The sequence below is a fragment of the Notamacropus eugenii genome, chromosome 2 (assembly GCF_028372415.1).
Source record: "Notamacropus eugenii isolate mMacEug1 chromosome 2, mMacEug1.pri_v2, whole genome shotgun sequence".
NCBI lineage: Eukaryota > Metazoa > Chordata > Mammalia > Diprotodontia > Macropodidae > Notamacropus > Notamacropus eugenii.
The window spans coordinates 418720816-418836493 of record NC_092873.1 but is presented as its reverse complement, the minus strand read 5'-3'; the positions used below and the strand labels follow the sequence as shown (position 1 = coordinate 418836493).

At 39.5% G+C, this 115678-nt stretch overlaps 1 protein-coding gene across 1 annotated transcript; it reads left to right on the top strand.

Moving 5' to 3' along the window:
- The first annotated feature begins 4395 nt into the window (after window positions 1-4395).
- Window positions 4396-99549, top strand: TGFB2 (transforming growth factor beta 2). The gene is made up of 7 exons (XM_072647812.1): window positions 4396-4741; window positions 70487-70650; window positions 89756-89888; window positions 89982-90092; window positions 91763-91928; window positions 94108-94261; window positions 98285-99549. Exons 1-7 carry the CDS (start codon window positions 4402-4404, stop codon window positions 98441-98443), a joined length of 1227 nt encoding a protein of 408 aa, XP_072503913.1. The 5' UTR covers window positions 4396-4401; the 3' UTR covers window positions 98444-99549.
- The last annotated feature ends 16129 nt before the right edge of the window (window positions 99550-115678 follow it).

The following is a 115678-nucleotide window of genomic DNA, read 5'->3' as shown; positions in this document are numbered from 1 at the left end:
TAGTAAAATGTAATTCAGTAGTTTAATAATTTTTTTTTCCCTTTAAAATCACTATGGGAACCTTTCAGAGTGATTACAAATGAAGTGATTACATTAGGAAGGACTCATCTACTCACCAACTCCTCTCCCTCCCGATCAATAAGGTTGTTGCTAAAGGATAGCAATGAGTAGTTGTTTAGACATCAAACATTTGGTTAGGCTATTGTAGGAATTCCAGAAGACCTGAGTGAATGGTAGCATTTAATGAGCAAGTAAAAGCTAGTGACTGAAACAGCTGCACCCTCCTGCACTCTGATCTAGAAAACAAAGAATTCAGTTTCAAGTTAAGTTAGAAGATACTTAAATCTCCACTGCTTTGCAGGATTTTAATGGTAAACTAGCATCCCACTCTGGGCATTTCCCAATTTTTTCTCCCCAGACACAGATAGAAACATCCACGGTTATGGGATCTTCTCTACATGGGTACTCACAAGCAAACCACAAGTAAGGTTGATGGAATGTTTATTAAATGCTTATTATGTACTATGTACTGTACTGAGCATTGGGGATACCCATACAAATAAGCAAGACAGTCCCTTCTATCCAAGAACTTATATTTTAATGGAGGAAGGATACTGGAAATGAAGAGGGGAGGGAAACTGAATACGGGCATGGTGAAGAGAGAGCTAGGAAATTACATGGAGGCTCCAACTAAGAAAGGCACAGGTTGCCTGTCCAGGCCAGGGAATCCATAGGCTGAGATCAAATGGGATAAAGATAGTAGCCAGGGGTAGGCATTTAATAAAACAGATGATAGAATATTTTATTTATTTTTAATGTTAACTTTTTCAACATGTGAAATAAAGGAACAACATAGTACCCCAACTCTGTAATTTATCTAATTTCACCGAGTGGCCAATTTTGGGAAAGGCTCTATTGGGTACTGGGGATCTTTTTAATAGGTGTTTCCCTATTGGTAATAATGAGCAAGTATTCTCAAGTGAAACTGAATATCATTGTTTTTCATTGACACCAAGCCTAATGGTTTCCTCATTTTATTCAGAAAATGAAGAAGTCAGTATTCTATAACTATTACCTGCAGTCCCATACTACAGTGAAAATTACAGAGGACAAAGTGCCCAAAGAGCCATGAATTTAGATGTAACTTTTTTCAGGGAATATATGTGGTATTTTCACTCCGAGACTAAGAAATAAAGATTGATTTAATAGAAAAGAGAGCGAGGAAGAGAAGAGAGAGAGAGACAGAGATCTTGAGCACAAGTTCTGAACCAGTGGATGAGAATCTGCCCATAGGTTCTGAAACTTTGCTTGCATAGGAGGACTCCAGGATGGTTGCCATAATTCCTTCTCTACACACTCCCCTCTCTAGTTTACTAGGGAGTAGATGATAACCAAATATAGCACCCCCACCCCGTTTTGCTGAAGGACTTTACTGTCAGCCCTAGGACAAGCTGGCATGATGAGGTGCTATTTACCTCCGCATTTTACAAATGAAGTAACAGAGCCCTAGAGAGGTTAGGTGACTTGCCTAGGGTCATACAGCTAGTGCCTGAGGAATATTCAAATTTGATTCTTCCTGACTCCAGTTTCAATGCTCTGTCCACATGCCAGGCATTTAAGACACACTTGTTGATTGATTGTGTGGTTATTGCCAGTGCCAGAATGGACCCCCTTTCCCCAAAGCAACTGCTCACATTTTAACGTCTTATGATCTCAACATAGTGGAAGAATTGTTGTTTCTTGGTTGCCTCTCTTGAACTGCCTACCAATCTCAGTCTCCTCACTGTTATTTTTTTGTTTTGGTTACAGGGTGGTGGCAAGGATCTCCTGTAGCTTACTGGCTACTTTGGTCACATGCCCTTCAGGCCCGATTCATATCTAGAACTTGAATTCTAAAAGCTGTGAATAGTGCTTGATTTTTCTTCAAAGAAGGAAAGCATTTTTTTAAAGAATGGGATAGTCCTGTACACATCAGGGGTGAACCTTCTCAAGTGATGGAGCCCTTCCCAACTGAATAACCTCTGTATTATTAAACTAAAGTAAAAAAAAAAAAGAAAACAAGATTAATTGGCAGAATTTTATCTTGCATTTCTCCAAAGGAGGAGACTGAGGCAGAAAATGGCAAGCTCTTCTCAGTGGATTGCCAGACATATCTAAGTTAGAACTCAAGTCACCAGATGAATGCTCATAGGAAGAAAAAAAAACCTGAAGGACGAACTCTTTGGCCAGAGGAGGAAGCAAAGAGTGAGCCAAATGATGGATTAAGCAAGCAATGTAGGAGAATGAGGGTTATCATTTTCAAGTTAAGGTAGGATCTAGGATATGAGATAGCTGAAGATACGGCTTTCTTTAGATGCGCGCTGGTTAGTGGACAAGGGACAGGCTGAGAGATTGAATTGTAGATAGACCAGAATATGAAAAGTGAAGTGTCTCTTTGTATATACATCTGTGTATTTGTGTGCAAATACTTATATATGTTTATCTACATATGTGCATACATAGAAACATATATTTGCCATATGAGGATGAAGAACTCAGAGAACAAGCTTTGAAGCCTTGGCTTTCAAAAAGGTTTAATAATCAAGGGTACATGCAAGCGTAACCCTTCAGGAGAACCGCCTAAAGTTACTACATAAAGTAAATGCAGTTAATCATTTTTGTAAGGGCTGCTATACCCATACACCGCTTCCATACCTCCTTCAATCCCACACCCCATCAACGCCTCAGAGAGACTCAATAGCTGGGGGTAAAAAGGAAAGAAAAAAAAAAACGGGAGGACTTCTGACTGCAATCCCAGCACGTCACTTTGTTGGAGGCAAACACGTGGTGCGAGGAGAACTTATAAATCTCCCCTCCCCGGCAAGATCGTGATGTTATCTGCTGGCAAAAGTTTCCCTCTAAGCTGAGCTAAAGGAGCTGAGGGAGAGAGACAGCGAGGGAGAGAGGAGGAGGAGGAGGAAAAGGAGAGAGAGAGAGAGAGAGGGAGGGAGGGAGGGAGAGACAGAGAGAGAGAGAGAGAGAGAGAGACAGAGAGAGAGAGAGAGAGAGAAGGAAGAAAGAGGAGAAAGAGAGATGAACAGAGTATAACGGTCTTCCAGTCCATACAGAAAAGGAACAGAGGGGTTGCCCGGTAAAAAAGCAGAGAAAAGAAAGCGGGAGAGACTCTGACTTTCCGGGTGCCAAGTACTGGAAAATATCACAGGGAAGATTGGTCAAGCGAGCCAAAGTCGGAGAGAGATTGGGGAAGGGGGAGGTGGGAGTCCAAGGGAGCGAGCAAGGAACCCACCGAAAACAACCCCCACCCCTCTTAGGAATAAAGCATCTCCCCAACCAGTCCTTCCAAGCCGCTGCCTCTGCGGGCAGCCAGGAGGGGAAGACAGCGGCGGCGGCAGCGGCGAAGGCAGCGTTGGCGGCGGAGGCCGGGGCAGTGGCTTGTTTGTAGCTGGGTTACGGTTTGGTTTGGAGGAGCAGAAGGAGGAGGAGGAGGAGGAGAAGGAGGAGGAGGAGGAGGAGGAGGCGCTCTCAGGCAGCACCGGCGGCTGCAGCTACAAGAAGTAACCCGGGCGGGGTTGGTGCACGCGGCCCGGGGTGCATGCAACAGCTTGCGGCACCCGGAGCGAAGATCGTCGCTGCCTTTGCTGCCCGCTACGGACAAGGACAGAGCGGGGTGGGAAGCGGAGCGCACCCCGCCTCCCCTCGTTGTCTCGGGCTCTCCCCCAACACGCGAGCGCGCGCGCACACGCACACACACACACATACATACACACACACACACACACACACACACACACACACACACACACGTGTGCGATTCTCGGCTGCTCCTCCAGCCGTGGTGTGTGTCTTCTCTCGCAGAGATATCGGCGCCCGCAGTGGAAGCGGGGAGAGCTGCGGCTTGTTCCCTACCCCCCCTTTTTTGATTTTTATTTTTAATCTCTTCCCCCTTCCCCACACCCCCAGCATCTCGGAGCACCCCTTTCTGTCGGTTTTCTAGCTGCCAGCCCTGGGGCCTCTCCATCGCTCCTTCCCCACTTTGGCAGTAGGAGACGAGTTGAGGTCAGCCCCTCCGGGCTGGACACTGACACACCGAACCCCGGGTCTTTCGGCTCGATGATTTCTGCCTAAGAGACCTTTGCCTTCTTTTTTTCGCCACCCCTTGCCCCTCGCCCCTAAAAAAAAAGCCAGAATTCCCCCTCACTCACCCAACTACTCAGCCCATATTTATGTTGCCACCCTTTTGAGTAGACAATTTGAGAGGTCATTTGGTCATTATCTTTGATTTGTTTGCCAAGTTACATACTTGATCTGATTTCCCCCTTTTAATTCCCATCTATTCTCTATTTTGAGGACTCCCCCCGCCCCACCTTTTTAACTCCCCCTTCCGATTCTTTAAAAAAAAAAATGCACTACTATCTCCTAAGCGTTTTTCTGACCCTGGATCTGGTCACCGTGGCGTTGAGCCTCTCTACCTGCAGCACACTCGACATGGATCAGTTCATGCGCAAGAGGATCGAGGCGATCCGGGGTCAGATCCTCAGCAAACTGAAGCTCACCAGCCCCCCAGAAGAATACCCCGAACCTGATGAGGTCCCCCCGGAGGTGATCTCCATTTACAACAGTACCAGGGACTTGCTCCAGGAGAAAGCCAACAGGAGGGCAGCGGCTTGCGAAAGGGAGAGGAGCGACGAGGAGTACTATGCCAAAGAGGTTTACAAAATAGACATGCCCTACTACTCGGAAAGTAAGTGCTGCGTTTATTCTCCTCGAGTCCCTGAGGTTTGGCGGTGCCCGACACTTTCCAAACTCTCTCTATAGTCTTTTCACCTCGAAGTTCCATCTCGGCTCAAGTTATCCTCTCCCATTCCCCTCCTTTCCCCGGCCCAACGATCCTTTAGAGTTATAGGCTTTAGGCAATTTCTTGCTACCTTTACTTTCTGTTTTTCTCCTTTCCCCTCCCTCTCTCTTCCCTCCTTTTCCTCCCGATTTCCCTCTACTGCGCTCTTCTTTTTCCTCTTCCCTGAAAATTCATCACACGGTCCATTGGCGAGAAGGCAGCCCTCCTCAGCAACCTACGATCCACTCCCCAGGGGCAGAGCTGACTGCAGAAATCTTGGTAGGTTTATTTTCTTTGGGCGGAAGGGTTTGTTACCACATTGGATCTTGAATGGTTAAAAAAAATGCGGAGGGAGAAGACTTGCCTCTCCTCCCCACCTTCCGCCCCGCTGCTGATCTGACGGCACATTTCTGAATCCGTCTCCATTGTATATATGTTTAAAAATTATATCTACTAAAAAAAAAAAAAAGAGTTTCAACCTTGTCTTTGACTTCCTCAATCCTTAATGCATCCCTTGCCACCAGGAAAATGAATGCACGTCCCCCCTTATTCATTTCCCTTCCCCCATCCAGAATCTTGTAATTTCACTTTTTGGACTTTCATTCATAAGGAAATGGGAGCTTTTTTCAGTACTCGAATTTTTAGTCTACTTTCCCCCTAAATTGAGTGCAGCCTGACCTGTCTTCCCCTGCCACTCATACGCATTAGGTCATTATTGTTTGCTTAATGGCTTAGTAGAAAACTTTTTCCATTTTTCTTAATAGGTTTATAACATGTCTCTTTTCAACCTTTGTTGCCTGTGCTAACTCCCTTTTCATTTGCTCTCGGCAGTTGTTTTGATGATGCATTCCTAAATCTAAGAGGGAGTAAAAGAGCCCTCCCTGCTCCTAGACTGTGCTGGGTTGCCATATCCTTAAATCCATCTGGCATACAGTAGTGACTGGAATGAAATGATTTATTGTGGAGTTCTTGGGGGGGGAGGGGGAAGAAGGGAATGGGGCAGTTAGCTTGAAATGGATTCAGAGCGCTTCTTTAAAAATGCCTCCTGTGATACCTGAGAGGGTTAAATACCAGGAAGAAGGGAGGGGGGGAATCCTTCAACATTACTGTATTCCAAATCCCAATCCCTTTCCGTTTCATTGGCTGCCCGTTTCTCTCCTCCCCTTTTTATGCCCTATATACTTGTTGGCCGCTTTTGCAAAATCTCTGTCTTGCCTAAATAGATAATACAGCCATCTTGGTAATTTTATCCAAGAGTTTCTAATTGCAGGGTGGTGCATTTTTTAATATATTTATTTTTAGTTTCACAAGTCGCTGCTTTGTGACTTGTCATGTCTTGTAGGTGATGGTCCCAGAATGACAGCCAGTGTGTCGGAACCTCAGCCTTTTCCCGCAGCCTTTCTTCTGCGGTTGTCTCTCTTCTATTGTGAAAAGACAACGTCAGGTTCGGGACACCCTGGCCAGCAGGATGATTTTATTGTTGTAGTTATGGAGCCCTCCAACAACAGCTATGAGAAATAAGCGCCCCCCTTGTTATCCCCAGGGAAATAAGCCTTTTCACTTGGGCTGGAGCCAACGGGATATTCGGAAAGCAATGGCATTGCAAGCTGTAGCAATACCAGGGAGACAGAGTGAGGAATCAGGCCAGCTTTCTTTTTCCGGCACGTGCAGCAGCCCTGCTGGTACTTGGGTGGACAGACGAGCACACTGTCTGGTACCCAAAGAGGTCGTGCTTTAGGCGTTTGGCAACAAGCGCGAAAAGAAATTGCTCTCAGTTCTTGGACACATCTCTAACCTGTAACCAATTATTTTGGAGATACCAGGTTATTTAAGAATGTGTCGACCCACGGTTCTTCTCGGTAGAACCTTAGATCTAAGAAGCTAAGGTCACAGCATCCCACTTACCTATTTCCGATATTGCTGGAGGAAACCTCTGGTTTTAGAAGGAGCCCAGTACATGTCATATAGGCTCAGTTTAGGCAACTACCTTTCTATAAAGGGTCAAATTAATTATCTAAAAATATTATCAAGGTATTCAGAAGCATGAGTCTGATAACAGAGAAGGTAACATCCAATCCAGTTATCTACCAACAGGGCTCATCCCAGAAGTTTAGAAGCAGGTCCTATAAGTAGCAGATTGGGTATTACTGTGTAAATACTGTGTAATTTTATAGAAAGTAGGTTAACTGATTTTCCAGCACTTTCTAGTTATGCCGGATTATATGAATTCTTCCAAAAAAAAAAAAGAAAGAAAGGAAGGAAGGAAGAAATCACTCCACCATATTTTTTTTTAAAGAAGTAAATTGAAAGCGCCAGCATTGGAAAACAGACCAGCTTTCCCCGTTCAGAACTTTATTGCATAGTTTTTACTTCTTTCATTTCTGAAAGAAGTGGTGGAGTAGAAAGGGAGGTGGAAAGGAGACTGGCATTTCTTGCAGTGAAAATTCTGAAGGTCAAAAACTGTAGAGATGAAGGCATGGGAAAGATCACTGGCTCAGGTTTTTTTTTTTGCTTTTTTTTTTTAAACCACAAAGTTATTAACATTCAGTGACTGACTTTGGCATAAGTATTACAAATATGCTCTAATTATACTGAGCCAGCTATATATCACTACAGATTGCTGATAGCCCTTTGCAGGACATTTTATAAAGTTCAGACTAAATATTTTTAGCAATGTGGAGATTTGAAAGCAGAAATATAAGAGATATTGTATATGCCCTAAGGCATATTTTGTCTTAAATATTATCCTTGGCCAACTGTACTATATAAATACAGTAAATATGAATAGAACTGGCCAGGTGCCAATCTCCTGGGATGAATTTTAGTCAAGAAGGTATGTATAGGATATAAATAATACTGTGTCAACATTTAAAGAAGGGCTCTGATTAGTTTTGAATTTATTCATATTAATCTTTTCACATGCTGTTAGTTTAAGGCTCAAAGTAGAGTTATGCTAAGGTTTACCCATAGTTTGCACAGAGGGAATTGGGACATCTGGTCCTTTTGAGAATCAAGGCTCATCTATTCAAAAGATATTGCAAAAAGCTTGAGTGACTCAGAAAGATTGCTCCAAATACAATAGGCTCCTTGATGTTTTTAAATTACTAACAATAAAAATATAACCCAAGGGCTTGGTAAATCAAAAGGGTCTAAAACCTTTTCTTGCCCCTTTCCTCTTCTCTTCTCCTTCCTTCCCTTTAATTCTAACAATCTCTTCATTTCTTATGTTTCTTTATTGTATAGGATGATATGGCACAATTCTTCCTTTATATTCCTTTCAGATTACTGACTTTCTCTAGTCATCTTTTGTTGGTAGTAATTGTAATTAATACCTTATACATGTATATTTCTTTGCCATATTCGAAGCATTTTCACCTGCATTTTCTGATCTGATTCTTTCAACATCCCTGTAAAATAGGCTGTGCAGGTAGGATTACACCCATTTTACAGATGAATAATGAAATTCAGAGAAGTTAAGTCACTTACCCAAATCACACAGCAAAAAAGTAGCAGACTTTGGCCAGAAAGAACTCTGTTCTTTTGGCTCCTTAAGCTGTCTTCTTTATACTGAGGCATGCTGCCTATTAAAATCCAGTTGTGCCAAAAAAATGCTTATAAAATAATAACAGAATAATTATGAAGCTATCTTAGGTAAATGGGAGATTGTGAATTCTTTTTATATAGCATGTTTTATTCTTGTGATCTCTACTTCCCATTCATTCACTTTTTACTGCTGATCTTTTCTGAGGGAGCCTCAGTCAACATCCATGTTGTGTCAGTCAATATTGGGAGGGAAAATGAAGAAGTAAGTGTCTTAGATTTTACTTGCATAGAAAACAAGCAATTCATACTATGCAGAGTGAACATAGCCAAGCTAGGCACTGAAGAAAGTAACTCAGTCATCACTTGGCTAATTCTATCATGTTGAATTGGATGGACTAAACTATACAATCTGAAAAATCAAAATGAAATTTCCTTTGTTATTGTTTCACATGAATTTTAAACATTTCCTCTTAGAAGTTCCCCTGCCTCTAATCTTTCCCAGTGACACTGTGGAATGCAGAGTGAGTGTCAATAATGTGGTAGGTTTAGGGAGTGTAGCTGAGTATTCTGTTCATGAATACTGCTTTCTGCATATAAATTGACCCTTTACTGGCCAACTGCCCAATGAAGGAAAACATTACTGACTGGACACAGAAGTATTTTTGGCTTTATCTCCAAGGCGTTGAATTTTCAGGAATTCAGAATAATTGAGTTACTGGTATGCAATTGGCAAAGTTTCTCTCCTCTCCTTCATATGTTGCATCATTACTCTGTGTTGTTACTGCTGTGCAGCCCACTTATGGTGTCTTTAGTTAGGTAGGTCACTACTGACTCAGGATTGGAATTTCTTCCCTTTCTCTTTTTTCCCTTTCTCCTTCTCTCTCTTCCTCCCTCTCCCCTTACTCTCTTTCTCCTATTCTGTCTGTCTCTGTGTTTCTCTCTTTCTGTCACTCTCCTCCTTCACTTCATCCAAAGATTAAGAGCATCCTTAAAATAAACATAATACTTTGAAACTGAAATGAGACTTTTGTAGCGAGGCAGTGGGAAGGCTGACTGGCTTAGTACCCTCCGTAGCTCACAGTAGGGGCTCTGAAGTCTGAAGACCTGGGTTTGAACATTGACCCCTTTCATATAACCTGTGTCCTTGGGTTACTCCCTTAACCTCATTTAGCCTAAATTTCCTCATCTGTGAATTGAGGGAGTTGGATGAAATGACTTTTAAGATTGCAGCTGGATCTAAATCTGTCATCATATGAACTACTAGAAAAATCAGACTTCCATCATGGAAACAAATACAGTTTACTTTCTGGGGTTGGAAAGATGATTTGTAAATGCTTGACCAGGACTGGGAGCACTTGTGTCTCCATAGTGACCCCTACAGTCCACGTATGGCATGGCACCTTTAGAATTACAGCTTCTAGAGGCTACCTAATACAACCCCCTCCTTTTACAGATGGAAACCAAACCAAACCAAACCAAAAAACTGAGGTCCAGAGATGCAACGTGATCTATCCAAGGTCACACAGGTAATTAGTGAGAGAGATGGAATTTGACCCCAGACTGTTGCCCTTTTCCCAGTGACCTTTGACATGGTTATTTCATTTTCCATGTAAAAATACCCAAAGATACCAGAGTATTTTCACAGAGGAAACTGTGCCAAGCAGAAGATCCCACATTCAGTTGTTGGCTGACCTGAGGAGTCTGCCCATTGTGGGCCTTTGACTCATTAATTGCGTAAGGACTGGAATACATTTAGAGACTGCAAGAATAGTAAATTAGAGGAAGCAAAGTAAAGAAGCCAAATCCAAAGAGGTCTTCAGAATCCCAGAAGAGAGAGAAAGGTTTTGGTGTAAAAAGACCATTGATGATGATGAGTCATTTTTGGGACAGACACAATCTATCTTGAAATGATGGAAGGGTTGGCATGGGGAAAGAAGATTAGCCATTCTTTGTAGCTCCAAAGGACAGAATTAGGACCTGTAGGTAGGAGTTATTGGGGAAAAGATTCTTGACTCTGTATAAAGGAAAAGTTTCCAAGAAATTGAACTCTCTACTAAGAGAATGGACTGACCTAGGAGGTGGCAAATTCTTCTGCAATTGGAAGTGTTCAAGCAAAGGCTCTCTGGACAGTTGTCAGGAATTCCTACACTGGATGGGGCTGTTGGACTATATTGTGACCCTCTGAGATCCTTCCAACTTAAAGATTTTATGTTTGTTTGTTTGTTTGTTTTTTGAGGAGGGACACATTGTACTTTCATTGGTATAGAGAAACTCCTTCTACCAAGGCAGTTCAGCAACCTATTTGTAATTGCAAGTCTCTTTAGGAAGTTACTTAGGACACCAAGAGGTTATTGATAATAATAATGAATACATAAAAATATTGATTTACATGGAGCCCAATATATGCCAAGCTTTGTACTAAACACTTTACAGTTATTATCCCATTTGATTCTCACAACAACCCTGAGAGATAGGCGCTGTTATTTTCCCCATTTTATAGATGAACTGAGGCAAACAGATGTTATGGCTTGCCCAGGGTCAGTCACACAGCCAGTATGTGTCTAAGGCCAGATTTGAACTCAGGTTTTCCTAACTCCAGGTCTGTGCACTGTCCACTGCACCGCTTAGCTAAAGTTCTGCTGTTATTTATGTCAGGCAGTAGGACTTGGACCAGCTTGCCCAGTCTTTGAGGCCAACTCTTACTTTCCATGCTCCCCCTGTATGACTATACTAATTAGAAAATTCACATTATTCCTCTTCCCTCCCCGATCCAGACTCCTCCACAAGGTGAGCTTTAAATGGCATCTCTCTCAACTATCTTGTTGTAATGTTTCAGGCCCTGGTGTGATCCAGGAGAGATGGTTTGGATTTGCCAGATGTGCTTGTTCTACTAATGCTGGCCTTGTCCTCAGGAGTGTTTTCCACATTGCAGACTGAGAGTGAAGGCTCCGAACAGTTTGACAAAAGGAGGTCCTGGCAGAGATAAACAAATGTTCCCATTGTCATTTTGAAATTGTATGCAGTGCATTTTCACTTTTTTAAACAAAGATAGTTTTTAGCTTGAGAATTATATGTTCTCCAGGTATTCTCTGTCTCTCTGTCTCTCTGTCTCTCTCTCTCTCTTCCCCTCCCTTCTCTCCCTTTGTCCTCTTCTGTCTCTGACTCTTCCTCCTCCTCCTGTTTTCTTCTTCTCCTCTTTCTTCTTCTCCTTCTCCTTCTTCTTCTCCTTCTCCTTCTCCTCCTCCTCCTTCTTCTTCTTCTTCTTCTTCTTCTTCTTCTTCTTCTTCTTCTTCTTCTTCTTCTTCTTCTTCTCCTTCTTCTTCTCTCTCTCTCCTCTGTCTCTCATTTAATAATATGCTAGAGATGCCTCAACAGGTTTGTTTAGACTGAAAAGTTTGCCTCAGTCATTTGTTTAGAGTAAGTTTACATCCTGCCTGCAACCACAAGCTGTTTTTTACTTCTTTTTAAATTTTTGAATGTCCAGAATTAGATGCCGAACTACCGCATTACCAGCTTTCTTCCCAACCTGTTCTGGCTGACTCTGTTACCTCTGAGAAGTCCCCCTTGACTTCTTTCCCATAATTCCTCAGCTGCATTCACCTAATTGTTATTATGAAATATCTGCATGTGTAGCGATTAAAAATACACATAACTTATACACAGAGTGTGCCATGCCCAAACCTGGAATGCTTTCTAACATAAGGTTGGAAAGAATTAGTACAGTAACCTATGGGGCAGTATTGGCAATGTCAGGCCTTCTTGCTCATTTTTGTAGGGTATTTCTGCTTAGTAGGAACACTTAATCTTGGTTCAGTTAGATACTTCTCTGGTCCAGAATTCCTTTGATACTTGCAGAATGAAAGGAGGGGGGGATTTAGGAGTGGCAAAAAGAGGAAGGAAAACCGGATCTGGTCTTATCTGTAGTCCTGATGCCAACGAAGTTGGTGAGAATTTCCCTTCAACTCAGAGAAAGGAGGGGATGAGTTAATTGGAGAGTTCCAGGAACAAATGACTCATGTGACCAACTGAGGACTGTCTTTCCCCTGGTCGTTAGCGTCTTGTCATTCCAAGTCTAGAGCTTCCAATATCCTTAGATTGACTCGTGATCTGAGGTTTAATGTGTAGCCTAGGAGATTGAGGAATTTGGCACTCCTCCTCCTCTCTCACCTCATTAGTTGATGGATTAGGGGAATAAACTAAGTAAAATGCAAGAGTTATTAATATTAAATGCGTATTTACTCAAAAATATCAAGAGTTGTATTTGTATTCTTTAAACTCTGTTCCTAGAAATGAGAATAACTGGTCATGAAACTTGGGTAAGTCTTTATGCTTGTCTGTTGCTGGCTCATTTTCCCTCTCATTGAGTACAATTAACTCTTTTTTCCCCTGCCATTCAGAGATAAGGAGGGCATGGGTCATTGAAATCCCTGATTTTATTCTTTAGTTGGAAACTTCTCCCTCATCATTTTATCACCTTTGCTAACAGAGTAAAACTGGCCACCTTAGCTTTAATTTCTCTCTTGGATTCCTTATTGGTAATAGTATTGGTTCCCAGGGCACAGTATTGGATGTTGTGGGAATTCCCAGCAAAAGAGAGGACTCCATTCTTGTCTACCCTCAGGGAGCCTTAACATCTATTTGAGAGAGCTAACAGTAGGTGGAATGTAAAAATCTAGTAAACTGGCAACGGTAGCATCTAGAATTTCAGTGAAGCTAACCCTTTTGAGCATGTGGTAATTTACTGCCCTAGAGTGCTCTTGGCAATGTGACATGCTGAGATGTCCCCAGTTATCTCCAGAAGCTTTGCAAGATCTCACATCAAAATGAATTTGAATTTATATTAATATGCATACCTTTAAATGTATGCCATGTCCTCTCCCTTTGATTTTATGTGTCAGGAAATAAAAATAATATGCTAGAAGTTGTAGCCCCAATGTTTTGACCTACTGCCCAAACCCTCAATGCCTTGAACCCTGGGATAAAAGCAAGGAGTAAACCTTGTGCATTGTATAAACATTATCTATCACCTTGATCAAATCTTTCACCACTGCCCCACCCCCAATAATTCCAAATCCTGACAGAACCACTTGAGATGCTATGAATCTGGCAGTTCAGGAGGCTACAATCAATCAGTCAGTCAACATTCATTTATTGAGTACTTCTTATAGTCCTGGTAATGCTCTGCCTGGGAAATACAAAGATGAAAAACTTCAATAGTCCCTGCTCAGTGGGACATCATGGTCACTTCCAAAAGCAACTGGTAGCCAAAGCTACCAAAGCTAGAGCAAAATCTAAGCCAGAACTTGGTGATGAAGAAGGGAAAACATATTGGAAGGAGCAAAGTTCATCAAAGTGAGAGATGGAGTGAAAAGGTTCCCAGGAAAGAGGAAAGGGAAGATGTAATGGAAGCTCAACCCAAGATCAGAGAAGATGACTAATTTTATTAAAATTTATGGTCACATAGTACTTCAAGATTTGCAAAATATTTTACATGTCATCTAGAGAAGCTGTTATCATATATAATATATACATATACATATATAGATACATAGATATATGAGCTTATTCAAGTTTTACAATAATGCTGTGAGGTAGATACTTCAGCCATTTTTATACCCATATTACAGCTGGGGAAAATGAAGCTCTGAGATGTAAAGTGACTTGTGCATGGTTATAATGCTGGCATGTCATAAGGGAGGTGATATTATCCCAGAAGACAAGTTGAAACTATTCCTGTTTTAGTTCACATTGCATTTGGCCTATTATAATTTTTTTAAACCCCTTCATTGGCACTAAAGGTGTTTCCTTAGAATGGGGCAGGGAGGTGTGAAATCCTGAGTCCTTAGGAGTTTGTATTTGTTAATGGTAAGGAAAACATTCTTCTATACTTCAATGGATCTAGGATCTCAATAGTGTGAATACAGTGTAGAATCCACTGGTGAAAATGGAAATCCATCCTTAATCCCTCATCTTGTATGACTCTTGTCTATATCTTCCAATAATTCCTCCAAAGGGAATACGACCAAAATGTTGAATATCTCCTTCTCTATTTCCTGACCTCAAGTAGGTCTAGAGTGGAGAAATATATGGGCATCCATTACCCTTACTCTCCCTGTACAAGGAAAGCTTGGTGTGGGTTAGAAGAAAACTTGATAGAGGTTGTTTGTCCAGTCACCTTTGGATACTTGACTAAATCATGTGTTAACAAAAACAGAAATGGGTAGATTGAATTTCCCTTCAAGTGGAGGGAATTATAGGAGTCAGGGGAAAAAAGGGGGAAATGATTGTTGGATTTTGTGAAGCCTCAACCATCTGAAACCAGTTTGAAAACATATACTAACCCTCAAATGCAGATGTGCTTATATCCATGTTCACAATGAGGACTTGTCACTGTTTTTTCAGTTCTTTTGAGTTGTCTCCTTTTTTTTTAAAGGCAAAATTTGAAGTAGATTCAGATGTTTTATGCCTGAGGAAAAGATACTGCTTTTACAATAGGAAAAGAAAAATATACAGCAAGCTGCATAAAAATAATAACTAGCTTTTATTTATTTCTTCAATGTAGCATCCTTTTAGTCGCATGAAAACAAAAAAAAGCAGGCAAATGTGACTTACATCTTGGCTCTGTTGCTTGGCTCTTTTTCTCCATATCTAACCCACACTACTCTGACAAATACTGCATCTGTCTTGACAAGCTAGTTCACAAATAACCATTCATTCATAACTTCAGGCTGTTGTAAGAATTCCTATTTGTTACTTAATCTTGTGATAGGGAATGCAAACTTTGGCTTGGAAAAAGGACCCTGTCAAGTGACCTAAAGTGCATCATCTTTATAAAAAAATCAAGAAGGAAGTCTTTTTGAAAGGGAATCTCATGCTGTTGTGGATCAAAAAAAGTATATATATATATATATATACTGAAGAGCATTAAACCATCTCTTGTGGTTGGAACACAAATTGGAACGTTCTGGGAAAGATCGTTTAATTGTTAAGTTTTGGATTTACTTCAGTAATTGTAATTTCAACGCTTCCTGGGTAAAGTCTGTCTATCAGTGATTGTTCTCTGTGCAAATGTAGCAGCAAATCTGTCATTTTTTCCATCTTGGCTTCTCCTACTTATACAATTGTTTATTCTCCTGTTTTTTTGGCTGGTATCTTTATCTCCCTTTTTTCCATTGATTTCATCTCACGACCCTGCTTTTAATTCTTGAGCTAGGAAAATACTGTTGATATTTTATTTTTTCTTTGTTCTTTTGTTTGTTTATCATTTGTAATTAAGCACTATTTCAGCTGGGTTAGTAAAAGACTGATAATTTATTCTGGTTGTAGATTAGATGGAGATGTAATACTCACAGTTTGAGGTTGTTTTCTTGCAGAAGGTAGATGATTTGGTGAACGAACTGATGAATCATTTGAGGTACAAGGGGATGGGAGGGGAGAGAAGGAATAGAAGTCTTAGTCTTCAAAACTCTCCTCAAGTCTTACCATATTGACTTTTGGGAAGATTAAGGGTAAGTCATCAAAAACAGAAAGAATGCTTGGGAGTAGTTTGTCACCCCTGAAACATGTATGTAGGGATATGTGTATGTGAACACCCTCAAAAAACTAATGCATAGTTGTCCATTTTCTTTTCCTTCCCTTCCTCCACCCCAATACATTCAAACACACACACACACACACACACACATACACACACACACACACATTCATATTTCTTTTCAAGGTCTAAGACAGTTGCTTGGTGAGCTGCCTTTTTTACATCTCTACTCAAGCCTATAACTTAGGACTTGTATCTGTGAATGTCCTGTTCTGGATCTGAGCCACTTTGGGGGCAGGCACCTTTGATCACGCTGACTTGTGTGCTAGTTTAGTCATACAGATATTTATCAGCCTAGAATTAAACCTGAAATTACTAAGTGTGTTGATTGAGCTTTGGGCGTGGGGTCAGAGCCTTGGAGCTAATCTCAGCCCTTACACTGATTCACTTTCTGAACTTGAGTATGTCTCCTTCCTTGTGGTTTTTCTCTTCTACAGAATGGGAGGAATGATGCTAGCCTTGCTCTTAGGGGTGTATTTAAGGATGATCCTATTGTTAGAGAGTATCATCATCAAGCTGATGAATAATAGCTAAAAAAGAAGACAGGAGCCTCGTGGATGGGTTGAAGTATAGTGCTAGTAATTTTGTGGTTCCAGCACACCTGTCCTAGATCACTCACTTGACCAGTGAATCAACAAGCATTTATTAAGCCCTTGCTATTGGATCACTAAGCGGGGCAGCTAGGTGACACAGTGGATAGAGCACCAGGCATGGAGTCAGAAAGACTTGAATATAAATCTAATCACAGACACTAATTAGCAGTGTGACCCTGGGAAATCACTTAATCCTGTTTGCCTCAGTTTTCTCACCTATAAAATGAACTGGAGAAGGAAATGGCAAAGCATTCTAGTATCTGCCAAGAAAGTCCCAAATGGCATCACAAAGAGGAGTCAGACATGACTTAAACTACTCAACAACAACAAAGCTAATTTTTTAAGCACTTACATGCTAGATACTGTGCTAATTTTCCCTGGATACCAATAAAAAAGGGAGTCTCTGCCCTCAAGAAGCTTATGTTCCACTAAACCAGGTTAGTGTTGGATTCCCCCAAGTAAAACTTTATTTAATGTTGGAGTTGGGAAGAAATGGTTGCTTTACTTTGTGGGATTTTTGTGTCATGCTAAAAGAGATGCAGGGCATATATCCCAAAGATGTGATTGCTAAAAGGAAAGGCCTCATATACCCTCAAATTTAGATAGTACTTTCTGTGGTAGCAATGAACAAGAAAGAGCAGATGTCCATTGATTAGAGAACGGCTAAACAAATTGTGGGACATAAATGTCTTAATAGAATATAGACTGTTCTTACTTTATTTAAATGGATATTCCTCAGATCTCTACATAAATCAATTTTTCCTTAATACAAATTTGACCACAGATGTGGGGAAGGGAAGGAGAGAAACAGAAAGGGGACCCTTCTCTGGTAGAGGGAGGGGACCAAGACAGAGAAGCAGGAAGAAGAACATGTGAGGCAGAGCCAGCCACACTGAGGCCTGGCCAGAACCAAGAAGAAGAACGTGGGAGTGGGGATTGTGGGAGAGGCATTCATAGACAGCAGCGAATAGGGAACAGGCAGGGGTGGACAATCAGGTGGGTAGGAGGACCAAGACAAAGGTTTCCTCGATCTTGAGTGGTAATATCTTCACTAGCCTGTTCTGCAGTTTTCACTTGGGAGGTTTGCACAATACTGTATAATAAAGTTAACATTTTTTTTTTTGAATTCAGATTTCTTTTAGGATTCTTTATTTAAAGTTGAATTTGCATAATGCAAGTTAACTTAAGGCAAGAACAGTCAGTATTACTGTGCTATAAGAAATGTACATGACAAGTACAGAGAAGCATGAAAAAACTTACATGAACTGATGCAAACTAATCAGAACCAGGAAAACAATATATCCAGTGATTACAATATTGTAAAGAACAACTATCACAAAACATTCAAAAATGAAAGTTGTAAAATATAAGTAATAAGACTGTCCCTGAAGAAGAGCTCTGAGAAGACACCTCATCCTGGCCTGATTGTTTCTTAGAGGTATTGAGACCTTCCCCTAGACTTGATTGGCTCAGGGAAGGGAAGGCTCAGACATCACTTCCTGGTCCTCTGAGTATAAAGCAGCCAGGAGGAGCTCAAGGGATGCTATAATTCTTGGTTGGTGGGTCTTGATGGGTAACTTAGAGGAGGGCCTTTCACTCAGCTGAATCAGTTTGAAATTTCCCTGTGCCTATCATTGTGGAACATCCTCCTTGCTGTGGCTAAGGAAATCTCTTTTTGTTCATTTTTGAATGACCTACAAGTGTCTCATTTTGTTCCAGTATTGAACTATACCATAGGATTGTCTGAGCCCAGCACAGAGCAACAGTGAATAGAGCTTGAATTCTTTCCTGTAGCCAGAATATTATAAAATTGGATGCAGCAGGAGAATTGAGTTGGATTCTGGTTCAAATCCCAGTTGTGCAAGTTTCTATTTGATGATCACTTAACTTTACTTGACCTCAGTTTACTTATCTGCGAAATGAAGACTTGAATTGGATGACCTTTGAGGCCCCTTCCCAATCTAATCTACGATCCCATGGATTGAATTAGTGAAGATACTGGCTTCAATTCAACTCAGTTCATTTGACTGCAAAGAGAGTTATTGCCCTATAGATAAGAAAAGCTTTTTGACTGGCTTGTAGATCTATCTAATGGTGCCTCTTCCAGGTTCTATTCACCTACTAAATGTGAACCAAATTTACATACTTGACTGCTACTTGACATAAATTGTTAGTGGTTATCCTATCCATGTGCACTTGGCGACTTTGGAGAAATTCTGAGTTCAACTAATTAAAAGAGATTGTCTCTGTTCTGCAACACAGTAGATATTGGCCTCAAGAAGGTGCTGTTTCCCAGGGAAAGGAGTTAAATCCCCCAAGAAATGCCTAATACCAGAGTTGGGGGAAAGTAGTATTAACTGAGCCAGAGTTCCGCTGACTGTTTCTTTCTCATTGGTTGTTCTGTTTGAGGTTTGCATTTAAGAGAACAATTTTCAGCATCTCTCCTTCAAAGGTCAGATAGTAGTGAGAAAATTTTGTTTGACTTGTTAATCTGGTGAGGAGCAAACAGTTTATATCAGTGTAGCTTCCTGTCTTTGCTAACTGGTTATTTGAGGTTTTTTCTCTGTAAGCCGTTACAAAAAGGATTTAAAAATAAACAATATGGTTCCTTATTGTTGGGAGCATATGTGAGCAGATGTCCATTGGTAGCAGCATATGGCAACAATATGGTAGTGTGTCTGATTGCAGAACAGAGAGGGACAGCCCTTCATTCATACCCCCATAATACTCAGATTGTTCAATCTCCCGCACCTGAAATAAATCATATTCTGACTGGAAAAATATGATGCAACAGATCATAATATATTACTGGAATCTTGTTAGCACACTTAATGGTTTCAGCATACCCTTTAAGGCACTTGGGAAGAGAACAGTTAAACTTCCCAGGACACTGCTGACTTTTTCACCTCAGGCAGTATGGGCAAAGATCAGGTATGTGTATGTGGTCTTGGGCAAGTCACTTGACTTCCTGGGCATCAGTTTCCTCATAGCAAAATGAAAATTTGACTGCATGGTTTTCGAGGTCCCTTCTGGCTTTAGATTTAGGGTCCTAGCATATGAATTGTAAATTCTACTTTTGGTATGTTCAATAGGAACAAGGCAAGCCAGAGGCAAAAATCTGTCTCTGTCACATACTCATATGGTGGTCAGTATTTGTTTGAGTAATGATACACCAGTCATTTGCTATAATGATCATTTCCTAGAAGTCTGATTTTTATATTCGTTAAATATAAGATGGGCTTTTCTGTTGGAGTAAGAGTTTGTAGCATAATAGATAAAGAGCTATCCTTGGAGCCTGGAATACTTATACTCAAATCTAGCCTCTGACAGATACTGGCAATGTGACTCTGAGCAAGTCACTTTCTTGATGTCCTGTCTTAAGACTATAAGTTATAAAAAAGATGCTGACCTGCATTGTTGGAGGCAATTTCCCCACATGGGAGTTCCCATTACCAATGAAAAAATAGGTTTAGCTTATTATTCTTCTTGGACCCCAGGTAGGACCAGCGGAAGTCATAGTCAATAGATTTCAACTCAGTGTGGTCTTAATAATTGAATGAATGAATGAAATGAGGTAATGGCTATTCTTGGAGGTCTTCAAGCAGAGGCTGGATGACTAACTATTTCAGGGTTCTTGTAGAGTGAATTCATATGTCAGGTAAGGGTTTTACTAGAAATAAGAACTCTATGGTTGTCTCCCAACTGTGAAATTATAAGGTCTTTTCCTGTCAATAGAGAAAATCCTTAAATCAGGGATGAATGAAGACCTAGCAACAATGGAGGCAGTGTGGTATAGTGGGAAAAGCACTGAATTCAGCCAGAGGATTTGGCTTCCATTTCTGCCACTAGTACTTGTGTGATCTTGGTGAGTCACTCTGCCCTTTGGACCTTCCTTGATTTCTTCATGCGTAAAATGTTGGGGTTGAACTAGATGACTTTAAGATCCCTTTTAGTTCTAAATCTGTTACCCTATGGCACTTCTAAAAGACAAGGCCTAGTTGAACAAAAGATAGATTTCAAAAATTTAGAAAAAGGAACTGGGCAAATAAAGGAATCACCCACTGTTAGAGCTGAAAGGGACCTTAAAGTTGACCATGATCTTCATTTTGTAAGGTCATAGAGTTCATTAGGGGCAAAACTATTAGCTGTCATCATGATCATCATCATCATCTTTAGTTATCTGTTTATTATAACTATAATGGAATGAGGTGGCTCTATTTTTAATAAATAATAAATTAGGCATTTATAATTCTAGTGTTTTAGCCCTTTTAAGACAAACAGGCAGGTCTTTGGACTCTCAGAAATAGTTCCTGCTAAACTGAAGTTATTCCTGTTAAATTTGTCATTGAAAGAAAATGCAGACCAATTTACTGTGTCTGACTGCTGTTCTTCAAAAGTAAAATATTTCATTACTTAATAAACATTAGCAGCCTACTTTAATGTTATTTAATTCATCACCTGGAGCTCCTAATAGCATTAGTTATAGAGAGCATTCATGCCTTCAGGCTAGTGGGCAATTCTACCATTTACTTGGCCAAGAAGGTATCTTATGCTAATAGAAATGATCAGTGTTTACTTAGGATTCAGAAATTCAAGATAGTGGATTTCTGGAGCATTAAATAGCTTGTGTGTTCATTTGTAAATTGCTTTTCATTTGGAGAGGTCAAAGCATCTTTATACTCCAAATATTTACTTCTAAACTCTCTAGAACTTAGCTTTTGATCTGAAGTTTCAATCATTCTCACTATAGTTACTATAGTTATCACCAATCTTACTTGCCAAATCTCATGGCAATTCTTAATTCTCATCTTTCTTGACCTACCTGGAATTTAACTGTTTATCCCCCTCTGCTGGATACTTACTTCTATCTAGGTTTCTATGACATTGTTCTCTCCTAATTTTCCTCGTCTGACCACTCCTCAATCTCCATCTAGGGCATGTACACTAATTGTGGGTGTCTCCCAAAGCTCTGTTCCAAGCCCTCTTCATTTCTCCCTCTATACTATTTTACTTGATGATCTTATCAGTTCATATGAGTTTAATGATCATTTATATACAAACAGTTCTTAGATCTGTAGATCCAGCCTTAGCCTCTCTACTGAGCCCAAGTCTCACATCCCCAACTGCTCTTTGGAGATCTCAAATCCAGATACATACAAAGTACTGAAACCCTAGGTAGTTATTATGGAAGGCACTGGCAGGTGTAGGAATCAGAAAAGACTTACTTCATTCAGAATGTGCTGCTTGAGTTACATCTTGTAGGAGGAAGAGGAACTTTGTGAGGGAAAAGTGAGAAGGATGTGCATTGTAAGCATGGGGAATGGTCAGTACAAAATATGAGAACAGGAGATGGGAGTGCCGTGTGTCAGGAACAGAGAGAAGGCCACTTTTGCTGGATTATAGGGTGCTGGAAGGAGAATAATTTGTAATTAATAAATGAATAAATAAACATTTGTTGGGTAGTGTTCCAAGATCTCTTTGTGGGTATCTTGTCTACTTGGATTGGAAAAACATTTATTAAGTGCTCACTATGTGCCAAGCACAGTGCTAAGTTTTGGAGATACAAATAGAAAACCGAGACAGTCTTTTTTGCTGAAAGGACCTTGAAACAGCTATGCAAAAGTGGAAAATTCAGCATTCATTCAGTAATGATATAGCCAGGTGTGGAGCTGGCCGGCTGGACAACCAGAACCTGTGGTTCATTTTCTCTTTGCTGATCTCCATGAGATCTCAGTTACGTACAGGCGGGTGAAGGGGAGAAGAAGATGGTGTTTGTTCCATGCTCTTGAGTCCAGTGAAGACTTTCGGCTTCAGTTGGGTTCCAAAAATGGATGAAGGTTCAGGATTCAGGGAGAAACAATCTTCTCATTCCTACCCAAACTGGTTTGCCAGATAATGGTTACAGCTGAGGACTGGTTCACTTGGATATTATACTCTGCAATTTGTCAGGCCTAACCTCACTTCTAAGGAATCACTATGGTTTATTTCACAGCACCCTGGCCTGTGGTTTCCTTGGAAGAGCTGGCTTCTGAAAAGATTGTATATTTCTCTTAATACTAGGAAACCTCCTCTGGGCCCTTATATGCATTTAAAAGAAAAAACAAAAAACCAGGCACTTAATTGATGCTAAAAATGAGGATATTTTATTTTACTTTTCTTCTGTCCTATGACAGACAATTCTAAAGCTATATCTGTTTCAAATAGCTCACTTTCTTTTTTTTTTTAAGTTTTTATTGACTTTTTTTTTGCATCCATAAAATCCTTCTCCCTCCCAGATAGCATTCCCATAAAACAGATGTAAATTTTGGAGATTAAAAAAAGAATAAGAAAAATTGGCAAAATTGATCAATATATTGAAAAATTCTGAAAATAGGTGCATTGTATAATACTTGTGGACCTCTTGCCTCTGCCAATGGTAGGATGGGAGTATCTCCTCATTTATCTTCTTAAAAGTTAGGCTTGCTTTTTTATTATTTTTTTTAAGATTCACTTTAGATTGTGTGTGTGTGTGCCTGTGTGTGGTTGTTCATTCTGTTTACATTGTGTACAATCTGTCACTTTAATTTCATGTCAGTATTTAAATCCAAGAGCCAAAAGTCTGACTTGCTGTCCTCTCTACATACAACTCTTTATGAAACGGATTTGGGGCAGAAACAAACTCCAGACATTTCTTTTCTCTGTTTTCCTTTGCTTTCTCTGCCCTTTTAAAAGCTGCCTCTCACTTTGGGTTAATTTCCTTTTTATTCGTTATTACCACAGTAAACAGGTTGAGCAATCAATCTATCCTGGTTCCCTGGGCAGTGTTTCTTCCTAGACACTCCTTGGTTTGGATTGTGTCTTAACATTCTGTTACAAGGGCCCTGCTTTCAACCTTGTTAAAAATGAGAGCTCAGTACACTTCCCAGCTCGTCTGGAAAACTCAGGAGTGCATCTCAGTGGGTGAAAGGGGGAAAGCAAGGGCCAGAGGAGACCACATCTACCATTTAATGCCGGGGGTACCAGAGCTTTTATCTTTGCCGACAGTCCAGACAGAAAAATCTTCTGACCACTTCTAAATCTTTCGTGAAGTATAGCTGAGCAGTGGGGGTCTGCATTTCTTTCCTCTCTGTTCTTAGAAATAGTAATTGAGTAAAAATGTAAGTGACTATGTGCCAGGGGGCAGGCGTCCAGGGTCAGAGTGAATTTCTCCATGCTGAGTGTGATTTTGAACACTCGTTAAGTGGAAATGACTTGTGCCAAGCAGTTAGAGGGCCATCTCTGTCACCTTGCATGAACTGCTTCTCCATTCCAATGAGATGTTGGGAACAGGGAAGGAGACCAGGACCTATGGCGCCGCTTGCTTTCCCGGCCCTCTAATCTTGGGCTGGTGATTGCCACGTGGTCTAATGTTGCAGCCTGGGCCTGGCAGCTGTAATGGTTCAGGTGCTTTAAAATACTTCTCAGTTTAAAACAGTATTTACTTTCCACCTGACTGGATTATTTTGTTTGATTTTTATTAATTTTTTGTGGGAGGAGGGCGAGGAGGGTCTTCCTCATTAATTCCTGTCAACATGACCAAAAAGGAGAATGTCTTCAGATGCTGGAGAGGTTCTTCAGGGGATGCAGAGGGCCAAAGGGTAAACAATTTAGGAAGTGTGTGTGTGTGTGTGTGTGTGTGTGTGTGTGCACACGTGCACTTGTGTGTATCAGTCAATAAACACTTATTAAGTGCCTAGCATATTTCAAGGTCTGGGATAAGTTCTGGAGATATAAAAACAAGCAAAAGACCATCCCTGCTCTCAAGGAGCTCATAGTCTAATGGAGGAGATGACATGCAAACGTGTGTATGTACATACAGATGTATTGTATATACACATCGATTCATCAACCTCCATTGACTTTAACCTCATCTGTACAGTGAAGGTCTGATTAGATGATTCCTAGGCTCCTGTTTCTAACTCCAGTAATCCTACTGGCCCATGATTTAGTGCATCCACTTTGGTGGGTTTGGGTTTTCAGCTGATTACTGAACTTTTAATGATCTCAGTTGAACTGTGGATAAATGGCAGATCTGAACATGCACTTAAGCTTATTCAGGGTTGAATCTGGGCTCAGTGCTGTTTTGTCCAGTTGTCTGTCTTTCTTCCTCCTTGTCCTGAATATAAGCAGTGAAGAGTTAACCTTGTTTTCTAGTCTCCAACACCCGTTTCCACATGGGTGAACAAATTACAACAAGGGTCTAAAGAGTGAGTGTGCTTCCAGGGTATGGAGCACTGTAATCACTGGAGATCCCAAACCCAAGAAGTGGGTGCTGAGTTTAGAAGTTGGATTAGTTATGCATGGGACTAAATTCCCTTATCCAAGTACGTTTAATTGGGGCAGCTGTGGAGCAGGAAGGGAATTTTGGAAGCTAAAGAGCAGTTCCCTGTGGTTGTGTTTTGGTCGAGACTTTCCAGCCCGTTCATGGCCAGAGTCCCATGCTGAGCATTCCCGCATTCTGTGGGCTGAGAATCTAGCCTTAGAGAGAATGCAAATTCTAGTGTCACAGCCAAAAGGCATTTTCAGGTCAACAAAGTTTTCTCTTACTGCTTAGTAGTATTCTCTTCCAGGGGAATTACCACAGGCAAAAATCTGACCAACTGATTTAAACAAGGACAATAATAAGAAAGAAACTCCTCTAAATTAAATAACTTGGGTGATTCATACAGCGCATGAGTGTCCATACACTACAAACCAACCCCACCCTCTTACCTTGAATTAGTTTTGTAGCTGCTGCTTACATGGAAAGATGAATCTGGCAGCCCAAGCAGTGAGAGTTCTGGGGTTTCTGACCCACTTTGTCTCCTGAGTTCATCTCTCCAGTATGGCTGCCCTGACTCAGATAGTTATTGGAGAATTTTGTCCAGTAAGCTGCTTTGAGAAACCTCCAAGTCTCCTCGGAGTTTCTTAGTTTGCTGTGTATATATCTAAGTTGAAATATGAGAAGAAACAGCCACAAAAATAAGGAGCTCCAGGAAAAGCATCTTTGAAATGAATTCTAGTTCAAATTCTATTGCAAACCTGATATCTAACCACCAACTATATATTAAACATGTATTATGCGCCAGGAGCTGTGCTAAGCTGCCTTCAGGGAAGAAAGTCAACTAGCTTTCACTGAGCACTTACTACCAGCCAGGCTCAGGGCTAAGTGCTGGGAATACAAAAATAAGTCAATTAGAAAAGAAGCTAGTCCCTGCCCTCAAGGACCTTACATTCTAATGGGAGTGTAGTTGATTAGAAGGTGCCCAGTGGGAGGGGGTGCTTGGTAAAGTCTATAGTACAGCCTGTAGAAGAATGAGACAATACCACCCTAAAGTCCTTTTTAAATTGAGGTTATAAGGAGGATTCATTTAATCAATCACTGGGATGTTTGGGTAGTTGCATAATTCCTGTATGTGTGTGATTCCAGGGCTGGAGTAAGGGATTTCTGGGGCATGGTAGAGAAAATCTGAAGTGAAATGGCTTAGATGTCTTTCTTAAAAGAAGACTCTGGGAGGAGTTATACAATTAAAAGAGAGTTCGAGGCAGACAGAACGTCTACTATACGAATTCATATTAACTATTACTGATTCCTAATGCAGGACTCTGTCCACAACACCATGATCCAGGACAGATCCATTCCAGGTACCAAGTCCTTCCTTTGTAGATAGCGTCACAGCATTTCCAGCGCACTTTGGGTGTACAATAGATGTAGGTGCAGGTGCTTCAGAGACTTGGTTTTCCTTATCTTCTCTTTAGAGGGGTGTCCTCTATGTGTAGAAAGCCTCGTAATGTTAAATAAGTCTGTCCCATTCTTCTGCCCTCTACTTCAGTTAGATCTGATGAGAATGTGATGTAATCAAAAGGGAACTTGTCCTTATGCTTAATTCACTGTGTGATCTTGGGTAAGTTACTTCAATTCTCTGTGTCACATAGAAAGAGGGGATGGACTAACTAGCTCTAACATTCTGTGATTCTGAATTGTAGACCAGGATAGACAATAATTCCCCAGATGTCATCAATAAAGTTTTGCCACTTTGCTCACTTCAGAGACAGCAAAATTGCTCACAGTTCTAGGAAGTAGAGTGGTATCTACCAAGGGAGGAAGAGACTCCCATCTTGCAGTGGCCTATTTTCCCATACCTTTAATATCCAGCTCGTGGCTCCTTTGTGCACTTGAGGATATATAGCTGGGATCAAATGAGCCTTTAGACTTGACTGATAGACTCTGAGACATAAAGGTTAAAAGACACTATTGCTTAAAAGCCCAAATAAGACTATGAAAGTAGAATATTACAGTGAAGTGCTGCACTCCATGACCTCTAAAGTTCCTTTCAGCTATGAATCCTAGCTGATCCTAGGTGGGTCCTGAAAGCCACTGAGCATTTGCATATTGACTGATAGTCCAATGTGTAGGATTTCTGCTGCATTCAATTCTTAAATTCCCAACAGCAAAGCATTGTCACAGAAATTCTCCAACCCGGAGGTGGAAGTGAGGAGGAGAGGATGGGGAGAGTGAGATGAGATCCCAATGAGATTGGGAATGATTTAGAGGGAGATGAGAACCTATTGCGTTGCTTGCTTTCCAATTCCTCTAATCTTGGACTGGTGTTTGCCTTGCATACTAATATTGTTGTCTAGGCTGGTAGCTTTAATGGTGCATGTGCTTTAAAATACTTCTCAATTTCAAATACAACTGAGAGAGAGAGAAAGAGAGAGAGAGAGAAAGAGAGAGAGAGAGAGAGAGAGAGAGAGAGAGAGAGAGAGAGAGACCGAGAAGACAGAGAGACAGACAGAGACAGAGAGACATAGACACAGAGAGAGAGAGACAGAGGGAGGGACGGAGAGAGAGACAGTGAGACAGAGAGAGCATGGGGATCAGCTAATGAAAAGGCATGAGGTATGGAGACAGGAGATGGCATGTCCTATGTGGGAAACAGCAAAGAGGCCAGTGTTGCATCATTATATAGCTTATAAAAGGGAGTAAGGCATAAAAAAAATGGAATGACAAGAAGAGACATGGCTGTAAAGGTCTTTAATGCAAAACAGGGTTTTGCATTTGATCCTGGAGATAGCAGAAATTTATTGATTGTAGGAGAAGAGGAATGACATGGTCAGTACACGTGCTTTGAGAAAATCATTGGCTTCTGAGTGGAGAATAGATTGGAGAATGGAGACCATGCAGCAGGTTCTTTAGTAGTGCAGGTTAGAGGTGATGAGAGTTTGTACCAGGTAGTGATGAGCTGAGAAGGAAAAGTGATATGAGATGTGAAGAGGAGAAACAAAAAAAGTTTCTTGCCCAGGGTTACACAGCCAATATGTATCAGAGGCAGACATGAATCTAGGTTTGCCTTGACTGCAAAGTTGGTACTATACCCACTATACGATGTTTTTTCTCTATATTTAAAGAAGAAAAATAAGCTTCATTTAGAACCATTTTCATATATAACTTGCTTTTTGTAATTGAGATAAGTTGATCACATATAATATGACATAGCCAGTTTTGCCAAGGAGCTTGTAGCACCGTCTTATGTGTGACTTGATGGTGTTAAAGAAATTAAAACTCTCTGTACCTCAGCATCTCCTCCTCTAAATATAAAGGTACCCTGGAACCTTTCTATAAACACTCTTTGCTTTAGTGCAGAACACCTTGACCCTTGGGGGTCCTAGGCAATAGCCACCTTGACCCTGAGAAGCCTAGAAATATCTCTTATGTTCTCTCTTCAGCAATGAACTGAATTATATTTCCAGTTTAGCATAACTGAATCCCCTACCATTTGCCTAGAGGGAAAGCAGCTATCCAGTTTTCTAATCTCTGGTGTAATTCCACATTTCTCAGCCTATTTTTTTTTAAGGAGTGTTCTTTATTTTCTCTGAGTCCCTTGCCAATGCAAACATCATGTACTTCATAGTCTCTCAGAATTCCGTATAAAACTAAGCCTTAGTATTCTTAACAAACACTTATCAGGAAGATTATGTGGAATCTTGCTTCTTTAGACTGGTTAGAAAACCAGAGAGACTGCATGTAACAGAGACAGTGAATGAGCGCATCCCTAATGCGATGCAAAGCCGGCAGTTCAACTTTTTGACAGGCCCTGAGCTCCTTGGGTTCCTTGGGTCTTACAAGTTCATAAATAATCATCTCTACAGCTTATTCTTAGTAACAACAGATGCTGCACTTTTCCCATCCTGCTCTTCGGGGTCCTGGTAGGGGTGAGGAGTGGGGGCTGGAAAGAAGAGGAAAAAAGGAAAGCATTGTTTTGCACATGGCTGGACATCTGTATTTTCTGAATTGCCCTGTTGTATGTATGATGCAACCGCTGAAGCTGTTTTGCTGAATATGAACTTTGTCCACAGACTAGAGTCTAAATTGGTTTTGGATTCCTCCAAAATCGAAATGGTCAGGCCGTATTTTTCTAATATTTCCTTGGATCACATCTTGGGTCTCAAGCGCCTAGTACAGATTTGTATGCGTTTGCATATTCAGCATAGATTGCTTCCCTTTTCCTGGTGTACCTTGCCTGTTTTCCCAAGACTGCTACTTACCTCAGCCCTTTATGTGCATCCAGGAAAGGAGGAAGGCGGTTCCCCATGGAACTGAAGCCAGTGGCTTCAAGGATCATTTACTTCAGTGTTGTTGTTAGGAAGAGAACAGATTGGTTTTCAGAAACAAAACAGGTGAAGCACCATGAGGAGCTAACTTATTAAATAGCTATGGAAAGTCCAATAACTTCATGAAAACTTGGACCAGCTTTTCAGATCTTGCATTCTGAACAGGTCATGTATTTTGATCATCTGCCCTAAGGCTTAAGCATCCATCCAGAAACTTCATGAGGCCTGCTTACCTGTTAAACACACTTTTATGACTTGGTAGACTAAGCTTCTGCTACCAATATGGCAGCAACATATAGAGACCATGAATTTTTTTTTCAGTTACGTTAAATTTAACATCACAGGATCCTATATTTAGAGTTTAAAAGTACCCCAGGGACCATCTAGTCCAGGAGTGGGGAACCTGTGGCCTTGAGGCCACTTGTGGCCTCCTGGATCCTTGGGTGTGGCCTTTTGACTGAGTTCAAGTTTTATAGAACAAATCCCTTTTGTTAAATGGATTTGTTCTGTGAAGTTTGGATTCAGTCACAGAGCCGCACTCGAGGACCTAGAGGGCCTTACATGGTCTTGAGGCCTCAGGTTCCCTACCCCTGTTCTAGTCTGACCTCCTTATTTTACAGATGAAGAAATTGAGACCCATAGGTAGTTAGTGGCAGAGGTAGAATTATAAGTCTTCTGACTCCAGAGATAGTGCTTTTTTTCCAGTGAGATTTGGCATCATTCAAAATAAGGAATTTTGAATTAGCAGTGAAAAATAAAACACCAAAAAAATTCTTTTAAAAAGATGGAGGAGTAGAGAATTCAAAGGTAGCTTTTTGAATTTGGAAAACATTATATACTCAGGAAAAAGGGGTTTATTTTGTTCTTTGGAGAATTCTAGTTGCTGCTCCAGTGTTTTAACCCACCTTGTTTCTGTCTTGTCACATTAAAAACCTATGAAACTCCTGGTTCGACTGCAGAGTTCAGGGCATTCTCCACTGGTATTGGAATCAAAAAAATAGTATTCCCTGGCTGCCTTTGACCTACTGACTGCATACCTCTGTTTTTCCTATCTGTGGAAAGAAACCTAGAATCACAGGCTCATAGATTTAGAGCTGGAAGGGCCCTTAGAGGCCATATGGTTCAGCCCTCTTATTTCTCTGATGAGGAAATTCAAGCCAAGACAGATTAAATGATTTGTCCGATTGGGGCCATTCAGATAGTAAGTGACAGAGTTGGGATTTGTGTGTACTTTTATATGCATGTTGTCTCCCCAAACAGAATATAAATTATTTAAGATGAAAGATGTTTCATTTCTGTGTTTACTGATGGATTAATTAATCCATTGATTGGAAACAAGTTTTTTGACTCCAAAGGCAGTGATCTTTAGACTGGGGGAGGGAAGGGAGAGGAAGTAATAGCATTTTTTTAGGTGCTTACTACATTCCAGGTACTGTGCTAAGCACTTTACAAATATTACCTTGTGATCCTCACAACAACACTGGGAGGTAGATGCAACTATTGTTCCCATTTTACAGTTGGGAAAACCAAGGCAAATAGAGGTTAAATGACTTGCTAGTGAATGTCAGAGACTGGATTTGAACTCAGGTCTTCCCACCTCCAGGTCCCGCTCTATTTACTGTGCCACCAAATTGCCTGATTGGGTTTCATTTTTATCTTTACCTTTAATTAGATGTGACTTTGGGTAAGACATTTTATCTCTCTTGACCCTAGTTTCTCTGTGGAGTAAGGGGGTTATACCAGATAACCTCTAATGTCCCCCAAATTTATGATTTAAAAGCACTTAAATAATGAAGATAGTGCCTCAGTGTTATAAAGGGAAGCAGTATATCCTTTCAGATAGTCACTTTCCTAAGATGAGTAATAATTTATTTAGGGTAACAAGTAAATATTAAAAACTCTTGATGTATATTTTGGTATTTCTTTCATGGAAAGTGTCAGCCATTTTTTTTTGGCAAATTGGTTATTTTGTGTTATTGTTTGTGATTACTTTTTAATGCACTGATATTTATAATAGTATAACCCCAACCTCTATCAACAGGTAGAAGTTCTAGAAATTTTGATAACTGTGTCTTAGGTAAAATGACCAGTATACTACCTTCATACATCTTTCTTTTCACTTTAAGGAATAGTAGATGTTCAATCAATAGTTGTTTGAATGAATGAGTGAATTAGTGAGTGAGTGAATGATTGAATTTTACAGGAGTAGTAATACATAGTCTTGCATGCCTCTTTAACATCTCAGATTGGATGGCTAGTGCACATCTTAAATTGAATATCTCCAAAAGAAGAATTAATTATGATTCCTGTAAATCCTTCCCTCTTCTCAATTTCCCTGTTACCCTGTAAGGTTACCACCATCCTCCCAGTCACCTCAGTGACATTTTGTAATTCCTCACACTCTCTCAGGCATTCCCCACCCTTCCCCCTCAGTGCCAAGCCAAATCATTTTCCGCTGCACAGTGTCTCTTGTCTATATCCACTACTTTCCAAGCCTGGACTTTTGCAGTAGCCTCTGATTGGTTTCCCTCCCTGAATTGTCTCCCCATTCCAGTCCATGCTCCACTCAGATGCCAGGGTGATTGTTCTTCCTAAAGCATAGGTCTGACCAGGTTACTCCTGTACTCAATAAGCTACGGTGGTTCCTTATTACCTTCAAGATCAAATACAAAATTCTCTACTTGGCATCTAAAACCCTACGTAGCCTTCCCCCTTTCTTCCCAGTCTTCTTATACTTTCTTGTTGTTGAGTCCTTTCAGTCGTGTCTGACTTTTCATGATCCCATTTGGGCTTTTCTTGGCAAATATGCTGGAGTAGTTTTGCCATATCTTCCTCCAGCTCATTTTACAGGTGAGGAACTGAGGCAAATAGGGTTAAATAACTTGCCCAGGGTCATACAGCTAGTAAGTGTCTGAGGCCAGATTTGAACTCATCAAGATGAGTTTTCTTGACTTTAGACTTTAGACCCAGTGCTCTATCCATTAGCCACTTAACTGCCCCCTCTTACAGTTTATCCTCCATATGTGCCATGATCCAATACTGGACTGTTCCATTTCTTTGCATTTTGGCTGTAACCCATGCCTAGAATGTTCTCCTTTCTCATCTCTGTTTCCTGACTTCCTTTTAGACTCAGCTTGAATCCTACCTTCTGCAAAGTTCTTTCTAGGGTTCCCTGTCTCCCCACTCCCATTACTAATAACTTCCCTCTGAGATTACTCTCAATATGCCCTGTATAGATCTTGTACACACATAGTTGTTTGCCTGTTGTCTCTTCCATTCTAGTAATGCTGATTAAATGCTTCTTGACTTGACCAAGAACCTCATGGGTTATCAGGAAGAGAGGGTCTAACATGACCACAACCCAAGTCATCCAGTCTTTTAGCCATCTTTTAATTGCTTACCTAGAAGAACTCTGAACACCAATCACTATGGCACTGCAGCCTCTGCTTAGCCTTGCTGAAGCATGGCTCACTTTTGTGGTTGTTTAAGTAGTGTTCTTCATAAAAGCATATTATGGGCTCAAAAAGGCTCCGAGTCCCTAGAACAGCCCAGGATGAAGAAAGAAGCTGCCTGCCAGCCGTTGTGAAAGAGGAGAAGTCCAACTCCTGTGCATTCCCGCCATGGATATTCCTGCAGGGACACCTAGATTAGACAACTCTCCCTTTGGGAGTTCAAGCTGCTGTCAGTGGGGTTATAAAGAGAAATTTAGTTCTGCGCACTTGGGTCCTTAGCCAGACAGCCTAAGTATTTTTAGGGCTCTTCTTGTCTCAATTGGTGATCCCTGCTTGAAGCTTTAACACATGCGGCTTCACTGAAACAACTTTTAAGCTATTCTCAGGGCAGTGCAGGAGGGGTTGGATTAGTGCTATAGTCTTTAAACAGTTTTCTTCATAGCTAAATATCCAGCAGGCCGAGTAGAGGAAATTCAAGTCTAACCCTGGAGGGACCCCTGTTTAGTCATCTGTCTAGACAGACTAGTTCATATAATAGGCCTCTCTTTGTTTCTTTTTCACTCTCCTAACAGTTGGTGGTCTCCTCTTTTAAATTTGGTGAAGATGTCACCCTTTGTATTTTTGATCTCGAGGCTACCAGTGACAAGCCAAGAAGGTGACTCACGCGGAGGAATTTCCCCTTCCTCCAGACCTTTCTAAGTTTTTGACTTTACCTTTCTTTCACCCTCTTCCCAAGTGCTACTCTCAGGTCGTAACAATATAAGAAGGTCATATCCATGTTTTTTAATGTCCAGTTTAAGGGATTTATTTAGTTTAACTCAATATCTTCTGGGGGTGGGGTGAGGAAAATTAAAGAAAAGCAAATAGTATCCAAAAACTGGGACAAAGAAAGTGTGGTAGTTACTTTGTAAGAGGAATATGATATTAGTGTCAGTATTTGAATTGAGTTGGGGATGGATGGGATCAAGAGGATTAGGTTATTTTGCTTCAGTTTGCTTCTTATCCAGAGGGCCTGAAACCATCTGATTCCCTGAATTAGCCTTAAAGGATGATTCATTTTGATAATCTAACTACTTCTTTATTTCTCCTACTGAAATGTTACACAAACCATCCCACATCCATTTTCTTTTCATTTCTTTTTCATAACTGTTAAATCACTGCTCTGAGCCTAGTTCTGAAAAAATGATCAGCACTCAGTAAAGTGATAAAACTTACATTTTAGAGAGCAAAGCTATGGCATCTCAAGGGCACCTGGGCTGCCATGGACAATCAGCCTCCTTTACCTTAATAGAATAAGCTAGGAAACTAACTTAACTAGAAAGAAAATTTGAGTAGGCCCCTCAGCATGATAAAGGCACTTATGCAGGGAATGAAGCTAATATTCTGTCAGTGATAACATTTTTTCCACAATACTTAATGAAATGCTATGCAGCATAACTCTGTTATAACATGACCCTTGGATCAAGATATGCTGTAGAGTCACGTCCCTCCAAACCCAGCTGCTTTGAGCCGTAGAAGCCTGATAAAATGTTTTAGGAACCTCAGAGAACATTGAGCCCAAGTCCATCATTTTAAAAATGAGTAAACAATTCTCAGGAAAGTGTCTCATTCAAGGTCATACAGGTCAAAAGTGGCAGAAGTGGGATTTGAATCCAGGCCTTCTGATGCCAAAGTTTTGTGTTGCTCTACCTTGCTTGTTTTCTAAGCTTACTGTCCTCTCTAGAGCATTATAAGTGTGGTCTCATTTTAACTAGTCATTCATTCCATTTAGTACTCCTTTTTGTTTTGGAAAATATCTCATTTTTCCCTAATTATGAGAGAGACCAAAGTTCCTTTTTTAATCTCCATTTTTTTGGCAATTAGCTATTTGTACCCTTACCCTCACATCCTTGGTAGAGGCTAAGGGCATATGCCAAGCTATTCCCTCCCCGTCTTCTCCATCTTCTCAAACAAACAAAAACCAACAGGTACACATGTGCCACAATGTCTGGCTATATCCTTTACCCTCTTCTTTGGCAGATAGTTATAGCTCATGATGTGATTGAAGGGGTACCACCCTTGCCCAAAATGCTTCTTCCATTAATTCCTATAACTTTAGCTTTAGAAAGCAGTACATTTGGGTTAAGCCCTTTTTTCTCATACTTTTAAAACATAAATACTTGGGGTGGGGGTGTAGTATAACACAAGAAGCCAATGATTTCTTAGTGTATTAGTTTACAAAATATAGCCCTTCCAGACTAGAGGAATATGGGTCACCCTCTGAGTGCACAGTTCAAAAGATTTAGAAGGAGGGAAAAAAAAGGGTGCAGAACAGCACTGTATGGGACAATGAAGACAAACCTCACTTCATAGCCATATCAATGTCTGACCCAATGTACCATCTCATAGCTGAAGCAGATTTCAGAGCTGCAGACCATATATACCTATAGGGTATACCTATATGCTATAACAAGTCCCAAAGCCCATTGGTTTGGAATGCTCTCCTCATTGGTGGATATCAATGGGCTGGACCATGTTGGTGAGAGAAGAAGTGAGAAGAGATCTTATTTTTAGTCTCTTTAGGTTATTCTGACATAATGGTAGCCACTCTTTAATGCTGACCTACACACATAACACACAGATATACATGGATTATATGTGTATGCATGTATGTGTATATACATGTATGTATAATTCTATTCATGCTTCTAAGACTGGACCCTCACACACACACACACACACACACACATACACACACACACATACAGCAACAAGACTGTGTTTTTTAAAAAACTTAAAATTTTTTCCATGTAGCCTTTAGCACCCTCTACCCAACCTTGAATATCCTCAAACCATTTCATTTGATTACCAATGGTTGAGGGTAGAATTTAATATTACTTTAATAGTCAAATAAGAGAATATAGTATATTTTTATTTATGGGCAGATTATGTATTCTCTTTGAGCCTCATTTTCTGTTTTGTAAAATGGGGATAATAATAATACCTGTGGCATTTACTTCATAAGGTTGGCTGTGAAGCACAAACAATATAACATAAAATAACTTTGCAAACTTTAAAATACTACAAAGTTGTCAGGTATTAATAATATTAGTAATGAAAAGAATAAATATAAATCAATTTATAATAAATTCATAATAGTAAAATAACATAAAACAATACTAACGAATAAAATGAATAATAATCCTCATGACAAGCCTAGGAAGACAGCATAAAGTAGTGTATAAGGAATTTGCCTCGGAGTTACAAAGACCTGGGTTCAAGGTTAACATGCTGACTGGCTGCCCCTAGACAAGTCACTTAACCTCTCCTGTGCTCTAGGAAGCTAAGAAAGATGACATGGTACAATGGAAAAGAACTGGATTTGGAACTGGATCACATGGGTTTGAATCCTGTCCCTGCTACCTGGTAACTGTCAGCAAGTTATCTTCACCTTTTAGGGACTCTGTTTCCTCATCTGTAAAATGAGGGCGTTTGACCAGATGATGCCTAAAGTCTTTTCCAACTCTAAATCTTTGAGGGATAGTTGCAGAGTATCTGTAAATCAGCATTAGTAGTGGGAATATCCCTTACTGGGAGTTCCCTTTACCAGAGAATTCACAGGTTGGGACAAAAACAGCCAAAAGAAAACTCTGCACTCTTCTTAATTCCTCTCTAATTCCCACATTCATCATACACGTGTGTCTCGTACCCATCCACTGCTCTCCCCCCACACACATACATTTTGCCAGTGGCGAAGAAACTATTTAAACAATGTAGAGTAAAAGATCTATTAGATAGGAGGATGCCATGGAAAAGTTCTCTTAGTTTTTTCCCTCATCTTGGCATTTGTACCAGGAAAGACCAGAGTTTGCATTTCTGGTTCTTGTATGATCTCATTTTTCCTTTCATCTGAACATTATCTCTCTCTCCTTGAATTCAAAGAGTGAGAAGTGGCTTATTGATTTCATTCTGCTATTTAGACTCTGATGCATTGTGATGTACATTTCCAGTGACCAGCTTGCTGTTAACAGCTAGAAATTCAAGGTTGAGGAAAGACAAAAAACCAGTCCCATTTGAAGAAGTGCCAGTTTGTCATTCATTCTGCTTATTTCTCTCATTATTTGACCCAGTGTACTCTACCTAGCACATGCTTGATAGCAGATATCTACTCCCTGATAATGTGATGAGGACATGAAGATTACATGTAGCTGTCTACACTAGGAAACTGAGTTTACAGTTATGGCATTCTTTGTCACAGACAGGTAAGGAGATCCTTGAAAGTGTGATTTAATTGCTGATAGCTTCCTGGGAGAAAATTTCAATTCCTCCTTATGCCAATGTCTGTAAAAAATAGTCTTGTGATTTTATTGAACTCAGTGTTTATCTCTTCCTTGGCTGGTGTACACAATACTAGTTTAGCCTCCTTTAAAATAATTTCTACTTTTATTCAATCTTTTCATTATTGACAGATAGTATCCTTTGAGTCTTCACCCTTCACTCCCACACTTGCAACCCAGAAGTACTGACATGAATCTGTCCAGGGGAAAGGGCTGGTCTTTGTAGACTGCTAAGAATTGAGAGTAGGAGGAGACAGGATAAGTCTTCCATTGGGCTGCATTTACAAAGAAATTACTGCATTGAAAAATGGAAAACATTCTGCCCCTTCATTAGTGAATGTTCATTAGGGTCAGAAAATTTTTTAAAACAGTAAGTTGAGAATATCATTTTTTTGATGGCATGGTTTTTATTAATTCCTTTGATTAGCAAACAGAGCAAATGTTTATCGAGTTGGAGGATTTTTGATATCTTTATTTGAATTATACAAAGCAGCCAAAGGCGGTCTGGCGAGAGGCAAGAGTGAATATGTAGAGGTGCCAAGAAGGAACTGCATTGAGCTTGGGATGCCGAGCATTCCAAACCTGTTACCTTCTAAGTGTAATATTTACCAGATTTTTGCTTCTTCTGGAGATGAGGAGCAGAGACGGGTAGGAGGGGGTGCTGGGGGCAGGGCGGGAAGATCACTGTGTGAAGAGTAGAGAGATTTGGCCTGGAATTTGGGTAACTGAGTTGGGTGAAAGTTTTGCTAGAAATCTGTCCTTTCTGGAAACTAATAGGAAAGGAAACAGAAAAGAGACTTTGTGGGTAGAGGTCAAAGACCTTTCCAGATTAACAGTGTGTGGTTAAATAGTAGAGCATTCTGGAAGCTTCCTCATTTTAATTTTATTTATTTTTGAATGAAAAAAATTATACAGATTTGACTATGACTCTTGTCATGGTCTTTGCCCTGCTTCTCTCTCTGGTTCCCTTTTTATTTTTTTGGTCCAGGAAGCAGTTGCTTAAATAAGTTGGTACTAACTTGAAGTAAATTCTCCATATAAAGAGTTGGAGATGGAGATCCAAGTAGGCTAAACTGAACCCCATGTATCTATTTGCACAAACTAGTAAATGAGAGAAAACTGTTGGAGTGAAGAAAGGGAAAAAGTAGAGGAACATTTTCAAACTGGACAAATTTAAAAATGTAGCTGCAGCAGTCATCATAATACAGCTAGGTCCCAATTGGTAAGAAAAATGAATCTCATGAAGTGGTTGCATTATTTTAATTCAAACTTCATATTTTCATTGGACTAGCAGCAATAACTATATTTTACATAATTATAACCTTGAATAGTGTGAATTTAGAATGCAGGCTTCATTATGCACACTTATCAAGACCTAGCTATAAAATAACATTAAACTGGTATTTAAGGTTTTCCAAGAACTTTGCCTATGGTATGTCCATTTTGAGGCAGCTAGATGGTATAGCTGAAGTCAGGAAGATCTGTGTTTGAATCCTGCCTCAGGTTTTTTTTAGCTGTGTGATCCTAATCAAATCACTTAACCTCTATCAGCTTCAGTTTTCTGAACTGTAAAATGGGGATAATAATAGCACCTACTTCAAAGATATATGAGGATCAAATGACATAATATGAAAAGTGCTTTGTAACTCACCTTAAGGTGCTACATAGATTTTAGTACTGTTGCTGTTGATTCTGTCGTTATACCCAATGACCTCATGAGGTAGGTTTTATGCTCAGCAATTCATTTGAACTTTTCCTATTTAACCAATACCATTCTCTGCACCCTCACTCTTTACTCCTACACTTTTGGTCAAGAGGTACAGATATATAAATTTGTATGGAGAAAGGGTTTCTTATTTCACAAATAAATAAAATGAGGCTTACAGAGCTGAATTGTTATGAAAGCATCTATATAAAACCACCATTTTTTACTCTCAGCATCACCTCATCTAAGGAACAAATCCATGGAAAATTCCTACAGGTCCTCAAATTTCAGTGGAGAAAACTGTATCCAGTTCATTCTTGCCTTTATAATAGTGGCTTAGAGGTTCCTAAACTTCTAAGATATAAGATATTTTGTAACAATCCGAAAAATTTAAGTCTTTTCCATTTTTTAAAAAGTATTTGTTCCATGTTGACTACCACAGCACTAGAACCAACTATCTCATGCAACATTACTTTTTAAAAGTCAGTTTGTAAGCATAGAATTTAGGGATGTTTTTCAAAGGAAACTAGAAGCTGGAAACAGATAAAACAATAACCTATTTTGCTTTGGGAACCATTGAGAGAGCCCTTATCCAGCCACCATTTATTTGCTTCTCAGGGAATGTTCTTTGGTTAAGTTTCAACCAAAGTGGAATCCTGCCTCAGCCATTTCCTAACTGTGTGACTCTGGGCAATTTGTTTAATCTCTGTCTGCCTCATTTTCCTCATCTGTAAAATGGGAATAATAGTAGCACCTACCTTGCTGAGGAGCAAATGAAATAACATTTTATGAAGTGCCTTGCATATAAATGCATATAGCAGTATAAAAGTCAGCAATTATATTTTTATTATATTTAATTGAAGATGGAAAAAAAATCAAGGCAAAGGAAAAGTTGCAGATTCCTGGGTTGCTTTACCTTTTGGTAGATATATCTCAAGACACACATTCAAACTTCACGTAAACAAGTTAATGACTGTGTTTACCTAATACTACCAACTGTGCTACTAATAAAATGATGATTTTTTTAACCATTTGGTTGTGCTTTCCAATTAGAATAGGTGGTTGTGTTTTTTCTTCTATGAAAAAAGTCTTCCTTTATCAAATGATAATCAGGCTTCCTTGCTTGCTTCCTTCCTTTTTTCCTTCATTCCCTCTCGCCTTCCTTCCTTTCTCTCCTTCCTTCCTTTTTCTCCTTCCTTCCTTCCTTTCTTTCCTTCCTTCCTTTCTTTCCTTCCTTCCTTCCTTCCTTCCTTCCTTCCTTCCTTCCTTCCTTCCTTCCTTCCTTCCTTCCTTCCTTCCTTCCTTCCTTCTCTCCTTCCTTCCTTTCTCTCCTTCCTTCCTTTCTCTCCTTCCTTCCTTCCTTCCTTCCTGTCTTTCTTTCTCTCTTTCTTTCTTTCTTTCGTCCTTTGTAGCTCAACTATGCCTTGTTACCAAGCTTTTGGGTAAGGGAACTTGCTTCATCCAAAGAATGATTTTCCCACATTTTAAATCTTAACACACATGGAGCTTAAGCAACTAATTCATAGCCAAACAGTTAGTCAGTAGGTGAAGAAACTAGGAAAAGAAAAATCTTGGACTTACCCTTGCCCACAGCTTTGTTTATTGTTGTTTCAGTCATGGCCAACTCTTCATGACCTCATTTGTTTTGGGTTTTTTTTGGCAAAGATACTGGAATGGTTTGCTGTTTCCTTCTCCCACTCATTTTACAGATGAGAAACTGAGGCAAATAGAGTTAAGTGACTTACCTAGGACCACGTAGCTAAGTAAATGTCTAAGGCTAGATTTGAACTCAGATTTTGCTTACTCCAGGCCTCGCATTCTATCTACTGCCCCACCTAACTGTGCTTTTGTTCTCAGCACTAGGCCACAGTTGCCTTGAAATGCTATCCATATGCCTTCTATTGGTGTGTTCCGTGGAAAGCTTTGAATTTCAGCTGAGAAGCATAAGAATAATACCCTTTCACTACTGACTTCTGGTTGCAACTTCTGAAAATAAATATTCTGTGTAATAGAGGAGAGAAATATTGAAGAGGAGACTATGATGATACCCTTCTAAGTATGGGTTTTTACTGCATTCAACATTCTAAGAGAAGGGGAAATTTTCAGAGAAGAAAAACTGAAAAAAATACTGAGAGGAAGGAAGGCTTTATGGGCTGTTCAAAGAAGATAGACTTTAAATAGTTCTCAGTCTCCTCCGTCTCAGAGTATTATGGGTCCAGAGAAATTGTGGATTCATGGCAGGAACCAGAGGTTTGATTACAAAGTGAAGTGACTGAGTAGCCAAAGGAACACCTTGAGAAGGGGTAGCTTTTGATGTGTGGCACCCAAGTTAGTCTCCAGAATATAATACATGCCACAATCCACTGCAGATTTGAATCTATGCCCAGAAGTACAAAAAATGAATGGTTTTGAGATGTAACTGAAAGACTGGTTATTTGTCCAAGCAAAAGTCTTTCCTCCCTAGAGGCAGCAGGAGCTGTTGAGGTAGGTGGTTCATGGAACTAAAGGCTTCCACAGGCAGAGGAAGCAAGTTTGCAGACAGCAGTACTACAGAAGAGCAAGAATTGCATGGGTGATGGGAAGTGAAAGTATTTTGTGCAAGTTCTTCATCCCTTTGACCATCACAATTTAGATTTTTTTCATTTACATGCTTAAATATCTCCACATGTCAGAGGCATGCCCAGGATTTGGGGCTATTTCCCACGTGTTGGTTTTCCTGGCTTGGAAGTAGCAACATATTTAACCACAGGCTCATGAAGTGTTTTATGAAAAAGGTGATTTTATGTAATAGAAGTAACCTTTAAATTCCCCGTTCACTCCCAGAAGTAGAAAAGTAAACACTAAATTCTGAGGAGCCCTTAGAGTAGTAGTTATTAACAATTTTTTTGTGTCATGGACCTCTTTGGCACTTTGTGGATCCCTTCTCAGAATAATTTTTTTTAATTCATAAAATAAAATATACAAGATTATAAAACATTACCTTGAAAGATAATTATTAAAAAATATTTTTTAAAAAAAGTTCCTATCACCACATGTCAGAGGCATGAACTTGACTTCAGGTCTGGCACTCTATCCATTATGTCACCTTGTAGCCCTCCAGGAAAGGGAAAGAAGAAGAAATTTAGACTCACTGAGAGTAGTGATGATATTTAGAAGCTTTGCAGTCTTAATCATGGGAAAAAATGAATATAGATGGTGTATTTTGAGGTGAGCACAATAAAGTGTGAGCTGCTATGGTTAATTTGGAAGGGGTGAGGTGGTTTTAAGTAGATATAAAGGCCACCAATCTGGTTCAAGCCTTTGTCATCTCTCTTCTAAATTATTGCAAAAGCCTCTTAATTGCTTTCCCTGTCTTACCTCTCCTCTCTCTAGTCTATTGTCCAAAAAGTTTTTTTTTTTTCCTATGGCAGAAGTCTGACAGATCTCTCTCCTACTCAACAAATGCTAGTGCTCACTATTACCTCTGCAGTCAAATAGACTCTTCTATTTGGCATCTAAAGCTTTTAACAACCTCAAGAATAGGGCCTATTTTTTTGTCACTGTTTCTTCAGTACCTCCTATAATGTAGGCTCTTAACAAATCCTAGTGACTGATTGATACAAGGTTTGAAACAATTGATGTCAGTGATGCTTTTCGTACAGTCCCTTACTTTCTTGTTTCTCACCTGACTGCTTTTCAGACTGTCACTTTACATAAATCCTCTTTTCTTGGCTCCCTCCCTTACCATCCTCTTCTTGTTCATAATGGATATTAAATCTAGCTGTCAGAGCTAAGGATGTACATAGGTTCACATACAGGTGACTTTGCCCATGCAGGAATTACAGAGCTTAATGACCTCATGAGTGAAGACTCCATCCACTAGTGCTGATTACAACACACCTGAGTCTTTTCATTCTGTATGCTTCTTGTTCCTGTCTTCCCTTAGATTCTCTATAAAGAATCTATGCAGTGGTATGAATGCTTTCCTCTGGAAGTTTTAAGATTTTATGGATCCCAGTGCAACACTTTGACTCCCATGAGAGTAATTCAGTGCATCTGCAGACATATAGATTAAAGGAGTAGTGATCCCTTCATATGAGAGACATTCTGGCAGAAGATAGTGAGCTGACCTTGGAGCCAGGGAGACATGGGTTCAAGTCCTGCCTTAGACACTTATAAGTTATGTGACCTTGGTCAAGTTGCATAATGTTTTAGGGTTATGGCAGAGGAAGTACCTTACCAGATGCTCCCTCTACTAATGAAATTACAAGTACAGTTCCTATTTCTATTCCATCACATGTCTTACTGAGGTAGACATATACTTGGATACAGTTAACTATGGTGCCCTGATACAGTTGCAAATCCAGGCACTGAATCCTTAGAAGTTTATGCTCTGTAAGTGTGAGTAGGGTAATGGGGGCAGTGTGTATATTGAGTGTGATATGGCAATTGAGAAAATTAAGTTCTTAGGCTGCATTAAGAGGGATGAAGAATTCAAGAATTTGGAGTCCTGTAGTTCTCTGCCCTGACCATACCACCCTTGACATACATGTATATGCATGTGTATGTATGTGTCTGTGCCTGACATATATGTGTGTGTACACACATACATGTGTGTGCTTATACATATAAATGTGATATATGTATGTATACATCATGTGTGTGTGTATGTGTGTATGTGTGTGTGTTTTGGATAGAGATATGGCTTCAGGGTCAGGAGGACCTGAGTTCAAGTTATGTGGCATTGGGCCTGTCATGTAATCTCTAAGTGTCCCCAGGCAATTTTATAAGACTATAAATTACAGAAAAGGGGCTGACCTGCGTTGGTAGAGGAAGTTCCTCACTAGGCATTCCTTTAATGATAAAATTACAGATCCAATTAAAAAAAACACACATGTGCACCTGCGTGATATAGGATAGATTCCCGACTTCATTGAGATAGGAAACTACTGCACGCAGATAAGTCCTTATTCTGTGAATTAATACATATGTGGATAGATGTACATCTCAAAGGCATGTCTGATAGAGATGTTTCACTTATGATTGCTGAATAAATGTTTATAGTCAGTGACATTTTAAATGACCAGATGAGTCCAGTAAACATCCGTATCCTAAAGTACCTTTCACTGATTTTGAATTAAAAAAATATAACATAGTTTATTTGTAAATTGGTATTTGCAGAAACTTCCTAAAACTAATTAATTCTAACCATTAGGCTATCCACATAAATGCAATTTATGAACCACTTACCAAGGAGACAGGTTGAAGCTTGAGTTCTCAGAAACGAACACTTTCTCTCTCTCTCTCTCTCTCTCTCTCCCTCTCCCTCTCTCTCTCTCTCTCTCTCCCCCTCTCTCTCCTTCTCTCCTCTAATACACATATACACACATACTTTTCATCAAGTGAAAGAAAATTTTGTTGCCACGCAAATTCTGAAGAATGATAAAAGGTTTAGGATTTATTTTTATGCCAACTGGAATGTTTGCATTGTATGTGCTAATGGATAAAAGAACTGGACTTCTGATTTTAAAAGATGGCTACTAGTACTGATGAGAATAGCTCTTGTTATTATTTAGAATTAAATTCAGTTGTGTGTTGAATTGTATTGAAATTCTTTTTGAAAGTAATAATTATACAGTCCATAACTGGACAGGTAAAGAATAGTGAGAGAATTTTCTAGCAAACCATAGTCCTAACTACTCCCAAAGGACATAGAAAAAGAAGAGACTAAGAGACTGGTCTGGGTATGGGCTGAGGGTATCTGAGTTCTAATTCTGGTTCTGGTACTAACTATGTTACTTTAGACAAATTGCTTAATCTTTCAGTTTATTTTTCTTTACTTTTTTTTTTGTAAGTTTAAGACAATAATACCTCACAGGGTCATTGTAAGAATTCAATGAGTTAATAATTGTGAATTTTGAAAATATAGATGTTAAAAGTTATTGTTCTGTAAAAGAGAGGAATTTAGACAAAAAAAGTAATATCCTTATGTTATCCTGAAGCCAGGGGGCCGTGCATTTTACTTTTAATTTGGCAAAGAGGGGAGTTGAACCCATGTCTTCCCTATTCCAAGCTCTGTTGAGTATACCATCCCACTCAGTTTCTGTTTTACAAAGGAGAAAACTGAGAATCCAGAGGGGCCTAGCAATTGGCTTGACGTCACACAGCTGATTAGTAGCGTGGTCTCTGGGATAGAGGTTATTGAGTGTGATATTGCAGCTGAGAAAGCTATGTTAGGCTGCATTAAGAGGGATGAAGAGTTCAGAAGCCCAAGGAGTTGGGAAGCTCTCCTGACTCTGTCCTGACAACCCCACATCTGCAATACCATGTTCAGTTTTATATGCCCCATTTTAGGAAGGGCACCGGTAACCCAGAAGATGGCCAGAGGAAGGCCACAATGATGGAAATGGGCTTGGAGTCCATGCTATATGAGGACTGTTTGAAGGAATTAGAGATATGTAGGCTGGAAAAAGATTGAAGGATGAAGTGGAACACGATAGCTTTCATCTAGTATTTGTAGGGCTGTCAGTGAGAAGAAAAAGGAGATACATTGTTCTGTTTGTCCTCAGAGGGCCAATCCAGAAGCAAAGAGTGGAGGCTGCAAAGAGGAGAATTCAGGCTGCAGGTCAGGAAAAATGTTTCTAACCGTCAGAACTCTCTCTCACAAAGAGTGGGATGTTTCAGGAGGGAGGGACTGGAGGTCTCCCTCCTTCTCTCAGCTTCATGGCTCCCTCAGCTTTCCTGGCTTCCAGGCTCCACTAAAACCCCACCTCATAGCAATCATTTCCCCATCCCTCTTAATTCTGGTGGTTTCTCCCTCTGCTGATTAACTCCCATTTATCCTATCTGTAGCTGGTTTGTATGTAGGTGTCTTCCTCATCAGACTGGGGGCTCCTTGAAGGCAGGGACTGAGCTTTGTGTTTCTTTTACTTCCCCAGTGCTTATTACAGTATCTGCAATTTTGGCAGGTGGTTAATAAATGCTTGCTGACTGCCCCCTCATCATGGGATTCTTGTAGGGACCATTTGGACTAATTGGCCACTGTGGTTCATTCCAACTTGGTGATTCTGTGATCTGCTGGGAAGAGAGAGCTGTGGTTAGCCTTACAAATGCCACCCAAGGAGAATCTGATCTATTTTAGAGATGACTTTGATTAGCCTTGCCACAAAAAGTTGTGGAGGGCCTTGGCTCATCTATTGGCAGTTTGGATTCCCTTGCAGTTTTGTAAAAGGAGAACAAAGGGCCCACTTCTTCCTTCCTTATTCGGAGCAGTGAAAGAAAGGCTCCTTCTTTGGTCTTTTATTTCTTGGTGGTGGGAGAGAGGAGGAAGGGAAGATAAGGGCTAGAAAGAGGATTTGGAAGGAGGGGACAAAATCTCCCACTCTTGTTACCCTAGAATCATAGGAACTTGGATTTAGAAGTGGAGGAGGCATTGAGAGGCATCCCGAGGCCAATCTCTTCATTTTACAGATAAGGCATTTGAGGCATGGAGACATTAAGTGATTTGTCTAAGATCACACAGTTATTAAGTGTTTGGAGCAGGATTTGCATCTGACTTAAAGTCGAGACCCTACCCACTGAATCTCCCTGTCTTTTATATTATTGCTGTCTGTCAGCAAACACCCATTTGTAGTGGAAAGAGGTCTGAATTCAGCAGAGATATGTGGTTGATTCTTGGCTCTGCTATTTCTTACTTATGCTGGCACAATCACTTAATCTGTCAGCATACACACACACACACACACACACATTTAGCCTATATATACACATACACACTCACACATACACATATGTATATGATATACACACATGTTTATATGGCATATACACATATATCATGCATACATGTACATGTATATATGATATATATGTATGTATATTTATATATGAAATGATTGGTTTGTACATTACTAGATGATCTCCAAAGTTCCTTCTAACTCTGTATGACCTGACTCAGAGCTAACTCTGTTATATTGGGGTTTTCACTCACTTTTTATGTCTGATTCTTAGTATGTCAAAGATTGTGAATTAGTGAGATGTTCACAGTAGACTCCATCAGTCAATAAACCAGCCTGAATTGTGTTGCTACTCTGTTAGCCAAACACTATACAAGGGGCTAGGGTTACAAAGACAAAAAAGGAAACAGTCCCTACATGTACAGAGTTTATCTTTTATTAGGGAGAAGGGGATCTGAATATAGTTATTGTTTATGCTTTCCTTATGAGTAGCATTGCAAGTCTCTCCATTCTGTTTATTTCAGTCCTGTTATCCAATGATCCCTGATTTCATTTTCAATTACTGGCACTGATTTGAAATATCTCTGGTTATGCCCTGGCCCATCCCTACCCACAACCCCCTTCTTGCCTTGCCCTGCCCCTATTCTTATATATCTGAGCAAACATATATAGGAAATAACTGAGACCATAGAATATGGCTTCCATTCATTCAATTAATTAATTCAACAAGTATTACTGAGTGCCTTCTATATGTCAGGGATTGTGTTAAAGCCTATTCTGTTGGAAGATGAAGCATGAAGGGAACCAGCCTTAAGCAGCATTAGTGAGAAAGTAAGAGGAACAATGCCTGATTGGAATAATTGCCCTTATTCCTAGGATGATAGCTTTGCTTGTAAATGCTTCTTTGCAGGGACCAGTTCCCAGTTCCCAGTTTAAGTGACCACCAGGTAAAGCAAGAGGTTCAAGCCATGCAATCCAAAACCCATTGCATTCTTTTCTTTTGTATTAGAAAATATTTTTTACTACTACTGATTATATTTGAGAGTGGACAGGACTGTGCCTAACTAGCATTTGCCTTTGGGTTCTAGGTCTGTAACAGTGGTCATGAGGTAATGATTGGAACTTCTCAGAGAACTTAGGATTTTGGAGTTTCCTTTCTGTTGTCCTCAAGAATGACGTAGTGAATTTATAGTCATGGGGCAGGATCTAAATCATTGACTTTGTTTATTACCTTCTGTGGGATCTTGAGCAAGTGACTTTGCCTTTCCAGGCCTTATCCAAGAGGTCTGTGGATAGATTTTGGGGGGGGGGGCGGGTAATGTATGTATGTGGATGGGAAAAAATTACATCTTTACTTCAGTATAATTGGTTTCCTTGGTAGTTCATTTTCAAAACATTACTCTAAGAGAGTCTATAGGTTTTACCAGACTTCCCAAAGGGTCCAGAACACAACAATGGTTAACAACCCCTAGACTAAGTGATCTCCAAAGCCTCTTATAGCTCAGAATCTATAATCCTATGAACAAGAATTGACTTCTACAATGTACTTGGCAAATGAGCATATTGCCTTTGCTTGAAGACTTTTACTGAGCAGGAGCCCACTACCTCCCAAGACATCCCATGACTCTTTGGGATAGCTATAATTATTAGCAATTTTTCTTTACCATATAGCCACAGACTACTAATCTGAAGGAAAACAAAGTATAGATTCTCTACCTACAAAGCTTTGTTTCTTCTTTTCTTGTCCTTGTCAGGGATTACAGAAGAGAATCCCTCAAAACAAAATTGTCTTCCAACTCCAAGATTTTATCATCCTAACTATTCTAGTTTACATTTATCTCTCTTCCCTGGATTTCTGTAAACACTCATAATCTCTATCATATGGCTGAAGCTATTTTGAGGAGACATGGGTTTATCAATTTGAATTTATCCATTGAATATTTACTAACCTGTTGTTTTCTGATTGTTTCCAACAAAGTGGTAATTTCTAAAAGGGCAGGGACCTAGTCTTTTTCTGTATTCTTTGTATTACTTACAGATTGCCGTTTATAGGTAGGTGTTTAATTCATGAGTGTTAGTTGATTCTCCCAAGAGCCATTAGAAAAATTAACGAATTTTGCTACCTTATGGACACAAAATTGCTTGAAATAGACTCAACATGAACTTTAATCATAGGTTCCAGGGTGCAACAATTTAAAAAAGATTAAATCATTTCTGGGGATCTCAGTCAGTTCTACCCCCACATTTCACAGCCAAATTAAAGAGTAGGAGTGGGATGACCAGTTAATGGGGCAGGGAGATACCCCTTTGGAGGCATCCTTGTTAATTTGGAAGTAACTAACCTTTGAAGCTTCAGTTTTGACAACTGCTATGAAACTGAAATAATTTCATTCATCTTAGACATGTTCTGGCCTTATTCAGCAAATGCATCAAGACAGAATTAAGATGAAATGCTCCATTGGGAATTAAAACATTTTTCCAAAGACTTGTCATTGGAAGGATTTATGAGGGAGTAGAAGATGGTTTAGGATAGAAAACTGGCTCATTTGGTAGCATAAAAATGTTGCTAGAAAACACTTATTAGTCTCAGGTCATAAGCCTGATTGATGTAGCTTTATTTTCTATGGCACATGTATAACACGTGAAAGCGGATGCTCCGTATTTCTTGAGTAAGTTAATGTTGAAAGTGTCTCTTGTATTTAAGCAGCCCATAGAGACTTGGTGTCTCTTCAAAACAGCTTTGTTCCTTGACTTCCCTTGAAGGCCATTCTCCTTCCTCAGATTTTCCTAGAGTGCTTGCGAGCTTTCTGCCACCTTATATATTCCATTTGCCTTTGTACTTGTAATTTTCTCTTCATTATTTTGCAAGCCCCTTGAGTGCAAGGACTGCTATTTTGCCTCTTTTTTTTATTCCTTGAATCTAGCACAGTGCATTGTACATAGGATTATACATTGTACATAGTGCCTGGCACGTTGCATTTATTGAACAAATGCTCTATTGATCACAGGGATTCTTAACTTTTGGGACTCAGGACCTCTTTGTGAGTCTGCTGAAGTCTGTGGATTCCTTCTCAAAATAATGTTTTTAAATCCATAAAATAAAATACAGGAAAAAAGGAAACCAATTCTACTTAAATATAGTTATAAAAACTTTATTGAAAAAATTTACAGACCCTGGGTTGTTGTTGTTGTTGAAGTTAAGTCATGTCTGACTCTATGTGACCCCATTTGGGGCTTTCTTGGCAAAGGTACTGGAGTGGTTTGCCATTTCCTTCTCCAGCTCATTTTATGGATGAGGAAACCAAGGCAAACAGGGTAAAGTGACTTGCCCAGGATTACGCAGCTAGGAAGTGTCTGAAGCCAGATTTGAACTCAGGTCTTCCTGATTCCACATTCTAACTGCCTCCTCCTTCCACCTCAAACTAAATAAGGTTCAAGTGCTAATAATTCACTCCTTTCCTGGCTTCCAAGTCTCAGCTAAAATCCCACCTTTGATAAGAAGCTTTTCCTCATCCTTCTTGATACTTCCACCTTCCCTCTGTTATCTCCAGTTTATCCTGTATATATCTTATTTGTACATAGTTGTTTCCATCTCTCTTCCTCATTAGACTGTGAGTTCCTTGAGAGTATAGTCAGTCTTTTGCCTTCCTTTGTATCTCCAGTACTTAGCAGAGTGCCTGGCCAATAACTAAGGACTTAGTAAATGCTAGTTGACTGGCTGACTGATTTATAGCTCTTCCACTGACCTATATCTTTGAGCAATTAGAGGATCTGTTTGGAAGGGATAGCCCGTTGAATATTTGAAGACTTCTATATACCTTTGACCTGGGTTCAAATCAGGCAGATCCTTGCCAAGCAGTGAATGGGGATGAGGCCACTACTGAAACAGCATTTTTTATTCTTTGGTTTGGTGTTGCTGAGGGCTTAATGAATCCACTTTCTCCTGTCCCCAAGTGATTAGAGAGAACAATCATATCTAAGAATCCCCAGCCTCTTCACTCATAGACCTAACATGGAGCCATGTCTCTTCATCCATCTATCCATCCATCCATCTGTCACTGAGCTTGGTGCCTTTGTGGCTAACGTGGCCTTGTGGATTGGAAAGCCATGGAATGGACCCCCACCCCCATCTCTGTCTCTCCAGACACACTGGGAGTATAAAGCCCAGACTAGGCCAGTGGGTGTTGTAAGCTGTTTCATAGCTTGGTCTGCCCCAAAGAGGTGAGTCAGAGTGAGGTGGTAGCAAACCCTGGTACATACTGTCTTCTCCCACTCACCTCTTTCCAAGACTTTGCTCTTCTAGATATCTGTCTTTGGCACTGAAGGCTGCTTCTGTCTCTTGGCAGCCAAAGCAGCTCTCTGAAACAAGGAAACTTTCATGAGAGGGGTCAGGGTATCAAAGCCACTGGTGCTTCCAAGACACTAGGCTATCCTTCAGTCTATGTTCATGTGCAGATCTGAATTAGAATCGATGGCGGGGCTCCTTCCCAGAATAATTCTCCATATATCTGTTAGGGACATAGTTGCTCCATAAGATGTTTATGTTGCATGGGTGAGATCTTTTCCTGAGAAAAGATGAAGTGTGAAATAGTGGAAAATGTGCTGAATTTGGAGGCAGGAGACCTGGATTTGAATCCAGTTCCCATTTCCTGAGCAACTTACATAAATGATTCTGTTTCTTCATCTGATAAATGGGGGAAGATACTATACTACTGCACTGTCAAGGACCCCGATTCCTCCAATTCAGTCCTTCTACATAGGATCCGAATTGGAAAACATTAGCACTTTCCAAATCCACGTGTACAAACTTATTCCTTCACCTGGCTGACTTCAAATCCAGCATTTCATAAATGGAGGCTCTCTTGAGAGGACGTTAGATGGTACAGTGCATAGAGTATAGGACCTAGAGTTAAGAAGACCTGAGTTCAAATATGACTTTAGTTACAAGCTATGTGACCTTGGGTAAGTTATTCAACCTCTTTTTGACTCAGTTTCTTCATCTGTAAAATGGAGGTAATAATAGTACCCATGGGACAACTGGGTGGCATAGTGGAGTCAGGAAGACCTGAGTTCAAATGTGACCTCAGACACTTACTAGCTGTGTGACCCTGGCAAGTCACTTCACCCTATTAATTCATGAGAACAGAACTCAGTTTTGCTGTGAAGATTTAATGAGACAGCATTTGTAGTGTTTAACACAGTACCTGGCACATAGTAAGTACTATCATTGCTATTATTATGTGATTTTGATGAGCTTACCAATACCTCCTTGTAGATTCCTTGTACGAAATGAATTCAAAGCTACAATATTGTTATGTTGGTTACCTGTGGCTGAAAGCCATTTGTACATGATTGACAATATAAACATAGTACTAGTAGCTCACGTTTATTTAGTATCACTTATTTTGCATGTATTTGATGTGTTCTTACATGTGTACGTTTCCCCTAATAGAATGTAAAGCAGGTGAGGTTTCATTTTTTTTTTTATTGTAGCCCAGAGGTTACAATGTACCTGAAACATATTGGGTCCTTAATAATTATTGATTGTTGCTTTAAGATTTCGGATCACTTTCCTCACCACAATCTTGTGGGATAGCTAATTTGAGTGCTATTATTCCCATTTGGCAGATGAGGAAACTTGAGCCTCTAATGGATGTATGAGATGTGATTGGAGCCCAGATTTCCTGACTCCAAATCCAGCTCCCTATTATCCATACCACAACACTTCTTATTGTGACTTCTATATCAGTTCTTGTCTTAACTTGGAAGAACCAGAACCTAAACAGATTCATTCAGCAGATTATAGAACTTTTCTCAATTGGTTGAGACAATATTTTCTTTCATCAAGAGCTCTGGACTCAGTCAGTAGACTTGAGTTTGAATCCTGCTTCTAAGACTTTGTAGCTATGCATCTATGGATAAGTTAGCTAACCTGTTTGAATCTCATATTCTTCACCTGTCAAATGTAGGTATATGATATTTGTAGTACCTATCTTTATTGTTTGTTTCTGTCTCTTTGATTTCATCACCGTAGGGAATCCCCAGTGAGAAAATTCCTTCTACTAATACAGATCTTTCAATATTGTGCCCAGAACCACACAGCCAGTATGGATTTGACTCAAATCTTCTTGACTCCAGGGCTGGCTCTCAATGAACTACTACTACAGGATTATTTGGAAGGAAGTAATTTTTTAAAAAATCTCATTAAAATCCTTCTGTTTTTTGATCTGATCTTTATCAATAGATTTATTAGTCCAGTGATAATATGGATTGAAAGTCAAAAGAGCTGGAAAAAGGAATATTTAACCTGGAAAAGAGATGATTTAGGGAGATACGATACTCAAAAACTTTGGTTCTGCCACTGACTACTTCTGTGACCTCCAGTCTCACTTTTTCATCTGTAAAATGAAGGAATTTGACTAGGTTTCTTCTATTGATCAGTTCTAAATGTATGATCCTGTGAGTCTTCTGCCAACATAGAGTCTTCTGCCTTCCATGCTTTAGTAAATGATCTTTATGAGTTACAGTGGCCAAGAAACTCATCAATCCTTGGACAACTTGGTGATGAGGCTCTCCAGCCTTGGCTAGACTTTTTGTTGGACAACACTTCATCATGCCTGTGCTCACAGCTTGGTAGACCTTCAAGAACACAAACTGCCTCCAGGCAACAATGAGGTAGCAGAGTAGGACTTTAATTGGGTAGGGAGTAGAAAGCAAGGTAAAAATTCTTAAATGTTCAGAGGATTGCTATGTGGAAGAGGGATTATATTTGTCCTGCCTAAGCCTGGATAGCCAAATTATAATAAGACCAGTGTTGAACTATGAAAAGAGCAATGGATTGTAATTGAAGGACCTGTATTCAAATCCTGGCTCAGCTCCTTTCTCCCATTGGATAAGTCAGGGGACTTCTCTGGATCTCAGTTCCTTCAACTGTGAAATGAGGAGCTTGAATCAGATCATCTCTAAGTTTCCTTCCAGCCCTAGATCTTATGAATTTGTAACAGTGAGACAGATTTAGGTTCAATTACATGGAAGAACTTTCTAATGATTGAATTATTCACAAATGGAAGGGGGTGCTCCCCATCACAGGAGGCTGTCAAACAAGATGACCACTTAACTGGATTGAACAACTTTAGGTCACTTCTAACTTATAGAGTTCCATGATTCGAATTTGTTGTCATCAATATCCTGTTTCGCTTAACCAGAAAGCTAATTTGTTTCAAGTGCCCCAACCAGGATATACTTGGCAAAGCTATGTAGTCTTAACACCAATTCTTTACAACCCTGTACTGAGTCATGCATTGGTTTTTCTGTAGTTGTTTAATTTACATACTTAAACACATATGCATCTTGTTCATTCATTTCAGTCATGTCTGACTCTTCATGACACTTTTTTGGGGGTTTTCTTGGCAAAGACACTGGAGTAGTTTGCCGTTTCCTTCTCCAGCTCACTTGACAGATGAGGAAACTGAGGCAAACAGAGTTAAGTGACTTGCCTAGGGTCACATAGTAAGGGTCTGAGGTCAGATTTGAACACAAGTGTTCCTGACTCCAGGCCTGACTCTCTACTGTGCCACCTAACACACATGTATACATACTCATACACACATGTATACACATATATATTTAGGCAACTACACACATATATTTATGGATAAACTGTCCTACATGTATTAATTTTTATTTTAGGGATCAGTGATTTCAATGGTGTGGGTGCTTCCTTCACTGACACACATCCCGGTTTCTCCATACCTTTGTAGATAGATTGTCTTTACAAGTTCTTGTGGCTAAAACATATGTCATGTATTAGTCAATTTTCTGGTGAGGAGTATCATAATTGGGCTTGTCATTTGATCACAGACTTGTGAAAGGGCACACACTCAGGGTATTTTCAGCTGGGTAGACCTTGCTCGATTTTGATCACTGGTGATTTAACTTTTAGAAACCCAGGATTACTACCTGTGAGACATCAGAATAATACTTTATTGGATAGTGTGTATGTAGACATATCTATTGGCCTGTCACTGTGTGTATACACACATATGTATACATACATACACATACACATGCACATATGTGTGTGGGTATATATGTATATACATATATATTTAGTATATACACATACACAGACAGCCATTTATGGATTTATTTGGGAGAGAACAGAAATGGATCCACTTCCAACCCCTCTCTTCCCATTCTAAAATATTTATAGAGTAGTTTTTTAATCAAAGGACTCATCTAAGCTCATTTATTTGGTCTTAGAATGGATTATCTCACCTGGTTCTTCATCACGTGAACATTCTTGTGGGAGGAAGATGAATAGCTCATCTCGTCCCAGCTAAACAGCCTTCAGGAAGGAAAGGAAGCAGGGAGGAGACGATACAAACTCTTGACATTCAGGAGCCCCCTGAGATTTGGCCTCTGGATCTAAAGAACTCTGAAGGCTGCCAAAACAGTCAGAGGGGGTGGTAGAACAAAGAATCCAAGTTCCCCCAAATAGCAGAAAAGTCATCTTTTTTTTTTTTTTCCAAGGAATCCTTTCCTTCTTTCTCCTGTTCTTAACACTGGAGAGCTCCCAGCCCCTTTTAAAGAACTGAGATGATTTGGGGTCTGTCCCTTTGGATGTTTGGGCAGCTTTTTCCTAAGGGTTATGGGGCAGACTAAATATCCATAAAACATATTCTGAGTCTGTTTGGTGCCCCCCAGATGTGCTCAGAAGCAATCTTGCAAAGCAAGGATCTTGTTGTATACCATTTTGGCCATTTTTCAGCCTCCTCCACGCACAATGATAAAGGCTTAGAAAATCGTTTATAACCAAACCACATACTTTGCTCCAGGCTAACCAAATCAACTGAAAAGAATACATATGCTTCAAGAATCTTCCACGTATCTAGCAGTGATCTAGTCTTGTATCAGCACCTCTCACTTTGAAGATAGGAGGTTTTCTCCATAAATGGAGGCAAGGGCTTAGAAAACAGAGGGCAGGGTAGTACCCAAATTAATAAGGTCTCTTAAAACAAGCCTAACACCCTTGGTTTGCTGCCAGAACGCTTCATGCCACAGTTCATCTGGATTCCTATAATTCCTTTATGTTCCCATATCTTAATTGCCCATGCCTCTGTTGCCAATACAAACAGGATGGGGGAAGAGTGAACACCCTTAATGAATACCTCTACCAATGCTAAGAAACCACTGTCCTTTGAAACTCTAATATTCCTTGTAAGGAACTAAACCACCATCCTTTGAAACACTTCTATTCCTTCTCTGGGAACCATATTTTCCTTCCTGGCAATCTTCTCCCTCATCTCCCTTATATCATATTGCATGGGCAAGCACTTTTCTGTAAGAACAAATAGGCCCTCTGATGCTTCACATGACCCATTTTGAAGGAGTTGGTTTAGTTCCGGCACTGAAAAGAACGTATCTGCCAGGTGCTGAGGCTGCTTTCACAGATAGGAAATCTTTTCCATTAGCCTCATGCACTGCTTTAAGGTCTGACTCTGGGCCCTTCCAAATAGCTGCCTGACCAGCTTGTGGCAGTTTGGGCTTTGACTTCTCCTTTTAGGGACCAACTTACTTTTTTCTTCATTTTCCTTTTGTCTGCTAGGGGAAGGAGGTGACATTCCTCTCAGCTTTTGCTGTTACCGATTGACAGTCCTTATAACAGTCTTCTTCAGGGGTGCTGGTGGAAGAAGGAAATCTTGTACCTAATGCAAAATTAAGTAATGCATTTAATTCCTTAGGGTAGCAGGGTGGGGTAATAGGAAATTTTGTGGGCTCCGAGGAATAACAGAGGTTCTTTATGGCCTGAAATAAGTCAATACTTGACCCAAGGTAATAGGTTTCACCTTTCTGGTTACCTCTTTCACTTATGTTGGAAGTTGAAATTATTGGCAAAATGAGGTTTAGGTGTTGTGTGTAGCATATAGCTTTGGAACTTTAAGAGATCTTATAGGCCAAATAGTTCAAGCCTCCTTATTTGCAGTTATGGAAAAGTAAAAACAAACTCAAAGTCAAGTAGTAAGTGGTAGAGCCTGGATTTGAATCTGGAACTTCTGAGTACAAATCAAGTTCTTTTTCCACTTCAACAAGATGTCTACTCCAAACAATTCCTTTAGGGAAGAGTAGAGGACACTAGGAATATGGAGGCTTGAATGCCAGTTCTACCAGCGACAACACTACCTGTGAGCCTTTGGGCGAGTGGCTTCCTCTCTGGACCTCAGCTTCCTCACTGATGAGTAGGGAGATCACTACAAGGCCAGAAAAGGCTTTTTTCTCAAGAATTCCTATAATTCAAACTGCTCAAGCCTCACAGTCAGTTTCACCTGATATTTACTCACTATTTAAGTTAAGAATCATAGAATATTAGAGCTGGGAAGAACTCTAGATAGCATCAAGTGAGTCCATCTCCCTCATTTTACTGATTCGGAAATAGGGGCTAACAGTGGAAATAACTTGTCCAAGATCACACAGTTACTAAGTAGCAAATCTGGGTCTTGAACTGAACTTTTCATAGTAATAGTAATGATGATATGAATAATAATCTAGCATTTATATAGTACCTACTATGGGCCAGGCACTGTGCTGCACTTTATAGATATTATCATATTGGATCCTCACAACCATACTGGAAGGTAGGTGCAATTACTATCCCCATCCTGAGGAAACTGAGGCAAACAGAGGTTGAGTGACTCGCCCAGGGTCACACAGCTAGTAAGTATCTGAGGTGGGATTTGAACTCAGTTCTCCTGACTCTAACCCCCAGCTCTATCTACTCTGTCATCTAGCTGTTCATAGCATCATATAATCTCAGAGTCTGAAGGGACCTCAGAGATCATACAGTCTACCAATCTATACCTGAATATGAATCCTCTTTGCAATATCCCAGAAAGCTTTTACTTAAAGAGCTCTATCCAGTTATTGGGAATTGCCGCCCTCTGCTTCCTAAGGGAGCCAATTATATTTTTTTGCCTAGTTTTAGTTGTTAGACTTCCTAATGAGTCCCCTGTATATCAATCCTAAATTTGCTTTTTTGCATCTTCTCCTCATTGTTGCTAGTTCTGTCATTTAGGGCCAAATAGAATCCCCTCTTCCATGGGATAGCCCTTGAAGACCGTTATCATGACCCCCAAAAGACATCCCCAACAAGTTATCCCTTTCTCAGGCTAAACATCACCAGTCCTTTCAAATTATCCTCATATGTTATGGTCCCCAGGTCACTTACTTGCCTATTTTCAGGCTCTTAGTTTATCAATGTCCTCTTAAAATGTGCCGCCTAGTACAAAATGCTCCAGATGTGACTTCTACAGAGTGGAGAACCACAAGCAGGAACTACCCTGCCTTTTATTCATCATCTTAAGAGTTGCCCAGAATCATTCAACCAGTCTTGTCAGAGGCGGGGTTTGATCCCAGGTCTCCTTTACTCAAAGGCCTGCTCTCCATCAAGCGATCAACAAATATTTTTAAGTGCCTACTGTGTGCTGGGGCATTGTCATAAACACTAGGGATAAAAAAACAAAAATGAAACAATCCTTTCCTCCGCAGAGCTTAGATGTGCTGGGGAGAGACAACACGTATACACGTATAAACCTAGTCAGCACATATGCTCCAGCTCATTCTCCCAGAGAGCAGTTGTCACATCTTCCTCCTAAAGTTCTAGGGGGTGACTGGAGCCTCTTTTCTACTGCCATCAACTTGGGACCCCTCCATCTGGGTTTTCCCCATTTGTCAGGGGACCAGTAATTAAGACTCCAGTTCTATTTAACAACTTACCACCGATTAGCTTTTACAGAGGATTACAGCTTCAAAGATAGAGCAGGAACAACAGTGCAGGCATTTGTAATTTGTCATTTTAGTACCCCTAAGCAACAAGAAATGAGGTTAGTCTGATAGAACCTGTTCATGATGAGCACAATTCTTTGTGATCTCTCCTGTTCTAGGTCTGCACTGACTATACCTCCACTAATAAACTTGTTGACCTATAGTTTGCAAACTCTATTCTTTTTTCCTTTTTTTGAAAATTAGAACATTTGCCCTTCCCTTCTCAGTACCTGCAGTACTTTCATTCTCTATGATCTTTCAGAGATCACTGACAATGGCTCAGCCAGTCATATTCTGTCCCCTTCCCCACTCTTTCCACTGTTGCCTGGTAACTTGAATTTTTCCATTTCTGCATTTAGGTGCTCCCTTAAAATCCCCTTACTTATGCTGGTTATCATTCCTTACAGAACTCAAAATTATGACTTGTGAGGGTCAGGTGAAGGAATTAGATCTATTTAGTTTAGAGAAAAAAAAATGTTTGATCAAGAGACAGAACAGCTGTCTTCAAGTATTTGAAAGACTCTCATGGGGAAGAAGGATTAGACTTGTTCCACTTGGCCCCAGAGGATAGAACTCAGAGTACTGGTAGGATGTGTCAGAGAGGCAGATTTTGGCTCAATATAAGGAAAAACTTTAACCATTAGGGCTTTACAGTAGTGGAATGTTCTGCCTTTGCAGATACTTGGGTTGCCCCTCATAAAAGGCCTTTAAACCAAGGCCAAATGACCACTTGCCCAGAATGTTGTAGATGGGATTCCCACTTAGGTATGGATTGGACTAGACAGCCCCCCAGGCCACTTTCAGCTGTGAACTTCTTCAAGCCTTTGCTCTAGCTTGAGTTCTGATGAGGGTGTGACACCCTACTCATAAGCAAAGCAGCTGAGTAGATCAGCACATTTTTTGCCTGAAAGAAAAGTGAATCAGGCTACCAGCAAGAAAAGAAAAATGAGAGCGCCAGTCCATAAGTGCTAGATGCCTTCAAGACTTTAAATTGTACCACTAATGTGATGCTGGAAAGACTGGAGAATTTTTTCCCCCTACCACTATTTAAAAATAATTAAGGTCTTAAAAATTTAATTTTTTAAACAAACCGTTGGAGGTTAGAAATGATAATCCTAATTCTGCCTTTGTTACCCTGTGAGATCTTAGAAATATATTCTGAGCTTGAGTTTTTCCATATGTGGAAAGCATCTGTGCTTCTTGTCTGTGAAGAATAATAGGACGACATGAAGGATTCTCTTTAGTCCATTAATTGAATTCATGTGGATTCTATTTTTCTGTTTTATCTTTTTGAAGACTGAGCATAATTCTAGAATTGGAGTCTATGCAATTAGTTCCTTAGAGTAGAGGCAGTAGCAGTGATAGTAGTGGTCATAAGCCTTCCCTCTCAGAGAAGTCAAACATTGGGTTGGTGCCACTGAATGCCTTTGGTAGTCATGAAACTTACCAAGAAGAGAAGGAGGAAAGCTTAAATCTTTGGACAAATTGCTTCAATTCTCTCTTCTGGCATATATGAAGGCTAGATTAAATGACTCTGAAGGCCCCTCCAAGCTGTGGTGGTAGATAATTCTAAAAGAATAAAAGACAAAGAGAGGAGAGAAGGGGAAAGAACAGAAAAATAGCAGATCAGCATATAGTTGGGTGGGAGCAAAAGAACGGAATACAAACGACAGTTGCTTTAAATGGTACCCATTGACAGTAACTCCTCCATATTTTAGGGGATAAACTCTCATAGCCACTCTAAAGGTCATGAGTTAGTGTGGCATGGTAGAAAGAATGTTGATTTTGGAGGCAGAGGACCCAAGTTGAAATTCTGCCTCTGATCTTTGCTACCTGTGTGGTCCTGGTTGTCATGTAAACATTCTAGACCTCATTTCCCACAATTATAAAATAGATGACCTTTAGCTCCATTTCAGCTCTAGATCAACTATCCTATAATCATTCAGAGCCAAATGTTCCATTTCTAGATTACTGTCTCTTTTCTGAAACCTTTACCTACTCAGGCTTAGTAGCTCAACAGCAGTCATCTGCCTCCCCATTAAAGACTGCAAGGCTCCTCTGTTTGACAGAATAACATATGTTTCTTTGTTGAAAAATGATATTCATTGGTGCCCTCAGGTTATCTGCCTTTGACCATTAGGATCAATTTGATGAACATCATAGAATTCAGGTAGTCATTCAGGGCTGACTTGGACCCTTTGACTTGATGTGTGGAAGGAAAGCTACTGTAATGATTCAGCTGCATTATTTTGGAGTATTCAGAGGAGGACCTGATCCTCCACTTTACTGTCCCTGTAGAACCTGCCATCACAGGTGGTGTGAGAGCTGGGTTGCATCAGCTGCATGTCGTTGCAATTAGGCATGTCCGTGCCAATGCCTTGTCGAGTTTGACACATTCCCAGCCTTGGAGGCTCACGCCTTAAATTACAGATGCTGCACTGCTGTATTACATTTTACAGGGAAGGATGGTCCAAGTGGCAAACAGAAACCACTGTTGATACACTGTTTATTTCTCAGTCATTTTGTGTTAAATCACTGTGACTTGAATGTCAGCACAGCTTGGGATGTGGTAGTGAAATCAAACCCATATCCGACGTGCCAAGACAAATTTCAGAAAACCCCAAAACACAATTGTCTTGCTTTCTTGCTGGCTGTGTTTGTGCAAACATAGGCAGAGGTTAAGGTGATTGCGCTCCCTGACCGCTACATGAGCAGCTTCATTTTCCCCACTCCAGCGGGCTCCTAATGAACCCCAAACTACTTCCTCAGACGCTGTGGAGGTCAGCAGTGAGAAGTCTCCACTCCCCTGAGGCATGTCAGAAGTCCATGCCAATCCCTAGAGAGCCACAGGGAGAGTTCAACAGTTTATGGAAAGATGGATATCAGTGCTACCCTGCTTATATCAGGAGGGTTCTGGATGAGAAACACAGATGGCCACCCTGAGGACTGGAACTAGGGTAAGAAGGTCTGGGAAATTTGACAGGGGACCTCAAAGATCTCACAAAGTGACTGGCAGGAGTACAACACAGAGTAACCTGAAACCACCTCTTAATTGTTTTTATGCTGAGATCATTAATTACCTTGTAAGGACCCAAAATAACAGAAAATGTTTATGTGTCCTCAATTCAATGGGTGCATTTTCTTGGGTTTGTTGGATTAGTATGCAAGGATATAAGTTAAAAATTTGGGGCTTCATGGGAAGATCTTAGAAAGGGCCTCTTTAAATATCATTGGATACAAAATGAAACATCTTTCAGGTGAAGGAAGCCTTTTGTGGCCTTTTCTACAGCCCAGGGCTTTTTGGGTGACATTTATGCTATTTCTTAAAGGTGTCCTTATTTTATCCAAAGAGGATGTCAGGCAGGGGAAAAAGCCACAGTGAGATGAGCCTTTCAGTGTGAGGGCCATGTATATTTTTTCCCTTGTAGAATGAAAGCATTTTAGGATATAGGCTGTTAAGGGAAGCTTCTTGGGGTCACAGATTAGGAGCTAGAAAGGACCTTAGAGGCCACCTAGCACAAACCATCTCATTTTACAGATTAGCTACCTGCGGCTCACGTTGCAATGAAAGAAGGAAGATTTAAACTTAGGCTTTCTTACTCCAAATCTAGCCCTCTTTCCCCTGTAACACATTACCTCTCCTTCCTAATGAGCCATTGTGGCAGCTAATTCAAATTCTGAGCATAGTCCAATAATAATAAAAATAATAGCTGGCCTTTATATATAAGGTTTGCAAAATGCTTTACATATATTGTTAGCTCATTTGATACTTATCAAAAACCCTGGGAGGTTGGTGCTATTTTCGTTATTCCTATTTTACAGTCTAGAAAACTGAGGCAAACAGGTTAAGTGACTTGCTTAGGGTCACACAGCTAGTAAAGTATTTGACTACAGGTCTTCCAGACTCCAGGTTCATTGCATTCTCCCCTGTACCACCAAGCTGCCCAAAGGTTCCAAGGAACAGGATCTTACCTGATTACCAGGATGGAGGCCAGAAACACAGGGATCCAAGAGATCAAAGCAAGAGAAGCAGGGAAAACTACATAGTCTAGACTCATTGTGTGGGTGTTCGTCCTTCATTGCAGAAGAAGACCTTGCCATCAGAGAAATAATGACATGACTTGCACTTGACTTTGTTTTGAGTGAGGGAGGGCTGTGCAGGTCACCAGTCTCACTTCTCCTCCAGAGCCATCTGAATCCAGTGACCAGATATTCATCAGGATGACTGGAGATGACCCAGGATGAGGCAATTGGGGTTAAGTGACTTGCCCAAGGTCACACAGCTAGTGAGTGTCAAGTGTCTGAGGTGAGATTTGAACTCAGGTCCTCCTGACTCCTGCACTGGTGTTCTATCCACTGCATCACCTAGCTGCCCCTTCTAGACTCATAAAATAGGGATAGAAAGACAGATCTCAGTAGATCATTAGATGAGAGAATGGTTTGGGAGAGTAAAAAACCTGGATTCACCAGGTCGTAGCTTTTCCTTCACATAAGATTGGCTGTGTTTAACCCCTTCTTGCTCTATCTGTTTTCTGATGGAGTATTTCAGTGGGAGAGAATCTTTTGCTATCCTATGAGGGAATATACTACTGGGGAATATGGATATGAGGGCAAGTATATGGAAGAAGAGAGGATAATATTGAAAAGAGAAGGCAAAAACAAGAGAAAGGAAATGAATGAAAAATTATGTTTATTCTTCTAATAAGAGATGATCAGAAGATAAATTGGAGGTATAGAATTTTGTTTATTTGGATTCCAGAAAATAGTGGTCATCATTTCCCCAGTTCCTGGAGCCATTTCTTTTATTTCATGGTTTACAGACCTGTCACCACTCTTGTGTTTAAATTTCAATTTAATTGTATTTATTATCCATACTCTCCATGTATTTTCTATTTCCCTTTTAAGTATAAATTCCTTTTGGTCAACTTGACAAGTTGTTTTTTTTTTCTCCCATTTAGTAAGCATTCATTAAGCACTTACCTGGTGCCAGACACTGAGTTATGCACCAGAGATGCAAAGATAAACCCAAACAGCCCTTACCCTCAGGGCCCTTACATTCTCCTAGGTCAAATATGGTATTTCTGTCCATGCGAGTGGTACTTCTTCTCTCCTCTGAAGTGACAAACCCTGTGCCAGAAAAAAAATCAAACCTTCATCTTTAACATAGCATTTGGATGACAGAGAAATGCCATGATCAGGAATGTTGTTTTTGAGCTTGTTCATTGCCTTCTGGCTGTTCTGAATCCTGGGAGTTTTTCACTTGTTCTATTGGGGCCTGTGTTCATATACCTCCTGAAAAGGCATTGTTGAAATAAATATATTCATATATATATGTATATATATATATGTATGTTTTATATGCACTTAAACATACATGCATACACATACACATACATATACATACATCTAGCTACACATATGTACCTATATAGATACTTGTACATATATACAATATGCACATCTATCTACACATATAGATACACAGTGTGCATATATATGTATATATATGTATACATTTATAAATGTATATGTTGGGTTTTTTAAACTTATGATTTCATTGGTGTAAGGAATTCCCAATGAGAAAAACTGCTCCTATCAACGCATATCGCTACCTGCTCTGCCACTTCTAGTCTTGGGGCATTTAGAAGTTGAGACTTGTTAAGGATCACACATTTACTTTTCATAATGTATAAAGATTCCTATAGTTTAGAAAATGCCCTGGACTCTGTCAGAAAATCTAAATAGGGGTATTTACTTATTAATTTTGTGAGCTTTGTTGAGCTGCTTAACTTTACTGAATGTCAGTTTCCTCATGTGTAAAATGGGGATAGAAATATAGGACTTGCCTCATGGGGTTGGTGTATCTCAGTATTAAAAGGTGGGGATTTAAAAGAACAACAACCATTTTTAGATCTTTCTACCTTGTCTTATATCTTCAATTGGAAGAAGAGATAAAAAAAAAAAAACTCTGTAAAAAAGGAGCAACAATAATGTCTACCTTCCAAGGTTGTTGAGGGGATCAAATGAGATATTTGTAAAGTGCTTTATAAAAGTTACAATGCTATATAAGTGCTAATATTATCATTATCTTCCATATTGTATAAGTCATATTAGAAAAATGTATTGTGTAGGTCATATTAGAAAAATGGCACCATAGATTTAAATCAGTAAGGGACTCAGAGATCATCTAATCCAATCTCTTCATTTTACATATGAGGGACTAAGGCCCAGAGAATTTAGGTGCTTTGCAAACTAGGATCATAGAAATAGCAAGCAGCAGAGCCAATATGTGACCCCCAGAACCCCTGACTCCTGCTCCGTTTGTTCCTTCTACTTCATTGTACTTCTTGTTCTTCAGAAAGTCCAGGTTACCATCTGTGGGGAGATCTTACCACTTACTATAGAGCCAACTCCACTGGGACTACGGTTCTCTCCTTTTTCATATTCTTCTATTCTATTGTTGCTGTTCAGTCATTTCAGCCATGTCTGACTCTTTGTGACCGTGTTTGGGGTTTTCTTGGCCATTTCCTTCTCCACTTCATTTTACAGATGAGGAAACTGAGGCAAGCAGGGTTAAGTGATTTGCCCAGAGTCACAGAACCAGTAAGCATCTGAGGCTGGATTTGAACTCAGTCAGATGAGTTCACTGGGCTGCCTTTAGTCTGGGTAAGACCTACACAAACCTACATGAGATGGGCAGTAAATGAGACCATATATGGTAAACTGTTGTGGACTTTAAGTGAATAAGACTGTATAGAACAGCAGGACCGGCTTGATTGTTCATAAGTACAGGTGTTTTGCTCCTGAAACAGGCACACCTTATCTATCATCATGAGCTGGTTCTGTGAAAACACAGTACAAAGCCAAACAATGACTGAAGAAGTATTGGCAGGAAAGGGAGTGAGGAGCCAGCTTGTGGGGAGGGAGGAGCACTATGTTATTTTTAACATAATAGAAAACAACATTAGTTGAGGCAGTGTTATGCAGAGTCTGCAATTCTCCTGGTAAGGATTCCCTTTCCCTACTAAACTCTGAGCTGCTTGAGACCAAGGGCCATGCCTTTTCTTAAATCTGCATCTTCCCATCAACTAGCAGGGTGCTGTGTACATAGCTACTACTTAATAATCACTGGAGAAAATTTCCTTGAATTCCCTCTGACTATTATGACTGTTTAGAAGACCATGAAGAAACCCACCTGTTTCTTAATATACTTATACTTAATTCATTAATATACTTAATGATTGTTGAATAAAATTTCCTTGAATTCCCCCTGACTGTTATTTATGAGCATTTAGGTTCCTACCTGTTTCTTCATCTTGTTTCCCAAAGCCTGAATCAGGAAATCAGGATTCCAGTAAGGAAGAATTATTCTAGTTTTTTAAATACCACCCAACACAAATCACACCAGTTGCATCCTTGAACACTATCCATAGGCTAGCTAACGTTTTGTATCTAGGAAGGGAATGTGGGAGGTTAGGGGTTATCGGGGGCTTACTGATGGCAAAAGGAGCTGAATTCAGAGTTGAAAGAGAAGCTTCAAAGGACAGAGGGTTCTATGGCTGGAGGAGAGCGGTAAGTGTGGGTACTAGCGCTTAGGGCTAAGAACCTGGTGACTTGTGATCAGAAAGAACCTAAGCATAGAGCTGCAGAAAATAGTATGGAGAACTCTCATTCCAGAAGGGGAAAAAACTAGTTCTTGGAGAAAGGCAGAGGAAAAATCTCCATCCCTCCAAGTCTTGCTGGGTGGATGAGTGATGCTCAAGTCATTAAATCCCTACCCTGCCCATCTGGGCCCCTGAGCAGGGGGAGTGGGCCTCAGAAGTCCCAGCAGTGTTCTGACAGGCCTGTTTTGGTCCTCCCGCACTGAGCATCCAGAAAGCTTTCCAGAGGGTTAGGGCAGGGTCAAAGAAGTGGGCCAAAATCAATTAGCTGAGAGGGTTTAAAAAAAATTTTTTTTCAAACCTTCAGATATCAGGTTGTTCAAGTTTTCAGACAGGCAGGGGGCTTCTGACCCTATAGCAAATGACAGCAGGGGAAAACAGCAACCAAAATGTTGAAAGTGGTAGACGGTCATTCAGTCAACAATATTTATTGAGTCCCCACTGTGCTCTAAGCCTGGAACTGGGCTGGAGGGTAGATTGGCTGTTGTCTCAGCATGTGCATCCCACCACTGCAGCAGGACCCAGGCAAGGAGCTGCTGGCCTCTGGCAGGGCTGCACAGCAGTCTTTCCACCTTATGTATAAACTGCTTCTACTCATAAAATACAAGGGGTGAGGGGTAGGAAGAAATCTGGGTTTGTGTTATCAGGGAGTTATAATATAAACAAGGCTAAATGGTTATAATAGCCAGAGGGGGAGAGGGCCCTTTGCCAGCGTATAGAGAACATAACAACTGCACTTAATAACAATCAAGCTTCTCCTGTAAATATTTGCATATAAGGGCTTCAAAAGCTCCAAAGCCCAAGACAGGCCATTTGGGTGATTTGCTTAGAAAGAGGGGAAAAAAATTGACCTGCTGGTCGGAGGCAGCCATAATAAGAGAGAGTGTGGGCAGAAGACCAGAAAGGAAAAGAAAAACCCTCTAAAGTTTAATAAACACAAAAGAGAATAAAAATAAATCTGCAGAGCTTTTATTTACAAACCTTGATGGAAGGAGAAGATAGAAGCTTGTGGTGTGTGGGGTAGGGATGGGCGTAGGGGGAAGGATTGGGTTTGTCCATGTGCTGCTGGCCAGTAAAGTTCCATTGAGAGAAGAAGGGGGGGAGGGGAAATAAAAGACGAGACTTGTTTACTTTTCCTGACAACAGGAAACATATTAAATTAGTTCCACTGCTTAAAGATGCTCTTTCAAAGAGTACTTGCAGCTTCTGCTGGCTCATAGTGAGAGGCTCCACACTGCACATTCAATGCCGCTGCTCCACTGGGGGACTGTTTCTCAAACAAACTTTAGCTAGCCTGTGTGATATGTCACATATGTCCCAAGGCACTGGCCTCCTTCTTGCCTGAGCTGGCATGGTTGGGACATAAGCGGAGTGACAGAATGTGGGGGGGAGGGACAAGAATGACCAGTGTCACCTAGTCACCTGGATCCTGGTAATGCAGCGGGAAGAGGTCTTTTCAGTAATAAAAGCAGCAGGCTTTAATAGAATACTGCATCCATGATAGTTACTTAATGTCCTCAAGCCTCACCTTCCTCATATGTAAAATGGGAATAATTAAAGCATCTTACCTTCCCCTGCCAGGGTTGTTGTGAGGATCAAATGAAATAATGCTTGTAAAATGGAAACTAATATAGAAATAACTACTCTTACACATATGAATATATGACCCGGGACACTCAGATATAAAGACATATGGCAGCAGCAATAATGAATCTAATAATGGAGCAGTGCACTTTTCGATAATGCGTTAAGATTTTGTGAAGCACTTTATTATCTTATTGGATCACCAAAACAGCCCTATGAAGTAGGTTGATTATCCGCATTTTACAGATGAAGAAACTAAGGCAGACAGAGGCTAAATTACTCAACTAGTAAGTATCTGAGGGCAGATTTGAACTCAGGTCTTGAGACTTCAGGTCTAACTCTATCCACTTCCCTAGTTGGCCACATACCTAGTATGTATCAGAGGTCAAGGTCTTCAAGTCATAAGTCAAATGTCTGTCTGTCTGTCTATCTATCTATCTATCTGCCTGTCTGTCTGTCTGTCTATGTGTCTGTCTATCTGTCTGTGTCTGTCTTCTTATCTATCCTTATTTATCAATGTTTCTCTCTACTTATCTACCTACCTCTCTCCTTATTTCTATACCTTTCCCTCTTTCTATCTACTTATCCACTTACCTCTCTCCTTATGTATCCCTAGGTATCTATACTCTCCCCCGCCTCATACACACACAAACCCTCCCCCTTTTTCCTTTCTAACTACTTGAGAGGCAGCAGGAAGTAGAATAGGGAACAGAAGCCTGAAGTTGAGGACTTGCTTCTAACCCAAAGTAGCTGCTTGACTTTGGACAAATCAGTGAACTTTTCAGTGCCATAGGCAACTGGCTTAAACTCTAAATTGGAGGACATTGGTAGAATGTATTTCCTTATGATGACCTTTTTGACCTCACAAAGTTTCCTATATAATCAAATAAACAGTTATTCGTGGATTCATTTTGGTGCAGACTTGTGATTTCATGAGTATATTGAACTTCCAGTTGGAAAACTGGTGTAGATCAGCAACTCTACTGTAACTTAAAACATTAGAAAGTTACCTGGGGGCCCTAAGAATGTAAGTGACTTGTCCAAGGTCACATAGCTCGTAAGTTTTAGTGGTAGAACTTGGACCCAGGTCTTCCTAAGGCTGACCCTCCATCTGCTATACCATGCTCGTGGTTGTTTTCAGTCATGTGTGACTCTTCATGATCCCATTTGGGGTTTTCTTGGCAAAGATACTCAAGTGGCTTGCTGTTTCCTTCTTTAGCTCATTTTACAGATGAGGAAACTGAGGAAAGTAGAATTAAGTGACTTGCCCAGAATCACCCTGCTAGTAAGTGTCTGAAACCAGATTTGAACTCAGGAAGATGTCTTCCTGACTCCAGATCACTCTATCCACTGTGCAACCCAGCTACCTTCTCTTGTACTTCCATTTTATAAAGTATTTTTCCTCACTTCCTCACAGAGAAACCCTGTGAAGTGGGTTAGTACATAATAAGTATGTAATAAATATTTTGTGGTTGTTATTATCATTTTTCAGTCACGTCTGGCTCTTTGTGACCTCATTTGGTGTCTACTTAGCAAAGATACTGGAGTGCCTTGTCATTTCCTTCTCCAGCTCATTTTACAAATGAGAACACTGAGGTCAACAGGATTAAAGTGACTTGCCCAAGGTGATATAGCTAGTAAGTGCCTGGCTAGATTTGAACTCAGGAAGTTGCATCTTTCTAACTCTAGCCCCAGCCCTCTATTTACTGAGCCACCTAGTTGTTATAAAGAATATAATAAATAATAAGTGTTTTTGTCTCCATTTTGCTAATGAGAAAATTTGAGGCCACAAGAAATTAAGGGGCTTGCCTGAGTTCACAAAGCTAGGTATCTATATCTTTTTGGGAATTCATGTGTGTTCAAAAGTTTAAGAAGAAAGTCAGCATCTACTGAGTTCCCATTATGTGCAGAGTATTGGTATAAGTACACTGTGGGAAACTGTAAAAAGAGAACCTGTCACCTTTTCCTTAGGGAGAGCCTGTGGTCTTAGATTTTAAGACTACAAAATTTTGGATTCCTCTGGACTCTGGTCAGATTATTGATATTCCTAAAATGTTGACAAAAGCGAAAATAATTCTCCAGATGGGGGCTGACAAGAGTTGAAAGATTTTGTCTGATTTGTAAACTGGACACTATGTCTAAAACTGAGTCTAAATGAATATATTGCAAACCATCTTTATAACTGTTTAATGGACGTAAATAACGAAGTAAAAGGAGCTAGGTAGAGTTCATAGGAAAAACCTCAAGTGAGGTTTTATGGAAAGAGGGAGCATGTCTCAGAAGACTGCAGGGAATGTCACCTGTGAAATCATAGGTGTGAGATGGAAAGGGTGAAAGAGATGGGAAGCATGGGAGAGCTGATGGAGAGCTGACCTGGGTTCAAGTCCCAATGGGCACACATCCTGGCTGTATTACTTTAGGCAAATTACTTGACTTCTCATTATCCGAGGCAACTTTCTGATGCTGGAATTTTCAGTGTGTGTGTGTGTGTGTGTGTGTGTGTATGTGTGTGTGTGTGTGTGTGTGTGTGTGTGTGTGTGTGTGTGTGTGTGTGTTTGAGAAAAGACCAAAATACTGAAACCAGAAAAAGATGCAATATGCGGGCCTGGATAATGTTGAACATTTTGATGCCAAACTTTCAAGGAAAAAAAATACACAGGGCAAACTGCTTGCCATTACGAGCTATTTTCTTGGCACGTCCAATTAAAGTGTATGCAGGCCTGACAGCCATCGCCAGCCATCAACAGTGCACTTGTTCCAGTTCATAAGCGTCTAGGATTTTCCACCATTCTTTCAGCTTTCAAAGGACAGGGTTAACTGCATGCCCTCAAACAGAGTTCAAAATGGTTTGTTAATCTCTATTAATCTGCTATTCCCGTAATCAAATGCACATGCTTATTTTTCCTGGTTAAGTCGTTAATGGTATTAAATTGGCAATTGGAACCTGAACCAGGCTGCAGATATTTTCCTTATGGCGTCTCTAGGGCTATCTTGTACTGTGGTCTTTTGGGGAGAACAATGAATTTTATCATTCTCAGTGACTTCCTTAACTCTTTACAGATGCCATCCCGCCCACTTTGTACAGGCCCTACTTTAGAATTGTCAGATTTGATGTCTCAGCAATGGAGAAGAACGCTTCCAACTTGGTGAAGGCAGAGTTCAGGGTCTTTCGACTGCAGAATCCCAAGGCCCGTGTGTCTGAGCAACGAATCGAGCTCTATCAGGTAAATTGTCTGGGATAGTTGGGATGCTTTGTAACCTAAAGGGAGAATTCTTTCTACAGCTGTAGCTTTTCACCCAATTTGGCCATCACCTTTACTACAAAATACATGAGTGTTTATACCCTAGTATTAGGAAGCTGCATGGTATGGTAGACTTTAAGTCAAAAGACCTGAGTTCAAATCTCAGAAATAACACTTTAAAAAAAGGAAAAAGAAATAACACTTACAGCCTGTGTGATCTTGGGTAAGCCATCATTTTCTTCCTCTGTCAAATGAGTGGTTTGAACTGAATACCCTAATATGTAGCTATATCATGACAGAGAAGTCTCATTAATTAATACTTTGGGTAAACAGCTTTTTCATGATGAAGTCAGCCAAATGTTTCTATATAAAGAGCAGTGGCCTGGGATTCAGAAGACTGGGGTCTGAATTCTCTGCTGTTTATTAGCCATGAATCAGTTAAACTTTCTGTTCAATTTTCCTTAACTTTAAAATGGTAAAAAATACTCCCTGATCTAACTATTTTACAGAGTGGTTAGAAGAATCAGATAACATAACTTGTCTTGATATCAAAGTGAAAATACTTTTTTAAGCTGCATAAAAATCTATCTTTATTATTATTATTAAATCCCTTGAGAGGACACAACAGATCGATAGTTCTCTGGGTAAGATATCTTCCCACTACATAACTCCCTCCAATAATCCCTAATTTCAGGATAGTCTCATTCCCCAAAGCAGAAGGGATATGAGGAGAGAGTCAGAGAAATAAGAACTACTTGGAGGGTATAGAGAGAGCAGTGGCTGGGGCTGCAAGCGGATCAATCAGTCCTTCAGTCAATCAAAAGCATTTATGGGATGCCTGCCTGGGGATACAAATGCAAAAGTGATATCATGCTGCCCTCAAGGAGCATTTTCTACAAGAAAAGCAAAGGGACTGAAAAAGGAGGAAAGATGTAGGGGAGAGAGGTGAAGAGGGAATTTGGGAAATGGCACCAAGAGGAGACAAGGAGATGAAGGGCAAAAGAAATGGGCAGAGAGGGGAAGTAAAGAAGAAAGGAGAGTGGACTGGAAGGGGTATAGAAATCTTCATCACCACTCACCCCTACTTCTGATGCCCTGAAATACATCCCTGTTTCCTTTGCTAAAAAAAGTTTCTGACAAAAAAAATATGTAATTTGAATGCATTTTTTTCTTTCCTGGATATTATGCTTGCTTATTGTGACCATGAATATTATTATTTTGAACCATTAAAAGTCCCCAGTGACACAACCTCTTGACACATAGTTAGGGCTGGCAGAACAGGGCTGAAGTCTTTCATTGGTGGTAAAACAGTTGCTCTGAGGTGTTCTCCCATAAGCTATCTGGCCAGAACTGAAGGTCAGCTGCTCCAGCAGGTGTGTTCTGTGATGATAATGGGGATGTAATTAATACTAGCAGACATGTCTGTAGTTCTTCAAAGTTGGTGGAGCACTTTCTATGCATGATGTCATTCAATGCTTACAGCAACTCTGGGGGGAGGGGCACGATCATCATCCTCCTCCTTAGTCTTACTCCTTTACTAGTGAGAAAACTGAAATTCAGAAAAGTTCAATGACTGGCCAAAGGGAGAACATAGCTTGTAGGTATCCAAAGCAGGAGTCAAACCTGAATCTTCCTGACTCCAGGCTCACTGTGTTATCTGCCATACCATATCATCTCTCATCATTAAAGCAGAAGAAAAGGTGGAGGGGGAAATAAAATCTCATTTGGCTACCTTATGACTGTACTTTGTGTTCATTTAAATGGGAGCCATTTTTTGCTTTATCTATGGGAGAAGTTTGTCAAGTAGATCATTTCTATTTATATGCTAGCAGAATTTGAATAGAAACTGTTTCCAGTCAGTAATTTACATTCATATCATTGATGGGTTGATCAGAAAAAAGTTTTCATCTGTTCATTAGTGATCCCAAAGGATCTCTACTTGGCAACATTTTGTAAAACCAGCAGCACTTTGTTCCCTTTAATGTACATTCTTGAAAATGATAGAATTTAATTTCTTTAAAAATATTAAAAAGTCATGAATTCATCCTGATCTCACCCCCATAGTCTTGACTGGATACAATAAATCTTTGTTCTCCCTCTTTTCTCAGTGTTGTCTGGGGAAGGAGAAAGAGTTGCATTATTAGGACAGATAACAAAACTCTTGGAAGAAAAAGTAAAGACCTCAGAGATTATTTAGTGCATGTTTACTCTCTCTTCCATTTTATACATAATGAAAATAGGGTTAAATGAAAGGAGGGTTAAGTGACTTGCCCAGAATTTGAACTCAGATCTAGCTCCTAGGCTGGTAAACATTCCATGACATTATATGGCCATGAACAATTACTGTGACAAACGTAGACCTGTATGAGTATTGATTGTTGAGAGCTGCTTTACTCCTAGCCTTTATTTCAAGTTATTGAGGGTGAATAAATCAATTGAACATAAGAAAATGAATAAAATAGGCTGTCTTTTGGGACGGTGAATTTCTTATGCCCAGAAGTATTCAAGCAAAGGCTTGGATGACCACTTACAGGTGATATTATGCAGAGAGGGGATTCTTGTACCAAGTGAGATGATGAACTAGATTGTCTGCCAACCCCATTTTGCTCTTAGAGTCTATGATTTTCTGTCTCTGGAAGTGATTAACTATTTTGGAAGAGCTCAGTGCTGGTGTTTGTGTTCCTTATTTGTTCTTAAATGCTGATGCATTCCCATTTGTCCCATTTGATACATCATCAGACAAGCTCCCAAATCTACCCTGATAGGTCACTTTGATGTCAGTGATAGTTAATATTCACATCATGTTTTAAGGTTTGCTAAGCACTTTGTACATAGGATCTCATTTAATCCACCTAACAACCTTGTGAGGGAGTTTCTACTGTTGTCCCCATTTTACTGATGAAGAAAATGAAGCAGTGAGGGATCAAATGACTTGCTGAGGGTCACACAGCTAGTAAATGTCTAAGGCAAGATTCGTACTCCAGTCTTCCTGATTCCAAGTTCAATGTTCCATCTACTGGACCACTTAGTTGCTTTTGGTCTAAAAAGACAGAAGCTAGGGAGGTAAATGACTAAAGTACATAAAGTCCTGAAGGTTTTTGATAGACTAAACATGGATGCTTTCACTAAGTCTCAGAGTAGTAAAATAGAGGCTGAAAGGAGGTAGTTTTAGACAAACAAAAGGAGGTACTGATTTATCTATGTGGTAGTAAATATGTAAAGGCAGCGCTGTAGTAGATAGAGTACCTGATCTGGAATCAGTAAGACTCATTCGTCTTCCTGAGTTCAAATCTAGCCTCAGACACTAGTTGTGTCATCCTAGGTAAATAATTTAATCCTGTTTGCTTTGGTTTCCTCATCTGTAAAATGAACTGGAGAAGGAAATGGCAAACCATTCCTTCTTTTCCAAGAAAATCCCAACTGGAGTCACGAAGAGTTGAACACAACTGAAAATGACTGAACATGTTTGTAACAAAAGCAAACATGTAAAACTGACTATACAATATGATTGAATAGTGGCCCTCCTGGGACAGAGGGAATAACGTGGAATTTGGAGTCAAAGAACTTGGGTTCAAATCCCAGTCCTGATACTTAATTACCTCATTCTACTCACATTACTGCTCTGGACCTCTGTTTCCTCATCTGTAAAATAAAGGAGTTGGACTACTTGATCTCTGTTCTCAATCTACTGTCTAAAAACTTTTAAAATAGACTCTTAGTGGTCATCTACTCCCCCCTCCACAACAATCCCTTTTTATTTCTATCTCATTTTACAGATGAAAAAATTGAACCCCTAGAGGTTAAGTGATTTGCCCAAAGTGGCAGAGTAAAGATCCAGACTCAGGTCTTGTGATTCTTATGTTCAATGAACCTTTCATGGTACCATGTTACTAAGGGGAGATTGTCCCCTCAAGCTATGTTCCATCATGGAATCATGGACCTAGAAGTGGAAGGGACCTTAGAGGCCAGCTAGTTGAGTTTTACAGATAAGGAAACTGAGACCAAGTAGTGGAAGTGACTTGCCCAAGGTCATATAAGCAGAACCCAAACTCCAATTCAGATCCTTTGACTCCAAATCTAACACTCTTTCTGTTGCATCATTCTTCCTCTCACACTTTGAGTTCAAGGTTCTCCCACAACATGTCCCATCATGCCATTACTGGAATTAGAATATGGCCCTGGATAGAACCAGTATGTCATTTCTAATGACTTTTCATGTTTTTTCTTCAAAGTAGTTGATCAATTAAATAACAGTATTTTATCAGGGATGCGCAGGGACTGCTCTCTCTCCCTCCCTGTGAGAGACTCCTTAGGAGTTGAAGCTTCTATTTGAAAGACACATTTGGTTTGGTAGAGGACCTTAGGACTTTGATTCTACTCTTTCAGCTCTCCTATAGAATTCTCTGTCAGCACTCTGGAGAGGGGGAAGACCCTGGGGCTGCCTTTCTTTTGCCCTCTGCTATGCTAATCATCCCTGAAGAACCATACATTTATTTGATCCCAGTATGATTTCAAATGTACACCAAGATTTGGGACAATATTGGAAGGATAAAATCTTTTTACAGAGGGAAAGAAGAAAAACATTAAGTAAGAAAGTTTTACCAGCTCCAAATAGCCCTAGCAATGTTTTTAAAGATTTGTGCCAAATGCACCCTTTATTGGAATTGGATCAGATAGAGCTCCAATGATTTGGGACTGCCTTTGAACCCTGGTATTTGTCATAACTCTTGGCCACTTTGGAAGTTTGTCTTTCTTTGATTAACTTGCTCCTGTATTTGTGATTAAATCTCTTCCAGAATCATGGGTTTGGGAAAGGGAAATAGGAGAAGAGAATCCCCTTCTGAAAGAGCATTCTGGAAACAAGCCGGGGCACCATCTTAGAGCAGGGGAGACTCAAGGGCAGACAGTTAGCTTGTGTGTACCGTAAGAACTGGACCAGAGCCACCATCTAGCGAGTTCATGGAAACACTGTACTGCTAAAACCAGAGGATGATTCTTAGGGCTGAAGAGAACTTTGTGATCATCTAGTTAAACCATTTCATTGTACAGATGAGGAAACTGGGCTTGCCCAGGATCTTACAGAGACTTTAATTAGAGAATCAGGACAAACATAATAATAATAGCAATTATAACTAACATTTCCTTAGTATTGTAAAATTTCTAGGTATTTTATATATATATGTATATATATATGTATATATATATATGTATGTATATGTACAATTTAAGCTTCTCTGTAACCCTGTGAGATAGATGCTTTTATCCTTCCCATACAGGTGAAGTCATTGAGACTAAGAGGGGTTAAATGACATGCCCCAGGGAGGATTCAAACTCTGACTCAAAGTCCAGCTCTCTTTTCCCTACAATGCCACTCCTGTACAACTCTGAAGTTGGCGTCTATGGCTGGAATTATTGTCTATCATGCTGACCTCAAAGGATTTTCTGTGTCCTAGATATAATAATAATAATGTCATTGTTGACAATAATAATATATATCCTTAATTTCCTCTTAATAGCTATTAGCAGTTAGTATCCAGGAAAATATCCAAACCCATATTGAAGCTGTTGATCATTTGTAGCTTTTACCCCATGTCAGAATTAGAAATTTTATATATTTCCAATGCAGTCTATCAAATGGTATAATATAACTTATTGCAATTGATGGATTGGAGCCAGACACAGTCCAACTAGTACATTGACAGTATAGACTACAGGGGGGACATAGTTGCCTCAGAATCCTTCCTTGCCTGGGAGAAGAGGGGCTAGTAAGTTCATACTTCATGGTGAGCAATCCTTAGATGTGAATTACCATACTGGAATTCAAGTATCAGGGGAATAATCTCACTCTCCTACTATAAGGGATGAAAAAAGCCCTCTTCTGCAAACCAGCTAGACCAACAAGACATTGTAGGTAGTGGAGAAATTCTTTTAATTTCTCTTTAAGTGATACTCTTCTCAGGTCTAGGGAACATATCTTCCTCCTCACATCCTGGGATTTGTTGAATAATACCTGTGGCTGTCTTGTATTTTTGTGCTCAAACTTTTGGGGTATATTCTCAGCTCTTCTGAAGCACAGGAATTATGTACATAACTTCAGTTACATAGTAATGAAGTTATGAATGTATATTCCCCACATAAAAAATAGAGTATGCCTTTCTAGTACTCCTTCAAGTACAGAATTTTAGTATGTTTCATTTGAATAAATGCTGCAAATTTATTTCTATATTCTCCACTTGGTAAATGTTGTAATTGGATAAAATATGTATTTTGTGAACTTTGAGTTTATTAGCTGGTAACTTTTGATTTCCAGTTGTGGAAGAAACTTTGCCTTCCAAATTTATATTGGTTGTGACTGTAGAAATGCTGACCTTGTCCTTTCTTAGACTTTACCTTACCAGAGAGAAAAGCCATCTGGGTCAATGCTCTCAGACAGGAGCCACTAGGTTGTTTTCAGGACTAAGTTATTAGCTTCAAACCACTGAGCAGTAACATGTTAAAATAACTTACTAGGGAAGCAGTGTAGTGTGTTTGGGTCATATGTCATAAAGCATTGGGAGAAAAGTAGCCAAAATGCTGCCTTTTATCACGATGTTAGTGTGAGGCTGCATATATGGGTCTCTGATAGGCAAGAGGAATGGAATCTGCTGAGCATTCCCCATTAATCATTAGAGAAGGAATGTGTTGAGTTGAAATGAGATTGCTACTTTATCCAGAGTGTTTCAATGGAGCTCTAGATGACCAACAAGGGAGTAAAGATTCTAAGTCAAGAGGAGCAACGGAACTGTGCAGGAGCACACATTGGTAGCATTTTTACTGTCACCTCTGGCTCCCTTAGAACTCTGGGAGAAATGGCTTTTTTGGAAATGTGTCTTAGGTCTTCCTGGATTTCAGTACTGAGTTATTGGATTGTAGTTACTCTATTGGCAGTTGGCTAAATCTTGGCATTATGTGCACTAATGTAGTTAAATGAGACTGTGGATAATATGACAATGGTGATTCTGAAGCTACATGTGTTTGGAATCTGAAGTCAGAGGACAGTGTTCAAATCCCACTTCTGATATTTACTACCTGTATGACCTTTGACAAGACACTTGACCTCCAGGGACCTTGCTTTTCTCATCTGTAAACTCAAAGTCTTCACCTCAATGGCCACAGAGCAGCCTTCCCCTTCTAGATCCATTATCTAGGACAATGTGGACTTTAGTTGTGGATAGTCATTGAGCAAAATCATCACCCTATCTACTCCACCCCACACTCTGAACCCTTTGCAATGATGTTTCAACCTGTAGGCTACACATAGATGGATGCTTGGTCTAGTCCTTTATCATTAATTTGCTGTGGGATCATGAGAAGTCCAGGTCACCTCTCTCAAGCTTAGTTTCTTTGTAAAGTAAAAGGAATTAGATCTTTAAGGTCACCGCTATCTCTAATGCACCTTGGTGCTCTGATTCTGGTACAAGATCAGGGACAAGTCTTTTTTTAAAGGAATTTCTGGTTTCAACTATGCATGGAATCCTATTAAGCCTTGATGGGGTTATTAGGAGTTTTCTCCATTATTATTTCTCCTCAGAGATACTTATGTTTCCTATGTCTCTATCTCTGTCTATTTCTGTCTTTATCCCTGTCTCTTTGTGTCTCTCTTCCTGTGTCAGTCTATGCCTCTTTGTTTGTCCTTTTTTCTCTCTCTGTCTTTCTCTGTCTCTCTGTCTCTCTGTCTCTCTCTCTCTCTCTCTCTCTCTCTCACACACACACACACGCACACACATGCACGTGCATGTGCACCCACACAGAATTCAGCTTTCATTTTTCATTTTGCCCAGGGGTGCACAAAATAAAAAAAGAGGTCAGCCAAAAAAAGAGTGGCTGTTAAATTAGATTTGCAAAAAGTGCTACTGAAAGAGGTCATACTGTGCTTCTGTTGTCCAAGATTTTATGGCATACAATCCCCTTCACACCGATCCTTACCAAGGCGCCACGATGTAGGCAGACATAGCACAGTACCCCCTTTTAAAAAAAATGTCCCGTGATATAATAAACACGTTGTATGCATGAGACCATTAATATCCAGATTTTTGTAAACTGGGCAGAAGCCATACTGCCCTCCTAGGGAAAGTAGATCATTGTCACTCCTGTAGAGGGCTGATGCTATCCACAGGGTTTGATCCTCTTTGTGAATGGGTGTGGTCAAAAAAGGCTAATTCAAGACCAGTTGTACTTTCCATTCAAGATTGCTTCTGTAGCTGTTATTTTCAGAGCCTGGCACTGTTGCAACTCTGACTTTAGACTAATGCTGTACTTGACACCTTTCCTTAAAAATAAAAACGAGAATCCAATTCCTACTGTTTCATAGCAGGTTAGACCATCTGCAGCTGTTTTCCAAGGTTCTTAATCTAGAGTACAGAAGACTTGAATTCTAGCCTAAGCTCTATAATTTATGAATTGCAAAGGAAAGAGCACTGACTTTGGAGTCAAGGAGGACCTGCTTTTGAATCCTGTGTTTGTGACCTAGGACAAGTTACTTAATGTTTTTGGGGAGAGGGAATTGGACTCAATGACCTCTACACTACTTTCCAGCTCTAAATCCTATAGTTCTGGGCACATCACTCCCCTTTTGGGGCTCATTTTCCTCATCTGCTAAATGAATCTGTTAGACTAGATAATTTCTAAGACCTGTAACTCAATGAATTTTTGGATTTAGTTAAACAAAGAGTGCCTCGTAACTCCCAGAGAGGTAGCAAGAGCTGGCTCAAAACCAGAATGACTTGAGTTTAAATCCTGCCTTGGACCCATAGTGCAATGTGACCCTGGATGAGTCACTGAACTTCTCAGTGCTCTAAGACATTCCCTAAAAGTTGTGGAGTAGTGGCTGATCTGCACTGGGATGGGGGGCTTATTAATATATTCCAGTGAAATGACAAATCCAATGACTTTATTCCCTTATCCCTCTGCTGAAGCACTCTGCCATGGATCTGACAGTCAATCAACAATATGGTCAGCATTCTCGTGCCTCCTTTCTTCAGCTAGTTAATTCTGTTTGTAGTTTTTCCAGTTCAGACTACTATAGTGATTTTGCTATGGTTTCTTGCTATCAGCCATTCCATTGATATACAAAACATGATTCAAATATTGAATTCTCTAATTATACATCTAGAAGGAACCTTAGAGTTTCTGTTGTCCAACATTGTCATTTTAGGCAACAAGTAAATAAGCATTTATTAAGGACTTACTTTGTACTAAAACCTAGGCTCTGGGAATACAAAAACAAGCCAGAAGAAAGAGAGTTATTCCTCTCTATCCCCACCCTTTTTCCCCTCCAGGAACTTATATTCTAACTAGAGAAGGCAAAAGAAACTGAGAAGTATAAAAGGGAAGAGAGAAGGTACTTATGAGATTGCATGATGGAGAAAGTCCAGAGAGTCAGGAGTAGAGCCCAGAGAAGAATAAAGACATGGGCACTTTCTGGGCATTTTCCTTAAATTGGAGGGACTGTATTTTACAGATGAAAAGACTGAGTCCCAAAGAAGTTAAGTGACTTATCTGTCACACAAGGGTTTGAAGCAGGATTTCAACTCAGATCTTTCAGAGTTTAAGTGTAACATTCTACTACTACCAAGCTGACTTTTGCAGTTGAGGTAATTGAAATCTTTGGGGTTGATGACTCTTCTCCTTCTCCTCCTCCTCCTCTTTCTTCTTCTTCTTCTTCTTTTCCTTCTTCTCCTCTTCTTCTCTTTCTCTTCCTCCTCCTTCTTCTCCTTTTTTCTTCTTCTCTTTCTCCTTCTTCTTCCTCCTCCTCCTCTTTTTCCTCCTCCTCTTCTTTTTCTCCTTCTCCTCCTCCTCCTTCTCCTTCTTCTTCCTCCTCCTTCTCCTGCTCCCCTCCTCTTCCTTCTTCTTCTCACCGTTATTATGTTGCTCCAGGCCAATAAGCCTTAGGGAAAGATTGAGGCTTCAGTTGCTCATTGCAACTTGTCCATAATCTAGAGTTTGCCTCCATGTTAGCACCATGCTTTGTCAACATCTCAGGGCCATTATACTATTGTATCTCCAGTATCCAGCAGGGAAGTTCCTGCTGAAGAAAATCTCTTTACCATTGCAGGTTGGCACCTTCTCTGTATCTTACATCCATAAAGATTCCTCTAGAATGATGATGTCAGACTCTCTTGTAGCCCACACCTTAACAAAACTTTCCAGTGCAGCCCAAACTAGATTAAAATGTAATTGGAAAATGTTTAACAAAATAACTAAAAATATAATACAGCATAGATTATGATAATTTTGTTTCTTTTTTGAAGTCAGTATGTGGCGTAATAGGGAGCTTGACACTACTAGATCTAGAGCACCGAGAAGTTAAGTGATTTATCCAGGATTACACAGCCTGTGTATATTAAAGGCATACCTCAAAGTTTTCTTCTTGACTCCAAAGCCAACTTTCTATCCACCATGCGTGTGCCACACTACCTTACACATAGTAGTCACTTACTAAAGGTTGGGCTGAATTAAATTGTGACCCTTTTTGATTCTGGTTCATAATCTGTCAATTAGCACCTCAGTGGAGAACATCTATACCGGGAAAGAGAATTTAGTGATGGCTTTTGGCCCAGAATCCTTCAGGAAAATCTTGTTTGTTGGATTTCCCTGATTCAAACTGTGTGTTTCCTCCTTCTTTCCCCTTCTTTTTAAACAAAAATTAGTCTTCTTGCCTTTTTTCCCACATAAATCATTTGCAGATATACTGCTCCACCCACTGAGCCCCACTTTGTAATAAGGCAAAATAGTTAAACAAAATCAACAGTTCTCTGAACATCATACTCATTTGCAAATTACTCCTGATCATTTATGCCATAAATACCTAGTTGGGATATTGAGGCTTGCATCCATTGATGGTACAGTCAAAAGAGTCCTGGATTTAAAGTCAGAGGAACAGAATCCAAATCCCAATTGTTCCACTGCTCCCTCTCCTATAAAATGAGTAGCGTATGGGATTATAAATTTAAAGTTGGGAGAGACTTCAGAAACCTCATAGTCTAACCTCCCTCATTTTATATATGAGAAAAATGAGGACCATGGTGGTTAAATGATTTGATCAATGTTACATAGCTAATAAATGTCAGAGGTGAGATATATGGTATTGTGATATCATCGGGGGTGGGGAACACAACATCTGGTTATTTGATCGCTGTTAGATCTACCAAATTATACTATCACTCAGCTTATACATCTATCTCCACCTTATCAATATTATGTGATATTTTTATTGTTCTCTACATCTATAATTGAAAGAAATACTGAATTCCAGTTAAAGGTTAGTGAAAATAAAAATCTACCTTTTTTTATCCAAGTTCGTGAGCCCCTGAAATCTATAAGTCCCTTCATGATCTAAGCCTCTAATCATTTGGATTTTGAAAAATTGTGGTGAATGGAAGTACCAGAGACCTAGAGATAGGAAAGTATTGACTAAATGCTCAAAAAAGAAGACAACTGTAGTCCAAAATGTTTGACTTTGACTCCTTGGCAAAATTCTAGGGTTTGTTTTTAAAGGAATGTTTTTGTGAGCACTTAGAAAAGAAAGCAGTAATTACTATCATGAGTTCATGGCAGGTTTATGCAAGACTTAAATTGTTTTACTTCTTTGACAAGGTTAGTAGAGTTCTAGATGAGCTATGCCATGGACATAACATGTTTTTTCTTTCTTTTCCTCTTGAACTGACTTCCTTCAAAGAATCTCAGGTCACAGTATTTTTACCTATTGTTTTTTCTGAACTTTTAAAAATTCACTCTCCCATGGGACTGGCTATACGTCAACCCATGTTTAACATTTAAATACCTTATCTGTACTGAATTCTAAGATCGATTGATCACTTCCTTTCAAGCTGCTACTTTAGTGACCAGCTCCTCCTTGTTGACCCAGAATAGTAGCAGCTCTCTTGCCATTTCCCTCCACTTTCTCCAGATTGGAATTATCAAGAAGTTAAGTTTTTGTAGAGGCTTAACTACTAAGTACCTACTATGTGCCTGGCACTATGCTGAACTCTGGGGATTCAAAGAAAGACAAAAGAGTGTCCACAGAGCTCCCAATTGAATAAATAAGATGATTATAAATAATCTATAGACAGGATAAACTGGAGATTATCAACACTAGGAAGGCTCTAGCATTAAGGGGATCAAGAAAGTTTTCTCGTTGAAAGTGGGGTTTTAGTTTAAAGAATCTTTACATTTGCATTTGGTGAAATTAACTTAAAAATGACAACTATTGTACACAATTCATCATAACAGATAAAGAAATGGTGCATATTTGTATGATTTGGTATATACTGTCAAAAGATAATGCTTAATATGGATGGTAATATCTTACTTATCTGGAGCCTCTTTTTCCCATTATAAAATGCATGCTTTTTTCTTTGGAGGGTCATCTGTTTTTCCTAGGAGCAGATTAGGCAGGGACTGAAATTCTAAGATATATGTTACTTCAGACCTCTTAGAGAGGGGCAATTACAAAGGAGCCATTGCAATTACAGGAGGGAGAAATAAAGAGAAAAACAAGATAAGTGCTGGTTCTGTTAAGGCCCTTCTGTGAAATAATCATCATCTGTGTTGGGTTTTCAGGCACCCCCTCAAGTGACCCAGGTAGTGATCAAGGAGACTACAGTCAAAGGGAAAACAGAGTTGTGTTTGTGCCACAGTGGAATATTTTATCAGCAACGAAAGCCACTTATTTCACCCAGGCCTCTGGCACTGGTCAAGGCCAGGCTTTCTATCACTTGAAAATTAATGTGCGTGTGTAAGTGTGTGTGTGTGTGTGTGTGTGTGTGTGTGTGTGTGTGTGTGTGTGTGTGTGTGTGTGTGATGGCTGAGTAAAGATTTCTTGTAGGCCTGGCATTAATTGTATTGATGAATCACTTTTTTTTCTTAATGATTGATTGTCAGAATCAATGCCAAGATAATTCTTTTTTCTCCTGTCATAGTACCAAATCCTGTGTAGTTTCTGATTTTTAGTGACTGGCATAGGCATAAAGTTAAGTTCACTCCATAATCTGAAGCTTTTGAGCCTCAGTATTCCTCTCCTCTCTGGTTCTGATCACTGCCCTGGATTTCCAGATCCTCCCTTACCATTAATTGGCAAAAATTTTCTTTTCTCTGTAATTAAGGTGAGCAGCTTGGATGTTAAAATTGTTTTAGAAACTTAACATAAACCACCTCTTTAAGGGAAAGAGTACCCTAAATTAGCTTTTTCTGTGTATTTTAAATCAATTCAATAAGCATTTGTTAAGCTTCTAGAAAGCACAAAACCCTCATCTAGGTGCTGAGCACAATGGGCCATATTCTTCCAGGGCTGGCTCAATCAATCAGCAAACATTTATTCAGTTCCTAGGAAGTATGTTCAAGGCAATATTTGTAGTGTTTTGGAGGACCTTAGACCAAAAAAGTGAGAGACCTGGTTTCTGCCCCTAAGAAATGACAATAGTTAGGGAGTTGGAATAGAACACATACAGATGTAACTACAAGGTGTTCTGTGATTAGTGCCACATGACTTGTGTTGATACTAGGGTGGCATAGAAATTCAGTGGAAGGAGAGATCACTCAGTTTATGCTGGTTAGAGAAGGCTTCATGGAAGAAAAGGAATTTCACTTGGTACTTCAAAGATGTGGATTGATAAAAGGAAAGGGTGAGGATGGCATTCTTGGAGGAAGAAACTGAAGGCATGTTCCGAGATAGAGAATTTATTTAGCATTTACTGCTTGCCAGGTGCTGTGCCAAGCCTATTAATACAAGCAAATAAGATGGCCCCTAACTCCAAGGAGCTTACATTCTCATAGGGGAGATTGAGTAAGAGTAGTCAAGAGAGTGAATTGATCTGGGAGTAAAATAAGCATGGCTGGTAAGGAATTCACCAGTCAGAAAAACAGGTGCAAGGGCAAAAATATCTAAATAAAGAGAAACTGATGGCATGGATATGAAGTCTGGAGAATGTGCTGAGATGGAAGTGAAATGAGCATGGCTGAAGGCCCCCATGAATGGTGATAGGAGCAAGAGTTTCACCCCAAGGAGAGTGAATGAACAAAGTATTCACAGAGTAGGGACTCTGTTGGAGATAGTGGGAGATAAGGCTATAAAGACAGTCAGCTGATAAACGTTTATTAAGCAGTTATATGTGCCAGGTTCTGTGATGGGGGATGCAAAGAAAGGCAAAAACAGACCTTGTCCTCAAAGAACATGCATATGACTAAGGAAGGGGGTTGGAGATAATGTGTTAATAACTAGGCGAACATAAGATATATATATATGTAATATATGTAAAAAATATATATACAGAGCAGACGGAAGGTTATCTGAGAGAAGACATTAGTAACTAGTGAAGGCTATTTACAGAAAGTAGGACTACATTTGCATTTCATGGTTTGTCAAGATTGTTCATATACATTATCTCATTTGATCTTCTTATATATTTTTTGTGTGCATATGTATGTGTCTGTGTATTTCAGAGGCAGTTGTGCAGAGAGCCAGCCTCAAAAGATCTGGATGTGAGGCCTGTCTCTGACACATGTATGAATCTAGGCAAATCACTTAACCTCTTAATTAATCAACTCCCCAAGACTATCAGTAGCAGAGAAGATGCTGATCTGCTTTGGTAAGGGAAGTTCCTCACCAGAGAACACCCTACACCAATGAAATCACAGATCAGTTCCATGCCATCCCATACTGATGTTAATGTATATCAGTGATGTAAGAAATGAAACATTTGCCATCATTGTGGGTGGTAGCAAAGTTGGGAGACAACCAGATTTTAGTTTTAAGTAGCCTAGAAATGTATTTTTTAAGTGTGTGTGTGTATGTGTGCATGTGTGTATACACACATATGTATATGTATATGCAAATATACATATCTACACACATGTATGAAAGATTAGGACGAAACCTGCTTTTGGAAATGGTGAGGTCTCTGCTGTCCACCCAGGACATTTATACTTTAAAATAAGCCTAGTGGATGAATGGGGCAAGGAGTCTTCAAGAAAATCAGAAAGTGAGCCTTCTGGATCCTCTTCCTGTCAGTTTTAGAGTTGAAGAAACAGCTACTTAACCTTTTAAAAAGAAGATAACATCAGGTCAGTGTGTCCACCCTTTCTCCCACAAAAGGTCAGATCTGCACAAAATGATCTAATTTGGCAAGGGAGATCAACAGAGTGTTCAAGGAAGGCTACGCCTTTGGAGTTAAGATTTCTGAGCTTTGGGCCATGATGGGGTGGGTTCCAGGCCAGCTCTCAGTCAAAGGGAACCATGAAGCAGTCGGAAGACTGCTTTTTTTAATATATCATCTTTTGTTCTGGAGGACAACCTGTATGATTAAAGGTTTAGGAAATTGGCCCTGTGAGTAAAGACTTAGGAAACTCAGTTTATTTAGCCTAGAGAGAGCAGGCTAAGGGAGGACTTAATAACAGCCTCCAAGAATATGAAGGGATAGTCTGTGAGTGATGATGAGCAGCTATTTCCTGTTTCCACTGAGGACTAGATAAGAGAGAAAGAGCTTGAACTGCAGGGATGAGGGGGATTTAGCAAGAACTTTCTGGACCTAAGGGTTATAACAATGTAGTAAACTACCCACAAAAGCAGCTTTCCCAATTCAGAACTGGGTGGGAGTAATGTTTCTGGACCAAATGCAAGCGCTGGTCTGCCCTAGGTACGGGGGCATGGACTGGATAACCTTTCAAGATTACTTTCCCCTTATGTGATGTAAAGAAATAGCTCTGATATTAGGGGTTCCTAGTAGATTACATGGCTTCACTTGTATCATGCACCACATGGCTTAGAAAGAACTCTAATGGAGCAGCTAGGTGGCACAACAGGTATAGCACAGATCCTCGAATCAGGAGGATCTGAGTTCAAATCTGGTTTCAAACACTTACTAACTATGTGACTCTGGCAAGTCACTTAACCCTGATTGCCTCCCCCCACCCCCCCAAAAAGAAGATTCTAATAATCTCCTTTGAGAACTTTGGTCTATTCCATGGGATAATGATTTGGATTCTCTCCTATCTATCAGGTCTAGGATTTCCTTGGTGTCCCAGGTTCCTGTGAACCTCTGCCATGAGGTTCACAGGATCCACAGCTATGAGTTTTATTATTTGTTTCTTTTCCACTATTGAGACTGAATAATCATTACAGTGAGGTTCAAGTCAGTAGATAGTAATAGTCATTAACTAAGCAGCTGATTAATTAAGTCATTAACATAGGGAGAGCATTTTCTCCCTGCATTCTGTCCCTTCCTCTTAGCACTATGGGGAGATACAGAGAAAATGATGTTCCTTTGAGTAGAGTCTAATGAAGGAGAGAGGACAAACTCCTCATGAGTAGGTATTGCTTTATTCTCTGCATTTATATCCCTAACACCTTGCAAAGTGCCTAGCACATTGTAGGTATTTAATTAATGTTTTTTAATTGAGTCTTGCTTGGTACATGCACATCCTCCCCTATCCCAGGAAACAATTTTTCAAAACAACTTTATGAATATATTCATTCTGAGAAGCAGTGTGATATAGTGCCTAAAGAACTTCACTGAGCCAGAAAGACCTGATTTCAAAATCTGCCTCTGACATGTACTGGCTGTGTGATCCTAGACAAGTCACCTAATCTCTTTAGTGAACGGGACCCTAAGCCTATAAGTTGCAGGACAGATGCTGCTGATCTTCATTGATAGTTCCTATCTAGGGATTCCCTATTTCAATGAAATCTCAGATAGGGTGTAAACAAAAATTTTTAAAGGAAGAAATCCAAAGAAAAAAATATCAAAGCACCAAAAGAATTAACACACCTCCTCATTGATGAGGAGAGATTAGTCAAAGATGGTTTCGGAATAGAAATTCCTGAGAATCTTCTTCATTGTTCATAATTATAGCATGTACTAGGCAGGCAAGTTACATTTATTTCTAGCAGGATGATGGGCCCTGGGTGTCTCAATAGTCCTGTGTTGGCAAGGGACTGTGTGCTTCTCCTGCTTTTAAGCAATGCCTAGAACGTTTCCTCTAGCATTAGCTCTGTATAAGTATAGGGGTCAAATTAGGGGGTGGGATAGAAAAAAAAGAGAAACAAGATCTTTAACTTTTGAGAAACTTATGTTCTGGTTAGAGAGATCAAATCCTATATAAACATGAAATGGGTCCTAAATAATAACATATTAGAGCTTAAAGAGACTTTAGAGGTCATCTCCTCCAACCCATGCTTTTATTTTACATATGAGGTAACTGAAACCCAGAGAGTTCACAAACTCTGCTTATGTACATGGTCGCTCAGATAGTCAGTATCATTGGAACATAGTGTCCTGATTTCCTTCCCACATATCCTGATATGACTTGCTAACCCATTTAGTTAGTGTAAAAGTCCAGCAGAGCTGGTTAGTAGAGATTTGTGATTCTCAATGCCTAGCTAGTCCATGTCTCTTTTTCACTCTCCCATATTGCCTCTCGCCACCTATCAAGAAGGGCAAAGCCCTGTAGTACCACCCTGGGTCTAGAGATGCTATGAAAATCTGGAAGAAAGGTTGGTGAGTAGTCAACATCAGGAAGCTTTACACCAATCTGTTCACATGGCTGTTTATTACCCAAAGGCAGAGAATCAGAAAGTCATTTAAAAAGGTAGATCCTCTTTCAAAAACCTGAGGACACAGTGCTGCTGTTTTTCACTTGTCTGAAATGAATACCTCTTAAAGATGTCTTGCGTAACTAAGATTTGCCTGGGAGCTCTCATCTACACCCTGCTCCTGACTGCTTCTGCCCAAACTCATTCCCAGCCTGTGGGATAGGAGGTGTCTTTATAAATCCTACTAAGTCCTCTTAGGAGTCAGAAGTCCAGTGTTATCCTTACCTAGAACGTTGTGGCATGCCAAGGAATTTGGGATCAGTGGAGTTGAGAGCTAGGGTTACAGCTCAGTTTCTTTTATCAGGAGATTTATAACACAGGCCTTCAGAGAGTGAAAGAGAATGAGAGAAGAAAAGAGAGAGTGAGAAAGAGAGAGATTCAGGGAGAAAAAGATGTAGGAGGCTGAAGAAGGTAGGGCCTACTGTGTTGAGCTCTGCTCTCTACCCCCCTCCCCACTCCACCCTAATTAAATAAATATGGCACTGAGATCTATGGAACAACAAGACTATTAACTTAATAGCACTGACTTTATGACTGAAGTCTTGTAAAGCATGTGTCAGCAGAAATAAAATAATTAATGTCACTTTCTATTACACATTGGGCTGGATGATTCATGTCACTTTTTATCATAACAAACAGCTGATTTCATTGCTTCTTTTTTCCCCCATAGCATACAAGCTGGTTCCATGTATTCTATGTATATGACCATGTTATAGAGCTAGGTAACAATATGGAGATAATCACAAGTACCTAAAAGGACATTGAAAACCCAGAGACTATTGAGCAGAGGGCAATGTGGATGGTGATGACTTCAAGTCTGTGTCATAGGAGAACAGTTGAAGGAACTAGCTATGTTCACCTGGGAGAAAAGAAGACCCAGAGGGGATTTTACAACTGGCTTCAAGAATTTGAGGAGTCCATGCAGAAATGGGATCAGACTCATTCTGCTTGGCTCCAGAGGATGGAGCCAAGAGCAACAGAGAGGAATTTAGGCTAGGTATCAGGACAGACTTCCTAACAACTAGAGCTGTCATAAAGAGTGATGGGTTTTTTGGAGAGCTGGTGGGTTCCCCCTCATTGGATGACTTCAGGGACAAACTGGAAGATGCTTTGTTGGGCAGAACACAGTGAGAATGCTTTTCAGGTTTGGATAATTCTATATGACTTCCAAGGTTCACATCCCATCTCAGAAACACTTGTACTTCAGTGATATTTGGGAAGTCACTTAACTTTCCTGGGCTTCCTTTGTAAAATGGGGATAGGGAAGGATGGCTCAGATGACCTTTGAGCTACCTTCCAGCTCAAATTCTGTAACACTTTGCTCCTCAGCTCTGTGATTCCTTGATATTTAGATGGTGAGTTGAAGTCCTGTTCCCGTAAGAGGAGCTAAGATTTTTGGTTAGGTCTCAGTTAATATGTGCTAGTTCTTTATTTTCTGTCCTGCTTCTTCTTTTCTTCCAGATTCTCAAATCCAAAGACTTAACCTCCCCAACCCAGCGCTACATTGATAGCAAGGTTGTTAAGACCAGAGCGGAAGGGGAATGGCTCTCGTTTGATGTCACTGAAGCCGTGCACGAATGGCTGCACCATAAAGGTTACCCACCAGCCCTTTGTTTTCCTTGGTAGATGTTTGGTGACTGAGTTGTTAAGGGGGGAAAAATGACTTCCCTGACTTCATGTTTTCCAGACAGGAACCTGGGATTTAAGATAAGTTTACACTGCCCGTGCTGCACTTTTGTACCATCCAATAATTACATCATCCCGAATAAGAGTGAAGAATTAGAAGCAAGATTTGCAGGTAACTTGCTGGAGTTTTGTGTTTTTGGAGGTAGGGATGGTAGTTAGAACTTTGTGTGGGAAAAGTCACGTTACAGAGGGGCAAATGTACTGTCAGAGTGGGACTGGAGTAAATTTCACTTCCTAGGGCAAAGGTTAGGCTGACTGTGGGCATGGGGGCTTAGAAAGAAAGGGAGGTGTGCTGGGAAATACCTAGTACCCAAACCCTGTACCTTATAGATGCTCAGTTAATACTTGTTGACCAACTGGCTGAAATGTAGCACAGAGAAATGTCAAGCAGTCTTATATTATTGTTTTTCTTTGAGTTTAACAAGAAAATTCCTTTCAGACAGTGGTACAGCCTGCTCTCTGTTATCTGTACAATCAGAATGGGGATGATGCACACTCATCAAAATTCACAGATAATCTCAAAGCTTGTTTTAGCTATTAGCTCTAGGACAGAGGCACAGGTTTAAATTCCAGATTGAATATCAGAAAGGAGAGGATTCTGGATATCCTCCTGTCTTTTCTGAGCCTGAAAGGACAGGTTGGGCTGTAGACATACTTAGGCCTCAAAGTCCTTTCTTACACAACATTTCCAAGAGTTCATACTAAGTTATAAAGATGACTTGTTTCAGTTGCCCTTCCTCTCTCTTTCTACCTCCCAATAGGGACACTATCAACAAAATAACTCAAAGTCACAGAGAAATGAAGGAAGCCAACAATTCAGATTATCCACAAATTGAATAATTTGGCCTCGAATGCAAGAACTGCCAGGAAACCCCAGATATGTTCTAAACTACCACTGTGTCAGTCCAGGACCAAGATCATGTGGCATTCTTTCTCTAAGCGTCACTGTCCATGCCACTCTGACCAAGCCCCCATTACCCTTTGGAAGGATCACAGTAGGGCTCTGTGGCCTTTAATAATAGAAAAATCCCTTCCTTTAACTGAAGGCTTTGAGATTTCTGTCAGTACTCACCTTAATCATGATTCTTGGGAATATTGAGATTAAAAAATTAAACCATCGATCTCTGGATTGTGCTTCTGGGAGCTCAGATTTCTGAGCCTTAGAGGGAATCAGGAAAGTTCTGGGGATGCCATAAAGTTGATGAAAAAGCCTTTTCTTCACCATCTTCCAATACAGCACAAAGTGAGGGTGACTTTTGTTTTACTTATACTAAACTTGCTCAGTGTAAGGCTTACTTGTGATTTGCTGGTGAGTATTCCTGCTTTGGTAGCATGGGGAGAAATGTGACAGGCATGGGCATCCAGGCATGGTGGACTGCCATGCCTTTGACCAGGAAAAGTTTGAGATCAGCCCAAGCGAATACTAATCAAACTAAACTTGAAAGGTTACTCTTGGTTTGTGGGATATAGACTTACTATAAGATTACTTCTCCCTCCAGTTCTTCTTGCTCATGACATTGAAATTCCAGTTGAGGAATAACTAATTTAGGAGAAAGAAAACAAAACAAAACAACAACTTATTCAGAAAATTAGTTGGTGACTATGTCCATGACAAGGCCTATTGCATGGCATCCATCTCAATGGGTGGCAAGCATAGCACCCTGCTGTCAGTTTCATCATCTTCCCTACTGTCTGTGACAATGAGCAAAGAGATAAAGATGGTTGATTTTAATTGATGAAGATAAAAGCTAAATATTTATTACCCGAATGCATTTTTTTAAGGTATTGATGGCTCCTTCAGTGATCTGAAAACTATAAAGTCCACTAGGAAAAAAAACAGTGGGAAGGCCCCACATCTCCTGCTAATGTTGTTACCCTCCTACAGACTTGAGTCGCAACAGTCCAGCCGGCGGAAGAAACGTGCTCTAGATGCTGCCTATTGTTTTAGGTAAACAAAACAAAACAAAACAAAATCAAATAAATCATTTTTTCTTTTATCTGCTGAATGGCTTTTTCTATCTGTTGAGCTGAATGTTACTCCAAGCTTACTCTGGGCTACTTCTTATCCCAGAGATGAAAAGAATAATGACTTATTATTAACTTCCTACTTAATAACTCTAAGTGAAGGTCATATTCTCCTTTCTCCTTGCTAAGAGGTTGCTAGCAATGCTTTCTGATGTGGAAAATAGAAAATCCGACTTTTAAATCCTATCACAGATTTATCCCTGGCTGAAGAAGGAATAATCTTTCTTCCTATTTCCACTATGCAACATGAGAGACACTGGCACGGGACCGCTCAGCATGGCATGCCCACATCAGGAAAGGTGCTGTGCTCTATGAGCAAAGCAGAATTGAGATAGCACAAAGTAAACGTAGGATGTGCAAATTTGGGATATCCACCCCAAATATTCATATGGACTATCTGTGCCCAACCTGTGGTAGAGCATTCTGGGCTTGTATTGGTCTGATCAGCCACAATCGGATACACTGAAACTTCACTTTATCTTGGTGATGTCATTTTGGTCCTCTTTGAAAATGAAGGACAGCAACCAACTTTGTAGGTAGCTAGGAGGCATAGTGAATAGAGAGCCTTGGGCTTGGAGTCAGGAAGACCTGAGTTCAAAGCCAGTCTCAGACAATTATTAGTTGTGTGACCCTGAGCAAGTCACTTAACCTCTTAAGGCCTCAGTTTTCTCATCTGCAAAATGCAGATAATGATAATAGCACATATCACCCAGGGTTGTTGAAAGCATAAAAATAAATCATATTTGTAATACACGTAGCATGGTAAATTTTTTTTTATGTAGCCCTAGATCTTTCTAGTAACAATGTGAGAGCTAAAAGAGATTTTAGACATAGAAGCATCTAATTCAACTCCCTTATTTTACAAATGAGGAACCTAGGACCCAGAGAAGCAACTTACCCAATGTAACACCTATGTAGCTGGGCTTAGGAAGACTATGTCCTTCTTGCTGCCTCATTAATGCCAGAGCAGAGAGCATGGGAAGGGGAGGGGGCAGGGTAAAAATCATGTGTTCCTTCAAAATTGGGCTAGGAAGTGACAGGGTGACTATCATCCTAGTCAATAACACTGGAGAAACAGGGATGAGACCTGAATCCATTGTGACCCATGCCACAGCCAATAGAAAGAGAAAGATGCCATCCAAATATGTTTTAAGTATATACCTAGAGTTCCTGCCATTTATTCATAACTATCTCTCATTCCTGCTCATCAGAATAAATACTGTGATCCTTGGCCTAGATGCATTTCATTTCATTTCATTTGACACTGTGATTACTAAAGATGGCACCTATACCAGCTGAGACACAGACCAATCTTCCTCTCTAGTGGTATACATATTTGGTGGCACATACCTGTCCTAACATTCTTTGTCCCCAAGAGGTTTCACTAGGATGACATTTGACCTTCAGGCTATTCCGATCTCGGTTTCAGTTTCCTCATTTGTAAAACAAGAAAATTATATTAGATCAGGAGTTCTTAACATGGGCTCTGTAAACTGAAGTTTGAAAACCTATTTTGAGAACTATATTTCAATATAATTATTGTCCTTTGTAATTCCATGTATTTTATTTTATGCATTTAGAAGTATAATTTTGAGAAGGGGTCTGTAGACCTCACTAGACTGTCAGTGGGGTCTATGATATGAAAGTGTTCAAGAACCCCTGACTTTGAAGATCTCTGAAGTCTCTTCTGGTGCCAAAGCATCTAAAATCCTTTAAGATTATAGGATCTAGTAGAATATAAGCTTCATTAGGGTAGACACCATCTCTTTATATTTATATACCCAGTGACTACTATAGTGTCTGATGCCTAGAAGGCAAATCATCAATGCTTGATCTAATCAAAAAATTGCCTTTGTGTAGAATTGCAGACAATTTGGTCTTTCCCAACCTTGTCTCTGCTGTTGTCTGACAAGGAAATTGAGAGCAAAAGTTTGGTCATCCTGGCCAGGGTTAAGATGAATCAGACTAAAAGCTCAAGGCATAAAGCATAGTAAATCACTATGCTGACCTAACATGATCACTCTAGATTATAGCAAAACCCTAAATGTCTGCGGTTCTTTTCTTTTTTTGTTCTAATACCTCTGTCTACTCTTTTTTTCCAGGAATGTACAGGATAACTGTTGCCTGCGTCCACTTTATATTGATTTCAAGAGGGATCTTGGATGGAAATGGATTCATGAACCCAAGGGGTACAATGCTAATTTCTGCGCTGGTGCCTGCCCATATCTGTGGAGTTCAGATACTCAGCACAGTAGAGTAAGTTTTTCACTAATTTGAATAGTTGCTTGTAACGTTACTGAAAATCCACAAAAGAGGTGTCAGACACTTGACCTACAGCATTCCCAAGTGTGCCCAAACTTGGTTCAAATATGATTGGCAAATATTTAGCAAAATAAAACAGTAGAATGTAGTTAATATGGTTTCCTAAGTCAATATGTGTCTTGCAGGGCTCTTTATGTATGATTTAGTGACTCCCATTTCTATTTGGGTTTGGCATCATTGGTATAGTGTCTAGACACACATGCTGATGGCATTTCCAAATTACTTTTGGCCAGTGTGGCACTAGGTACATGACTATTCATGGATGGATGCTGGAAGAATCTGCTATATGGGGGAGAAAAGATGTGAAAACTCTGCTCAATGAGAAATCAGTATAAGTTCACTTGATCATTTTCTGCCTTTGGAAAGGGGCATAAGGCTTGTCTCCCTAAGCAGTCTGCAAGCTCCCTGAGAGGGAGACTCTCAGGATTCTTCTACATATAGTAGGATACCCCCAAAATAGTTTTTGAATAAATGAATGAATGAATGATGTGATATTAATAGACGAAAGCGATGAGAGGAAACAGGTTTGCTCCTTGAAAACTGGATGGTAACTTGTCCTCATGGGAATTTGTTAAATGTTTTCATTTCTAGATTTCTGCATAGACCAAAGTAAAGTGGGGATTTATCAGTTTTCTAGTTACTTAAGTCAAGATAATAACAAATGACATTTGTTTATGATTTTAAAGTTTGCAAAGGACTTTGTGCAGGGTGTTCCAAAAGCTATTAATCTCAAAACTTTTAAACTGCTGAAGCTTAATAGCAGTAATAGTCTTAAAAGTTTTTTTTAAAACCTTAATAGTTTCAAACTGAACTCAGACTTTATATTTGAGACTATTATTTATATTTTAAATAGTTTTAAGCTTTAAGAGCTGCTTTAATAGCTTAAAACTGAACCAAGACTTTTGAGGACTATTATATTTTAAGTAGTTTTAAGCTTAAAACTGAACTAAGACTTTTGGGGCACCCTGTGTAGATTACCCAGTTTAAGCCTCACAATAAACCAGTGAGGTATGTGCTGCAAGTATTATCATCCCCATTTTACAGATGAGACAACTGAGGCTGAGAGAGATTAAGTAACTTATTTAGAGTCACAAAGTTTATAAATATCCTAGGTAAAATTTTTAACTCAGGGCTTTCTAACTAAAAGCCTAACATTCTAGCCACTAAGCTTACTACTTCTGGACAGATAATTGGTTTGGGGGAAGGGAGGTTGGAGAAACAGATTAGATCCTATGGATTCTAATCTATAGCCTTGTCTTTGCTGCATATGTACTTAAGAAAGCCTCTTGATCCTCCATTCACTTGCCTGTGTCTAGAAATAATAGTAGTAATAGTATTTACATAACTCTTAAGGTTTGCAAAGCACTGTGACTATGTTATCTCATTTGATCCTTAGAACCAAAGAAATTGTGAGCTAGACTGGCTGTCAAAGGTCATTTCATTTGACTTTTTTTTTTTCATTTTACAGAAGAGAAAACTGAAGTTCATTGAGTTTAAGTGACTTGTCCAAGATTGAATTGTTAGATCAGGGCAGTGTCGAGCCTCTTAACTTGCAGCCCCACGCTTTTAGCTTTCTCCTTGATAACATTCATCCTGTTCAGGTCTTCTAGAGTCTGTGTCAAGAACCTGCCAACTTCTGGGTTATCTAGATTAGACGATACAGTATAGCATAGTAAAGAGGAGGACTAGACTTGGAGATGACAAGAGCACCAGCTTTTGTCACTAAAATGACTTTAGTGAATCCTCAAACTCTGAACCTCAACTTCCTTGTCTGTGAAAGGAGGACCACGTGACTTACAAGGTCGTCAAGAAACTCAAAGGCGTCATGCGGGTCATATGCTCTGCAAACTTTAAAACTGACTTAAATGGTATTATTGTTATTAGTGTTTGCTACTTATTACCTTTGTAGTTCTTCCTGCTTAAGAGATATTATGGCAATATCCTGTAGTGCTGAATGGGAAGATGAATTTGCTGTTAGAAAAATGCATAATTTATCCAGAAGTGAAATATGAGCCTATAGGGTTCCCTGTGCTTAGAGTGATCTGTCCTAGTAATATCCCAGAGAACATATCCGTTCTTGCTGATAGCTGAAATAATTTTAAAGTGTCCATATCTATCTGACATCAGACAAACAAATAGTATTTGCATTCCTTCATCTGTTTTCTGAAACATTGGATTGACATTTGAAGTGGTACAAGGACATAGTACCTGACTTGGAGTCAGGAAGATCTGAGTTCAGATCCTGCTCAGGCATTTACTACTTACACTATAATTATTATATCAAATCAATTGGACACTCAAAGGTAACTGAGTCCTCGGCTTTAAGAGAGATTCTCATACATTCCCTTCCCTTTGTCTGGGTTTTCTTTGGTCAGGCAGTCTCTTCTGTCAAGGGCAGTAGTAACAGCAGTTTAGGCTAGTTCAAATTGCCATGTAGAGACATTGTTCATCTCCTTGATACATATACAAAGTATGGGAAATCAAGAGTTGTGCTTGTATTTTTAAGGAGAGGAGAAGAATGAATTGTCATGGTCACCAACATGTGCTTTGGACAGTTCCCCAAGAAGCCAGAGAGAGCTTAATAAAGTAGCTAGTGTTGCCAGGCTGAACAGAACTTCCGTCTGAGGCTGAAAAGATACATAGAATCTTTGAAGAAACGGCCAGTTAGTGTATAACCTAACACATGAATGATATCCTTGGAAATACCCATATATCACCAGTAGGTAATCTATAGACATGTCTTGGAGAATGTCCAGATGAATATAATGTGGGTTCAAAAGTATAATGTTAAAATATGCAGAAATTGAACCTTCATTTGATTTTATGGCTAGTTTTCTCCCCTCCCTTCCCCCCTCACAACATGTAAGCCCAAACTGATGTGATTTTAAAGCAAAAAATAGAAAAGAAAATAAAACCTAGACAGTAAGAAGCCTTCCTGTTCTTTCCTTGATGTATAGTCATGGGATCATTTCATTTCTGAAAACAATGGCAAACTGCAGGAAGTTTTTCTCTAGAACTTAAGAGTAAACCAAAATTAGGAATCAGATCTCATACATCATTTGACAGGGAGCCTTTAGAGGATTTAGAGTATGGAAATCGTCTAGTCCAGTCCGTTAATTTTCTAAGTGAGGCCCAGAGATTTTCCAAGACCAGCCCAAGGTCACACAGATAGTAACAGTGATGGCACTGGAACTCAGAGCCTAGGTTGTTGAATGCAATTTTCATTCATAATATCATGCTGTCTTCTCCTAGCAGTATTCCCACCCTAAAGAAAGGGGTCTTGCTCTGTATGCAAAACTGACTTAAAACTCTATCATATAAAGCTGTGTCAAAGAGGATATATTTTCTCATTCCATAAACATGAGTGCTTATGATATGTAACAGAGAACACCCTACTCTAGAAAGAGGAGATATTAAGAGTTAGATACAGTCATTGCCTTCCAGAAGTTCATAATTTAGGTGGGAAGACATAATGTATGAACAGGGAAAAAAAGCGCTGCAATTAGAAAAAAGCTTAGAACCAAATGTAAGCTTTTGCACTATCATTATCAGTAAGTGCTGAGGGGTTTTACAGAAAAGAAGTGATCATGGTAAGAAGGTCAAATTAAATGAGGGAAGGTTTCTTGGAGAGAGATGAGAAAATCATTGATTTATTGGTTTTGTTCATCCTGACCAGTATTGCAGAAACTGATTGCTGAAATTGCCACCAAAAATGTTGAGTGAAAAGTGGTCAGTCAATTCTTTGCACATAGATGAAGCCTAATATTAGTGTAGATGGAATGGGAAGTGGGGAAAATTATGAAACTTAGAACTCTCAGTCAAGACCAGTGAGACTCTTTAATCAATGCTTTGGGTTATCAATAAAGTAATTTGTTGGTTCTCCATACCATCTGCTAATCCCCTTCATCCCCTCCTCTTCTTATCCCATTTTCTCATGACCACTTGTTCCCTTTGCAGGTTCTCAGTTTATATAACACCATAAACCCAGAAGCATCTGCGTCTCCTTGCTGTGTGTCCCAGGATTTAGAACCTCTCACCATCCTCTACTACGTAGGCAAAACACCCAAGATTGAACAGCTTTCCAATATGATTGTCAAATCTTGCAAATGCAGCTAAAAATCCTGGAAACAGATAATGATGATCGTGATGATGATGATGATGATGATGATGATTGCAATGAAAATGGCATGCATACAAGAAAAAAAAGAGAGCCTCAGTTCATCAGTGTTAAAAATGAAAAGTAAAGAAAAGAAAAAGCGGTACTAGTATGAATACTTTGGAAGTTTGGTTCTTTGTTTTTTAAAACTGGCATCCGAAGCAAAAAAAAAAAAGTTGAAGGCCTTATCCTACATTTCACCTTCTCTGATAGTGAGATAGACAAGAAGCAAGACCTTTTTTTTTTTTAAACAAAAAAATAAACACTGGAAAAATTTGTTTAGTGTTAACTATGTGAAAGGAAAAAAACAGGAAAATCCCATTAAGTGGAGTTGTTGTATGTACCTGTCCTGTCCCATGCCTCACTTGATTTCTCTGTATTGCTATGCAATAGGCCCCTTTCCCATTTCTTTTAGCTGTAGAGTTAACAGTGCATTATTTATTTGTGTGTAACTATACAATGAACATTTCATGGCCCTCAGAAAGCAAAAACTGGTGGATGAAGAGGAGATCAAATCAGTGGCCAGAAACCTGAGGATGAAAGGCTTAGGGAACTTGAACTCTTGACAAGCCGGGGGGAAAATAAAAATAAAAAAAATTAAAAAGGCCACATAGTGGAGTGAAGACTGAAGTCAGTGATTACATGACTAAGAAAGTCTGACTTGAGACAAAAAAGGAAAAAAAAAAACAAAAACAAAACCCAAACACGTATTTCATATGCCAGATGCCTAAGGAAGCTTCTTGTAAGGTTTAAGATACTGAAAAAAGCTCATTAATAAAGGAAATCTTTAGCCTGAAAGATAAGTCTGTAAGATTTTTTTTTACTATAAGTGGTTCAAATGTCAGTTTAGTAAAACTAATGAAATGTTGAAATGTTTTGACATATACTGATCTAGTCGTCAGACCTTACTTAATGTGTTGCTGTGTAGTTATGCTATGGGATTTTTTCCTTATTTTTGGTATCTATAACCGTACCTATAGTATTTCAATAGGTGGGTAGTAAAGCCAGCTTAATTGGAAACATATCTGTAGATCTCTATTGTAAACTATTAAAAAAACATTAAGTACTTTCCGTGTAATGTGTAAATTTTCACCATATTTTTGTATTTTGTAATACTGTCAACTAGCATAAGTTTGAATTTAAATTTGGGGCTCTTTTTTTGGATCACCCAGAATAATGTGTTTCCCTCTAGCTGGCCAGTATGAGTAGAGTCCCTATATTTTTTACTTGCACTACAAATACATGTTTATATGATATTTGCGATACATGTGCTTTGTATATTTTTCAGCATTATGACATAAGCTACCTGACTCCACTTGTCTTTTTTTCTTTTACAAAAAAAAAAAAAAAAAAAGAATACATTCAAGTTCATTGGTTTTTTTTCTTCGGTATCCATGGATATTGAGACAACATGGCCTAGTGGATAGACTTCTGGCCCTGCAGAACAACCTGGGTTCAAGTTCAGCCTCAATACATTTTAGCAATGTGGCCCTAGGCAAGTCCTTGAACTTCTACGTGCCTGAGACAACTTCCTAGAACTTATCTACCAATTCATAGATGGGTTACTGTCTGCATGGGTAGAGAGATTTTCTGAATAAGCAGATCCCAACACTGAATGAAATCACAAAGCATTATGTCTCCATAGATACAGCTGCAAATTACTAAGCAGTTCAGATTTTTGAAAGCCCACTCCACAGTCTTTTAGGAGATTATACAATGAGTTTTAGACATATAGATATATTTAGGGTGAAATGTTTTCATTAAGGGGTTTAAGGATCTAACTGAAGTTGATGGCTGAGTAAATAGGTACCTCTAACTTGGTTAAATCAATATTTTCACATATTCCACTATTTGTATTGTTTGCATAAAAGGTAGACAGCTCCTAGGAAATATCTTAGGCTTTAATTGGATTTTGAGTTTTCAGGGGAGAACAAATTTTAAATACTTTTCCTTTCTTTTTAATTTTTTTAAAAGAAAAATGAAACCTCGACCAGCATAAAAATAGCTAGTTTGGTTTATTTTACCAAGTGAATAGTTGTTCCAGAAGTTCTTTGTATACTCCAAGAGAAGCTAAATTCTTTATTTGCAAATGGAGCCCTATGGAGTGAGAGTCATCTCTTTCCTAGGCGTGAATTGCATTGATTCACATTAATGTAGGTGGCTAGGCCCTTTGGGCAAGGTACCTGTTGTTGCATCTTTGAGTGTCCCAGCTGTCAGTGGCAATGGATTGATAAACACTGAAATAAAATGTGGGAGATGACATTAAGAAAGTGGCAGATGTCAAAAGGGAAGTCTTTCAATTTTTGTTTTCTCTTATCAATTTCCTTGTTTTTAGATTTAAAATGAAGAAATTGCTTGAGAAGTTTGAAAAATAGTAATGCATAGGAATAGGCTGCCATGATGATAAACCTATACTTGATGTGTGCTGAATGCAGCCCAATGCCAGATTTGAGTATATTTTTCCTTTTCCATTTTTCCTTTTAATTCTATGTAGTGTGCTTTTATTTCTATAGGTAGTTTCTCTCCATATAGGATGAAGTTTGTTTTGTTTTGTTTTGTTTTGTTTTCTTTCCTCATGGATGCACTGATAATATTTTAAATGCTTTATTTTAAATCTCCAGAATCTTTTTCATTGGGGCTTCTGTTAGGCATTTATTCCCCTTTAGCAAATATGGACATAGGGTGGAGGGAAGGGGACAGGGGAAATGTCAGCACCATGGGTGGTTAGGGCAGCATTTTCTGTGTGTTAAGCAGCAATACAATTGTATGGCTGGCATGTTTTTTTTTTAATGGAACATAAGAACAGCTGTTTTGTATTTTGGTGACCGATTACTCTGTATATTATCACATTGTATGACTGTTTTTGTGGTGCTCTAGTGGTAAATAAATTATTTCAATTGTACATGGATGTGGCTTTCCTATGACAGCATAGAAAACACCTTCTTTGTCATGAATCCTATTCTCAAATGCAAGGAACTATAAGACATTTTAAATTTGATTTTTTTTAAGGTTCTATGTTTTTGAAATTGTTGCATTACTTGGCCAAGAAATGCTGTTCAAGGCTTGACCAGGTGCACATACCGTCTTTAGAATCAGAAGATCTTAGATGTTTCCAGCCCTTCAATTCAATGTTCTGTGACCTTGGACAAGTCCCCTGACCTCTGGACTTCAGTTTCCTCATCTCTAAAATGAGCAGCCAGTGCTACATGGTATCTCAGGTCCCTTCTAGTTCTCAATCTTATGAACTTACTAATAATAATTATAGCTAGGACTTACATAGTGCCTTATGGTTCACAGTGCTGTACATTTATTCCCGTGCTTTAGGAATAGGTTACTTTGACAGCCATGTAGACCTACACTTCTGACAAGAAACATTCTTTTCCCTTGTTCACAAAATCCAAACAATTTTTACTGGTGGGAAGGAAAAACAATGACTTATTCAGAAGGAAGGTTTTTGTATAACTATTTTAAGACTGTAGAAGACATTATTCATTTGCTCCTGAAATGTGTGGGATTCCCCCTATTCTCCTAAAACTGTTTTTGGCTATAATGCTTGGTGGTTGAGAGTAGACACAGCTTTTCTATCTAGTGGTAAACCACATTCCATTCCCTGTGTCATGTTTATTTCTCCCAAAGATTCCCAGTGTCATATTTGTAATTCCAGTAGAATGAATACTCTACTTAAAAAAAAATGTGATCAATTTCACTCCCTTGTGCCTGGGTCTTCACTTTACCTAAAAAAACAACAATAACAAAAACAACAAATGAAAAAGAAAAAACAAGCCTGTAATTACACATGTTTATAAGGATGCATATATAGAGAGAATATCTACATATCCATATATCTATATAGGTTAAATGAAGAATATTAATGAAAGGGGGAGTTCAAATTAATGTTGCTTCTACACTGAAAAATTGAAGAAATATAGACATGCAATATATATTTAAATATATGTATATATATGCTAGATGAAGAAGACTTTAACTTGGGATTGTGTTCATGTTAATACTGCTTCTACATAAAAAAATAAGAAAATATAACCTTTGTACAAATTATAAGAATGAGATTCCTTAGACAATAATAACACTATTAAGAATAAGATTCCTGAGAGACATATATTAGACTAGATGGGAACAGGCAGTATTTCCACGTTCATCTGGTTTGAAGAGGTGTCCCGAAGTTCATTGTCACCTGTGACCTGAAGCTACATGTGAAAAGCGTTTTCGTCTCGATAAAATTCACAAGATCATTGATTCAGAGCTGGAATGCACCTCAGAGGCCATCTGGTCAAACCCACCCATTTTGCAAAGGAAGAAACTAAAGCCCAGAGATGTTTAGGTGACTAACTCCAGCTCATACTTTGGAGTCAGTAACAGAGGTCACATCTGAATCCAGATTCTCAGACTCCAACTGCATTGTTCTGTCAACTACTGGATGATTCATGTCGGTTCTCTCCAGATTTGTATTTAAGCTCTTCCAAATACTCTAAAGCCATTGTTTTCTTCACCAGTAAGAGTTGCTTGGATTTGGTTAACTAGCAAAAAGAATATTTCATGTAATTGATTAGAACTGAATTTAAATCATCTTCATAGCTACCAAAGGGATATTTCTAAAGCACAGGCCTGACCATGTTTGGCCTGAGCTCAGAGAATTCCATTAGTTCTCTATTACCTCTAGGAGAAAATACAAAAGCTTTGTTTGGCATTTAAAGCTCTTCATAATCTCACCCCACTCTTCCTTTTCTGGGTTGTTACACATTATTTATATAGTGTACATAGTAAAGCCCTGCCAACCTAATCTACTTTCATATGTAACATTCTATTTCCCATGTGTTCCAGTAAGTCCCCTTTTCCTCAGCCTCTTTTTAAAAGTCCCAACTAAAATCCCAACTTACACAGTAGGCTTTTTCCAACCCCTCTTAATTCTAGTGCCTTCTTTCTCTTATTTAATTCCTTTTTAACCTGTATATGACTTCTTTGTACTCATTTGTTTACTTATCTCTGCCATTAGACTATAAACTCCTGGAAGGCAAGGACTGTCTTGATTCTTTTTGTATCCCCAGCTCTTGGCATGATGCCTAGTATATGGTAGGTGCTTAATAAATGTTTATTGATGGATGGCCCCCCATCTCTAGAAGGTACTCCATCCTCCTCTGTAACTCTTAGAAATTCTAAGCTTCCTTTAAAGATCCACTAGGGCCACTTCCTCCATGAGGCCTTTTCTAATGTCCCTAGCTGCTAATATCCGCCCCCCCCCGCATTTATTTTCCATATATTTTATATTTACTTATGTATGGATTTGTTGCTTCCTCCAATACAATATACACTTTTTGAGGGCAGAGAATTTGTCTTGGTGTTCTCATTATCTAGCATAGTGCTTCACATACAGCAGGCACCTAAAATGATTGTTGATGAACTCATGGATGTAACGATTTGTCTGACTTCAGAATCTGTGCTGTGCATACTTTAAACAATGAAAAAAAGGAATTTCATCACAAAGACAATAGATATAATCAAATGGATGCAAAATAGTGATACAAGATCTTGGCCAACCATATATTTGAGTCTATACTGATAGAACACAAAATGTTCACATGGACAACTGTGGTGGAACATTCCAAGCTTGTATTGGTCTGATCAGCCACAGTTGGACACACTGAAACTTCACTTTACAATGGTGATGTCATTTTGGTCCTCTTCAAGAATGAAGAACAACAACCAATTAATTATATACATATACATATATATATACATGCATATATACACACATATATGTATACATACATACACACACATAACAGTATAGCATAGTTTATAGGATGGCTTTAGAATTCACGGTCTCTGGGTTTAAGACCTGCCTTTTATACATAGAATCTGTGTGACCATGGACAAATAATTTGACCTCTCAATGGAAACTTTAGGACTATAAAGTATACCCTAGTTTCAAATATGCATTTAGGGGAGAGAATTTCTGCATTTCAGTATACTAATGGCATCACAAGTTCAGGTCTCATCCCTCCAAAATATGTTAAATAGTCTTAACGAATTCTCAATGATGCCAACAAGTGATTAAAATGGAACAGCTGGCTTCAGCTCCAAATCCTTCCTGAATCACATGGACCATCCTGAATCTTCTACTTTCCTGAAAAAAAAAAATATGAGGCTATTTGTTGTGAGCTCATTTACTTCCCTTTCTCTACACCTTCTTGTCCTTGGTTCCAATTCCCAGGCAAAAGGAAGCTTTGCTTTTGGTCAAAGCTGATGCTTCAACTTATGCACCTGTGACCTTGAATGCTGGTAAATGTTTTAACAATCAACCTGGAAAAAATGTTTGTTGGACACATTTTAAAGTTTAACCTGCATTATAAGTACTGTATTGACAAGTTTTATGCAGTCATCAAAATAATAGATCAAGCTCTAATTGTAGCAAAGGCAAATTTCTAAGGGGTAAATGCTTACACTGAAAAGTTTACAATCTACTGTAATCCAGCTGGCTGCAACACACAGCTGCTTTTATTCCAGTTTGACTCCTTGTTTCTTGAAGCAATCTGCCCCTTTAATCACTTCACCTCTCTCTGCCTCTGTCTCTTTTTTTTTCTCTCTCTTTCTCTCTGTCTCTCTCTTCATCTCTGCCTCTTTCTCTCCCTCGTTACTCTGAATCTGTTTCTCTCTTGCTTTCTATCTCTGCCTCTCAATCATTTTTCTTTTTCTACCAGCTCCTTCTGCCTATAAATATGCCCAGTTTCCCCATCCTTACTCTTTTTAAACTTAACCCTGCTGTGCTTGGGAGATATTTTCTTATATCTTGCCTTTCTTTCAATACCAAGCTTCTACAAAAAATTTTCTAACCCCTTTGCCTCTAATTCCTCACTACCTATTCATAGAATCTTAGAGATGGAAGGGACTTCAGAAACAATCTGGTCCAATATGTACCCAGACAAGCATACCCTCTATAAAATCCTTCATGATTGAGCATCCAAACTCTGCGTGTATATTTCCAAGGGTGGGAACTTTATTCAAAAGGCAGTGTGTATAACTAAAGGACACCTCTGATAATTAAGAAGTCTTCATGTTGAGCAGAAATTTCCCTTTGCTCCCAATTCTGTTCTCTGGAGAAAGCAGAACAATTCTGCTCTCTCTTGTATAAGACAGCCCCTCTGGGGAGAGATTGGCTTGGTGATACCTCTGGGGTATCCCTACCATCCCTACCCATCATACCAGTGGAAAAGGGGATGAAATTATCAGGTCAGCTATTTGGAACATAGCCAAGTATCCAAAAACAAAAGAAACCTTCTTGATGGCCTTTAAAATAGATGTTCCAAATCAACGCACTACAAGTGGAGTTCTTTATTAAGAGGGCCTTAGACCTTCACTTAATCTTTTACTCTTAATTGATACGCAAGTCTAACAAGTTTGGTTATCAAACTCCCAGGAGAGCAGATTAAATATAGCATAGCATGAGCCAATAGATACAGGAACACAGAGATCATTCAGAGATGACTTTATTTAGATGTCAGTTGTCAACAGGGAGAAATAAACAAATGTTGTTTTTGTTTCCTAGTTTGGTGCTTCTTTAGGGATGTATTTGGTACTAAGAGGGCAGGCCCTGGCCTAAAAGTGGAATCAGCAAAGCATGTTTTAGTTTGATTTACTAGCTGCTGAAGGGCTGGCCATCTCCAAAATCTCTAATGCAGTCATGTGTCTGAAACCTTGCTTCACCTCTGCCCATCAGAGTTCCTTGTTGATAGGAATAAGACAATATAGGGAGAGGGAGCTTGCTACAATAGAAGAATGAACACTGGGCTGCTTCCAGTTAGTAAAAACAAACTCTCCTTGTAACCAGGCTACAAACCCTACCACTCTGTTAAAACTTCTGCCTGTAGGGTTCCTGTGATCTCTTAACTGGGACTGTCCTTTTCCAAATCAAATATTCTTTCCTAAATTGTCATCCCCCTTGACCACTCTGAAGCTTTTTACACTGTTGGTCATTTCTTCTGGGATAATCTTTCCTCAGTTTCTGTGACACCGCTGTCTCTTATTTTTCTTCTCTCTGACTGTTCTTTCTCCTACCCCATGAGCTTCAGTATCCCCAAAGTACTGTTTTCTTCTCTCCTCATTCTTCCCAGGTGGCTGCATCAGTCATTCATTCATTATATAAATGTTCATTATATACCACCTATATTCTAGGTACTATGCTGGGGGCTAGGATTCAAAGCAAAAATGAAACGCAGGTTCAATGATCATTTCTATGCACACATACATATATAATATATACACATGCATATGTATGCATGTATATATACATAGAGAAAGAGAGAGATATAAATGATTATGTGCCAGGCACATAATTGTCTCTATCTATTATGCAAAGGTAGTCTCTGTCATCAAATTGCTTATATTTTATTGTTAGAGAGGCATTTTTGTTTAAAAAGGTACAGAAATAATAAGTGAAGTCTTAGGAGAATATACTGACAGAATTTATCCTTTCTGGGAGCAGTGAGATAGGAGGTTTGATCATGGTTTTAGATCTATCCTATCTACCTTCCTATCTGTCTATTATCTATCACAGTCCCAATCAATATAGCCCCTCTTCACCAACTATCTACTGGACATCACCACCTGGATGTCCCATTACCATCTCAAATTCAGTGTTTCAAAAACAGAGCTAGACATCTTCTCCCTTAGACAAAGCCCACCTCCATACTTCCCTATTTCTGTCAAGGATCCTACTATTTACCCACTTACCTAGGTTCCTAATCTAGGAGAAGGTCTCCACTCTTCATTCTCACTCATCCTTCACAGCCAATCAGTCACCAAAGCTTGGCCATTTTGCTTTCACTATTTCTCTCACTTATGTCTGCGTCTCTGTACCCAAGTAATTATCTTTATCCCCAAGGCAATATTCACAGCACTGGTGGTGACTACGAATATGCCAGTGTAGTTCTCAATGGCAAAATATAAATGACTCTGTAGAAGACAGAAGAAAAACATTTATTTAGACACCAGAAAGCCAAATCCCCAAACCATAAAGTCAAATCCGTCATAATAACCAAGAAGTCGATACAGGTTTTCACCGCAGTGGGCAAAGCCATTCCCAAGCCTTCCCTCCTCTGTCAGGGCCTTTTCACAAGCAAATACTCATGAGCCTGAGCCTTGCTGCATGAGCCTGTTCACCTGCATCCTCTCCCCTCTGCCCTGACTGTGATCACTCATTTCCTTCTGGTTCTGCTCCACCTTTCCTGTACCACCTGTGCAGTAAGTTCTTCCCACCACATGTATCTTAGGCTTTCAGGTGATTCAGGCAAATCATATGGGCCCATTGGTATGGTTGTCCTTTGTCTTCAAAGAGGGCCAAAGTGACATCATCATGATAAAGTGAAATTTCACTGTGTCCGACTGTGGCTGATCAGACCAATACGAGCTCGGAATGCTCTACCACAGGCTGGGCATAGATAGTCCACATGAATATTTGGGGGAGGATATCCCAAATTTGTGTATGCTGTGTTTACTTTGTGCTTTCTCAGTTCTGCTTTGCTCAAAGAATGCAGCATCCTTTCTGATGTGGGCATGCCATGCTGAGGGTCCTGTGCCAGTGTCTCCCATGTTACACAGTCAAATCCAAAGTTCTTGAGACAGACCTTGAGAGTGTCCTTTTTTTGTTTCTTCTGGCCACCATGTGATTGCCTGCCCCATGTGAGTTCTCCATAAAATAGTCTTTTTGGCAAGTGTACATTTTGCTTTCGAACAATGTGGCCAGCTCATCGGAGCTATGCTCTCTGAAGCATAGTTTGAATGCTTGGCAGTTCAGCTTGAGCAAGGACTTCAGTGTCTGGCACCTTATCCTGCCAGGTGACCCTCAGAATCTTCCTAAGACAGTTCAAATGAATGAGAAAGATCTTTTCATTTAAATTGCTATTACATCATCTCTCAAGTACAGGCCCTTATCATTTTTTTCTCAGATTTAGAGAAGCAATGTGGTATAGTGGAAAGACTATTTCATTTGAAATCAAAGGACCAAGGCTATGAAATTCTGGCTCTGCATAACCTTGGACAAAGCAGTTAACATCTATGAACCTTGGTTTTCTCATCTGTGCAAACAGTGGGTCTTACTAGATGGATTTTAATCTTTCATCCTATCCCTATTGTAATATTTTCTTAATTGATCTACCCAGTTACAGTTTTTCTGCTCTATAATCCCTCCTCCTCAATGTCAAAATGCCCCTGAAACAAAGTTCTGGCTACTGATAGTCACTTGCTAACTCAAAAACTTTCAATGCCTGCCTATCACTTTTGGAATAACATTTAAACTCCTAAATAAGTAATTTAAGACCTTTCACAATTTAGCTCCAATCTCCCTTTGCAGTCTTATTGCATATATTTTACAATCCAGCCAAACAAATGTTTCCTGAACTTGACATTCCACCTGTATGAATTTGCATAAACCATCCTTCATACCCGTGATGGCAAGCAAAGTGGGATCTTTTGCTATTTTTGTCTTAGTATAATCAAATGCCTCTGATTGAATCTTGCCTTTATCAACCAAGAGTCTTTACTAGGAGTAAAGTACAGAAACAAGAATTTTGTATTGTTAATATGATTAAAGATCTTCCCTACCCACTAATGGGCCTGTTCATTAAAGGGAGTTTGATTAGGGAAGATTTGTAGGAAAGCCCACACCTTTTGTTAATGAGGCACTGGGTCCCAAGAGTTGGGATGCCGTCTGGCTCTAAAAAAGGTATAAATAATCTGAGTGTGAGATATTACTTTGGGGCTTACTGACTAGAAGTGTTTGGCTAGACAAGGACTCTTGGAAGCTGCTAAGCAGCACCCCAGCTTGGGAAAACCTAGATGTCAGTGCTTCCCTCTCTGGTAACTATGGTCAGACAGCTGGACCTGTGTGTTGATGGTCAGGCAGAGGAAGCCATGTCTGTTGACTTTTGATTTCTCTGTATTTTCTTTGAAGTTCAGGGTGCTGACTCCCCTGAACTAGGTGAATGATATATGTGCTTAGTTAAAGGAATGATACATGTGCTTGATTAAAGTGATTGTAAAGCCCTCAAAAGTTGCCTTTCCTTTTATGAATGCAGAACTAAGAACCTGTGATAGCAGGTCCCCTTGTGTATGCTGGGGTGCTTACTGATACAATGCCCTGAATGCCACCCTCCTTATTTCTACTTCTCAGAATCTTTATCTTTCTTCCTGGATCAGCAAGGTATTCAGCTAGGATTCAAGAACTTATTAAGCACCTGGCTTGATGTCCAGGCTCTAGGAAAACAAAAGCTCCCTGCCTTCTGTGAGTTTATTGATATATTGGGGCAGGGGAGCGAGGAAAGACAGTATGTACATAGATAAGTAATTACACAGTATATACACAGCAAATAAAAAGTTATATGGTGGGTGGCACTAACAACTGGAGGGATCCAGGCGTCATGAAGGAAGTGATGGTGTTTGAAGTGAAGTTTAAAGGAAGTTAGGAGTTCTTAGAGGCAGGGGTGAGGAGGGAGAACATTATAGGCATGGGGGGCAATGTCTCAGAGACAGGATTTCACCTATGAAGAACAGCAAATGGGACAATTTGGCTGGAGGCTGGACTGTATCAACAGAAATGATCTATAAAGAGTCTAGAATGGTAGTCTGGAACTAGATTGGCTTTAAATACCAAAAAGAGAAATTCAAGTTTGATCCTAGAGCCACTGAAACTTCCTGAGCAAGGAGGTGTCATGGTCAGAATATATTTTAGGTATCGCCTCCTGCTAGAAACCTTTCCTGATCCTCTCAATTAATGATCTCTCCTTCTGAAAGTAGCCTATTTATCTGTGTTCACATTTGAGACTATTTCAGTCTTTGTGTTTGTAATGCTTGGCAAATACCTTGCCTTAATGACATTTTTGTTGAATTGAACTAACTTGAGTTCTAGGTTCCACGACGGAGTACTGGCCCTAGAGTCAGGAAGACATCTTTCTGAGTTCAAATCTGTTCTCAGACACTTATTAACCCTGTAACCCTGGGCAAGTCACTTAATTCTGTTTGCATCAGTTTTCTCATCTATAAAAGGAAATGGAAAACCACTCCAGTATCTTGGCCAAGAGTTGGACACACTGAAATGAGTGAACAACAAGACAAAGAGAAGGCTTCCTCCTAATTAGAATTATACCAAAGTGGAAGATACTGCCCTGGAAGGTAGAGTCACCCTTTACTATAAGACTTCTAGCAAAGGCTAGTTGACCTGGTCTGGTGTGCCTTAGAATATCTTCTTGGTTAAGTATGTATTGTGAACTAGGTGACTACAGAGGTCCTTTGCACTTTTGATATTCTATATTTCTGTTTCTGGGTTGTTTGGGATACCTTCAAGTAAGTACAAGGTGAAGTGTAAGCATGGGATTGAAAGAGAGAAGGGCCATGGGTTAGTAGTAAGGAACAGAGAAGGCAGTTTAATTTTTCAGAGAACCCAAATGAACAATGTTCATTTTTCAAGCCCTCTGAGATGAGTCTAGGTATGTGTCTTGCCTACTAGTTTACATGCTTTGCCCAGTAGTCTAATTTGTTTTCTGAAGTAGGACAAAGAATTATGGAAGGCCTCTCTGGCACTTAGCTATGGTCACAATTGAGGACCTAGAGGACCACAAGTTTCCTACCCCTAACTGAGATACTTAATGTGCTGTGAGATAAGAATGGCAATCAACTCTGATTGGTTACTACAATTGGAGGTGAGCTACATTAAAATTAGGGCTGTCACCCTGAGAAAGGGAAACTAGCTCTATATTCAGACCAACCCCAGCTCTGGGCTATCTATTCAAAGAATGTATGCCCCACCCAAGGCTGAACAAGAAACAATGGGCTCCAGGATAGTTCTAGTCTCATTATCCCTGTGAAGGCCTCAGCAGTCATCACATCAAAGGTACTCGTCCTCCCTGAACACACCCTACACCCCTCATCACTTGCCTGTCACCACAGGACTTCGAGGTGTAATAGTAAAATGGTATGAGTGATGTCTTTTGATTTGTGGGTAAATTGGATTTAAGTGAGGCAGAGTTGCATGAAGTTGTCAGCCTTATATTCTCCTCCAGTCATCATAGTCCAATGGCAGAACAGAATCAAGATGACTGGCGATGGCTCAGGATGCAGTGGATGACCTTGGCATCTTTGGTGTCTAACCAAGTTGTAAGCACTCCACATCACCTACTTCAGAAGCCTTTGTGACTGTTAGAACAAATTGTTCTTATCCACCCATTCCTCCAGGGAAAGTCTTCACATGCTTGGGGTAGACATCCCCCTAACTCACCAATGGGTTTGAGACCTCGTGGTTATCCTCAGTCTGGTTAGGCCTATCTGCTGAAAGGGTTTACCGGGTTGTGACCACTGTGCATGCTGCAGCTTCGTGGAACCACAGCTGAGAGCTAGGAGGAACGGGTGGAAAGCAACAATATGTATAATATTCTCTTGGTTCTATGCATTTCACTTTGCATCAGTTCATATAAATCTTCCCAGTTTTTCTGAAACTATCCCACTCATCACTTCTTTTAGCCCAATAGTATTCCATCACAATCATGTGCTACTTGTTCAGTCATGCCCAATTTATGGGCATCCCCTCAATTTTCAATTCACCACAGAGAGCTGCTACAACTATTTTTGTACATATAGATCCTTTACCTTTTTTTTTTTTAATCTCTTTAATAGTATTGCTGTTTCAAGTTGTATGCACAGTTTTATAGCCATTTGGGCATAGTTCCAAATTTTTCTACAGAGCAACAACTCTTAGCAAACAACCAACAGTACATTAGTGTCCCAATTATCGCTCATCCCCTCCAACATTTGTCATTTTTCTTTTTTTTATATTAACCAATCTAATAGATATGAGGTGATACCTCACAATTGTTTCAATTTGTATTTTCTCTAATCAATGGTGATTTAATGCATTTTTTATATGATTATAGATAGCTTTGATTTCTTCTTCTGAAAACTGTCTGTCCATATCCTTTGATCACTTACCAATTGGAGAGTCTTATATATTTGATTCATTTGTCTCTGTATTTGAGAAATGAGATTTTTATCAGGGGAACTTGCTGTAAAAATAAATCCCCTCCTCCCAGTTCCCTGCTTTCCTTCTATGTTGGCTGCATTGGTTTTGTTTGTGAAATCTCTTTTTAATTTAATGTAATAAAAATTATCCATGTTATATCCTGTAAAGCTCTTTAGCTTTTCTTTGGTCACAAATTCTTCCCTTAAAATCTGACAGGTAAAATTTTCCATGCTCTTCTAATTTGCTTATATCACCCTTTAAGTCTAAACCATGTATCCATTTTGACCTTATCTTGGTATGCTGTGTGAGATGTTGCTCTATATCTGGTTTCTCTCATACTGCTGGTTTTCCTGGCATTTTTCATCAAATAGTGAGTTCTTGTCCCCAGAGCTTGGATCTTTGGGTTTATCAGACATAGATTATTATGGTCATTTACACTGTATTTTGTGTATCTAATAAATTGCAATGAATCACCACTCTATTTCTTAGCCAGTACCAGATTATTTTGATGATTAACATTTTGTAATACAGTTTGATATCTGGTATGGCTAGTGCACCTTCCTTCTCATTTTTTCCAAGAGTTCCCTTGATATTCTTGACCTTTTATTTTTCTGGATGAATTCTGCTATTATTTTTTTTCTTGCTTTATACAATATTTTTTGGTAGTTGATTGGTATGGCACTGAATAAATAAATTAATTTAGATAGAACTGTAATTTTTATTATATTGACTCAGCCTACCTATGAGCAATTAGTATTTTTCTAAATGTTTAGAACCATCTTTATTTGTGTGATTTTGTAAATTATTTTTGTTTTTCTTCATATAGTTTTTCAGTTTGCCATGGCAGGTAGACCTCCCCCTCTCCCCCCAACTCCAAGTATTTTATATTTTCTGCAGTTATTTTAAATGGAATTTCTCTTACTATCTCTTCCTACTGGACTTTGTTGGTAATGTATAGAAATGCTGATGATTCATGTGGATTTATTTTTTATCCTACTACTTTGCTGAAGTTTTTAATTATTTCAACTAGTTTTTTTATTTGATTCTCTAAGAATATCTAAGTATACCATCATATTGTTTGCAAAGAGCAATAGTTTGGTTTTCTTATTTCCTATTCTTACTTCTATTTCTTTTCTTTTTCTTATTGCTATAGCTAGCATTTCTAGAATAATATTGAATAATAGTGGCTGTAATAGGCATACTTGCTTCATCCTGATTTCATTGAGAAGACTTCTAGTTTATCCCCATTACAGATAATGATTGCTTATGGGTTTAGGTAGATATTATTTATCATTTTAAGGGAAGTTCCATTTATTCCTTTGCTTTCAAAATTTAAAAATAGGAATGAGTGTGGTATTTTTCAAAAGCTTTTTCTGCATTTATTGAGATAACAATATGATTTTTTTTGTCATTTTTATGGTCAACTATGCTGATAGTTTTCTTAATATGGCACTAGTCCTGTATTCCTGGTATAAATTGTACCTGGCCATAGTGTATGATCTTTGTGATATTTTGGCTGTAATCTCTTTACTAGTATTTTATTTTACATTTTTTCTATCAATATTCATTAGGGAAATTGGTCTGCAGTTTTCTTTCTCTGTTTTGTCTTTTCCTATTTTAGGTATCAGCACCATATTTGTGTCATAAAAGGAACTTGGGGAAGATTCCTTCTTTACTTATTTTCCCAAATAGTTTATATAGTATTGGAATGAATTGTTCTTTAATATTTGGTAGAATTCACTTATGAATCCATTTGGTCCTTTTGTTAGGGAGAGACTTAACAATCTTACCTTCATCAGACTATAGTCTTGCAACAGTGGCCTTCTTTCTGTCTCATACAACACTTACTGGCTCTTCCACAAGGGGAACATGGAAGGAACACTCTTCCTTCTTGCCTTCTTCCCCTGGCTTCCTCAAAGACTCAGCTCCAATCTCAGTTAGAGGAAGTTTCTTCCTAACTCCCAATTCTAGGGCCTTCCTTCTAAAATTACCTTTGACTTACTCATGTGTGTGTATAGCCATACACATACACATGAACATATACAATGATGTATATATACATATACATGTATGTATGTGTATATGTGTGTGTATTTTTGCATTTTCTCTCCCCATTAGAAATGTAAGCTCCTTGAAGGCAGAGATCAAGTTTTTGACTTTCTTTGTATTCCTTACACTTAGCACAATAACTGGTATATTGTAAGTGCTTATTGACTGAATGATGATGACTTTGGGGGGATGTAGGAGCAGGGATTCTTGGTTCAGAAACAAACTGCACTTTATGGCCTCTAGGCTTCTTTCCAATTTTTGAATCAACCTTGATGATCTCCAAGAAGAAAATATTTTTTTCCTTCCATACCACAGAATGGCAAATGTAGAGTTGGTTCTCTAGGGAAAATGTCAAATAATGTATCAACCAGTTAAGGTCTACAGGAATATAATATGTCATTTCTACACGCCAATCCCAACCAAAAGAAAAATGTCCCCAATCTAAAGATTCTATGAGGATTATTCTCTCTCATAATGGTAACCACAGGAGCAATGACAGAAGTTCTGTAAGTAGAATAATCTGAGATTTGTCATCTCAACTAGGCATTTCCTGTCTGCCTATATTTTCTATGGGAAAGTTTCTCTGGGGGACCAACTTTTCTCTTTTGGTTGCTTTCTTGAATTGTTCTTGGTGATTTCCTCCCTCCCTTCCTTCTTTTCTTCCTTCTTTCCTTCCTTCCTTCCTTCTTCTTTTCTTCCTTTCTTTCTTTCCTTCCTTCCTTCCTTCCTTCTTTCTTTCTTTTTCTTTCTTTCTCTTTCTTTCTTTCTTTCTTTCTTTCTTTCTTTCTTTCTTTCTTTCTTTCTTTCTTTCTTTCTTTTTCTTTCTTTCTTTTTCCTTCTTTCTTTCTTTCTTTCTTTCTTTCTTTCTTTCTTTCTTTCTTTCTTTCTTTCTTTCTTTCTTTCTTCCTTTCTTTCTTTCTTTCTTTCTTTCTTCTTTTCTTTCTCTCCAGTGCCTGGCATATAGCAGGTGCTTAATAAATGTCTATTCACTGCTTGATACAAGTTTGCAATTTATTTTCTTATATGCTCTTAGGCTGTGTCTACATGACACCAATCAATACAAGTAATCATGTCAAAAAGGATGGTAAGATAATTATTTATCATCATGTAGCCAAAACAATAGTTG

What these genes read in the sequence shown, in the direction of transcription:
- TGFB2 (XM_072647812.1), top strand. Translation starts at nt 4,402, where the DNA reads ATGCACTACTATCTCCTAAGCGTTTTTCTGACCCTGGATCTGGTCACC. An exon ending in CATGCCCTACTACTCGGAAA is followed by an intron (nt 4,742 to 70,486) that starts GTAAGTGCTGCG and finishes AACTCTTTACAG; the next exon opens with ATGCCATCCCGCCCACTTTG. An exon ending in GATGCTGCCTATTGTTTTAG is followed by an intron (nt 91,929 to 94,107) that starts GTAAACAAAACA and finishes CTTTTTTTCCAG; the next exon opens with GAATGTACAGGATAACTGTT.